This window comes from Macrotis lagotis, chromosome X (assembly GCF_037893015.1).
Source record: "Macrotis lagotis isolate mMagLag1 chromosome X, bilby.v1.9.chrom.fasta, whole genome shotgun sequence".
In the NCBI taxonomy this organism is placed as follows: domain Eukaryota; kingdom Metazoa; phylum Chordata; class Mammalia; order Peramelemorphia; family Peramelidae; genus Macrotis; species Macrotis lagotis.
Genome location: NC_133666.1, coordinates 32156942 through 32301120, shown reverse-complemented (window position 1 = coordinate 32301120; position 144179 = coordinate 32156942). Strand labels below are relative to the sequence as shown.

Sequence of the window (144179 nt, the reverse complement as noted above, 5' to 3'; positions counted from 1 at the left end):
CTCCTTTTTTGGAGACAACAGGGCTCAAGTGACTTGCCCAGGGTCACATATTATACACATCTGAAACTGGATTTGAATTCAGGTCTTCTTGACCCCAGGGGCAATGCTCTATCTACTGTACCACCTAGCTGCCCCCAATTTACCTCTCTTCTGAACTTCCCTTTTCCTACTATTCTTTCAATCACACAGGTTTATAACCTCAGCATTCTCTTCGATGCTCCCCTTTCCCTTCCCTCCCCTCATATTCATTTACTTGCCAATTCTCATCATCTCCACAAAAATCTCACTTACTACCACTCACACGACTGTCACTTTGGTACCAGTCCTCTTACCTCTCTTCTGTCAAGCTCCTAATTGTTTCCAGAGCTTCCAGGCTCTCCCCTCTCCAGTCCATTCAACCCAAAGCTGCCAAAATAATATTCCTAAAACACAAATCTGACCATGTAACTATGTTTCTCTAGATCTTTCAATGGTTCTCTATTGCTTTCTGTAATAAACTATAAGTTTCTATGATTAGTATATAAAGCTTTTCCCAAGCTGGTTCTAGCCTGGCCTACCTTTCCTGGATTACTGTACATTATCCCCCTTCATGTACCCTACATTTCAGGCAAACTGATTCACTTGTGATTCCTTAAACTCTCTATTCCACCTCTTGCCTTTATATTTTTGCCCAGGTTGTCCCTTCTGTCTGGAATGCATTCTCTCCTCACCACCATACTTAGAATCCCTAGCTTTCATCAAAGCTCAGCTCATGTGTCACTTCCTGAAGAAAGAAAACCTTTCATGATCACCCTAGTTTTTACTGTGTTCTCTCTCCTCTCTTTTCTGTCTCTCCTCTCCCTCTCTTCTTCTTTTTCTCTGTCTCTCCATTTTTCCTCTTTCTTTGTCTCTGTCTTTCTCTGACTTTGTCTCTCTTTCCCTCTCTTTGTCTCTCTGTCTCTCCTCCTTCTTCTTCTTTTCCTCTCCTCTCTTTTTCTCTGTCTCTCTCTGTTCCTCTCCCTCTCTCTACTTCTCTGCCTCTGTATCTCTCCCTCTCTGTCTCTGTCTCTCTTTCTTCTTTTTCTTCCTCTGCTTCTGCTTCTTCTTCTTTCCCTCTTCTTCTCACTGTCTCTCTCTCCCTCTCTCTTTTTCTATTTGTCTCTCCTCCTCCTCCTCCTCTCCTCTCTCTCTCTTTTCTCTCTGTCTCTCACTGTCCATCTGTCTCTCTCCCTCTAGCCCTGTCTCTTTCTCTCTCTTCCCTCTCCTTTCTGCCCCTCTCTTTTTCTCTCTGTCTCTGTCCCTCTCCCTCTATCTGTTTCTCTCTTTCTTCTTTTTCTTCCTCTACTTCCTCTTCTTCTGCTTCTTGTTCTTTCCCTCTTCGCACTCTGTCTCTTTCTCTTTCTATTTATGTCTCTTGCTTTCTTCTTCTTCTTCTTCTCCTCCTCCTCCTCCTCCTCCTTCTTCTCCTCCTCCTCCTCTCCATCTCTCTTTTTATCTCTGTCTCTCTCTGTCCCTCTCCCTCTCTCCATCTTTCCCCATCTCTGTCTCTCTTCTTTCCCTCTCCTCTATTCCTGTCTCTCTCTTTTTCTATCTCTGTTTCTCTCCCTCTCTCTGTCTCTGTCTCTTTCTTCTTTTTCTTCTTCTGCTTCCTCTTCTTCTTTCCCTCTTCTTCTCTCTCTGTCTCTCTCCCTCTATCTCTTTCTGTCTTCTTTTTTCCTCTCATCTCTATCTCTCTCTTTGTCTCTCTCCCTCTCTCCATCTGTCTCCTCTATCTCTGTCTTTCTCTCTCTTCTTTCCCTTTCCTCTCTGTCTTTCTCTCTCTCTCTCCTCCTCCTCCTCCTCCTCCTTCTGCTGCTGCTGCTGCTTCTGCTTTTTCTTCTTTCCCTCTTATTCTCTCTGTCTCTCTCCCCTCTCTCTTTCTATTTCTGTCTCCTCCTCCTCCTTTTCTTCTTCTTCTTTTCCTCTGCTCTCTCCCTTTTTCTCTCTGTCTCTCTCCCTCTATTTCTCTTTCTCTCTTTTTTCCCTCTCCTCTCTTCTTTCTGTCTTTCTCTGTCTCTGTCTCTCTCCATCTCTTCCTCTCTCTCCTCTTTCCCTCTCCTCTCTTTCTCTCTCTGTCTCTGTCTCTCTCCCTCTGTCTCTTTCTCTCTCCTCTCTTTCTGTCTCTGTTTGTCTCTCCTCCTCTGTCTTTTTCTCTCTTCTTTCCCTCTCTTCTCTTTCTGTCTCTCTCTGTCTATGTCTCTCTCCCTCTATCTCTGTCTTTCTCGCTCTCTTCTTTCCCTCTCCTCTCTCTCTTTCTTCTTCTTCTTCTTCTTCTTCTTCTTCTTCTTCTTCTTCTTCTCCTTTTTCTCTTCTCTATCTCTCTTTTTCTCTGTGTGTGTATGTATATATATATATATATATATATATGTATGTATGTATGTATGTGTGTACATACTGACCTTTGTACATTCTGCATGTCCCAATAAAATGTAAGTTCCTTGGGAGCAAAGACTACTATTGTTTTATAGCCCTGGAGTCTAGAACAGCATCTTACCTATAGCAGACTCTTAATAATACTTATTTAGATAAAAATCAAAAGAAAATGAAACCAAGTTGAATGTTGGGTGACTATAGTGTCCAATTAGAGGCCCCATGGTAGAGATAAAAAATTCGTCCCCCTCCTTTCACTGGTGAGGGGGTAGGGGGATGGGGTCTATGGGTGTAAAATGCTGCATACATTCTCAGGTAGAGTTCATAGATCACTTGGATTTAGTTACCTTTTTTCTCTTTGTTTCAAGGGAAGTCTCACTGGTGGAGATGAGTGGGGTGAGTGGGCATATCTAGAAATGACTGTGATAGGAGAGCAAAAGGCATAAAGAAAACTTTTTAAAAGCCTTCTTAATAAATAGAAAAATAAATACATCTTCTAATATGTCAATTATTGCATCATTGAGTGATAAAATCATGGACTTCAGAGGCATTTAGTTCATTTTTAAAAATATTTTTTCAGTTAGTATTTCTCAAACTTGCTAATATCATATTGATTTCATTAATTCTTTCAACTCTTTCCAAAGTAAGTATCCAAAATGGAAAATAATATTCTAAAAGACTTAATCAGTGTTGACAGTGAGATCATGTATATGTTCTTATGTTTTCTTCCTGTCACCCCAAACAGCATCACAACATCATTGTTTGAGTGATTCAGTCTGGGGTCCACTATGAACCTTGGCTATTTTTTTTTATTTTGAATGGCATCTGCAAGCTATAAAAGACTTATTTCTCTTCTCTATTCCCTTCCTGTACATGTATAAAACATGATCGATTTCATAGTACTTATGAACATGATCTCATCATATTTATGATCCTGTCCCCTCCCCAAAAAAGGATGCAGGATAGGACAAAAGAGAAACAATTCAGAACTAAAGCTTGATGAAACACAGACTACATTTTGAGTGCTTCAAGAGTCACTATGAGAAGATAGATACTTCATCCAAGAGGAGAAGAAAGATAAATAAACAAACGAATGAATGAATATATACACATACATAAATATAAAGCATATGATTTGCAAAGAAAATCTAGAAAGCAAATGTGAATTTGGGGGAAAGGGTGGAAAATCAATGACTAAGACACTATCCTCAGTAGTTAAGGGCTTAAAGAGAACTGGAGTGAATAAAATGAATAGCAGTGAATAGAGGGCAGCCGGGTGAGATGGGGTGAGGTGGGGTAGGGTAGAGTGGATGGAAAGAGTGCTGCACCCAGACTAATGAAGAGTTGAGTTCAAATGCTTCCTCAGACACCTGACAGCTGTGTAGTCCTAGACATTGCCCATTCCCCAGCTCAGTTTTCCCAGTTGTAAAATGGATAAAATTATAGAGCTGTCTCACAAAACTGTTAGGACAATACAATGAGATAATATATAGCTGTAGAAATATTAGCTATTGACATCGTTACAAAAGTTGCAGGAGCTGATAGAGTTAACATTGACATGCTTGCCATTTCCTATTGTTGCCATGCACTTAAGGGTAAGTGAAGGCAGCTCTCCCTTTGGCCCAGGCCAGGCCAGATGGCTAGAAAATACTTTCCTGACTGCTTGCCAATATTCAGCAGCAGTGCCCATCACAGAATTCAGCCCTGTTTTCTTCCCTAAGCACTTGGGGAGGTCTGGGGCAGCAAAGGCCACAGCCTTGGAGGTTTGAGCTGAACCATTCTGTCTGCCCCCCCCCCAAAAAAAAAAGTATTCACTGATTGAAGTCAAAAGATCTTACATCTTAGGGAAAGTAGGAGCTTCTTTGTACCAGTCAGACTTCTAGACACGGTCTGAAATGCTTAATCACAGATCATTTTATGGACCTCTGGAAACCTAACGAGCCTGCAGGTATAAATTGGACTCTGTTTGTTTGTCTTTTCTTTTATAGACCCAGCAAATGGCCATAAAACCCTATTAACCAAAGTTTAGTGATGTTCCCAAACTACCACTCCATGTCGCTCCTCACTTCCATCTTTCTAATTGAGAAACTGTGAAGCTTGGATTCAATCCCATAAGTATTCATTAATAATAGTCCTTTATTTTATTACTATAGTTATTTATATAGTCCTTTAAAGTTGGCAAAGCATTTTATATGCTATCTCTTAGTTAAACTCATTGCTTTTACAGAAGAGGAAACTGAGGCCCAGGGTGAGGAAGTAAATCAAACAGGCAGTAAGTATCAAAGACAGGATTTGAACCCAGGTCCTCTGATTTCAGAGCCAGTGTTCTTCCTACTAATTTTCACAAGAATCATAGGAAGTAGGTTCTATAATTATTCTCATTTTATAGAAAAGGAAACGAGTTGGAGAAAGGTTAAATGACTTGTCCACAATCACAAAACTAGAAAGTGTTTAAGGTTAGATTTGAATTATGGTATTCCTGACTCCAGGACCTGTGCTCTATCCACAATGCCTCCTAGGGAATGATCTCCTACCACCTGCAGTAGCAACCAGGCTTCCCCTCCTGACTCCCCACCACCACCACTCCCCTCCAGAAGTGATGTTACTATAGGCATAAAACTCAGCAAGGGATTGGTTACCACATAAGTGTCTTTGATTGTCTCATGAGCGTATGCTTCCTTCTGGGTAGACCCATAGGACACAGCTTGCCTCCTTTGTGTCTCAAGGACAGTACCCATCCTTTTGGGTGTTCTCTGGCCTGTGTGAGCCTGAATGGGAAAAAGAGAAATTGAGAGTGAGGCCACCGATGAAAACACACTTTGGGCTACACTGGGTGGACCTGTATTGGAGAATGTGGCAGGGCTTTCTAACCTATGTGGGGTATTCAGACCCTTCTGGCAGGCTGCTAAAACCTACAGACCCCTTCTCAGAAGAATGATTTGAAATGCATAAAATAAACTAAATCAGTTTACAAAGGAAATTAATGTTATTAAAATAGTTATCCAAACATTAAAATAAGAAATTTAAGGACTCCACCTGAAGGACTCCTGATGTAGAAGAAGCTATCAGGGAAAAAGTAGGCCTGTCAAACACAATGGAGAATCAATGATTCTTGATGAAATAATTGAGGGCAGGGGAAGACACAGGAGAGTTTTCTAGAGGGTCTGAGAGAAATCAAAGGATAAACAAGCAATCAATAACCATTCAGTATGTGCCAACTCTTCTCCTAGAATTGGGCCTAATATGTGTGGCTGCACTTAACTCAAGTGAACATTAAGGCCCTGGTTCATCCTTGTCTGCATCTTGTTCTCATGAAGTCATTGTTTGCCAATTATCATCCCCTTTCAATGTTCTTTTCAAAGCAGAGACTGTCTTTTGGTTTTCTTTGTACCTCCAGCATGGGGGCCTAGTACATAGAAGGCACCTATCAAATGCTGAACTGACTGACAATTCCTACTAGGCACTACATCCCATGCTACATGCTAGGATACCACACACATACATGCACACACATACACATATGCCTTCACACACAAGCTACACACACACACATATACTCATACCTTCATACACACTTATACCACACACACACACACACACACACACACACACACACACACACACATATATATATATATACATGCCAATGAAGTAGCAAATGCAGGAAGATGGTTAGCTCATTATTGTGATACTGAGTCGTTGAACCCTGATGGCTGCCCTGGATGTGATTGTGCTCTTAGTTCTGCTTCCCCTCTTCTATTCTCTCTTGAGTATCTCTTCTGCCTCTGGTCAATCAGTTATCTCAGCTTTCAGCCTCATCCCCCACTTTACCCATTACCCTTTCTCTACCCAACCATACTTTGAGCCTGCCTCCTGCTTTGCTCCATGGCTAAAACAGGCCTAGTATACAGTAAGCACATAATGAATGCTTTTGGAATGAACACATGAATGGCTTGCCCTAGGACATCCCAGATGAAACCTACTCTCCACAGAGAGGTTTTAGACAGTAACATGGAACATGTGTGACCATAAATCCCAAAGGAACTCCAATCATTGAACTGGGGAAGAAGTCAATGAACTTCACATGTGGCATGTTTAAGAGATAGTGCAGTCCCACCACTAGGAGGAAGCTCTGAGTTGAAGGATGGAACTTAGGAAGCCAGGATAAGGAGTTTGGACTTTGATCCAAATTGGTAATAGGGAGTTATTATTGGTTCTTGAGCATGAAGTCTCAGGACAAAAACAGTGCTTTAAGAAGAGTAATGTAGCAGCAGTGCACAAGTGAAATGGAATAAAAAGAGACCAGGGATAAAGAGAACAGTTGGCTGAGGTTTCAGGATAAATAAATACTCACTTTTCTTCTCCTGGAAAATTTATCATACATAATGGTCTAGGTGTTTTGTTTCTTTCTCTGTCTCTTCCATTCCAGCCAGAGGCTATAGAATCTAATTCTTTGAACTCCTCTTTAGAAGAAGGTATTTATAAAATTCTCCAGTGCTGAAGGAAATGTTATTGAGAAACCCAGGAAATAACCCAAGCCTCTGAACTTCTCCTGTTTTAGGGAAGGGGGTTGGGGTTTGGTTTTTGTTTTTCATTTTTTGTGGGGATTGGGGTTTTTTGACTTCTTGCAAATGACTTCAATTCCCAGATATCTACCCCTTCATCTACAATATGTGCTCATTCCTGTCTCCCAATGATCACTTATTTGCTTGGGACCCTATCAGAGATATTTTCCCTTAAAAAGACTTAGCAAATTAATCTTTTTTATTTCATATTTCATATTAAATGCATGAATACACCCCATGCATTATTAAAAGTGGCAGTGATGGTGTCCATTAATATCTAATCCAAATCTACCATTGCGTGGCAGACAAGAACTATGCTTGCCTCGGTAAAAAATAGCAGCTCTTGCACAAAAAAAATGGGATTTGCTCAAGGGAATTGGAAGGGGAAGAGGACGTTTTAGAAGATTGTGTAATATTTCATGCATCTCTGGGGCTGACTTTTTCTGGGCAACATTTGCAGCAGTCATTGAAATAGAAAGTTTGATAAAGAGTTTCTGAGGTCTAGCTGGGTCAGTTTACTTTATAGTCTAGCATATCAATGGTCCTGTGGGTATTCAGATGATGTAGGCACAGCCTCCAATGGGATGAGGCACCCCTGCTCATCCTGTCCAGTTCTTCCTCAGATCCTCTCTCTCCATTTCCCCCCAAACCCTATCGTTTTCAGAATCATTCATTTTGTGGGTTCCAGGGCAGCACTCAGTTTCTCATCGGTGATGTCTAAACTCACCACATGACCAGCCCACTTTTCCCATCATGTGCCATACATTTCCAACTGGATGTCCCATGAGCACCTGAACCTCAACATGTTCAAAACAGACCTTTCCTCTCAAGAAGACCCAGCTGAGTCCTCTCCCCAGCACCTTCTCCACTATGCCATAGAAACCTCTTCACTCATTCCACTCTTAGACTGCCTCTCCTATTGGAAGCGCTTTCTCACCCTTGTTGTCTCTTCATCCTATTAGCTGCTTCCTCCCCAAACCTCCATTTTGAGAAGACCCAGGTCAACCAATTATTTATTTCTCTCTAAGCTATACTGCTGACTCATCTCCATAGGACATTTTCCACCGTGCTCCTGGCAGGGTACCTTCTCTTCCCCCTCTTCTGCTCCCACCCATCTCACTTTTATGTGTTATTTTCCCTTTAAGATGTTAACCTGCTTGCAGTCAAAGTTTGTCTTTCTTTTAGCTTGTAATTGTACTCCATGGGTTTAACACACTTGCTGGACACAGTAAGTATTTAATAAATGCTTATTATATTGTCACTCTCATTCTCTTTTCCCCCAAAGTCTCCTTTCTTCCAAACTCCCTATTCCTGTTAAGAGTACTACTACAGGGCGGCTAGGTGGCGTAGTGGATAAAGCACCGTCCCTGGAGTGAGGAGTACCTGGGTTCAAATCCGGTCTGAGACACTTAATAATTACCTAGCTGTGCGGCCTTGGGCAAGCCACTTAACCACATTTGCCTTACAAAAAAAAACTAAGGAAAAAAAAAAGAGTACCACTACAAGAATTCTTGTAATCATTGTAAGACTCATTCTGAACTCTTCACGCTCTCTCCCCAGACACATCCAGTTCATCACCAAATACTGTTTTTCTACCTCCACAACATCTCTGACCTCCATTTCCTTCTCCCTACAGCCTTTATCATCTCTTTCCTGGATTATTTCCAAACCCTTCCTTCCAGGGCTCTCCACAGCTTTTCCAGCTCATCTTCTACTCAGGTAGGAATATGATCATCAAAAAGCATGGGTCTGATCATGTCTCTCCCTTATTTAAAAAGTGTCTGTGGTTCCCTATTGCCTTTAGGATGAACTGCCAGCTCATCTGGTTATTGTTTAAAGGCCTTCACAATCTGGCAGCACATGATGTGGCCAAGTTAATTCCCCAACACTCTCCCTCCCACTGTGGATGTGTCAACCATCTAGGCTCTTCATGACTTGGTCCAAGTTGTCCAACACGTCTGCCATACTCTCTCTCTTCCCATTTGGTTTCTTGGAGTAATTATTCATGCTAAGTCAAGGTCAACCTTCTCTAAAAGGCCTTTCCTGACTCCCCCAATTGTTAATACCTTCCCAAAATGACCATTTATTTCTATGACCCTCTTAGATGGGCTTATTTGTGCACATGTTGTCTCCTCTCATGGATTATAAGATCCCTGAGGGTATCCCTGAGGGCATCTGTAGCCCAAATCACAAAGCAGATGCTCCATAAAAGCTTGTGAAAATGTAGTGAATTGAATTGGTCCAAGTCCTTATCTGAACCTACATGTCCTTGAGGATATAATCTCTTACCGCTCACTATTTGTACATAGGGCAGTATTGAAAATAGGCTTCATATACTTGAACCCACCATGCTCTCAGTCAGCACCTAATGAAAAAGAGGAAAGTTGAAAGGAGAGGAAGTTGAGGCAATGAATGTAAGCAGTTCTTCTCTGGAGAAGGAAAGTGAACTAAAGAGTGACAGCCTAAGAGCATGATAGAATTTAGCAAAGATTTTTCCAGAAAGGAAAAGTCTTTGGGATAAAAAAAAAACAGAACAGAAAGAGGAGAAAGAGAAAGGTTGAAGGAAAAGACTGCAAAACTGACAGGAGGGATGGGAGCTTCAAGTACATGTGCTGGAATTTGTCTTCTTTTTCCTCCTCCTACTCCTCCTTTTTGTCTTCTCTCTGTCTTCCTCTATTTTTGTCTCTGACTCTCTCTTAAAAACAAAGTTATTGCTATCTTCTTGATTTGCTAAATGACCAAGGTGAAATTCTTTGCTGGATCCAAGTCTCACCAAGAAGGAGAAAATGATTGCTAGGAGAGAAATTATGGCAACTGGAGAGAAGGTAGCGACTCCATTTTAGTTACAGAAGTCCAGGAAAAGTATACCATGTATCCTCCATTTGGGGAGGACTGATTTCAACGAGTTCAGAGGAAGGTGGGGTGGGACCCTATGGACTGGCAGTGTCAAAGTGAGTCAGATCAATTGGGATGGGAATATTCAAGAATCATGATGTCAACAAAGAGAAATGATTCTGATGAGGAAAAAGGGGGGAGTTGTCTAAAGAGATGAATTAGTGTGCATGGCCATAGAAAATTATGTGGTCCTAGGATAAAATTCCAACTCCACTGTTGGGTATTATTTTAAACTCTTCACAATTTGGCTCTTGCTTATCTTTCAACACTAATCTCATATTGCTGCCCATCTTGTCATGTAATTTCTGGTAAAACTTGCCTATTGGCTATTTCTCATACAAGATATTTGATTTCTTACTTCTATGCTTTTGCACAGGCTATTCTGCAGACTTGAAATGCTTTCCATGCCTTCATCTCTTGGAATTCTTCCTTTATTTCAAGGCTCAGATCAAGTGCTATCTTCTTAAAGTTTTACCTGATTGTGCAATTATTAGTTTCCACACAAACCTTCTCAAAGGAAAACTGAGGAAAAGACAAACCTCAGTTAATGTTTTGATTGTTTTTTTGTCCCTGTCTTCCATAAGGTTAAGTTTTATTGTGAAGATAGTGAGAAGGAGGGATTACTTGAAGGGAATGAAGTCTCCTAAGGGGTAGAGAAGCCCATGGGAGGGAAGGCAGAGAACCTGAGTGAAGGAAGAAATGTAATGTCAGGGGAACAGCTAAGAGTCTAGTTTGGCTCGACTGGAAAGTACATGTAGGAGAGCAATGTAAAATAAGTCTGGAAAGGTAGATTAGGAACCTGACTGTGGAAAGCTTTCGGTGCCAAACTGAAGAGTTTGTAATTTATTCTGAGGTAATTGGAAACCAGAGAGGAATTTTTGAGTAAGGGAGTGATGTGGGACTTGCTAGTCATTGGGCTGTTTTATGCCTTCTTTTCTTGTTCAGTTATGTAATAATGCCTGCCATGGCTGTGATATTTTATGGTTATCTAGTTCTGCAAAAGATTGTCTATTTTTTAAGCAGCTAGTTGCTTGAAACCATTTAGTTTCCATAATTATTGCTGAACTACATTATTGGACATCCACTCACGGCACTGCTGTGTTTGTGGGTTCCTCCTGGGGGTTGTGCTCTCTGTCTCTTCAGTCATATGTGAAGCCTGACGATGCTCTGGGCCAGGCTACACCCAGAAACAGGCCTCCCCTGACCCAGTCCAGCCTGTGTTTGCAAACCATCATCACCTCTTCTTTCCTAGACTGGGTCTAGGAACACAGCATGGTCCAAGACTCATTAAGAGAAAGCAAAGAGCTGTCGGAGTCATTAAGGATGGAGCTTAGGCAACAAGAAATGCCAATGTTACCGCTCTCCGGGGACAGAAACCGGAAACAAATTGCCTATTAAAGGCAACCTGGCAGTGACCCAGCTGCAGTCCGAGCCCAGTATATTCATTATCCATGTATGCTTAGAGTGTAAATGGAGACAACTCCGAAGTCACGCTGTTGGCAGCGGGCATCCGGGCACAGCCCTCGTGCACCCCAAAGTTTTCTCAGGGAGCACAGGGAATGGGGATGCAGTGCAGAGCAGGGCCTTGGCAGCTGAGGGGCGGATGGGCTGCAAATGATGGTGGAGGGAGGGCTGCCTTCGCTCCAAGGAGCTCCCCGGCCATCACGGCGCTCCACCAGCAGATGGCAGTGGTGTCAACGAAAAAGACCCCAGGGCCGGCCCCGGGGAACGTCATGGCGGCTGCAGCACGCACAAAGCCTGCACAACGCGGAGCACCCCACGCACACGCACCCCCGTGGAACCGGGACCGTGGGGGGGCGGCGGCATTGCCCCGGGGGCTCCCGGCCGCCTTGGTCCCGGAGAACCGGCCCCAGGGCCCCGCCCACCGCCGCAGCCCGCTGCAGCCACTGCGGCTAGAGCCACAAAATGGCGGCCGGGCCCACGTGACCGGCCGGCTGAGGCGCGGCCCCCGGGAAAAACAAAGCCGCCCCCCCCCCCGCCGCCTACCCCGCGGCCCGGTCACAGGGCAATGCCGACGGATCTGCCCTTTGCTGGACATCGCCCTGCGCTGCCCCCTTCCCCCCGTCCCGGTGCCACTCGCCCTCCCCCTTGCCCAGCTCCGCTTTTCGCCCCTCCTCCCCCGCACCCAACGGGGAGCCATGTTGTGCGGGCACCAGGAAGGCCGAGGGCCGCAGCGCTGCAGCTCGGACGCCAGATGGCGCTGTGCCCACAGGATTGGCCTCCCCTCCCCTCCCCCCTCCGACGCCAGCTGGGGGAGGGGCAGGGCCCACCCTGGGCCCCGGATCTGCTTTAGGCTGCCCAGGTGAGCCCCCAAGACGAAAAACAAAGCCAGGGCACAAGAGTGCCCAGGAGACGTGCATTTGGTGACACACCAAGAAGGCCCACCTCTGAGGCCTGCAGACCACCGAGGCTGCATGTGGGCCGCCCTGCCTGGCACACCTCTCACTGCCCACTCCCTCTGAAGGTAACAGGGGACTAGTCTTTGCACCCCCACCCCCCACCAATCCCCACTCCCCCCACCCCACGCCAGCAGCAGAATCACCCTCCCCTTCATCTGCCTGGGCATCTGGCCCACTCTGGTCACCAGGCCCCCCACCCCAGCATGAAACACTCGTGGAAACCCCAAGATGAGCCCAGTGAGCCTTGCAGCCTCTCCCTGACATACTCAGGTGGGCAAGGACTTAATCCAGGCCAACCAAGCACAAGCTGGGAAATGACAAAGCACTGAGCCTCACAGTGATTGCAGGTATGCAGAGAGCAAATGATTTACTTGGGGATGCATGGCTTCTAACCATCACAAGTAACATTTGAACCCATTGGAACTATACCAGTACCCCTCACCCCATTTGACAGGTGAGGAAACTGAGGCGCAGAGGACTTCAGTGACTTGCCCATGATCAGTAAGTACCACAGCTGGAATTGGAAGCAAGGTCTTTTCATTGAAAATCCAGCAGTCTTTCCACTGTATACTTTGCCAGTCACAAGATCTGGATTCAAATTCTGACCCTACCACCTATATCACCTTGGGCACATTATATTAGCCCTTTTCTTTCTTTATCCTTAGAAAGGAAAAGCTGGCTTTTTTGTCGTTATTCAGTCATTTTCATTCATAGCCTGTTCTTCCTGACCTCATTTGGGGTTTTCTTAACAAAGACAATAGAACACTTTATTTCCTTCTCTAGCTCATGCTTTGCTCTTCTTTCTTTTTGCAAAGCAATGGGATTAAGTGGTAGCTCAAGGCCACACAGCTAGGGAATTATTAAGTGTCTGAGGTCAGATTGCAACTTAGGTGCCCCTGACTCCAGGACTCATGCTCTATCTACTCACCACCCCCCTTTTGTTCTTTTTCTTTTTTCCTTTTTTTTTTTCTTTTTCTTTTTTGTTTTTGCAATCCAGCTCATTTTATACATGACGAAACTCAGGAAAACAGGGTGAAGTGCTTTGGCCAGAGTCACACATAGAAAGTATCCTGACTTCTAGCCCTGCCCAACTCCAGGCCACGGTACAGTGCCACATGCCTGGTTATCCCCATAGCCACCTGGCAGCTACAGGAACTTCAAACAAATGTCAAAAAGTGGAATCAAATCTGCCATGATTCCTTGAACAGATCATTATCATTTGATTCCTCCACTCAAAGGATCCTGTGGCTTCCCAGAATCTACAACCTAAGCAAAACACCCTTCCCTGGCTACATCTCTTATATGTATTTTCTTCGACTAGAATATAAGCTGTCAGAGGGCAGTTTTATATTCATGTCCCTAACACTTAGCATAGAGCTCAGCACAAGATAAACTCTCAATAAATGCTTTTCCTCCATTCATTCATTCTACCTAATCTGCCCCCTTCCCATGTTCCCTATCTCTACTGAGGCCAACAGCATCCCTCCCCTCAGTCAAATCCACAACTTCTTACTAATCCTCACTCTCCATGACCCCCCAGATGAGATGAGTTACCAGATTTTGTCCATTTTACTTCTCATCTCCCCACCAGCCAAAGGAAAACCCAGATTAGCCCTATTACTGGACTATTAGTGTAGACTCCTAATTGATCTCTCTGCTTCCAGTCTTACCCTCTCCAATCCATCCCCCACATAGTTCTCAAAATAATCTGCTTGATAAAATGCTCTGGTCACTCTCTTGTACAAAACCTTTCTTAGCTCCCTATTGCCTCTGGGATAAAAGGATAAATGGTATAAAAGATATAAAAGGTAAACTCCCCTTTATGGTTCCTTAAAGTCTGACTCCAATCTACATTTCCTGGTTTATTGTATACCATTCTCTTTCATCCAACCCATGTTCCAATCTAACTGAACTAACTTCATTTTCCTCCAGCCCTCTCCACAGCTCTACATTCTTCTAGGCCATCATAATATTCCTACTACATCATTTCCAGGTAAATTCCTTCACTTAACCTTCAGGGTTTCATGGCTTTTCTCCTCCCCTGATCCTCCCAACTGTATCTTCCCCCTACCTCAATCACATAAGGTAAGCTTAAACAGGATCTGGTCTACCTCCGAAAACCAAAGATGTAGTTTATAAAGGAGAAAGCCACCCACAGAAAATGCTGTGGAGAATACCTCTGTACCCCCTCCCCACCCTTGATCTAATCCCTCTCTTCCTCTAAAATAGATGCAGAAGGATGGAGATAGAATCCCCAGATCATCTAAAATGAAAAAACAGAATCAAGATATCCAAGAGTGAAAACAAAGTAAGTCATGTTGAAGGAACTATGGAATGATATATATCTCTAGTTGGTGGAACTGTGCATTGGTCCAACCATTGTGGAAAATCATTTGTAATTATGGAAGAAAGTAACTAAGGTACCTATACAATTTGACCCAGAGATCCCAGTTCTAGTCACATATCCCAAGGAAGTCAGACAGAAAAAATGGTCACACATATGCGAACACTTTTTATGGCAGAAAAAAAAATTTTTTCTAACACAATGAAGTTATTCTGACATGACTTGTTCTGATGAAGCCATGGTAGCTCTTGGCAATCACTGCTTCCTCTTCTCTATCATTTTACTTACACATTCTTGAGTTTTGTCAACAATCAGTCAAGTCCCCTGGCCCAGAGTGGACAGACGCCATCTCTCCTCATACCTTGAGATATGGGTCCCCTAGGACAAGTACTTGACTTCATCAAAGTTAACTAAGTGTTCTCTTCCTCCCTCCCTTTTTCTAATGGAACTTGGCTGTCTGTTAGCCATTTTGGTCTGCCTTTCCTTCCAAAGAACATTCTACTTGACAGATAAGACAGAATTGATCAGCTTTACTTACTCTCTGTTGTCAGTTCTCATTGTCCCATCCACTCTAAGCACAAGCTGGATTGTTGGCATGGATGCAAGTACCAGGAGAGCTGGCTCTGATTCTTCTTACCCTTCTTGAAAATCCTTAATGAAACTATCTCAAGGTAATTTGTGCTTTTTCATCAAAATTCATTTTTGTCTTTCTTTTTAGCTTTTTTCTTTTTAAAAATTCTATTAATGCTTTTTATTCTTTTATCATTCTACATACTCAAGACATCTACCCAAACATGTTGTCCCACAAATATAAAAGATCAAGAGTCCATCCCTAATGAATAAGTGGTAAAAAAAAGATATGAGCAAACAATCTTCAAAAGAAGAATTGCAAGCCATTAACAATCATATGAAAGGATGCTCCAAATTATTAATAATAAGAGCAGTGCAAACCACAACAACTCGGAGGTTTCATATCATACCCAGCAAATTCGCAAAAATAACAACAGATGGGAATAGTTCATGTTGGAGGGGCGAAGGAAAGACAGTCACTCCAATAGGATGTTTGGTAAAGCTGTGAATCAGTCCAACCACTCTGGAAAGTAATTTGCAATTATGTGAAGAAAATGACTAACATATCCATACCATTTGACCCAGAGATCCCAGCAACAGTCATATACTTCAAGGAAATAAAGACAGAAAAAAGTCCTACATATGCCAAAATATTTATAATAACACTTTTTGTAATAGCAAAGAACTAGGAACAATACCAATGGCCATCACTGGAAAATGTCTAAAAAAGAAATTGTGGTTCATAAACACATTGGAATAGTATTGTGCTGTAAGAAAATTATAAGAATTCCAAGCTATAGGGGGACATTTTTAGGAATCAATGTGGAGTGAAGGAGGCAGAACCAGAACAATCATACAATAACTACAATGTAAACAGAAAGAACTGAAAAAAAGGAAACTCACCCAATGTCATCATGTAATGACTAAGCTCAAAGAAGATGCAAGGAAAGGTACCTTTCTCCTTCTTTGCAGAAGTGGGGGACCCTGGGTGTATCATATTTCATAATCTGCTTTTTTTCTTTTTAAATCTTTGTTACCAGGGAGGGATCAGTGGCTGAGAGAAAGAGGAAACTGATAAAGATGAAAAGCATCAGTAAAAATAAAATGAAATTGTTTTAAATTTTATTAGTCTCTTTCACTATAACAGCTCAGTCAGACAACTCCTAGAAGTGAACCTTCCTCTAGAACAGAAAAAAAAGCAACTGAGAAAAATCAACTATAAATTGACCACATCTGCCATATTCCATACCACTATTCCCCAGTACTCCATCCGGAGAAGGGAGATGAATGTCCTCAACTCTTTTAGCCCCAAGGTAATTAGAATACTTCCACCCAGATGCCCCATGGGAAGGTAGAGGGTACAGTAAGCCAAGTGGGGAGAGAAAAGGGATACCCCTCTTATCCCCAGACTGAGCAGGAGGAGCTGACACCACAGAAAGACCTATATCATGAAGCTGGGGCAGAGGGAACTGATTCACCCTAAGTGGAAAATACTCACCCAAGAGTTACAGGCAGAGAGGCTTCAGTGCCCTCCTTAAGAGATCTTTAGGTAAAAAGACTAAGGGATGAGAAACTCCAATGTACAAAAGAGGATTTGTCTTTGCTTGGCATTTTTTGGTTCCCAAAGTGAATTGTCAAAGGAAAGGAAGCACTCAGATTCTGACACGTTGGCACTGAGGTATCCTTGTGAGCTGTAAACAGAGACAGAGAATCCCAGAGTTGCTCCATATGGGCCATCTGCTAGAGAGTGTCTGAAATTGGAAGAGTCAGCAAGGGCGCTGAGTGGAGAAACTTTGCATGGGGAACCAGTGACTGGTGGCTCCCAGGGAGGGCGGTCTAGAAAAAAAAAAGACAACATGGTGCTGGCAAAGGCTCTGTAGCCAGGAGGCCTTAGAGGGGAACCCCAAAACCTTGAGGGCTGTCACAGAGATCACAGGGGACCTTGCCACCTTCTATGGAATAAGAAGTAAAAACTGGCATTGCCACAATGCCTGAGTATTTACCTAGCACTTAATTTACTTTATCTCATCCGAGCCTCACAACCCTGTGAAGAAGAAGGTAGTATGAGTATTGATATCCTCATTTTTCAGTTGAGGATATTGAAGCATACCTCACAACTCCTGAGTGGGGTTTGAACCCAGGTCTTTCTGACCCTGAACCCAACACTCTAGCCACTAAATCATACTGCCTCTCCAAAGAAAATGTCTGTTTTAAATCGTATGAGTTTGTGTGCTAATAAGAACTGGTGGTTCTCCTTGAGGGTAGGGTCAAAACCCAAAGTTCTGAGGTTCTACCTAGGTAGAGATGAGGAGCCAGGGAAGTGGCAGGTCCCCAAATGCCACCCCAACCTCCCACTTTGGTATTATCTAGGAGCCTCTGACACCAGGCCTGGAGCCCTAGAGTGCATAAGAACAAAACATTCTCCTCATCAATAAGGATTGGGCATAGTGCCAGAAATTCAAGAAGGCAAAAACAACAGTGGGCAAGCATATTGGGTTCCAGCTTATCAGGCAAATACACAAGTTGGGCCTAATGCAGCAAAAACTGAAGAGTTCCATTTGATTTCCTTTCATTTCATGTAATTAATTTAATAACTGGTATTTATGCAGTACTCTACTTACATTATCTCATTTGCATCTCACAAAAAACCTGGAAGGGGGAGAAGGGTATTATTTTAGTCCCATCCTCTGAATCCATAGAAAGGAACAGAACTAGAAGCATGTTTATGAATAGACCTCTGTTTTATAGAGGAAGAAAGGAAGACCCAGAGAGGTTAAGAGATTTGCCCCAGGTGCACAACTAATATCAAGCATAGTAAGAATTCAAAGTCAATACTCCTGACTCCAAGGAAATGTGAATGAACTTGTGATTTCATTGACATAGGCAACTCCCAGTTGAGAAAACTTCTCCAATCAGTACAGATCACACCTTTTGTTTCAACCTTCTCCCATTAGACTGGGAGTTCCTTGAGAGGAACTACTGACTTTGGTTGGGTTTTGGCTTTCTTTGTATCCCCAACCCTTGACACAGTGTCTGTGGCCTTACACTAGACCTTTAATAAATTCTTGTTGAGGGGCAGTTGGGTGGCACTGTGTAAAGCACTGACCCTGAGTTCAAATACATCCTCAGACAGTTGATGTTTACTAGCTGTGTGACCCTGAGCAAGTCACTTCATCTCAAATGTCAATAAATTTTGAATAAAGAAATATAGGGGCGGCTAGGTGGCACAGTGGATAGAACACTGGCTGTGGAGTCAGGAGGACCTGAGTTCAAATCCAACCTCAGACACTTAATAATTACCTAGCTGTGTGACCTTAGGCAAGTCACTTAACCCCATTGCCTTGCAAAAATTATATATATATATATATATATATATATATACATATATATATATGTATATATATATATATATATATATATATACATATATATATATTTGCCCTTACAACCCATAGACTCCAAAGATTAGAGACTGGGCCTGTGATTTCATTGGGAACTTATAGATGGGAAAATGTCCTCTACCAAATCAGGCGGGCACCTTCTCTTCAATTTATAGTCTGGCGAGAAATGACTAAAGCAGAGGTAGGGCCACCTAGTCCACAACACTCACAAGTTCAATTTGGACCAGATTAAAATTTCATTTGAATGATATTTAGCAAAATAAATAAAAGGATAGTAAAAGATAGATGACATTACCTTTTCAAACTAAGTCAATGTGTGACCCCACAGGGATCCTTCTATGTGGTTTAGTGGCCTAAGAGCACTGAGAGGGTCACACATTGAAGATAGAGCTTGAACCTTGAAAATATTTCTGGAGCCCAGAATTGTCCATGGTGCCCTGGGAAGTGGCTTGGGCTCAAATCCAGACTCTGCTATTTCTTAACTGTGTGGCCTTGGACAAACTACCTAACTTCTCTGGCCTCAGTTTCCCCATTTGTAGAATGGGTTGGACTTGGGCCACTAAGGTCCAAACTCTATGTCCTATGGGTTGCTTAGTTAATGTTTTTCTTTCATCACATCAAACAAATACATTGCATTTGTCCCAGCCTCTGTCTATGTGACTTCCCATTATTAGCCCATCCATCACCAGCTCCCCAAAATGGTGCATTCTTTCCGAAAATCAAAGTGCTTGGCTTGGGCCAGCCAAGAGCTTTCCCTGTCTCCAACCTGCCCCAAGCCCCAGTGAGGGCTTTTATACTTGACATACTATAGCTCCTAGTCTCTACCACATTCCCCTCTATTTTTCAGGGCCAAGAACAAAAGGAAATCCATTCTACTAAGGAGATGCTCCAGGTTGACACTATTAAGTCCAATTAGCTGAGCCCATTCCTCTCTGTGGGCTTCCAAGGAGCTTTGCTGTGAAAGTTTGGGTTTCCTCCTCAAAACCCTGGAAGAACCAAAGCTTTCCCATGAATCTGGTCTCCTAAAAGCTGCATCCCCTATAGTGGTTCTGGGTAGTTAGCCTCCTAAAGAATCTTCTTCTGAAGACCAGGAAGAAGATGTTCAAACCAGGCCACTAGGCCAATACCTACTTTGGCCTCAACTCACAGAAGCCCAGGGTGCCACTCAGTTTTTCTACACTTATTTTGTCTCTTGACCTACCATCACCCATAGCACTAGTGAGAGAGCTCCAACAGGAGGCAAGATGTGGAAAGAATTCCTCTCCTACTCACAGACACTCCATCGTTTTTAGGTCAACACCTTTTCCAAGCTGTTCTGAGCTCAGGTCAGGTCTTCACCATCACGAATGCCACCATGTTGCATCTGGACATACTTTCCTTCTCAATTGAGCCTTTTGTCTTGCTTGCTCCTTTTCCTGGCTGCTCTCCATTGAATTTGGCTGACCTAACAGAAATCCATGGATTCCCCTCCCCATTTGCCAGCCAAAGAAGTATTTCCCAGCCACACCTCCCCCAGCCCCTCCCCCTCCCCCCAAAAAGAATGTTTTTGGCCTAGGATGCTGTGAGAGTAGGCCTGGTGGGAACCCAGGTTTCACAGTCTGTTACAGAATCTAGACCTCTAGACTGTTGGAGCTAGAAGGGACCTTAGAGATTAGAAGCCCAGAGAAGGGAAGAGAATTATCTTATTATTCATTACTTTTCAAATTAATCTGCTCTTGGGCTGATTCACAAAGGGAAATGTTCTTGCAGGTGAAAACAAATCTGGATATCAATTAGGCCACTGGCTGATAACTTCATGCTAGAGGTAATTTGTAAACTCACGGAACCGGAAGAAACCTGAGGGGATCATCTGGTCTGAGCCCCCAAACACTTTCTTCTAGAGAAATACTCTGATCCTCTGTGGCAGGTTCACACAGCATAATCTTGGAGAAGAGAGAGGGAGAGCAGAGCTGTAACTAGCCATGACTGCACCTGGGATAAATTCCATGGGGGGGGGAGTATGACTGAAAAGACAACCAACCGTGTATATAGTCAAGCCCAGACAGGGGCTAGCTTGTCCCCCAGAGAGTCTGATGCTCATATCCACAAGGGTCAGGAGAGTAGAGAATGGGAAGGTATGCCCAGGGCAAAAAACCCACAATGATGAGAACATGGAGGTGGTAGCCCATGCTTGGTTGTATCACTCAGCACCAGAAAATGTCAAAGTGAGGCATAAGGACAATAGTTGCTGTGGGAAGCCAGTCTCAAATTTGCCCAAACTCTGATGATCTGGTGCTAGTGATGGCTCTGCCAGAGATTACTAGACAGGCCTAAGTAAAAAGGAGATCCTTACATTCCCTTTTTACTGTTCCGCCATGTCCTCCAACATAGACTTGGCTTCTCAGCCCTGCCACTTAATCCCCAACTCAGAAATGGGGGACCGTTAAAAAATGCTTTCAATTACACAATGGAAGGACTAAAACCAATCCTTATGGCAGGACTAGTCTGTCCCACCCCAGCACTTTTCCCACGACCGGGGTAACATGTTTGGCAGGACCCTGCTGGTGGGAAAAGGTGGCCTTCCAAGCTTGAGAACAGACTGAATCCTTTCCCAGTCCTTGACCTTGATCTGCCCCCCTCCAACCAAACAGCTGCTTGGCATCATTGAGTATGCCCAGAATCCTAGAATGTTTGAGTGGGAAGGGCCCTTTAATCCAGAGGATCATCTAGGCCAACCCTTTCATTTTACAGGTGAGGAAACTGAGGCTCAGAGGGGGAGAGGGCTTACCTAAGAGTGTACAACTACTTCTTGGTAGAGTTGGGACTATATAACAGGCTTCCTGCCTCTCAACCCAGATCCATTGCCTTCTGTGCCATGCTGAAACTTGAGTTGAAGCGAGACAAACTCACCCTCAAGTTCCAGCCCACAGAATTGGTCAAGTATGCAGGCTCCTCCTACCATGTGTTTCCCATCACTCACAGCTCCTCCTAGGAGCACCCACCGCCAGTCCCAGAAACATCTGCAGGCTCCGGGAGGAGAGCAGGTTGGTGATGGGAGACTGGTGATGAGGCAGGCTGGTTCTGGACTTGGAAGTGGGAGATCTGCCTCATATGTTTCCTAACTGTATGACCCTAGGCAAGTCACAATTTGGGGGTGCCTTACTCACTTGTTCTGTAAAATAAAGATCACAATTCTGGTGAGACCTATTTCATGGATCTATTAGAAGGAAAGCAAGACTCAAAGCATGTAGAAATGGGCCTTAGGTTAACTATGGACCTTGGCTCATCTGGTCCTGAGGAATGCCTTGATTTCTTTCCTGAGAAATTCTTTATGGCACTCTCCTCCAAGGATATGTTCTACCTTCTTCCTGCCCCCAAACCAACAACTGGAAGAAGGAAGCATGAAGGCAAACAGATTTCTGTTTTTGAATGTTATTTTAATTTTTTTCCTATTACATGCAAAAATAGTTTTCAGTATTCGCTCTTTTACAAGCTTTTAAGTTCCACATTTTTCTATCACCCTTATTTCCCTCTCTCCTCCCCTTGGAGGGAGTAATCTGATAGAGGTTGTACAGGTTGTACATATTAGTCAAAACATGATGTTTCCATGAGTGGCATGAACTTGACTAGACTGATTTCCTTTCTGTGATTTCATTGGTGTGGGAGAGTTCCACTGTGGAAAATCCTTCCTCTACTACAGATGAAAGTCTCCCCTGGAACTTGTAGACTGATTTAGTTGCCTGAGATTACTGAGAGTCATTGGCTTTTTGATATAGTGCGAAAAGCACTGGGTTTGAAGTTAGAGAGCCTGAGCTCTTATCCCAACACTGCCTTTGTTACTTCCTACCTCTATGAACTTGGGTAAATCACTTCCATCTCCTGGAGCTTCAACTGCCCCATCTGGAAAACGGAAAGGTTGATTTAGATGACCTCCGGGGTCACATCCAGCTCGGAATTTCTGATCTCTAATCCTGTGAGTTGTTTGTTACCTGCATGACCCTAAGTAGATCATAGTATCCTAGATCTACAGGTAGAACGGGATCACAGAGGGCATCTAATCCAAAATCCTCATTTTACAGATGGGGAAACTGAGGTGTAGAAAGCAAGACTGAAACTTCCTGATTCCAAGGCCAGCTTGTCAGTTGCCATCTGCCACTGCCTCTCCTAGGACTACTGTCTCTAATGATCCCACCCTCCTTTTTTTGTTTGTTTTTGTTTTGTTTTAGGTTTTGGCTAGGCAATGGGATTAAGTGGCTTGCCCAAGGCCACACAGCTAGGTAGTTATTCCTCCGTCCTTTTTGTAGAAAAACTAGGCACTTTAAAAGACTAAGCACTGCCTCAACCTAGAGTCAAGAGAAACCTAAGTTCACATCCTACCTTCTGTACTAACCTAGCTATGAACCTGGGGTCAAGTCACTTCCTCCCAGCATCAAATCCATTTTCTCAGCTCTAAAATAGGAACTCAGCCTCAGACAGGATAATATTTTTTCATCACATTCTGATGGCAAATGGAAACTCCCTCCATTGTCTGAAATTTAGAAGCTCAGAGAGTGCTCAGGCCTCTGAGAGCTTAAATCATTTGACCAGAGTCACAGCCAAGGTGGTACTTAAACCCATGTCTTCCTGAAACCTAAGGGCCCATGCTCCCTCCAATCACCATCTTGCTCTTTTCTCAGCTCTTAAGTGATTTTGAGAGCCATACAGACTGGTATTCTGATCAGGGTCCTTTTCCAATGTGACCTTCCCAGTCACATTTTCTCCTTGAAGTGGCAGTAAGAACTGGAGAAGAAAATGCCAACCCCTCCATATCTCTGCCAAGAAAACCCCAAAAGGGGTCGCAAAGAGTCAGACATGACTGAAAAATGATTCAACAACTACAACAAATATATTTAAGACCTCCTTTCAGCATCATAGGGTATCCAGGCCACTTCCCTTTTGGTTGATGCTTTAAGGTAGACAGTACATATATTATTAACTTTTTCATTTCGCAGATGAGGAAACTGAGGCTCTGAGAAATCTAGAAACTTGTCCAGGGTCATAGGATCATATATTTGAAAAGGGACCTTTGAAACCATTTAAGTCCAGTTTTCCTGTCCCTATATCCCTCTTCTTTCTCTTCTACCCCAGCAAGCAAGTATCCTTCTCATTTGTGTTTTATTTTTAGTCTCAAACAGTGGTTTCAGAAGTGTAGGGAGGTTTCCATGCTATGTGGGCTTGCAAAGTGTTGTTATTAAGGCAGAATGGCAGTTTTAGAGAGCTGCCTTGGGCCTAGAGAGGTTAGTAGACTTACCCAAGGTCAAACAGCCAATATGTGTCAGAAAAGAATTTTACCTGAGGGGTGGCTAGGTGGCGCAGTGGATAAAGCACCGGCCCAGGAGTCAGGAGTACCTGGGTTCAAATTCTGTCTCAGACACTTAAATTACCTAGCCGTGTGGCCTTGGGCAAGCCACTTAACCCCATTTGCCTTGCAAAAATAAAAAAAAAAAAAAAAACCTAGAAAAGAATTTCATCTGGCCTCCCAAGTCCTCCCTCTCTCCCTTTTGTCTCTCTCAGTCCTGCCACTTGAGACTAGTCTCTCCTCTTCTTGTTTTCTTTTTCTTAGCGGGGAGGGGGAAAGAGTTACTAATCCAATTAAAATGTTGAGCTGATAGGGATGGCTTTCTCTCTATTACTGCTATCGGAGCGTGACAGAAATATTTTCCTAAATGAAAAAAAAAAAGAAGACATACACACAATCTCCTTTTTGGTAGAATCTATTTCAAGTCATTTCTGCTGCTTCTTTCCAGCAACAGCAGAAATCTGAAAGCAGGCACCTGGGAGCGGTTGATTAATCTGTCCTTGTATTGTAAACCAAGGGACCCCAGGGTCCTATTCTGATCGCTTCCCTGCTCTCTGATGTCAACCAGTCCCGGTGTTCCTTCTGGTGAGCAGAACATAAATTACCCTGGCTAAACTGGAATTGAGCCTTCCTGCCACCTCCACTAGCCCTGTAAGGTGCCAAGAAGGTGGGGGGGGAGTCTGCATTAACTATCCCCTTCTCATTCGTATACAGGAGCTGTTACAAATGCTTGAATCCAAAAAGAAGATTATCTACTGGGGACTGGAACTGTCACCATCGCTCGGGGTACCAGATGTTGAGTTGGCTCTTGGCTGCCAGATTTCTCAGAGGCAACTCATTCTACTTTTGGATGGCTCTCATGATTGGGAAGTTTCTCCTTCCATCAAGTCCTCAAACTGCCTCTCTGCAACTTCCAACCCATCATTCCTGGTTCTGCCCTCTGGGCCAAGTCCAACAAATCCAATCTATCTTCTGCAGAGAGCTCTTCAGCTATTCGAAGACAGTGTGCCCTCTTTCCCCTCCTTTTCATCTTCCCTCAGTCTTCTCTTCTTCAGGCTAAACATCTGCAGTCCCATCAACAGATGGCCTAAACTCAAGAGCTTTCCTAACCCTGACCACCCTTCTTCCAAACACCCTTCAGTTTAACAATGTTTTACCTCAAATTGGGCACCCAAGACCAAGTCCAAAATCCCAGGCAGGACAGCCATGAGTAAAGCACTCTGGATTTAGGAGACCTGGGCTCTAATCCCAGTTTTGCACCTTACTACCTGTGTGACCTCAAGTAAATCACTTTATCTGTCTGGTCCTCAGTTTCTTCATCTGTAAGGTAGGACAGTTGGAGGAAGGGGGACACCAAAATGGCCTTTCCAGCTCAGATTTTCTGAGATGTGGTGGATAGCAGGACTCTAATCTTATTCCTGGAAACTATGCCTCCCTTTGGCTGCCACATCACACTGCTGACTCTGAGCTTCTGGTCCAGTTTCTTTCAGACAAATTGTCAGCTAGCCCCTACTTCCCATTGTACTGGTGACATTGATTTTTCTGAACTGAAGTATATCCTTCTTAAATGATAGCTTAGAAGTGGCTAGATGGTACAATGGTTAGAACACCAGCCCTGGAGTCAGGAGGGCCTGAATTCAAATCAAGTCTCAGACAGTTAATTACTTAAGCATGTGTGGGCAAATCACTTGATCCCATTGTCTTGCAAAAATCCCCCCAAAATGATAATACATGTATAACCTATATCAGATTACTTGCTATCTTGGGGAGGAAATAGAGAAGGAGGTAGGGAGAAAATGTGGAACTCAAAATCTTATAAAAATACATTTTAAATGATGTCTTATAGTTTCAGCCCAATGTGTTAAACTTTTGAGATCTTTTCAGATCCTGACTGATATCCAGAATATTAGATCTCCCTTTTTGTGTCATCTTCAAATTTTCTAACCCTGCTCTTTATACTTTTATGCAATTCTTTATTTCCCTCTGTATCTTCAGAATCTTACTCTGAAGTATTGCTCATCCTTAGAGAGCTGATTTCCCCATAGGAGTGCATGAGCTCCTACCTTATCCTCTGTGTTTTTGAAGTCTAGGGATCATAGCAGACCATGTCCTTTCTTCACCTCAATCACAAACTCTGGGAAGAAATAGTCACTTCTCCCCAAAGTCCCCCTCATTCCCACCCTAGAAACCAAGTCCTCCCAGTTTTTGTAGTTTAGATGTTCCCCTTGTTGATTCCTTTCCCTTTTGAAAAATGAAATTATCTCTAAGGCAAGTCAAAAAGTTATTAGCTGCCCAGCTTTTGGCAGAGAGAGTTCCAGCAGATGTCTGGATAATGGAAGTCCCTCATCACCAATATATCATGCCTTTGTGCCAGGCTTGTGATATATTTCCTGACCTCATATATTTCCTTTCTGTCTAGGTGATCTGTAGCATACCAGATGACAAAATTGCTTCCATTTCTCCTCCCACTGATCTTTACCCAAATGCTCTCCACCATACTTCCAACCTTTGTCTGGTTACTAGATTTGCTCATGAGTTTGCCTTTGTAATTGTGTTGCTAACTGTCCCCCACCACACACACACACACACACACACACACACACACACACAGACACTGCCACTTCCTTAACTTAAAAAGGCCTGGGCCTCCCACTGCATCTATGGCCCTCTCCAGTCATCACTGGACCCAGATGGCTCTGGAGGATAAAGTGAAGCTGGTGGATTAGCATAGCTCCCCTTCACCCTCCACTTAAATCCAATTCACTTGCATGTCATGGCATCATCTCCCAGATGTTATGGTCTTCTTTGAGAATGAAGGACCAAAGACAACAACAGTCCCATCCTGTCTCCTTTAAATAAGGAATATCCCAGTCAGACACATTGCAGTCCTGGGAAGCCTCCCACTATGTCTCTGAGATACCTGGAAGGTCAAATAAAATAGCATGAAGACCTGTTCATCTTGCTGGTTGCTTAAACTTTGGACATTGGTGAACTGACACTTGCCACCAGGGATTTTACTATAATTCCCTTGTTGAATTTTGCTAGACCTGTCTCTGGCAAACTGCTGATTTTCTTGATGGCTATTCTTCCTCTACTGCAGCTTCTCTCTATGGTAACTAGTTTGATGGACCGAGGACAGAGTTTCCTCCCTCACTGCCTCCATCTCCTTTTCAGTTTAAACCCTCTTTAGAAGGCAGGGTGATACCTTGCCCCTTTGGAGGATGGAAATCCCATGAAACATGGGACCCCAGGGAATAGGATCACCTACAACAACAAACCAGGTACTCAGGCAAGCTCTCCGTCATCGTTCCCCAATGGTGCTTCTTCCTGCAGTGCAGTAGCTGCTTTGGTGTATGTATACAGACAGTTTTCTTCCTCCCTCTTCCTTTTCACTCTCCACTAAGCTAAATCCCACAGAAGGTAGCTACAGTGTCAGAGAATAAACAAACACTGGGGATTGATAGAGAATTGTCTGGCCGATGAACGTCTGTAAGCTTGCAAATCCCTTTTCTCAGGATGTCTTTCCATCCTCACACAGGTCATATCATTCATTCCCTTGTCCTCTTCCTGCACTGACCCATGCCCAGTAGCATCTTTCTTTCCTTTCCTTTTTCCTGTCTTTCTTCCTCTCTTTAAAAAGAAAATGTTTTCTTAGTCCCTTTTGTTCTCCTGTATCACTGTCATTTCTGTAGATCACCACGGCCATTCCCGAACGAAACCTTCCCTCCGAGCAAAGAATGATAATTTTAAGCAAAAAAAAAAACCACCAGTCACTATAGTGACCCTGTTTGATAATATAAGTGACATTTTGCTTTTGTAGCTCTGCTGTTATAAAGAAAATTGTTTTCATTATCTATTCCCTGGGTCTATTATTATGTTTGGAGGATTGTTTTGTTTTGCCTAACTCAGAATATGATTTTCACTTAGTGATTCTTTATTTACATTGTTGTAATCATTGTGTATATTAGTCTGATTCTGTTTTGCTGTCTTTTTTTAATTTATGGATGATTTTTGTCTTTATATCACCTTCATTTCTGAATGCATCCTTCTCCTCCAACCAGTGAGTCATTCCTTGTAACAAAGAATAAAAAAGAAAAAGGGGGAACAGTTCAGTAAAACTAGCCAATACATCAAATGAATCTGACAGAGAGACCATGTTATGCACCCACAGTCCCTGGCCTCTGCAAAGGAGGAAGGAAGGTGCATCTTCTCTCTTCTCAACCAGGCTGGCTCATGAGGGAATGTAAGCTAGCTGAGGGCAGGCACTGGCTCATGATAGAATGTGAGCTAGCTGAGGGTAGACACTGTTTCATGTTTGACTTTGTTTCCCCAGTATCTTGCAGATGACAGAGACTTAAAGGTTTCTTGCCAGATTGATCTATTATAATGATACCATTTTTTTCCCTTTCCATTTCCCCTGTTACCCTCGTGGTACATGTTGTTTACCTCTTTCTGTTTATTTTGCTTTGCATCCTTTCCCATGACTTGCCCTGCTTCTCTGTATTCATCATATTCATTGTTTCTTAGAGCGGGGTAATATGCCATGACATTCATGTACCCCCATTTGTTTAGCCATTCCCCAGTCGATAGTCATCGACTTTGTTTCCAGTTCTTTGCGACGGCGAGAAGTGCTGCTCTGAATATTTCGGTCTATCTGGAGTCTTTCTTTGTGTCTCTGAGCTCCTTGGGGTGTAGGACAGGCTGGCTTTCTCTGTGTTCTAGGAGGAAATGGCTGTCTATCCAGTGTGCCGCTTGCCCTAGCTCTCTGCTCCCTTCCCTGTAACTGACGTTATGGATTCTTGCTCGTCTCCCATGACTTGGGCACTGTTTCTCCTTCTATCACAACTGCAATGCTTCTTTGCCTTCTCAAGCTGGCGATCGCTCAATGCAGGACCCCCCTCCCCACCACCACACACATACACACACACACACACACACACACACACACACACACACACACAGCACACACACATACTCCCACCCCGCTGCTCCCTGCAACAGCTTCCCCCTCTGGATTGCTGATACATTCTACAATTCTAGGAAATGAAGAAGTCAGCGTGCGTGTAGCATTTAAAACACCATAGGGGAAAAAAACACACAAAAAGCCGGTGTGTAAATGAGTCCAAGCCTTAAACTGTGTCCACAGAATCAAGCCAGCTTGGTTTTGTTATTTCCATCACAAGACCCTAAGATCAGAGATATCGAGGTGGAAAGGGATCTTGGAGGTCAATTCACTGCAATGCAGGAGAAAAAAAAAAGAGCACTGGATTTGGTGTTGGACATAAGAAGTCATCTAGTCTAACCTGTACCTTCTTAAACTGGGGCGCCCAGAATTGAACATGGTACTCCAGCTGTGATCTGACCAAGACAGAACACAACAGAACAATCTCATTTCCTGGAGGCTGTGCCTCAATTAGTGAAGCTCAAGATCTCAGTTTACCTTTGGGGGGGGCAGGGCTGCCTTATCCCCCCACTGATGCATACTGAGCTTGCAATCCATGAAGACCCTCAAATCTTTTTAAGGACAATGGTTGGCTGATCCTGTCTTCCCCATCTTGTAGCAGAGAAGGTGGTTTATTGAAACCCAGCATTATACTTACATGGATCATTATTGAGCTTCAGGTAAGTTATTCAAGAAGAAGACTTTCTCTTTTGGTTCCTATGGAATCAACCTGTTGCCTTTCTGTAATCTGACTGCTGTCTATTTAAACATGTTATTTAAGCCAGCTCAAAGCACAATTGGATATGAAGAGGACTTGCTTCCCAGGTTTGTTTTTTAAATTCTTCTTTTTTATTGGTAGTTGTTATTTTTAGATGACCTTTATTTTCAACTTTATCCCTCTACCTCTCCTACCCAAAGAACCTTCCCTTGTAACAAAAATCTTTAAAAAGAGGGAAAAAAGCATTTAAGCAAAATCAACACATGAGTTGTAGCTGCCTATATATATATGTATATATATATATATATATATATAATATTCTATCCTCATAGATCCTCTCCCCAATTCTTCTCCACTTTCCAGTTTTCTCTGTATAAGTGCATACTTGGAGGTAACATTTTGAGGTAGAAAGGGCTATGGATTTGGAGTCGGGAGACTTGGATTAGCATTGTGACTGACTGTACCACTTGCTAGATTCCTGTCTGTGAGTCTCAGTTTTCTCATCTGCAAAATGTAGAAAATAATAGCCTCCATACAAGGACATAGGGATAAAGAATGCTGAATGCAGAGTTGAGAAGACCTGAATCAGAATCTCTGTTAAGCACCTGTGTGACCTTGAGCAAGTCAGTTCCCTACTCTGTGCCTCAGTTTCCTCCTCTATCAAATGAAGGAGATGGCCATGATGATCTCTTGGTCACTTACTGCTCTCAGCTATGATCCTGTGAGCCCAGCTCAAAGGGTTGTTATGAGGCAAGCACTTTGTAAACTTTTAAAATGCTCCTGAAAAGCAAGCTATTATAAATAATAGCTTAATTATTGTTATTACAGATGATTATCATGGAGGTTAATAACAGCAATTAGCCCTCAAAATATGGGTTGACAAAAGAATTACTAGGGGGACTCTCAGTCTAAGAATATTTTAGAAAATAACTGCTATAAGCTGTCCGAGGGTAGAGCCATAGGAACAGACCAGATGTTCGGCTGGCCAACAGACCAGATGTTTTGCTGCTACTTGATAAAATGAGTCATGAAGTGGAACCTATTGGCATTGTGGGGCCACTCAGCAGAAACTGCAAAAACATACACAGAAAAAAATAAACAGGTTTGTCGATTAGCCGAGGAGCTCAAGGGACTGTGGAAACCGAAGAACATCAAAGAAAAGTCAGCCACTGGGATAGTCATCTGATGGAGCTGAGGCTCTTTCCTGGGTTGGTGGCAATTCCAGACCCTTGCCATTGCTCCAAAGGTTGTCGGCAAATCAATTTGACATACATGTCTTAGCCACCTATGACACATAAGGCCCCTAGACTCTGGGCTGGAGATAGAAATATGAAAAATGACAGACCCTGCTCTCAGAGGACCAGATAGTCCTGAGATAGGAAGGATACCATGTAGGACCATCATTTTAGAGCTAAAAGAAACCTCAGAGCCCATTTAGGACAAGCCTCTTTTTTATAGATGTGGAAACTGAGGTGCAGGGAGGTGAAATCACATATAAGATCATGGCTTTAGAGCTGGAAGGCATCTCAGAAACTCTCCAGTCTAATCCTTTTATTTTGCAGATGTAGAATCTGAGACTTAGGGAGGTGAAATCATATATAAGATCATAGCTTTCTATCTGGAAGGCACCTCAGGGGCTCTCTAGTCTAATCCTTTTATTTTACAGATGGGGATACTGAGGCTCAGGGAGGTGAAGTCCCATAGAAGATCATAGCTTTAGAGCTGGAAGGCATCTCAGAAACTCTCCAGTCTAATCCTTTTATTTTGCAGATGCAGAATCTGAGACTCAGGGAGGTGAAATCACTTATAAGATCATTGTTTTAGAGCTGGAAGGCACCTCAGAGGCTCTCCAGGCTAACCCTCTTATTTTACAGATGGGGAAACTGAGGCTCAGGGAGGTGAAGTCCCATAGAAGATCATAGCTTTAGAGCTGGAATGCACCTTAGAGGCTCCCCAGGCTAACCCTTTTATTTTACAGATGAGGAAACTGAGCTTCAGGGAGGTGAAGTCCCATAGAAGATCATAGCTTTAGAGTTGGAAGGCACTTCAGAAGCTTTCCACTGTAATCCTTTTTTTTACAGATGGGGAAACTGAGGCCAAGAGAGGTGAAGTGATTAAATGCTAAAAGTGGAATCCGAATCTAGAACCTGTTTCCCAAATCCCCGAGTATTCCCCTATGGCACACTGGCCCCTGAGACAGCTAAAATACAAAAACAAGATCAAGATCGATGAGCAAAGAGCTTTTTCATCCTTAAAGAGGGAATTGGGGAGGGAGGGGGGAGCAGGGGATGGACCCTGCTCATGTCATTGCTGAGTGAAGATAAATAAGCCGGTGCGGCTCTTAGAGGAAACCTTTCCTGATCTCTCCCTAGTTCACAGAGCTCTCTCGCTCTCTCTCTCTCTCTCTCTCTCTCTCTCTCTCTCTCTCTCTCTCTCTCCCTCTCCCTCTTCTCTCTCTCTCTCTCTCTCTCTCTCTCTCTCTCTCTCTCTCTCTCTCTCTCTCTCTCTCTCTCTCTCTCTCCCCCCCCCCTCCCTTCTAAATATCCTGTCCTTTAATTGGATCCGAACCCCTCCCCACAGCCAGCCTTTGGAGGGCAAACAGTGGTTCTTGTTGCTGTTGTCGTCGTCACTGTCGTCGTCCCCCGTCTTTGCTGTCGTCTCTGGACGTCCAGCGCCTATAGAATAGAACCGGAACTCCAATGGTACTTAAAAGCAGGAAAATTGGAGTCGGGGAGAGATCACTTCGAGTTAGGAAGTGAGCAGGCTCGGGGGTGCCTTTGGGAGAGAGGTGCGACTCGAGCTGAGCCGGGAAGGAAGAGCAGCCTTCAACAGGCAGGGGTAAGGGAGCAGTGAAGTGGGGTTCGGGGATCGGGGTCGCGGTGGGGAAAGAGGGCGGATCGGGGGGGGGGTCGGGATGCGAATATATCGGGGAACAGCTGGTAAAGGGACTTGGGACTCAATGTCTGGGGAGTGAAGGGGAGCGATTTGGAAAAAGGTCGTCAAAAGAGGATTCGAAGAGATTTTTCGCACTCCTCCCAGCTAAGGGCAGGCAAGCTTCGCCACCCGGCTGGTCCCAGAGCGCTGGTCATTTTGGCCACGGCATCCTTCAAAGAGCAGCGGTTAAGTTAGAGAGGGACTGCAATCTGCTTCTGCAGAGGCAGCACCTGCAACGAGTGGCAGAGAGTAAGTATGGAGGTATTTCAGCTGTGTGGCCACAGAGAAATCCCTTAACCTCTCTGAGCTTCGGATGGCTTCTAAGTCTAAGACGGTAAACTGTGGATGGCTTGCGATCAGCCTCACTGGAGGGAGTTTCTACTCAGGTGAAATCTAAGTGCCTTACTGTATTGTTTGTCTATTCATAGGGGCTTAGATCTAAAGCTGGAAGGGATCTCAGAGGTTATCTAGTTGAACGCCGTCATTTTACAGAGGGGGAAACTGAGGCGCGGGCAAGGGAAAATGTCTTGCCCAGGGTTTTTTGGTGGCAAGTGGTCCAGCTGAGGTTTGATTTGAGGTTCTTTGACACTTAATTCAATGTGTGTCGGGTTGTTTTTTTTTCATTGCACTGCTTCCCTGTCTCTTAGAAACTCCCTCTCGGGCTGGCAAGCGTCTTGGTGGATGGAATAGCTATTCTGGCGAAGTTATAGGTCTTTGAGAGACTATGGTATTTTTGATTGTCAATATGTATGAGGCAAAATGTTGTTTTAATATTGTTTGTTACTGAGTGATTGTGATGAGTAAATAACAGATTATCACCGGGGATATAGAGGAAAGAAGGATGTACAAATGAAATGAGCCCGGGCTCTTGGAAGCAAGTTCAAATCCTGACTCTGCCCTTTATTACTTCTGTGACCTTGGATAAGCCCCTTCCCCTCCTTGTGCCTCAGTTTCCTTCCCTGTAAAAAAGGGCGGGGGTTCAACTCTGAGGTCCCTGCCAGCTGAACATAAGACTTAAAGAAAGGGAAAAAAAACTCAAATTTAAATCCTGCCTCTGACCCTTATTTGCTGTGGGACCACGGGCTTTTCTTGTAAGTATGAAACGGGGTTAACAATGCCTGCGGTACCTCCCTGAAAAGGCTATTGTGAATGAGAAAATGACTGTAAAACACTCTGTAAACTGCCATATCGACGGTTAGCATTCTTTTCATCATAGGATTTCAGGCTGAGAGGGACCTCAGGGACCCTCTTAAACACGGCTATGGCAGCTGAGAGCCGCTGAGAGCCAAAGAAGAGAAGTGAGGGAAGCCCCTGGTTTGTTCTCCTCAGGTGCTGTTACCACTGGGTTCAGGGAGAAGTGATCACAGGGATTTGCTCAAAATCACACAGGGAGTGAGGGGTTTTTTGGGGGGGGCAACTTGCTCAAGGTCACTTAGCCAGTGACCACTGAGCAGCGGGGAAGAGAAGTGATCAGAGGGACTTGATGAAAATCACACAGGTAGTGCGGGGTTTGGAGAGGGAGGTGGTGACTTGTTCAAGGTCACTTCGGTAGCTAGTAAATGCAGGAGAGGATTTTAACATATAAAGCCTGCTTACTGTGTCTATCAGAATTGGGCTCTCAGGGAAAAAAAAAAAAAAGGTGTGTGGGGGAGAGAGACAGACAGACAGACAGACAGAACACAGACAGAGACAAAGACAGAGACAGACAGATAGACACAGAAAGACAGAGAGACAGACAGACAGACACAACACAGACACAGACAGATCCAGACAGAGAGACAGAGACAGACAGACACAGAAAGAGAGACAGACAGACAGAGAGAGACAGAGACAGAGAGATAAACAGAGTGTCAGAGAGAGACAGAGACAGACAGAAAGAGAGACAGACAGACAGATTGAGAGAGTAAGAGAGACAGAGACAGAGACAGACAGACACAGAAAGACAGAGAGACAGACAGAGACAGAGAGAGACAGAGACAGAGAGATAAACAGACAGAGTGTCAGAGAGACAGAGACAGACAGAAAGAGAGACAGACAGACAGATTGAGAGAGTAAGTGATAGAGACAAAGACAGACAGACAGACAGAGAGACAGACAGACAGAAACAGACAGACAGAGAGACAGAGACAGTCAGAGACAGAAAGATAGACAGACAAAGAGACAGACAGAGACAGAGAAAGACAGACAGATTGAGAGAGTAAGAGAGAGACAGAGACAGACAGATAGAAACAGAGAGACAAAGACAGACATAGACAGAGAGACAGAGACAGACAGACAGAAACACAGAGAGGAGAGACAAAGACAGACAGTCAGAGACAGAGAGACAGAGACAGACAGACAGAAACACAGAGAGGAGAGACAAAGACAGACAGTCAGAGACAGAGAGACAGAGACAGACAGACAGAAACACAGAGAGGAGAGACAGAGACAGAGAGACAGAGACAGACAGACAGAAACACAGAGAGGAGAGACAAAGACAGACAGTCAGAGACAGAGAGACAGAGACAGACAGGCAGACAGAAACACAGAGAGGAGAGACAAAGACAGACAGTCAGAGACAGAGAGACAGAGACAGGGAGAGACAGAGACAGACAGATTGAGAGAGTAAGAGGGAGACAGAGACAGAGAGACAGAGACAGGGAGAGACAGAGACAGACAGATTGAGAGAGTAAGAGGGAGACAGAGACAGAGAGATAGAGACAGACAGACAGACAGAAACAGACAGAGAGACAAAGACAGTCAGAGACAGAGACAGACAGACAAAGAGACAGAGAGACAGAGACAGACAGACAGAAACACAGAGATACAAAGACAGACAGTCAAAGACAGAGAGACAGAGACAGACAAAGAGACAGAGACAGAGAGACAGAGAGACAGAGACACAGAGAGACAGAGACAGAGACAGTCAGAGAGAGACAGAGACAGAGAGAGAGAGAGAGAGAGAGAGAGAGAGAGAGAGAGAGAAAGAGAGAGATTGGATAACCTCCCAGCCCCGGTTTTTAAAAGGACCACATTTTTTCCTTCACTTCAAAGCAGATGAGACCCTCCTTGCTATCTCCCCCGCCTGCTGCGGACCCGAATCTTGGTAAGTCATTCATTCCTCACACTGACATCACGGCTTCAACTTGCCAAGAGCCGAAGGCTGTCCTTTGCCGCGGCAAGGTAAAGCCGAGGCTACCTCTGCTTGAAGCCTCGGTTCCCGCAAACAGCCAGGGCAACGGCGGAGCCGCCGCCGCCAACAGAGGCTACCTTCGCGGCTCGGCGGGCAGCAGAGATTGAGTCGGGGAGCCGAGTGGCCGGCGGCGGCTCGGCGGCTCGGCGCGCTTCGCCGGTAGCCGGCTGTCTGGCAGAGCAGCTCCGGACGCTCCAAGCGAAGCCGCTTTGCTACCCGGAGAGGACATGACAGCGTTTTCTCTTTCAGCCTGGCATCTGCCTGGCATCGTCGTGGGGTGAGGAGGGAGAAGGAGGCGGGAGCCTTGGCCAGCATCTCCTCATCAGCGTGGAGGGAAGAGCGAAGCGGATCGAGCAGCGGGACATCAACAGGTAAGTAATCCCGTTTCTATTAACGCACCAGGGAAAAGATGGGTTTTTGCCGGGGTTTGCTTTGGAGGCTGGGGGGGGGGGGGGGTTGGTTTTTTTTCCACCCTGCAAGATAAGGGAATGTGATCGCGGCTAGCGTCAGTTACGTGTGAAATTCACATTTCCATAGAGAACTAGCATCTGGACGATGCCGGTCTTCAAAAGGCGAAGGTTAACTATTTGCCTCTTTTCTGATTAACTCTTTCCTTATCTGCCTCCCTTAACAGCTGAAATTCAATTAGAGATGTCTACGAGCTCGAGACTATTCCTTTAGGGATTATTTTTTCTGGTCCCTGATGGGGTTCCCACCCTTTTTCTTCTATTTGCCCTCTTTGCGCCCCCCCCCCCCCCGCTACAGGGTCCCGCCCTCCAGGCGGGGGCACGGCCAGGGTCCCCCGGGATACCTACCCCCCCCCCCGGCTAATTGCCCCCAAGGGGAAGAACATCTGTTTCCCAGCTGGCAGGGGCGACTTCTTCATTTTTACCAGTTTCCCCCTGCGTTGGGCAGTCTGTACCCTCCCTGCATTCTCCAGTTGGTGCTGTTATAATGAGAAACCAAGAAATCGATGTGAGCCAGTGTTACAGTTAGAGCTGGTCTCCATGGTAAACTGCAGTACTGTACCAGGAGAGAAAAAGGCAAGTAAAAGCTGTTAGGGAAGGTAGAGCATATTGGGGGCGGCGCGGGGGGGGGGGGGGGCTGCTTTTTTCCTCATTCACTTCTATGGTTGTGACCACAGTGTCAATCGCATTCATTTCAGAGGCTTGTCTTGAGCATAGGGGTTTTTGCATCACCAAAGGGCCCTCTCAGGAAAAAAAAAAAAAAAGGAGGCAATCAGAGGAGGGAAAAGGCCATTTCTCATGGATGGCCAACTCTTCCCAGCCAGTTGTTTAGGCCCCTGAAATAAAATGCCCATTAAACTCTCCTTCAGATCGTAGATGAAAACTGGCATGGAAAAGGAGTCTTCTGGCATCTGATCCTCGGCGTCTGCAACCCACTTCACTAGACAGAAACCCAAGAGAAGTTCGGTGAGCTAAGGAAGAGTTTGGGCACCATGTCTCTGTCCCGGGAGCTCACCAATTCCACTCATCTCCCAGGAGATCCAAACAACAGCAGTTATGACAGCAGTGGCGGCAGTGGAGGGAACGGCAGCCTTGACTGCGACAACGGCAATGGCAACGGCAATGGCAATGGTGATGGCAGCGAAGCGCCCTCCATGATCAGCCTTTTCCACTGCATCGTCCGGATCTCTCTCCTCTCTTCTCTCATCTGCGTCTCCCTCCTGGGGAACCTGCTGCTGCTGCTGGTGTTCCGTCGGAAGCCCCAGCTCTTGCAGGTGGCCAATCGCTTCATCCTCAACCTCCTCGTGGCAGATCTGTTCCAGACGGCCGTGGTGATGCCCTGGGTGGTGGCTGGCTCCCTTCCCTCCTTCTGGCCCCTGAGTCAAAACCTGTGTACGACCATGGTCACCCTGATGCATCTCTTTGCCTACACCTCCATCAACACCATCATCGTGGTGTCCATCGACCGGTACCTGTCCATCATCTACCCCCTGTCTTATCCCAACAAGATGACGACCAGCTGGGGAGGCATGTTCATCTTGGGCACTTGGATCGTCAGTCTGATTCAGAGCGCCCCACCTGCCATGGGTTGGGGGGAGATCGACTTTGACAAAGACAGCTCCCTGTGCGTCGTGGTCTGGAGCTCCAGCGCCTCTTACACCGTCATGAATATTCTGCTGTCCTTCCTGTGTCCGGTGGCTATCCTAGTGGGGTGCTATGGGATGGTGTTCCAGGCAGCTCGAAGGCAGAACGCTATCGTGCATCCTGTGAGGCCCCGAAGCCTGGAGGAACCAATTGAGGAGAACCCCGTGGCTGGAGACTTGGCCAGTGAGGAAGAGGAGGAGGATGGGGATGGCATCCTGACGATTCCTCGCTCTTTCCAGGCCAATCCCCGGCGATGCTCTGCCAAGCCCAAGCCTTACTACTGCAAGGCTGCCCGAGTGATCTTTGTCATCATCGCCTCCTTTATCCTGTGCATCGGACCCTATTGTCTGCTGGCCGCCGTCTCTGCTGGGGTGGGAGCAGCCCCCCCTTGGATCAACTCCTGTATCTTCCTGCTCTTCTTCCTGCAGTGCTGCCTCCACCCTTACACCTATGGGTACATGCACAAGAGCATCAAGAAGGAGCTCACCTTGGCCTTGCTTGGACTCTTCTGCAAGAAGCCACCCCGGGGCCACAACTCCAGCACCGACAACAACTTTGCCATGACCATGACGATGACCGAGAGCAGGGCTTTCCCTTCCCACTTCTCTTTGACCTCGGCCTGGAAATCCTAGATTGCCAGCGATCACAAGAGAAGTGCCCTGGTCCATCTCGTCACAGGCAAAGACATTTATCTCTGTAAAATAAATTAGTTGAGTAAGAGTGGAGGAGACCAGGAGGGGGGGACTTGATGCTATGAGCGAAGAACTCTTAGACTCTAAGCAGGACTTTTTCCCCCTCCACCTCCTCCAAATTTCATCCCCACCCCCAAGATATTTAAACTCCAAAATATTAGAGATAGCTCACCATAGCCTGACTTTCCATCTCAGAACTGTGCTCAGTCTTTTTACCTGCTCCTAGAGTTACTCTTGTGTCTGCCTGGGTTCCCTTAGAGGAACTTGAGAGAGAAACTGAAGACTTTGAGCAGCCAGGGCCACAGTGGGCAAGTAAATGCTACCTGCCAGATGAACGAACGAGAGGTAAAATGACTCATCAGTCCAGGTGAACTTTTCTTTCCAGGGCTTTTGAAATCAGCCAAATGGGCCAAGCTTGGAAGAAGGCAACTGAGTCACAACCCAAAGACTCAGATGGAGACAGGATCCCGGAAAGGCTTTAATGAAATTCTGGCAGCATCAGAAAGAGTGGACAAAGATCCCAGGACATATATAAAATGGGAAGCTTGTCCACTGAAAATGGGGGAAAAAGGAGGGAAGCACATCATCAGCTCTCATTTACCGTTGTCTTGTTTTTGTGACGTGCCCTAAAAATAGGAAATTTGGAGATTTCCCCATGGGGTTTTATTGAAAATTATCTCCTATTTCCCATTCTAATGAAGTTGAAAAGGGAAAGACCCCCAGTATTTCTCCTTTTCTTCTTCATTAGTGGACTTATAGGCACGAATTGTAAAATAAGCCTAAATTAAATTTTCTCTGCCAGTCCCTTCTGTTTCAGAAAACAGGCACTTCTCCTTGATGTGAGCTGGACAGGACAAAAGTCCTGCATTGTTGGCACTGCCCACAAGAGCGATGAGACTCTCATTAGAAAATGTGATTTGGTGACTGAGTCGTCACACATATGAACGGAGAGAGGTAAAGTAGTGGGCAGGCCTGGAAAACCAACCAGAAGGTGCTGAAGGGGACAAAGGGGACAAAGGGGACACCAAGGCCTCTTTCATTCATCCCCAGCTGTTTTTTTCCTCCCTGCAGAGCTCCTAATAGTCTCCAAGCTCCCAGCAGGTAAGGGAGAGAGGAGAGTGTCTGAAATGACATCGGAGGGGAAAATATGACATTCCCTGGTGAGTAACTGATGTTATAGCACCACATAGGTGGCACGCTTAGCAAATTTGCAGCTGGCACCAAACTCTAAGAACCAACATGTCATATAGCAAAGTCAGGAAAAGATCCTGACAGACTAAAAGATGGGTATGAATCCAATCTATGATTATAGATATATGGCAAATATTATACCTGGATCAAAAAAAATCACCTATAAATCCAAGAGGGACAGGAAGGAAAGGGAAGGAAGGAGAGAGAGGCTAACAACTCTTCAGGAAAAAGATTTTAGTGGACACTAAGATCAACATGAGTCAACAGTGGGATATGGTCATTCAAACTTCAGGACTGGAGAGGTAATCCCTGCCCTAGTCAAACCACACCTGGAGCAGTTAAGGAAAAGGGGAGGGGACATTGATAAGCCAGAGGGCAGCCAGAGGAAATGAATTGACTTCAAGATGATGTGGTATCAAGACTTCTTGAAGAAAATAGAAATGTATAGGAAAGGCTGTCCCCTGGCAGGGGGATTATTAGCCCAAGAGGTCACAACTGGGAACAAATGGGTGCTATTTGCTACCCTACCATGTTCTGCTCCCAGGTCAATCTGGAATTTAAACTTTTCTAGTCAAGTGAGACCTGGACATTTCTATTGAAAAAGGAGAGGGCTTTGGGGAAAACCCTAACAAAAATCTTTATCTTCCCTTGGGTTGATATAGGAAAAGATGTGGGGAGGAAATCCCTTTTGGCTATCTGTGCAGCATTGTCCTATTCCCCTTACAGAGGCCAGATTTCCCAAGTGGCCCCCAAATGCTCAGCCAAACCAACGCCAAACCAAACCAAATTGGGGGGGGGAGTGGGGACACTGACAAATCACAACAATTTGGCTGAAAGATTATGGTCAATTCCGTTGCCACAAAATAGACATGGCAATATCACCAACCTTGAGCCCCATCCTTATGAGATTCTCATATCTCATTAGAACTCATACTTTATTGATATTAGAGCTCCACTGGCTATGTTCTCAATCATTTTCCTAGCTCTGTTTCTATTCCTCCTCACTGATTCTGACAGGAGCTCCTCTAGGGAAAGAGGTAAACAGCTCTGGCTGTGACCAGCTGGAGGGGCGCTCTGTTACGGTCAGCATCTGGAAGGAAAGAATGAACCTGAGGATGTGGGATAGATCTGTCCAGGAAAGCTAGGATCAGGATCTGTGATCATGCAGATAGGGGCAGAAGGGAGACTGAAGTTTACTCTTGGATTTTTTAAGCTAAAAGAAATTAGGAACACGCACCAGTTCCTCATCTTGTGACCATCCAGGTCTTTTATTTGCCTGTCCCCAAAAGATACCTGAGGGAATAGATGTTCCCAATGACCTATCTTTTGGTCAGAGGAGAAAGAGACTGGATTTGGGCTCAAATCTCAGCTTCTCCTCTTTGGAGCGGTGTGACCTTGGGCAAGTCACTCAAGTTTTCTGAAGCCCCAGTTTCCTCATCTGTAAAATGGGGGGGTTGGACTGGATAACCTGGGAGATCCCTTCCAACCCAAGATAGAGATTCTGTGATTCAAAGCTGTTTATGGTGTTTGAGGCTATTCTAGATTGACTGTACTTGGCTAGAGACGATTCATTTAAGTAGATTGTATTTTAATGATGTTCTTAAGGTATTTATTGAAATTGAACCACTTGTTATTTAAAAAATTCAAATGCTAAAAATCATTTCAGAAAAATGTTTTGCCTGCCCCCCTTCTACTCCTCTCTCATCTGCTTCTTTGTCTCCCATCTTCCTCTCCACCTCCTCTCTCCATTGTCTCTTTCCTCCTTTTCTTCTCTTTCCCTTTCCTTTCTCTTCCACTTCTCTTTCCCCTGTCTCTTCTCTCTCCCGCTTCATCTCTCCTCCGAGTCCTCTCTCTCCTTCCTCTCTCCCCTTTCTCTCCCACTCCTGTTTCTTTTTCTCCTCTTCCTCTCTCTCACCCTTTTTATCTCTCCCCTGTCTCTTTCTTGCCCTTCTCTCAATATAAATCAGAGACACTTCCTGCCTTCAGGAATGACCCTCTCTAGCTATTTAGTCACACTACCAATCTAGTTTTTCCATACCACCTTCAATTCAAAATCAAATTCTCAATCTTTCCATCCTTTCGGGTCCATTTAACAATGCACCTGACATTCTCAAATGTTGAAATTCAATGATTTCATTTCCACATTCCTTTCCCCCCCTATATTCAGTTTTCATTCTTTTGTTAAATAACATTTTTAATTACAGAAAAGATTATACACCACAGATATTTTGGTTGAAGCAAAGACCTTTTTCGAGTGAGAAGCTAAGAAAAAGGACCTTTGATCTGATAAGATCAGCTTTGCTGCCATTTTTTTATTACAGAACAATTATGTGCTAGATCCAATAAAATCAGTAACAACATTAGGAAACTTTTCTGCACACAATATTCTGTCATTTGAAAATAGGTGAGCACAAAAAAGTTAGTTAGTTAGTTAGCCTCCCAGGCTCTCCCGGGGGCAGCTAGTATAATGGAAGAGTACTGAATCTGGAGGTCTGGGGTCCCAGATTAAAAACAGGCTCTGCCAATTTACTAGCTGTGTGACCTTGGGCAAGTCACTATACCTCGGTGAGCCTCAGTTTCCTCATCTGTAAAATGAGGGGGTTGGACAAGATGGCTTCTAATATCTCCTCCAACTCTCAACCCATGATGCTGTGTCTTTTAATTTTATGTCATCGGAAGACTGCTTGAAGGATATTTACCTTGGAGAAGTTAAGAATTGGGTGAAGGAGGGGTGTTCCTCATAAGATGACTGTCGTAAGAAGGAGGGATTCGATGCATTCCACTTGGCCCTAGGGGAACTAGAAACATTGGATGTAACTGGAATGAGGCAGATTTCAGTTTGATGTAAGGAAGCCGCCCCCAAGTAGAACAGGTTACTTCGGGAGGTAGTAAGTTCCCCTTTCCTAGAGGGCTTCAAGCCAAGGCTAACAAGTCCCTGACTGAGGGGATCCTTGTGCCAAAATATGTGAGAACTAGTGGTCTCTGAGGCCCCTTCCATCCTCCAGATCCTCTAAGACTGTCTGATGGCTGTTTTTTCAGGCTTTTGTGAGGCTACGTAATGACTTTCTTTTATTTTTATAACAGCTTTTGTGAGTCTATCCAATGCCTTTCTTTTTTGTTTAAGGCTTTTGTGATTCTATATAATAACTTTTTTTAAGGCTTCACATTTTGGCCTCTTTGGACATTTAAACATTTCATTAATTCAAATATAGGAAGTAGAATAGATGTTAAAACTGTTTTATTTAGTATTATATGTTTAATATAAAATAATAGAGCATCTAGTTTGCCTGGCATAAGAGCCGCTTCGACGCACAAGCTATTTGAAAATTCGTAGAAAAACAGTTGGGTCCCTGCTCCCAGTGATGCGGGGCCTCTGTTGGGGCTCTTACAGCCCCCAAGTTTTCCTTTCTCCCCTATCCCTGTAGTAGCAGTGGCTGGTGCTTTTTGCCTCTTCAGTCATCCTCACTGGCGACTTGCCTTCCAAGACTTCACCTGCCTGCCAAAACCGGTCACCCCCTCCCTTTCCCTGAACCCAGGACCAGCTGAAGATTCACAGACATTGCAGGTGAACCCCAAGGGTGAGACGCTTCCCCAAGGAATCCAGCAGCTGACAGTTAGATCTGCAAGTACCTGAAAGCCCGTGACCTTTCCAGTAAGTGAGGAGGGAGACAGGAGGAAGGGGGGGGGATATGAAGGCAATTAAGTGACTGCAGACTGGGAGGTGGAATAGCTGGATGGATAGGTACAACGTACCAAGGCCAAAGAGCAGCCAGAGTTGGGAAGGTAAAGAACTCAACCTTTGTATCTGGGTAACCAGAAAAAGGCAATTTGGCATACACCTGTGGCCTTCTGGGGGAGGGCGTGCATGGCTTGGAAGGAATTTGAGAGAGTGAATTATGGTTATTTCTATCAAATTCTGAGAATAATAATAATAATAATCAATCCTATATGGCATCTCGGGCCTTACAAAGCATTGTCTTCGCCACAAGACCCCTAATATAAGTATTATCTCCATTTTAGAGATTGGGAAAACTAAGACTCAGAGAGAGGAAGGATAGTGATATGTGAAATGGCCTTGGTCAACCTGAAATAATATTTCATTTCAGATGTGTGCAACACATTCATGTGGCACTGAAAGCAATATTTTGCTGAATTCTCTGTGGCCAATCTGGGAGAGGTTGGGAGAGATGCAAAAATTCACCTCTCTTTGGGTCCTATTCAAATCCCACTATGGTGGGCATTAGATGTTCTAAATCTTCCCATCTCCCCAAGCCAAAATTAAATCAGATGCCTTTTTTGACCAAAGATTGACTTAGAAGGGTAGAAACTAAACTCTGCCCCCTAATTCATCCCAAAATGTTGTCTATACAATTATAAAAGTCATCTCTAGCTGAACAAGAGATTTTTAAAAAAAACTGAACTAACTTTTTTTCCAGTGCTGGATTTGGAATCAAAGGCTCTGGTTTTCCAATTTCAACTCTATGAAGGTCATCTCTGTGACCTTGAGTAAATCATTTCTTTTCTGTGCTCAGTTTCCCCATCTGTGAGATAAGGTGATTGAGCAAGATGATAGTGAAATTCTTTCCAACCCTTTGATTTGATAATCCAGAAATTCATCTAGATTGCCCCAAATCTCTTGAAAATGTTTAAATTGCCCCCACCATTTAGAGCAGAAACATTGTGGTAGCTAGTGTGATAAAAAGTAAAATTCTCAGTGATTCTTAAGATGAAGCAAAGATGGCGCTAATACTACTATAGTTAAAGCTCAGTAACCTACCCCCCCCATGCACATTTTGAGATGAAAAATATCAAGAAATATTTCCCTCATACTTAGGTTGTTGGGTGTTTTTCCTGCTTTGAAATAGCAGCCTTGCTGCCAAGAGGGAATACTCCAGCAAAATGTGTTTTCTTCCTTATTTGAGCAAAGACTTGAAGCAGACTTTTTGCTGCTTACCACTTGCTGAGATGGGGGAAGGGAAGCTAATCACTGGCTCACACAGCCCCTTCTCCTTCCTTGGGTTCCCAACTTGAGCCTGTGACTGGATGGTGGGTAGGTGAGGGCTTGGAACTTGAGGTGCCCACCTGTTTGGTTCTGTTGGGTCCATCAAAATCATTGACTTTCCAAATTGGTAGAGACAACCCTGCCCCCCCCAACCACTTTTTAGAATCCCAGTGTCAAGGGGAGACTATACCCCAGAAAATATGGTAGCTTCCAAAGTCACTAAAGGTTTGCTTGGTCCATTGATTACTGAACATCTAGAAGGTGGAAGTCAACAGGATGGCTTATAATTTGGGCTTTACATGAGAGGCAGCATGCTACAGGAGAATGGCAAAGACTTGGAGGCAAGAAGACTTGGGTTCAAATCCCGCCTCCCGATATCACGTATATCACCTGCTAGCTATATATCTTGAAGCATGTCAACTGCTTTGCCTTTGAGCCTGTTTCTTACATAGACTAGGGCTCCCACCTGTAGCATCTCCTTCCTAGGGGTGTTTGTGAGGCCCAAACTAGCTAATGTATATAATGCGCTTTGCAAACCTTAACTCTATATAAATGTGAATTGCTATTATTACTATTACTATTACAATTATTAATGTTATTATTATAAGTGTTCTTTGACAATGACGGTGCTAAATATTAGAATTTGTGTCCGTGTAGCTAGTTGCTTACTTATATGGACAGCGAACACATCTTGGTAGGAGAGCTCCTGGAAGAGGGGAGGGTTCAATCATTTCTCAATTTCTGGAGTAGAACAGCTCAGTTGCTTTTTTCAAATAAGTTTAGAACAGAGTCAAGGGGTTCAAGCATGACTAAAGGGTCAGTGTCATTTGAAGGCTATCTCCAGGGTTTATTTTTAAGCTACTGGCCAACTATGGAGGTGAACCCCATTCTAAGACAACTGGTTATCAACATGAGCTAATAGTGTCGATTGAAGGCCTAGCCGGCATTGTCCACATACAATGGGCACTTGTCACCCACCACCTCCCTCCCATTGACAGCACAACAAAATGGACAGCCAAGTATAACTTGCCCTTCTGGGAGGGGCCTCTTGGGGGCACCTGAACAGGAGACCACTTGGCACTGCCTAGGCCCAGTCAACATCTGTCCATCTAGCATTTGACCAACACAGATGTGTTCAAAATAAAGCTTGTCCAGTCAAGCCTAGCTTTCGGAATCCTGGAATCAATTGGGCGTGACAAATCTTAACAACGAATTCCACAGGAATACACTTTCTTAAATTTGTCTTTTTTCCACTGGTAATTCTTGAAAAACCATGCCCTCCACACCCTCTCCCCAGTCCACCACACTCTTACTTATGTCACTGAAACAATGACATGGTCCAATTGGCATGAATTGGGTCATGGTGTGTCAACTGAGTTCTGGTAAGGACTCCAACCAGATCTTTGAAATTTGTTACCTTCTATGAACATTTCTCCCACCTGTAATAGAAGGGGGTAGGTCTATGAGACCTAAAGTGCTCCCCTGTCCCCCCTAAAACTACCCAAGTCCTTTGACTCTGCCCATCTTCTAGCACACAAGCCCTCCAGCCTGCATTGTACCAATGGTGTGCACCTCAATTTCCCTAGACTATTCAAAGGCAGACACACAGACACAGATACAGACATAGACAACACACAGACACACACACACAGACACAGACACACACACACACACACAGAGGCATAATGCAAGGTGAATGGGGAGGTCCTACCATTAATTGAGGGTGGGCATGGCTGGCCTCTAGATCACTTGCATCACACAAGAAAAAAAAAGAGAATTCGATGATTTTTGCTACTGCTAGGTTTAAAAGAAAAAATATGACTTCTATCTCCATTGAGTCCTCCTCAATTTAAAAACCTGGATTTAGAACCAAATTCCATATGAGGCTCTCTGAGCCAGAAAATAACAGACGTTTATGCTCTTTACTATATGGATTTTTCATTTCCTTTTTTTGGTAATTTTTAAAGATGTTAAAATTTGTTTCTAATAGAAGTGCCTTTACACAAAATTCGGTCCAACTCTGGGGACAAAGCTCCCAAAGGCACAGTATATCTTAACGGCACAAATTGGGCATTCCTTCCTTCCTTCCTTCCACCAAAAGAAATCCCCCCACACCCAAATCACCTCCTTACATAAGAGCAACTCACATTTCTTGAGCACTAGGCTAGCCATGGGACAAGACATGAACTAAGGCCAAGTCCAGAGTGCTTTTCATTACACCATGCTGCCCACTTTGCCGTTTTTGCCTAGCTAAGTTGGCCCAGTAGGCAGGGGTACTCTGTCAAAGAGCAGTAGGCTTGTTTTAATTGAATCATTTATAAAAGGTTTTCAGCACACTTTTCTTGGACAGAGAATGGAATCCTGCTTGAAGAATGTATTTAAAGTAGCTTAAGTAATGCTTATGTCTTTAAATATACTATTATACTATCTTTGCTGTTTTCTTCTGTAAATTCAATAAAGTCTAATTTCAAATCTGAATTGGAAGTGGCTGAGACTTTGATTTTGACCGTATTTGAAAAACAGATGAACAACATACACCACACTTACATAATGGGAATGCCTTATCAGCATTGCTTTAGAGGAGAAAGTAAAGGAAAATTCTTCAAATAAAGATGCTCCCTTGTAATTCAATTAGGAGAGCAATTCCCAAAATAAAGCCCTCCCTCCCTCACAGTTAGAATAAACACCTTGACTTAATGAGTCTAGTGAGAATCCGGCTGATGCCCAACATTATGGACCATATCAGCTCCACCCAATCCACCCCAGCCCCAGCATCCTTCTCCCCATTCACATCTTCTGAGGGAAGAGAAAGGGATGGCCTATAGGTCAAAAGTGGGAAAATCAGATGGGAATGAGTATACCAAGAGAGGGTTTCTGCTAAAGTAGATAGCCAGTGGGGCCCTAATCCCCATGAGGGCAGGAGTCATTTCAGAACACAAGGATGAGGTAGTGAGAGCCTCAGTTTAGTTTTCTGCTATGTAAAATGGGATGTCCAATTAGATTGGTGGCTCCAAGTTTGATAGATACTTAAAAAGTCAAAAGGGATGTTAGGCATTATATAGGCTAACCTAAAACATGAAATTCCTGCCACATTCCTGAGAAGAGCTATTCATCCTCCAAATAAAGGCCTCTGGTCAAGGGGAACTCACTACACCCTGAGAAATGAGCCATTCTGTTTCCTTAAACATTTAGGATTCTGCCTTTAGAGGGAGATGTGTTTGTGTGTGTGTGTGTCTACATACCTATATGAATTCCTCCCAAGTCTCAAAATAAATCAAGCAGCATGAAATGTAAGCTAGTCCACTCACTCCTAGTTACTTATACAGGTTAAATCTGAAGCTTCGGCAAATCCACCAGTGACCAGTAATCAAATATAAACAGAGGCCAGATCCTGAAGCAAGAAGTATGCAGTTTAATTGAATGATAGAGACAGCAGTGCTTGCTATTTCATCAGTTCTAACATCTTGCTAAACTCAAATGAAATCACCAAACTACAAAGGGCTGAAAAAAGGCATGGTCAATTTGTGAGTTAGAAAAATTCCCATTTGATGGAGTAGCCACTTGTGCAGAACAAAGGGGGTGAGGGGACAAGAAGAAGAGGGAGAAACCAGTGAGACTAGACTACCAGAGGCCTCATGTTCGTTTCGAAAGAAACTTTCAGCCACTTTTACTGTCTTAAATTAAACCCCCTTCAATGGAAAATTGTTTTAAGAAATTAAGTATAAACCTTCCTCCCCAAAGGCATTTTCCCCCTATAAGAATGGTGTTTAATGCCACATAAACTATTCAACTCTGAGGTTGCAACAGATTTCTTTACTCAACAGTTAACATTTCTTTAAGAACTTGATGGCAAGAAGGAGTGGAAAGACCTCTCAGCAACTTTTCAATCGATTTTCAGGACACTATAAATCTTGCTAACAAACCAGAAGCAAGCAAAAAATCCAATGGTCCCTGAAATGAGATGAAAAATATCTTGGTTAGTAGCAATTCTTACAAATCATGGCTGTTTTCTTGAAAATCTTAAAGCATGGCAATTTCTAAAGGGGCTACTGATGCCCAAAACAGCTCATGACTTATGCACTGGAGAATAATTTCAGGAAATCCCATAAGTGGTAGAGTAGATAGAATTCTGGGCTGGGGAATCAGGAAGAAGAGTTCAAAACCAGTCTCTGATATTTATTTGCTCTGTGACCTTGGGTAGGTTACTCCACCTGTTTCATCATCAATAAAATGGGATTAATAATAGCACATCCCTCCCACACAGACTAAGCTCGATCTATATAAATGCAAATCTTAGAGGCTAGACAAATGATGGCCATTATTATTATTATTATTATCATTGTTGTTGTTCTGTAAGGTAGCAAAATCCTGGACCATCAACTCAAGAGCCCAATAATGGAGCTTTTCTGAAGTGCTCCTGCTCCATCCCTCCAACCCCTCTACTATAACACAGGATCTTGGGAGTTGCCCAGTTCTCAAGAACTAGGCTTAAATGACTTGCCCAGGGCCTCCCAGTTAGCACATGGCAGAAGTGGGATTTCACTTCACTAAAGTTTAGCTGCCTCTTAGCAAAAAAAAAAATCTTTTATTGAAGAAGTCAAAATGATCCTTTTTTTGCATCTCCCCTTTAACCCAGTTAACAAGTTCTCGGTTTCACATGGACACTAGTCTCATTAATTGAGGAATTGGGAAGGGGTACTGTCTGGAGAATCCCAATGGATTCAAATGGATACAAATGGCCATATCCTGATCACAAACCTTTGTATGGATTGACAGAATAGACTGGAAAAAGCACTGCATTTGGATTCAGAAGACCCTAGTTCTAATCCTTCAGCAGCCACTGCTACATCTGGGTGACCTTCGTGAAAGCTTCCATGGGTCTCAGTTTACTTATCTATAAAATGGGAGGACTAGACTAGATGGCTTCTAAGGTCCCTTTCCAGCTCTTATCTAGTATCTTCCTTGGTTTCCTATGTCAGGAATTCCCTTCCCTTCCTCTCTTCTACCCTTTGAAACCCTACCCATTTTTTAAGGACCAGCTCAATTGGTCCTACCCACAGCCATCCTTGATTGCTCCCATATAGCTATCATTTCCTCATATAAGCTCAAAATTCTTCATACTTCTTTGTTTCACTTAAATATAATCCCCATTAGAAACAAAGTGTGTACACACACACACACACACACACACACACACACACACACACACATTTTTTGATTGTTTTGATTTTTTGGAGGAGGCAATTGGGGTTGACTTGTCCAGGGTCACATAGATAATAAATTTCTGAGGCTGGATTTGAACTCAGGTCCTCCTGACTCCAGAATAGATTTATGCCCCATGACACCATAATTTCCTTGAGGTGAGAGCAGGTCCTGTCTTCTGTATGACTCGCCCCCACAAAGCTCTTCAGCTAGCAGGTGCTTCATCAAGATCTGTGAATGAAGGGCATAGCAGAAAGAAGAAAGGTGGTTCAGATCAAGGATCTGGACCCTTAATAACCTCTGGGGCAGAGAAGCCTTCCCACTCTACTCATGTTCTTCTGGTTACTATGGGAAAAGAAAAAACCTAAGTCAGGGTCTCTGCCCTCAAGAATGACTATGCCATCTGATTGAGGGAAAAAGATATGCTCACAAAATACTCATGTCAGGTACCCCAACAGCTCAAGAGGTTCAAGCAGGGAGTGTGGGCTCCCTCCCCTGCAGAAGCCTGGAAGGTTTCCAATAAAGACTGTTCCCACAAACAAAGCAGAGAGAGAGGGGAGGCACTGCTGATAGATGGAAGCAGAATGAGTTGAGGCAAAGCATGTCTGGAAGCTAAGTTCATTTTCATTTCAAATAACAATGTCCCTTCAATATTGCGATTTAAAAAGAGATCACAAGACAGAGGGGTGTGACACCAAACAAGCACATTTACATAGCTTCAGGATTATTAAGGCCATATATTAATATCATTTGAATAATAGGCAGCTCTGGAACTTATGGGATGGATCACCCATTATTTTAAAGAGGAGGAACACCAAGACCCAGAGAGTGTGTTAAATCAACTTGCTTGCTCTTTCTGTAATGGCAAAAAAATTAGAAATTGAGGGGATGCCCATCATTTGGGGAATGGCTAAACAAGTTCTAGTGTATGAATGTGATGGAGCACTAGTGTTATGTAAGAAATCATGAACATGGACTTTGGAGAAGCCTAGAAAGACTTAAATGAACTGTTGCTGAATGAAGTGAGCAGAACCAAGAGTACATCCTACATGTTAGCAAAAACACTGAGATGATCAACTATGATGTATACTGTGTTCACATTTTTAAAATTTCTTTTATATTTTTCCTTCCTTTTTCATGACTTTTTCTTTCCCTTTAGTTATAATTCCTCTTTCACAACATGACTAATATATATATATGTATGTATATGAATGTATATGTACAACTTCTATCAAACCAATCACTGCCAAGGGGAAGAGGGGAGGGAAGAGAAGGTAGTAGAAAAATGTGAAACTTATAAACCTGCAAATGAATGAATGTTGAAAAACTACCATTGCATGTAAATGGAAAAATAAAAATTTCAATTTAAAAAATAAAATAAAATAAAACTACTTGCTCAAGGTCACAATTCTGGCAGAGCTAAAATTTGGACTAAGGCCTTCTGGGTTCCATACCCATTGCTCTTCTGGATATGATGTGCCATTTCTATGCTGGGCACATGGTTTACAGGTAGATTAGTTTCGTTTTCCCAGTCCCAATTCACTCCTCAAATTCAACACACAATTTCACCAGAAGCACCAAATGTCATTCTGCAAAGAATAGTCAAATAGGCAGAAAGGCATTATGGAGCTGGGTCTTTTTGAGGGACTGTTATTGTGCATACCTAACAAATCAGGTGGGCACATACAAACATTGAATTTACTGCTCAACCAGAGAGAGCGAGTTGATCATTACGCCAAGCTTGTCAATTTACAATTGTTACATACAGACCTGCAGTATCTAAGGTAGCTCAAATTAAAGTAAATCCTTGGCAGTCTTTGAGCTTGCAAGCTACTGTTGGCTTCTGCAGTGTCCTCTGATGCCTTATGGCCATGAAATAGCACAATAGGACAAATTATTTTGACATCTTTCTTAAAATTCAAAGTTTCAATGAGTCACAAATAAAATCTTATGACCACCACAAATCATATCACATGCTAGTAAAGTATAGGCATTAGCCACAAATGTTTCATGGGAATCCCATTCAAAGCAGAATTCTCATCAAATTATATAGGTTAGGTTAGCACGGTGAAACAAAGGCATGTGTCTGACTTACTACAGGAGCTGAATCCATTGTTATAATTTCAACACCTAAAATACTAATAAAAAAAGATAAATTCTTAACTTTAAACATAAAGAATGACTGGATTTTATTTTTTATCTCCAAAGACAACTACAGTGTCATTATAGAAAAGGTTGAACCACTTAAAATTATGAAGATCATTTACAAAGGTTTAAGTTTCTATTTTTAAATCTACCACTTTTCACCTTCAAGGTGAAGGTGGCATACTGGCATGCTTTTTTTTGGTTCAAAATATAATTAATGCATTTCTAACTAATCTATAGGGTGTCCCCCCCTGGAATTGCTCTCATTTGCCCAGTTTGAAGTCAGCTTTTGAGTACAATTCCATTTGAACTTTCTAATAATTTAAAACTGAATCAAGCTGACTTTTCATTTTAAAATGACTGAGGAATGAAAAATCAATGACGATGCTAGGAGGGGGGTTTGTATAATAGCTGGGTTTTAGCTAAAGATTTTCAACTGCTTTGCTCCCCATGGTCACTATTTTTCTGAGTCAAAGAATAGCTATGAGGAGCCACCCCCGCCCTTCACTCTCCTTTGTATATCTTTTCAGTCTAAATGTATTCATTGAATTTGCTGGGTTTTTTTCCCCTTTTTAAAATATATTTATTTTATGAGAGAAGACTCTGGAGGGGGAGGCAGAAAGATACCGGAAAGAATTTTTAGTGACATTTTTAAAATGTCACAATAAAATTTATTTTAAAAACAAAATTTAAAGGAGAAAAAGGGAAAAAAATAGCAAATTTAAAAAAAAATTAATTCAAGTGTTATATTGACACTTTAAAGAGGCAAAACCCTAAATTGAGTTCTGTTCAGCTCCAAGCAGAAATATTTTCTTACACTCGGGTCTAGTACTAACTCTGCCATGAATACGCTGTGTGACTTTGAGCACGTCACCTTCCCCCTCTGAGCTTCTCTAGTCCTAAATTCTTCCTCTATGAAGTGAGAGAGATAAACCAGGAAGGAACCTTCCTTTCACCCAGTTCTCCTAATGTATTTCAAGGCTATCTAGAGGTTAGGACTTCTTAATCCTCTTTCCACCAATGCCTACCCTCCCCATTCCCAGTGCCCACTGCCCTTTTCTAACAGATCCTTGATAATCAACAAGTGCACTTGAGAATGACATGCGTGGGGAAATGCTGCTTTAGTACTTACCGCGGTCCTGACTCGAACTCGTGGGGGAAAGCCCAGAAACAGAATCAAATAGATAGAAAAGGTGAGTGTTTGATTAACTTTTTGACAGCAAACACTGGGGAAAGGAATTGTAATTTAATAAAATGTTATTGGGTGATCTAGATGGCAAGATGGTGGGGAAAAAAGTTGGACCTATGCTTCATAATACAAGAAATTCTAACTAGTTCAATGAGGGTTTTGAAAATATTTTTTTAAAAGTAAGCAGAAAACACACCAGTCTATTTATCTCAAATATAGACGGGAAATAAATCTTTATCAATTGTACATAAGGGAAAAAAATCCCTAATGGTGGTCTAAATAAATCTAAGACCATGTCCCTAAAATGGAAGACCTTTTAAAGGAAAAAAATGTCTAGATGTATAGATTCACTGAAAAATAATCATGCAGTTTAATAAATAAATATTCTATGATTTAAAAAAAATTCTTTTCTATTCAAATAAAATTTTGAGGGTTTGAGGATGTCTTCACGGAGTTTCTTTTGTTATCATTCCCCTTTACTACAATTTTCAGCAGCAACCAGATTTGGAGGAGCTAGGTTTAGAGGGTCTATTTTACCATACGAGGTCAGTGTGAGTCGACTGCAGCAGATTACTGTCCATGACTCATGTCCAAGAATTATACTGAGTGACACCAATATATCAAGGATGGCTTTGAAAAAGAGGAGATGGCAGGGGCCAGTCATATAGCAAGAACAAAGGATGTGAGAGCCAGCCCCCTAGTGCTGCAGATACTCCAAAGGGAGGGAAATATGCCTAGGGAGGCTTCCAGGTCTTCTCAAAAAATTCTAGATGCTGTAAGAAAATCACAGCAGGAGCAAGCATGGAAGGATTATGACCTGTGTTTGTAAAGGAAATAACTTCACAAGGAACAAATGGGTATAAAAAATATAAGGATGTTGTACTGTGAAAAACAGTTTAACTAAATAAAAAAGAAAAGAAAATATTAAGTAAAATGTTCACAGTGAGATAAGATCAAGATCTAACATACAGAATTTATGGAGAAAGAATACAAATCTATCAAGTTTCAAATAGAAAAATGGTTAGAAGATATAAACAGGCAATTTACAAAGGAGGAAAAACAGATTGTTAAAAAAAAGAAATCAAAAAATAACCTTTGGGAAAATGTCCAACCTCACTAATAATCAAACAAACATAAAGTTGAACAACTCTGAGGTATCCCCTGATCCCCATCAAACCGGCAAAAATAAAAATGATAGTAATGCTGGTAAGGCAGCAGGGAACAGGTACCCAGACTTGATGAAGAGTGATTTTGCTGTTACAAAACAAGCCATAAACCTCAACAGACCCTTTGATCCAGTCATTCTACTGTTGGAAATCATTTTCCATGAGGAAATAAATTTCAAGAATTATCTCTGGAAAAATATGGTTATGGCTACATTCTCTGTAATAGTGAAAATCGAGACAAAACCCTAAGAGCCAACAGTTGGTGAATGACTGAACAAACCACTGTTTGGCATGATGCAAGTGAGTACTAGAATCGTCATTAAGAATGACAAATAGGAGGACTAGAAAGAAATATGGAAAACCTCTCTGAGAGCATGCAAAATAAAAAGCCCGGGCAGAACAGTTGGCTCGAACCATATAATAAAAACAATGGAGATGTTTTTCCATTTTTCTGAATACACAATAAGTTTGGAAGGCATTTCAAGAGAGCTGCTGATAAAATTACACTGACGTTTATGTTTGTGGGGTTTTTTTTTATTGTAAATAGGTTTGAATAGCGATCACTAAGACTTTGGTTATATAAAGTTAAGTTTCACAATATAGTTATTCTGAAGTGGGGAAAAATAGAAAAGAGGGGATTTGAGTCCAAACCCAAATAACCCCAATATGTCAAGATTCCTATTTATGGTCTCAATCTAGTTGAATAAAAATAATTTCTACTCTATTTAAAAGGTGTTCGTTTCAGTTAATTTTCCTAGTTGGTCTCTATTCAAAGGTGAATTTTTGTGTAGGATACAAGAACATTTCCTTACAGTTTCAAGAAGGCAGGGCAGCCTTGTATGTAGAATACAGGAATTTCCTAGCTTAACCTTTCCCAGAATTTTCTATACTGTTACAGAACTAATGAAAGGAATTTTTTTTTTGCAATATTATCCTTCCATAAATTAATTGCTCTTGGGCTACTCTAAGCATTTTATATCTATGTGGTCATTCTTCACTTACCTGTAAAAAGGAAAAAAATTAAGACCATGATCATCGTGTACCCAAAGTATAAAATGGTGCTGACAGTTCCTGTAATTTGGAGTTTTGAGTAGAAGTAATGGATTGCATAGATGAAGAGGTAAACAGCTGTAAAGCTGCTAGTGAGGAATGCCCTCCACCACCAATGGTAATCCTGAAATACAGCAGAATGGGAAAGGGTTATCTGGTGACCTAGGATCAACAGGAGGAAGGTCAAATGCCATTACAACAAATACCAAACCCAACCTGCCATGGGAAAGACCCCATGATTTGCAAAATGAAAAGCCTTCTTGTGTGTGTCCTTGTTAATATACAGAATCTTCCCATTTGATAAGGGCCTAAAATGCTTTAAGCTCTGCAGAAATATTAAGGGGCTAAATATAGTACCTAGGGTTGGTCAGTGTTTTCACCCTAAAAGAATGGGTCACAAGAAGAAAATGCTATAGAAATTCTTCTCTAAAATGATCACCTCTCAATCATTCCCCTCTCATCCCTGAAATCCAGATATCCTAAGTTACTGGAACAAAAAAAAAATATTTAACGTTAAAAAAACTATTGCTAGATCTCATCAGACCCCAGTCAACATCTAAGGCCTACAGCGAGGTAAGAAAATAGTTCCTCAAACCCAGGTCAAAGCTGCCAGGACAATTCTGGATTTGTGTTTGTTTTTTGCAACCGCACCATATTATTGCTGAGAAAAAAAGATGGAGAAATGAGTGACTAGTGGCTCTGAAAACATGACCTTGACCAAGACAGACAAACAAGGCCTAGCACCTGACAAAGGTAACAGGTAGAGGCAGCAAACTGAAAGGCCTGAAAGGGTTGTGTTTTGCCGATTGTAGGTGGCTAAAATGGCTGCACAAATCCCACAAAGAGTAGTTGCCTCTGCTGAGCTGAGTAGATGGGCAGGAGAGCTGAAAGGGTTTCTGAGTGGGGAGAAAGGGATGATGGGGAGCAGCAATGATATGGGCATATGCACCATCCAAGACAGGAGCAGTCCTCTGAACATGTATCTCAGTCACATATATTCATTGCATGGATATCCCCCCCTTCACAGAGGTGACAGCTGCATGTCATCTCCACCAAGGTCCACCCTTCCAACTGAGTGTGCATAGTCTTGGGGGAAAACAAATCCAAAATTCCTAAGGAAAACATGTTATTCTTTATTTACATTGCTAATATTATTATTATTAATATGCTGACTTTGGAATATGCTGATCAGTAAATAGAAAAGAAACAAACTTGAAGATGTAGACCCAGGGGCTTGTGGGCAAAGGTTTAGAGTGTATTCTGACCCACAAAGAGCCTGCAGTAGCTAATTGGGAGGCCAGAGCAAGGGGAACCCCATAGGCTCCTAGAATGCAGGATAATTCATCAAAGTGACTAGCCCCTCTCCAGATGCAGATTGCCACAAGCCTGGTTAGGCGGCTGTGGCCTCCCCACCCCCAAGGCCTCACAGCCGAGCCTCTGATGATGAGGTGCAATTATTTATACCACCGATATCAGACAAGCCCTTATCTTTCCTTGTTTAAGGATTAATAGGAGGTAGCAGGAAGAGCCAGAGAGAACAGCATTCTGTTTCTATTTTCCATGTCTAGCTTTGACTATATAACTGCATTAGAGTCAAAAGATAGCATTAAAAAAATCTATCAACCTGACGGTTAAGGACCACTCCCTCCCCTTGCTGCCACCCCCCTGACTCCCCCCCTGCCCCCCTCCGGAATGCACCAATCATTTTCAGAATAAAAACTTTAGCACCAAACTGTCATTTGCTGAATGCTCCCTGCATGCAGATCTAAAGTAAAGTAGATTTGGTCTTTACCTCGGCACATAAATGGAAATAACAGAGCAAGACTGTAGCTTCTGAGCAAGTGATTAGAAGAATGATAAAGACTAGGAAAAGGAAGCCGAACATGTAGTACATCTGATGAGACCTGAAAAGCAAAAACAGTAAAATTTGAAAATCCATTTCTAAGCTTGAAAACACACACACAAACACACACAGTCATATTCAAAACAAACTAACCAGTAATCTGAGTGAAAGCAGTTCCATTTCGGCTGCTGCTAAATTTGCTCTCCTGTTCCTGGATATACTTTGCATCTGGGTTTTGCCAGCTGTTTTTCTTAGAACTACTGTAATGACCTTATCTTTGGTCTTCCAGCTCCCAGACAAGTGGACAGTCCTAAGCCTAAATCTGGCTGCAGCACTCTTCTATTCAAGAAGCTTCACTGGCTCTCTAGTACTTCCAGGATCAAATATAAACACCTAAGTATGGCATTGAAAGTCTGTGACAGTCTGTCTACCTTTCTAGACTAATTCTTTCTCTTGGGAACTTTATGCAGCATCTAAACTCTTAACTTTTTTTTTTTTAGATTTTTGCAAGGCAAATGGGGTTAAGTGGCTTGCCCAAGGCCACACAGCTAGGTCATTATTAAGTGTCTGAGACCGGATTTGAACCCAGGTACTCCTGACTCCAGGGCCAGTGCTTTATCCACTATGCCACCTAGCCACCCCTTAACTTTTTCCCTAAGGAGATCATCCCAAGGCCCAGATTTGGTTCCCAGGCTCTCCTTCTTCTCTTCCACCTCTTGAAAATTAAATCCCAAGCTTCCTTCTAGGCTTGACTTAAGCACCAGCTCCTATAAAGAGGCTATTCCTGGTTCACTTAGTGGTTAGTACTTTATTCCCTCTTCCCCTCAACTCTTAATTTTAATTAGATTGCTGAACTTAGAGTCAGTTAGACCTGCATTCAAACTCAACCTCAGATTCTTATTGGCTGTATGATCCTGGGCAAGATATTTACCTCCATTGTCCCCACTTTCCCCAGCTGTAAAATGGGAGCAATGACAATATTTACCTTCTGGGATTGTTGTATGGCCCCCAAAAGATCATGTATCAAAAGTACTCTGCAGACCTTAAAATGCTAGCTAAATTTCATTTTGTTCCTGTTTTATCCCCCAAGTAGAATGTTAAGAACTTTGAGGCCAGGGTCTCTAATGTATGTCTTTCTAGCCCCAATATGTCCAGGGCCTAGTGCTTGCCAGACTGACTCACTGATTTTCTCTCTCTTTCCCACACTTCTATTCTCCAATATGCTCTCACCTAAAGTCCACCAGCATTAGGATTTTGCCCTCTGAAAGAGACACAACTCACTTTTCAAAATGGAAAATGGCAGATGCTAAACCCTGGCAGGTCAAGGATGCAATTGAAAGACAGTGGGTGGCATCCTGGGGACCACAGGAAGGCAGACATGTCAGAGGCAAGTAGATGACAGCAGGGGCCTTGCCAGTGTGGTATGAGTGATTCAGAAACAACTGTGCAATTTCTGACTTACATTTTCAAGATACACAGGTGGCTAGCAACTTTGAAAATGAAAATTAAAACACCACCATGGTACCCTGATGCATCTCTTGAAATCTCAAAAATAAAAATGACAAATCCAATATTGGCGGAGCTGTGAGGACACAGGGATGCAGAGGAAAATGGTTCAGTCTTTCTAGAGAGTAGCTGGCTCTCTCTTTATGAATGTATATTTATAGAACATATATATATACATACACGTACACATACAGCTACTACATACATTCACATGCATGTAAAAGCATTCAACAATATACCAACAAACATCAAACATCTACTGAAAGTGCTGGGCAAGGGGGAGACAAAACTAAAACAAACCTAGCCTTGGAGGAGTCCAATTCTACTTGCAGAGGGAATATAATATGTATCCAAAGGAGTATAATAAAGAATGAAAAAAGAGACCATGACAAAAATCAATACTAACTAAAGGGGGGGGGGCTGAGAAAGGCTTTCCAGAGGAGGCAGCAGCTGGGAGATTCATGCAGGATATTCTAAGAATCAAGAAGACAAAAGGGTTAGCATCAAGGTTTGGGGGGCGGGGTAGGGTGGGGAGTCCTCCATAAAGATATCCCAGCAAGTTCCAGCAGAGGCCCCAGAGTCTAGGAAAGGGAATGGGAAGAAATCAAGGCTGAACGACAAGAAGGAGTCTGGAAGAGGAGCTGGGAGTGGTAAAGAGGAACTGTGGAAGGGGGTCTTGATAAGGAGAACAGTATGATCAGGACGAGCTCTGGGGCTCAGGTCTTGATCCAGTCATTCATCTCCTGGCAGTAATAAGACCAAAGGAAAGATTCATAAAACATCTGGCCCTGAGCCATTGCCTCCTCGATGAGCTTCCATGAACCACAGACTCTGCAGGGCCTCGGTTTTGCTCATCTGTAAAATGAATGGGGTGGATTCAATGACTGATCTCTGGTCTCAGATCTAATGGCCTATGAGCCCATATTGATAGGGGAACTAAAAATGAGGCAAATGTGCCAAATAAAATGTTAAAGCAAACTTGAATACATTAACATGATGGAATACTAGCAAAAATGACAAGTATTAAGGTTACAGTGATATATGAGTAATAATTAAAATGTTAAGTGAAAAATGTGCAAACTAAAACATATATCCACTCTAATTACAAGAATTTACAAATACACATTTAGCACAAAACATATTGGAATACATAATATAAACATATGCAAATTAGAGACTGAAAGAACTAGAAGAATGTAAACGTTCATTAGTCTTACACACACACACACACACATGTGCAAGGCATGTTAAAATGAGTCTTGGAGAAATCCCCAAGGGATTTGTTATGGGTCATGGAGCGATGATCAGAGACAGAACTGGAAGGCAGATCTTTCACATTTCGACCACAAGGCCGTGCTATGTGCCCATCCCTTACCCTGCCCCTTTCTCTTTATAGATCAATCAAGCATTCATCAAATGCTTAGTATGTGCTATAAAATGTAGGTAGCCTGGGCTAGTGACTGGGAATATGAAGACAAAGAAGAAAACAATCCCTTCTCTGAATGGGGGAGACAAGTGCATATACAAATATAGGTAGTAAAAATATAAAAGGAATAAATCCAGATATCTGCAGAGCAGGTCTGGGGAGGGCAACCAGGCACTCAAAGTTAGGAGGAACCAAGAAAAACTAAGAGCAGAAGGTGAATGGATGATTGGAGATCTCGCTGAAGGCAGAGGAATTCTATGAGAAGGGTGAGGCAAGAGGCAGGGAGGTCAATGCAGAGGTCATTGCAATAATCTAGGTAACAGATGATGGGGGGGGAGCTAATGAGTCATGGGAGTGAAGAGAAAGGGCTAGGTGTAAGAGCCATTGTGCAGGTGAAGCCAGCAAGATCTGACAGTTGCTTGGCTACATGGGGTGCAGGAGAATGAGGAGTCCTGGGTGATTCTGAGCCAGTGGGCTTGAGTGATTGCGAGCAAAGTGTGGTCTTCCACAGACACAGGGTAGTTTGGAAAAGTGGGGAATGTGAGGGAAAATACCCCCATACAACTGTGCATGAATTCTTTAGCCCTGACTACCCAGGTCAATTTTTATCAGTCATTCTGAACATATTAGATCCTAAAAATAGTCTTACTGAAAGTGGAAACTTCTGTGGCAGGAGCCATTGTTGTACAGCCATTTGGACAGGGAGAGATTCAGGTGTTCTGTGGGCCAGCATTCTCATCCTCACAAATAAGAGCTTTGAGAACCCATTGAGAAATTTGAACAACTTACCCCACCTTCCCCATTTCCAGCTGATATTTACTGCTATTCCCCTTTGTTAAGTGCAATACCAATTGAAAATGAGGTACAAATTTTAAAAAGTCGTCCAGGGAGGAGGGAAAAACTAATAGATGCACACGTCATTTTTTAAAAATCACATTTAAAGTTTACAGTCTCATTCTGGGGAATCAGTAGAATTTCCTTACATGGCAAGTATAACCAAAGCACATATTTTTTTTTATTGGCAAGAAAAACTAAATTCTAAGGAATTTCTCAATTTTGGCTTAACAAGTGATTGTACCGCCAAAACATCTGGAAAGGTGATTCACATCATCTGTTTCGCAGCCACGCTAAAGGCTTTGTCACTCGAAACAATCTACCTTCTACACCTTCTGTACTTTCTATACCTCCTCCAGCTTGCTCAGGCTAAGGTGGGCTCTTGATGAGCATTATTAGGCCCAGTTTCAAAGGGGATCCGGGGTCAGCTTGATAGAATTACTTGGAGCAAAGGCCTGAGGCAATCCTATACAACACAGAGCACCTCCATACACACCAGCCCTCCATAGGGGGGCAGCTTTTTCCCAATCTCCACAAATCCAGCTACAGTAGGAAGCCCCAACTAAGCCAGTTCCTGGCAACATCAGCCTAAATCCAGCCAAGAACCAAGAAGTAAACAAAAAGGCCCTGGAGCTTGGGCCATAACTCAAAGCCAGGGAACTAAAGTCCTTTCACTCTACTCTGCAGGAGAGGCCCTCCTGCCTTTATTCAGAGCTACTGACTCTGAATTTACATGTAATTCTAACAAGCTCAGGGAAGAGGTTTTGTTTTTTTTTTCCAGGCCATTCCTGATTAAAAGGACACATTAAAAAAAGGGAAAGAGGGTGGGTGGGGAGCAGTTAGAAGCAGGCTCGCAAAGCCCAGAAGTGATAGTTGATATTTTGGAGGGGTAGCCCTTCACAACAAAACAAAAAGACCCCCAGAAACTGCCCTAAAATTGTCCAAATAAGTAGTGATGTTGTACCATGATCACCCTGAATCATGAAGAAAAGATTAAACTATATCCAGTGTCCTGTTTACATTTTAAAAAGATTTTGATCCAAAAAGATCCTTGTAAAAGTCCTGGTGCTTTTTATTTGGGTCTGCATGTGTTACAAAGATTTGGTTTTTCTTTCTTTTTCAGTGAGGGTGGGGTGGAGAGGGTGTGTGGGAGGGAGAGAGAAAAGATGAACTTTTGTTCACTAAAAAAATTACATTAAAAATGTATTTTAAAAGAATATGAAATAACATCCACCTGCTGAAAAAGTCTTGGTGTTAGTTAATATGGCTAATATGGAAATATGTGTGACGTGATTGTACAGGTATAGACTATATCAGATTGCTTTCTGTCTTTGGAAGGGGTAAAGGGAGGGAGGGAGAAAAATTTACAAAAATCAGTATTGAAAACTATCTTTACATGTAACTGGGGAAAATCCTATTAAGATTAAAAAAAGTTTCAGTGTTGTGAGGAATGAGCTTTAATTATCTGGAAATCTACTTTGGGGGTAATACCTCATTTCTAGACAATGGGGGGAATAAGGCGGCTACTGTCGCTGAATTGATAAATTCGCCAAAACACAAGAATATCGAACTCAGCAAATAATAAGCAACAATTAAAAATGTCTCCAATGAAGAAGAATCAATACTCACCAGATACTATTAAGAATGAAAAAGAGTTGAATGAAAATGCAGCCAAAGGGTAAAATGCCTCCCATGATAATGCCAGGCAATGGCTTTGTGAAGAAGGACTGCTTAGGGATCTGCCGAGGAATCTGGTTTATATGAACTGGGTGCTCAATTGGCTTAAAGAGAAAAATCAGCATAGAATGAAATGAAAATAGCTTTGTACAAATATAATCAGCACAGAGTACATACAGAAGCCCAAACAGCATGTGCTTATTTACTCGAGCTACCGTTTTTAGAAGCAAGGTCTAAACTAGGCCAATAATCACAGCCACTTAGCTATCATATTTAGATTTCACAGGACCGATTACTATGCTTGATCAGTTGAGACAACAGTCCCTACTGGCAAAGAGTTTTTCTTTAGAAATAAGTTCCACTGGATATCCAGATGGTATAAGGTACAACCTGCTCTTTTCTGTCCTCCAGCACAATTATAGTCCCACCTGAATGTAGTTTTTTTCAACAGCTTCCAACTATTTCTTTCTATAATTCTTTTGAGACCTGGCCAGATTTGTACTTTTAGTCTCCTGCTCTCCTCTCCCTTCTGTGGGATCAGCTAACCCCAAGCCCATAAACTCTTTGGATGGCTGCTTCTCTCTGGCTCCTATCCCTTGGCTCATTTGCCCACTGTATACGTCTATTGCATTCCTGGGCTAGTAGGAGTCAGTTTTCCTACAATATGTTTTCTGAATTTTGCCACATCATATAGAAGATTCTAAAATTCCATAGTTTGGAAAACACATTAACATATTTGGAAAAATGTAAACATTAACAATTATCTTTGATGAAATAAAAAATATTTCTTTTTTAGGTTTTTGCTAGGCAATGGGGTTAAGTGGCTTGCCCAAGGCCACACAGCTAGGTAATTATTAAGTATCTGAGACTGGATTTGAACCCAGGTACTCCTGACTCCAGGGCCAGTGCTTTATCTACTGCGCCACCTAGCCACCCCAATAAAAAATATTTCTTTAAAACATTTCCAAATTATTTGCTTTCTGGTATTACCGAAAGTAGCCATTTTTCTATCTTATGTATATACAGAAAAACTATGTGGTACCATAGATTGAGGGCCAGGCTTGGAGTCAACAAGACCTGGTCTTCCCTCTGCCTAGATCACGTAATCCCTAGTAGTATAAACTTTTGGGGCATGCAACCCTACGTGTAATATATACTTACTGATAATTACCTATATACCTTATTATGTGAATTATTAGGGATATTGCAATACTTATGCAAAAATAGATATTAAAAAGGGGTGAGATAAAGATGAAATAATATTTGAGCTAACAATCAATAGGGAGTCACTTGAGTTTATAGAAGGCATTGACAAGGTCAGAACTCCAATGTTGTGAAATCACTCCAGTGAAGGATGGATTGGACTGGAAAGAGACTTGAGGCAGAGGGACCAGTTACTTAGAAGGTTCCGACTGAAGGTAAAAGAAACAATATTTGGTTTGGTCACGTGGACTGAGGCCAAGTGAGGAGATGAGCATGACACTGAGGTGGGTCAAGTTATATCAGTGTGAGTACGATGGTGTCCTCACCAGAAATATGGAAATTTGGAAAAGGGGTGGCCTTAGGGCTGAGGCAGGAGGGGTGGGGGAGAGAACAGATAATCACAAACCATACATGATGACATCCTGTGCTACTCACTCCCACCAAAACCAAAACAAAATAAAACAAAAAATCCAAAAAAGGCAGGGAGGGAAGTAGAATTAGGACTTATTTAATTATTTGCAACTAGCCAGCAGACAGTCATACAGGGGCCCCTCATGTGGCTGGCCCTAGTCAGTTCTTACCTACCAGGTAGAGTAGTTGTGTTAACATCAAGCCCATGATTGACTATAAAGGAGGGGAGAGAAGGAATAGAGAAGGGTGGGATGTGACCTTTCTTCTCATCCTCTCACTGGTCAACCACATGCTCCCTGGAGGTCAAGCCACCAATTCCCTGGGTTTATTTCAACGCTCCCCACCTTGGAGAGCATGACTCTTTGCCAGTCTTTAAGACTCAAGTTACAATCTACAGCAGGGAGTCTCTACACTGATAAAATGGTAGGCATCAAAAGTCCCCTAAAAGTTTCAGATCACAGATGTATTCCCTAAAGTCCTCCTGCAATGCCTCTTCACGATGTGGAGGTGACCCTGTGCTCAAAAACATCAGGCCATCAGAGCGCAAGCCTGGCAAGGAAAGCTCTGCCTATAAGCTGGGCAATGGACCATATGTCTTTCATCAGAGAACCAGCCTAGCTAAACTGAGAGAAGCTCATCAGTAGAATGATGATGAATTTGATCGGCCACAGCTACTCATGAAGACTGTTGCCTAAAGTGGAGAGAGGCGGGGATTTGCGTCAGCAGCACAGCCCCAGGGAGAACCTAGTACCGCAGTGAAGGCCCAGATGCTAGAAGGCAAGACCGTCTTATCCGCAGTACATCAATAAAGACATAGGTTTTCAGAGGCTATTTAATGGTCAAATGAATATTGCTCAAGTTTACCTGTTTCCTGTATCCAAAATATGCACCAATGAATGTTAAGGGGACTGAAATGCCGAACCACATGGAAAGGATGGCTAGCAGAGTGTCAAAGGGAATGGCAGCAGAGGATCCTTTCATCCAAAGAATAAGATTCATGATGAAGAAATCGGCAAAGACGATGCTAGAAGAAAAATGTAAAAAAAAAATGGTTGAGAAAGTAGTTTTTGAAAAATGTCAGATACATTTGATACAAATGCAAAGCTGTTTTTGGTGGGACAGAGGCAATGAGTGGAAGCAAGGTCACATTTTCAACTGGTATGAAATCAAACCCCACCAATTAACCACATGGTGAAGATTTAAATTCGGTTAATTTATAGTGAGAGGCAACAGCTTCCAAGGGTTTTTTTTTATTTAAATAAAGACAAAAGGGAAAAAAAAACAGAAAAGATATCAAATGGGAAAAGGAAGTCAAGTTTCTGGAGGTGGAGAACCCCAGAAGTAACTATTTGGTTCCCAGCTGCCTGCCAAATGTCTAAAGTAAGGAGAGCCAAACACTTGGGAACGATGGGCCAACTGGGCAGTAAAGTCTGGTAAGTGAAAGGTTGGCAGGTAATATGTTCACTTGCCTCTCCATCATCCAAGCCTATGGGCACTGCTAGTATCACAGGACCAGAGTCTGTGCCTCACCCCTCACCCCAATGAGGCTTAGAGAACAGAACAGAGCATCCCAAAGTCTCCTCTTCAGGAAGAGAGAATGCAGCTTTATTCTGGGGATGATGGTGTTTCCGACAAAAGTATCTCCTATCAGAATTTTTCTCCAAGAATGCCAATGAAGCTCTTCCCACAATACCAAATTCTACCTCACTGATCATTTAGAAACTCAAAGTTTCTTTTTTGTTGGGGGGGGGGCAGGAGAATTTCTTATGGTCTTCTCTGCTTCTTTTTTTGAATGCCATTTTATTTAAATATTTTTTTTTATTTTAAACATGAATGCAAACATTCATCTTTTTTGTAAGTTTTTGAGTCCAACATTGTTCTACCTTCCTCCCTTACCTCTCCCCATTCCATGACAGTGAGTAATCTGATATGGTGTGTATATATGTGTGTGTGTGTGTGTGTGTGTGTGTGTGTATACACAATCATGTTTAATATATTTTCATTTTAGTCATGTTGTGAAAGAAGAATCAGAACTAAAGGGAAAAAATCATGAGAAAAAGAAAAATATAAAACAAGCTTTAAAAAGTAAACATAGTCTACTTTGGTCTGCATTCAGACTCCACAGTTTTTTCTCTGGAGGTGGATGGCATTTTTCCTGCCCTGATTCTCACCATAGTAAGTGACATCATGGCTCCATCGGCCAAGAACATACATATTAATACATTTAATACTCCTGCTGTCCTACAGGTTATTTTTATGACCAGGAATAAAAATCTATTCTTCCTTTTTTCTCCTTTTAGTGTGAACTTTAAGTCAAATCACAGAAATACCTACTTTAGAATGTCCAAGCCCATAGTACAACTGATCCTATAAGGCTTCAGCAACTATAAACGTTGGTCAAGGAGGAAGGAGTTAAATATAGTGGAAACAGGCTTAAAATTATAGTCTAGATATCTGAGTTTAAATCTATGACACTAAAATATCAGTAACCAAAGCCAAGTTATTCAACCTGAGCCTTGTTTCCTCATCTGTAAAAGGGGAATGATAACTCTCCCACTGGCTCCATCACAGGGTTATTGTGAAGAGAGCACTCTGTTAACATTAAGCACCAAATAAACAGAGTTAAAATAAGGAAGTGCCCCTGTTCCCCCTCCCACAGACACACACATGGTTTGTTTAGGAGGAGGTTATTCTTCAGAAATAAGTCTAAGGTACAGGAGGGAAAAGTGCCTAAAAGTTTCAATTTTCAAAGCCTCAGTTTCCTCCTCTGCAAAATGAATGGGTTAAATGATCAATGTTGGAAGGGATGTGGAAAATCTGAGACACTAATGTTGGTGGAGTTGTGAGCTGATCCAACCTTTCTGGAATTTGGAATTATGCACAAAGGGCAATAAAAATGTATACCCTTTGATCCAGCAATACCACTACTGGGTCTATACCCTGAAGAGATGATGAAAAAGGGTAAAACATCACTTATACAAAAGTATTCGTAGCAACCCTGTTTGTGGTGGCAAAGAATTGGAAATCAAGTAAATGTCCTTCAATTGGAGAATGATTCAGCAAACTGTGGTATATGTATGCCATGGAACACTACTGTTCTATTGGAAACCAGGAGGGACAGGAATTCAGGGAAGCCTGGATGGATTTGCATGAACTGATGCTGAATGAGATGAATAGAACCAGGAAAACACTGTACACCCTAACAGCAACATGGGGGTGATGATCAACCTGAATGGACTTGCTCATTCCATCAATGCCACAATCAGGGACAATTTGGGGCTGTCTGCAATGGAGAATACCACCTGTATCCAGAGAAAGAGCTGTGGAGTTTGAACAGAGACCAAGGACTATTAACTTTAATTTAGGAAAAAAAACCTGATATCTTCTTGTCTGATCTTGCTATCTCTTATACTTTATGTTTCTTCCTTAAGACTATGATTGCTCTCTCAACACACTCAATTTGGGTCAATGTATACCATGGAAACAATGGAAAGACTAACAGAATACCTTCTGTGGGGGGAGGGAAGCAAGATTTGGAGAAAAATTGTAAAATTCAAAAAATAAATAGATAAATTTATTTTAAACATTAAAAAAAAAGAACACATGACCTTTGAAATCCAATCTAGCTCTAGATCCATGAACCTGAGTGTGCTCTTAGGCAAGTACTTTGCTTAACTGTGCCTCAGTGCTTCTATTCATCATCTCATATCATTCAGCTCTATCTTCTATAAGAACTCTTTAACTATATTCTCTGAAGAGGTAGGACTTTCTGCTTGCCAAAGCCCATCCCTCCACATGAACCTTTGACCCCATCCCTTATCATTTTCAACAGATTGCCCCCTCTGGGATCCTGACTCTACCTTCCCCACCAGTTATTCTCTATTTCTTCTCCCCTCCCACCATCCTCCTGGTCCCCATGGGCTTAGACCTTAGCATCACCCTCTACTCCTCACTTTCACTCACCTCACAAACCCAACCAATTGCAGATTTTGTCATCACACCTTCACATCATCCTTCATATACATCACCTTCTCTTGCTCTCATACCAACAGGTTTTTCAGGCTCTCGGCAGCTCACTCTTCACTACTGCAACTCATCATTAAGTGGTCCCCCCGTCTCAAGCATTCCACCTAACCAGTCCATACTCCACTCAGTTGCAGAATGATTTTCCTAGATCTATGTCCCACTCCTCAGTAAACCCAATGGCTCCCTGTTACTTGCAGGATCAAATACACAATCTGCTAGCTGCCATTTGAAGCCCTTCACAACCGGATTCCTTACTACTACTATTCTGGTCTTCTTAGACTCCCCCCACCCCGCCCTTTGACACACTCTACAATTCCAGTCACTGACCCAACTTTCATTTGTTCTTTTCCTATTACCCTTTCCCTTCATGAACATTCCTCAAGGTTCCTGCTTCTTTCCTCTCTACTGCAGACAAAAGTTCTTTTTCCCCTGAGATCCCAATCATCTTTCCTTTGTGGCTCTCCTTTCTTTTATGCATTTTTTTTCCTTCTTTTCCCAGCTACCTTCTCCTCTCTCTTCTCATTCATTCCTAGGCTCCTCTTGTACTCCTCTCCCATTGGATCACATCGACCTGACTGTGCACTCAATGGGATGATCTGGGATCCCTGAAGCCAGGCTAGCCATGCCAACTTTCCTTACATCTTGGCCAGACCTTGAATGGCTTGTATCTAGCTGTGACCTCCCTCCTCCCAAGGAGGCACAATCCTTGTCCTCATGGCTACTCCAGAGCTCACTTGGGCTCCACAACACTGCGGGGATAAGTGACCATCAAAAAGCTATGGTCAAGTCCAGTCTAGATGCCTGTCTGAATTGTACTGACTGAGCTTTCCTCCAATTTCTCATCTTTCAAAAGGGAGTACTGTTTAGCAGACAAAGGGCAGTGTGCTAGAGAACAGCTCAGTGTGGAAGCCGAAGGGGTTACCTGGGAGTCAGAGGGAAGCACAGAGTTGGATTAAGCTCAGAGTTGAAAGAGAAGGCTAAATCTATACCAGGGCAGGATGGAGGCCTGAAAGGAGATGATCTGCCAATTGACAAGAGGCAGGGCAGGCTCTAGTCCTGGAAGAAGTTGAGGACAAAGAGATACAGACACATACTGGTTCCAAGACATTTGTAGTTTCACTCAGGCCACCCTTGCTTGTATTCCCCAGGGAATGAAATGGGAAGAGAAAAAATAGACTAATCTTTCTGCACACAATCATCACTGACACATACGTCCCCAAATCGCCTTTGGAAACCAATAAAGACTGAACGAGGTCGCTGGTCAGGGCTGGCCTCCTAGGCCTAATGGGATTTCAGAAGAGCCCTTACTAACGCATCAGACTCCTTCAAGGATGAAAAAGTCTTCCATTCTCCAATTAGGAGGCAAAGACTGATTTGACTTAACATTTTAATGTGAATGAATTTCAAAGAGCAATCAGCCAGTCAATAGAAGTATTTCTTTTCTCTCAAGCTTTTCCTTAGAGATAAAAAGGCAATGGCAAGATTACAGGACTAGAAGTCAGAAAGCCTGGGTCTAGTCCTGAACAGCTGGCAGTTATGTGATCTCACACCAGTCACCTAATATCATTGGAGCCCAGTTCCCTCATTTGTGAAGTAGAGGTGATAATTCTTGTCCTAACTACTTTAAGGGTTACAAGGGCCCTCAAATGAAATAGAGATGCCAAAGTTTGTTTGTTTGGGTTTTTTGGCTTTTCCCTGTGCTGCTCTTAACACTTGGGAGGGAGGCCAGGAAGCAGAATAACAGGATGACTGGGCATGGATCTTATACGTAGGTACCTGATTGGCTAAAAGTTGTCTCTACCAGTAAAATGGGAACTCATGGAAGCAGAGGCCATGTCTTTGTCTCTTTCTGTACCCTTAGGGCTTAGCACCCAGCCTGGCTCAGAGAAAGAACTTAATAGATGCTTTGCTGGCTGACTGGACTGCATCCTTGAAGGGAGTCCTCACATCAATGAGAAAGCACAGAGACAATGAATATTTTTGAGGCTGTTACTGTAACTGTTCTCTCTGAGGTTAGCAGGCAACCCAATGAGGAAAGAAGATCTGGCAAAGTTTAAACTACTATAGATAGAAGTGTTAGCGATTATTCTCATCATCACCTCTTCACAGCTTAATACAATGACCTTTTCTGGTTTCATTCTTCCCAACTTCTCTGCAGAGGTCTCCTTCCCTCTAGGCACAAAGGAGAGTTAGAGGATGCTAGCTGGTGGGGAAGGTAGAAAGTGAAATTGGAGATGAGAGAGTCCAGTTTCCAGGGTGGGCGATCTGCTGAAAACAATTAAGAAGGAATAGGAACAAAGGTACATGTGGAGAAGGCAGCCTTGACTTGCAAACAGGTTAGCCCTTCATCAGAGACTGAGAAAAAGATAGTGGAGAGTATACTTGAGTGATGTGAAATTTTGATTAGGGCACAAGAGGGCACTCTAGGCAAATGGTCTCAGGTTTGTCAGTGAAGTATGGTCATCAGTTGACCGTGGAGGTCCATGAAGAGAATGGGGTGGGGAACAAGCCAAGAGAATCTTGAGGAGAGTTCTGAGAGGCCAGGTTATGAAAAAGCTCTAAATGCTAGAGACCTTTCAATTTGTAACTGGTAGTCACTTGTTTATTTGATAGGGAGGGTGGCAAAAGAGATGGAGAGAGCCAGATTCATGCTTAGAAAATCATTTTAGCAGCTGAATAAAAGGAGGATTAGAATGGGGAGAAAACTGCAAAGTGGGGAGACCAATTCAGGGAGTTAATAAGCATCCAGTAAATGCCCAGCACTTGCTGGGCAATATACTAAGCAGTGGTTACTGTGATAGTCCAGGTAAAAGGCTAATGAGGGCCCACACCAGAGTGCTGACATTGTCAGAAAAGAGAAGGGGATACACGTAGGAAAGATGTTGTAAAGGCAGAAATAATCAAATTTGGAGACACAATGGACATATGAGATTGAGGAGGCCAGAATGACACTGGGGCTGTAAACCTGGGTGACTAGGAGGGTGCTTTTGGAGAGGGGCAGCTAGATATCACTGCAGTGAATAGAGCACCAGCCCTGGAGTCAGGAGGGCATGAATTCAAATCTGGCCTCAGACACATGACACTTAACTGTATGACCCTGGCCAAGCCATTTAACCAAAATTGCCTCCCAAAAAAACCCCAACAACACAGTATTGGTGAAGCCTGGAAGAGAGGAAGGTTTGGGGGGAGACATAATGAGTTCAGTTTGGGACACAGTGAGTTTGGAGATGCCTGTAGGGACACTCGGTTTGAAATGTTCAAAGGTAGTTGATGATGTGGAACTGGGGGTCAGGGAAAAGTACTGTACTGGTATCCCCAGCACTAGTACAGAACTTGATGGGGAGAAGGCATGGAATTTCTTGTTGATTGGCTGATAACCCTCTCCTGTCTGCTAGGACACCATTCTCTTTGGCCATTCTGCCAGTCTGAGCACTTCTTGGCTGGCTCAACCTTGATTTCCCGCCCTCTGAGCAGAAGCTTCGTCCAAGACCTCCTTTCTTCACATCTCTCTCCTCCTTTCTGACAAGGACTAGCACAGTTTCAATGATCATCTACATACACATGAGTTCCAGATACCTAAACCCTCTCTGACTGCCAAATAAATGCCTCTTTGATATCACCTCAGTAATGCATTGGCATTTCAAGTTCAACATGTCCAAAATAAAACTCATCAGTGTTCCTAAAATCCATCCCTTCTACCAAATTTCTTATTTCTCTTCTGGCCCTTAGCTTCATAAAGTCAGTCATCTTGGACTCTTCCCTTTTCCTCACTCTTCACAATCAAATATATCTATCAGTTCTCAGTGATGCACATCACCTTCCAGAGCCTAGCCCTTTTCTCATCTCATGGTGCCTCTCCCTTCCCTCAAGAGTCTTAGCATCTCTTGCCTGACCTATTCTAAGAGTTTGCTACTTAGCCTCCTGCTTCCAGGATCTTTCCTCCATGCAATTGTCCTCTGATCCTGACACTTCCCCTGCTCCAAAATCTTGGAGGAACCTCAGTGATTTCTTCCTTATTGCCTCCAGTATACAATCTAAACTTCCCAGTATGCCATAACTTAGGCCTCTCCATGGGATACCTCCAACCTGCCTTTCTGGACTATTTTCCTACAGAACACAAAATGGAAGGAACTGCAAATGTACCTTACTCCTTGATACCCAGCAAGGCCCCAACTCCTCACTGACCTGTTTTAATAAGCACGGACCAGGCACTCACTATCCGCTTCTTAGGAAATGAGCACCACATGGACCATCCCTTTGCTGCTGTAACGGGTGAGACACAGGTTTGGCCTTTGGCTCTTCCCAGGAGTCCTAGGATTCTGTGTTAAAGACTGCCTAAACCGAATTTCCCTTTTTTGGCCACCATTTCTTATTCCCTCACCCCATCCACACCAGCCCCATCCCTCTCAAGTCCCTAACCTGACTTCTCTTCTCTACCTTACAGAGGCAGCTGGGTGGCACAGTAGGTAAGAGTGAAGGGGTTGGGAATCAGAAAGACCTAAATTCAAATCCTGCCTCAAACATTTACTAGCTATATGACTCTTGGCAAATCTCTTAGCCTCTGTTTGTCTTAATTTCCTTATCTGCAAAATGAAGATAATAACAGAACTTGCTTCCCAGGGTTGTTGTGAGATGGCAATGAGATATCTGTAAAGGGTTCAGCGAATCTTAAAGTGCTATGTAACTACTATTATTAGCCATTACTTCGAAGCAGCAACATTGTGCATTCAACTGAGCACTAGACCTGAAATCAGGAAGATCTGAGTTTGAATCCTGACCCAGACAATGTTTATTGGTTATATGACCCTGGGCAAGTCCTTTAACCTGTGGTTGGCTTCAGTTTCCTTGTCAATAAAAAAAAATAACAGCATCGAGCTCCCAGGATTGTTGAAAGGCCCCATATTTACAAAGTGCTTTGCATGGCAAAGAATTGGAAATGGAGGGGATACTTATCAATTAGGGAATAACTGGCCAAGTTATGGTATATGAATGTTATGGAGTACTATTGCTCTCTTAAGAAACCATGAATGGTCAGACTTGAGAGAAGCATGGAATGAATTACAGGAACTGATACTGAGCAAAGGGAGAACCAAGAGAACATTGTCCACATTAACAACAATAGTGTGAGTTGATCAACAATGATGGAGGCAGCTCTGCTCAGCAGTTCTGAGAGCTGGGACAACCCTGAAAGACCTGTTATGGACAATGCTATCAACACCCAGACAAAGAAAAACAAGCTACGAAATCTCAATCAACATTATGTTCACATTTTAAAAATTTCTCCAATATTTTTCCTCCCTATCTCATGGTTTTCTTTCTTTTCCATGAGTCCTAATTTCTCATACAGAAAATGACTAATCTGAAAACATGTTAAACATAAATGTATATGTACAATGTTCACCAAACAGAGGAGGGGTGGGGTGGGAAGGGAGGGAAGGAAAGTATGTAATTTATAAATATACAAATACATGGGGATGAATTTTGAAAAACGTTCATAACATGAAATTGGAAAAATAAAATAAAATACAATTAGAGAAAAAAGATCAAAGTGCAAGAACAAAAAACAAAGTTCTTTGCTAACTTAGAAAAAGCACCATATAAAAACAGTTCTTCTTTTCCTTCCTTTTGGCCCTTGGAAAACCTCCATTCTACTGCTGAAAAACTTGTTCAATCTATTGCCTTCTCCCTTCCCCACTCCATCAAATTACATTTAACTCTCCCGAATTCGCCCCCATCCTCCTGAAGTAGAATGATCCCTGAAGGTGGGGAATATTTTGTCTTTGTCTCCTTCTTGCATTTAGCACAGTGCCTGGTCCACAGCAGGTGCTTTAAAAATGCTTCTTGCCTTAATAAGCTAAAAATACTTCCCTCCTTGGAGCCACCAGGTGACAATGCAGTGGACATAAAGCAACAGTCCTGGAATCAGAAAAATTAGAATTCAAATCTGGCCTCAGACATTTACTAGCTGTGTGACCCTGGGCAAGTCACTTCAACCCAATAATCCCTTTTTCATGAATTCTTCCTCCAGGTATAACTGGTCTTGTTCTGAGGCAAACAGGTGGCCAACATCCTCCTTCAAAAATAAAACTCATTGCTTTTTGTGGGGGTGTGGGGGGAGGGAAGTAAGATTGGGGGAAAAATTGTAAAATAAATAAAATCTTTAATTTAAATAAATAAATAAATAACAGTTCTACCCTAGGTTCATCAACAATTCCATTTTCTACAGTTTGATCTCTTATTACCTAGTTTTTATTCCCTTTGAGTGGCATAGAGAATGGATGGAGATGGAGAAGTCCCAGTTGTGTGACCCTGGTCAAGTCACCTAATCTCTCAGTACTCCCAGGAACTCTGTGAGACTCTAAGTCATCAAGAAAAGTTACCCACTAACATTAAGTCAGAGGAATTTCTTCACCCAGGCACTCCCTAAACTATCTAGATCTCTGGTCCCCTCTGATCCCTATCCCTTTAATCATTGCCATGTCTTTTCTCTGAGTCTTTTGCTCTGAGTGTCTCTCTCTTGACAAGTTTGAACACCAACTTTGAATCTAATTGTCTATAAGTGGTTAAGATCAGAAGAGCTCATGGTTCATGACCTGCGCCTTGCAGGTGGTCCTTTGAAAACAATAATATGGATTTTCCCTACATTTGTGAATTTGTGATCAATTTATGGTTAAGGTTGAGAAAATGCACATAGTGAAGGCGACTGGACTCTGGAAGGCCATCAAGGACAACACCTTCTCCCTCACCAGAATTAAACAGAGCACTTTTCTCAGGTCAGGACACATGCTCATTCTATTCTACTTGAAAAGTTAGGGAATGGGGGCAGTGGTGGTGCAGTGGATAGAGCACTGGCCCTAGAGGCAGGAGAATTTGAAAGCAAATCTGGCCTCAGACACTTAATAATTGCCTAGCTGTGTGATCTTGGGCAAGTCACTTAACCCCATTGTCTTAATAAATAAAAATTTAAAAAAAAGAAAAGTCAGGGAATGGAAGCAGATGGTTCTGGCTGGTATGAATATTCCCCCAAAAAAACATAAAGGAAAAAGTTTTCTTGTCAAGGGGCCCACTATCCTGCTGAAATGACTAGCGTTTAAGTGCCTGAACTCTGCCCGCCGTGGCCCCTCAACAAATTCGGAGGGAAAGAAGGTCCACAAGAGCTACAAGAGCCAGGGTCTTCTGCATCCCTTATGGCAAGTCAGCCTTTCAGTTTTTCACAGCGAGGCTGAGTCACCAACTGGCATGAAACCTCCCCACAACAAGCTCCTCTAATTGGCAGAGGAATCAGATTCTTCTTCCCTCATGGTAGAATGTCATCTGCAGTTATAGGGGAGAATTTGTTTTAGTGAAAGTTGAAGAATGACCTGAGAAGAGTCGCTTTCAGAAAGATAAAGCCTTACTTGTAAAAACACATGACAGAATTTAGCATTTAAGGGTTCACAAATTTAATTCTAATTACTCCTTACTGGAATAAGGAGAATCAATCCCTTCCCTTCCTTGGACCTCCGTTTTCTCCACTGTAAAATCAGAGGGACTGGACTAGATGGCCTCTGAAGTCCTTTTCAGCTCTAGAGCTAGGATTCTAGGTGTGACCTTGGATAAGTCCCTTCCCTTCCAAGGGTCTAAGTTTTCTTCTCTGTAAAATGAAGGGATTTGACTCAATGGCCTCTGTTCTAGGTCTAGATTGCTTTGCATGATCCTGAGAGTAAGTCACTTCAACTCCCAGGGCCTCAGTTTCTTCCTCTGTAAAATGGAGGGAGTTGGACTAGATGGCTTGCAAGGGCCCTTCCTTTGACAACATAATTTTCTGGCACAAAAATAATATTTCCATGGCAGCTCCAGGAATTAGTAAAGATGGGCAGAAATTGAGCCCCAATTACACAATAACCAGTAGAGGCAGATACTGAAAAAATTACAAGGGGAATAGTTTTCTAGTGGTCTATGATTTGCCCTTCCAGAAGGAGTCTGAAAATTTGGGAAACTTCCCAAATGACAACCGAGCACTGCGGCCAATAACTCTTCTTACTAGGGGGAAGATGTTCGATGCACAGAAAAATGAAGAGAACACAGAAATAACGGAAAGAGCTACTTGCAGAATACAGTGGCAATTAATCACTCCACTGCTTCCTCATTATTATCTATAATGATTTCTCCAAGGCAAAACATCCCCAAAAAGGATCAATTCCGAAAGATGGCACCTCAGATACTCACCCAGGGCATAACAGTGCTGTCAGCAAAACATTTATCTTCCACTTTTCACCTCGAAATGCTGAGGAAGAAATGGAAAGAATCATCATTACTCAAGAAACCTGATGAAGCTATTTTCTAAATCTTTTATAGTGACAAAGGTACCATTTCATTCCCATAGCTATGCCACAATTCCCCTATTGACTGATAATTTGAAAAATGCTATTTTCAAGCCCTTTAGTCCTGACATTGAACACGCCAAGTAAGTGGAATGAGAACCCTGGCTATACTCACTCTTATACATCTTAGCAGACACATAGCCGGCAGGAGTTCCCAGCAGGACCCAGAGTATGACTGCACAGGTCATTAAAGCACCTCGATTGGCAGGTGAAAGAAACCCAAGGCAAGCTAAAACTTAAAGGCATGAAAAAAGAATATTCAACCAGTGAAAATAATCACTTTGCAATTACACAGTGCTTTATAGGAAATTAAGTGTAACTCGGTTAGGATTTCACGTTATAAGCAGCAACAACAAAGGATATTCTCAGGGGGCCAATAAGTGAGTGGTACTTCAAACAAATTATAATAATTTAACTCGCCTCTCACCAGTTTTTTGTAAGGCAAAGTATGATTTGTAAAGAAAAGCAAGTGAAGTTGAATGAGTTTCACATTTTTACTTTGGGGGTTCAAATTTACTTGAAAATACTTTCCCAGTATCACCCCCAACCAATATCATAAACTCCAGTGATGGTTTATTTTTCTCAAAAAAAATTAAAAAAATAAGAGATGTGAGGAGGAAGAAAAAAAAAACCAATGTAGGAATAATGGTGACAAAAATACCAATCCTCTTTGGATTCAAAGAATGTACAAGCCTAAGCAACAATGTGAAAATCACAACTGGGATCTGAAAATCCAAGAGGGAGAAGATAAAAAGAAACAAAATAAAAAGAAGGTAGAAGGTGAGAATGGGAGCATCCACCCCCCTTTTTTGAATGAGGCCTTACCACAGTCCTGGACAAAAATGTTTCCTTTAAGTCTATGAATTAAAGAATTTCGAGATCTTCCACCAATTGCAGACCCATTAAAGAGGACTCAAAGAGTTAAGCTAAGAAACTGAGGAAAGTATACAGCCACATTTAGCTAAGCCTAACAGTCAAAAGAGTTAGTTTTATGATAAACAATATGCACAAATGAATCTATGCCAAGAAATCGTTCATCAGTTTTTACATCATAACATACATCCTGTGTCCAAGTCATATGGATTTTGCTTTTTAAAAAAGGATTCAGTTATCATATTGCTTGCTTTCTCAATGGGTAGGGAGGGATTGGTAGGAAAGTATATATTAAAAAATAAAATAAAAAATACTTTAAAAGACTCATTTAATAACTATTTTTAAGCATCTTATTTGTTACTTTTACTATTCCATGGTAACATTTTATTTCATTTATTCACATTTATAGCATTTTTCATAAGAAAAGAGGATCACTGAAGCATTTCTGTTTAATGCAGAAAAGGGCAGAAGGAAACATACAAAATTATAATATGTGGTTTAACACATAACTTTTTTCTGTTTCACTTTGTACATAGAGGTATTCTTTTGGGGGGAATGTGGAAAGGAAGTAAGGGGAAGAAGGGAGAAAGGAAGGGAAGGAGGGAGGAAAGAAGGAAGGGAGGGAGGGAAGAAAGGTTTTTCACCACTGGAAATTTAGGAGCTGTGACAAAAATGTCCTACTTCTGATAGTATTTCTAAGAAAGTTAATTTCAAAATACTACTCACATAACGTAATAAAGGTCATAATTAAAATTTGTGTTCCCTGACCCAGGAACACAGCCAGCAACATTCCCTTCTTTGGAGGTCTAAAGACATCTCCATGAACCAGCTTCCAGCCAAACTCCTCTTGGGCACCATCCTACACACGTGAGAGAAAATGTCTCTGATAAGTTGCTGCCTCTGAAATTTGGCATGCATTCGATTCTGAAAATTATGTGAAACTAAATCTTCCTCCAAAGACCGATAAACTGGAAACAAGTGTCTCATTAGCCACAAAATTAGTGATGGAAAGGGATCAAAAGTATCACTGAGAACATTTCCTTAATTTTACAAGATAAAGAAACTGAGGCCCTTGGGTGTTGGGAGGGAGATGATTTACCCAAGGTTGTACAGTTATTAAGTGGCAGAACTGAGACTAGACCCTTCCACTCTAACATGTTGTCACTAGGTCCTTCCACTAGACCGTGGCACATTAACTAAACAAAGCCTAGAATAACAATTTTGCTTTACTGATGAATCACAACCCATCGTGTGCTGTAATGACATGCTAAAGGAATTAAAGGTAACAACACATCTGTTCTCCCCACCGATCTTTTTTTTTTAAATTAAATTTAGAGATTTTTTTTCAATTAGTAAGAAACTATTTTCTCTTGCTCCCACCTCTCCACCCTCCTACTACAACTGAACAAAAAGAAAAAGAAAACCTTTGCAACAGATGTGCATAATTAAGTAAAGCAAATTTCTACACTGGCCGTGTCCAAAAACCTATGCCTCATTCTGCATCTGGAATCCAGAGGTAGGTGGCATGCTTCTTCCCACTCCTGCAGTTCTTTCCAACAAATGAAAACTGTAGGGTTGTACAGATAATTGTAAGTCAAAAAGTGAAAACACAAGCTTATTTTAATTGAACCGAACACCTAGTGCTCTGCATCTCTCCGCATCTGCACAAATTAACCTAGAAGGCTCAACCGTGCTATTTCTGTAGAGCAATATTCTTTCAACTGCCCATGACCTACAGCCCTTTGAAAACCAAAGGATAACCACCAAGAGTTGCTTATATGTAACCAAATCTCCATAGATTTGCTTCAACCTGGACATTTTTATCTAATTCAGCTCCAAGAATTTGAGATTCACTATTTACTCATCACTCCCAAGGTAAACACAGATTATGAATGGTATTTAAATTTCCTGTGTAACTAGTGGATGCTGGATAGTAGTGAAGGTACTCTGTTCTGAAGACAAATATCACATAGTTTCCCAGGTCCTAGGAAAATCGACAGAGCAGAATCTCGTTCAATAATATCTATGCAGGCGTTACTTACACTTGAATCGATCTGATTGTATCTTGCAATATCTTTATGGAGAGTTCTTAGTAAAATCATGGCCACCATTCCAGATAAGAAAAGGACAATAACGAAGGAGTTCATTATACTATGAGGGAAAAAATATATCATTTCAATTTCTTATTTGCTATGTTAAAAACAAAACCAAAAAAGACCAGAAGTTTGTGTAAAGGAGACATTGAGTCAGATTTCCTGGGTTTTGGTTCACATTTTTTGTGTGTAGACCTGTAATCTTATCATGGAGGAAGCACCAGGGAAAAAAATTCCCTTTCCCAAGACAGATCAACACTTATTCAGCAGCTGAGAGACTGAATGATTGTGCTGAGGAGAGATTTGAACCCAAGCCTCTTCTTCATGACTGTGAAGTCAGACCTCCAGTCTTTATTAGGGTTAACCCTAAGTTTGATATCTGTTGACATAATTGATTCCACGTTTTCTTACAGAAAGTCAAATGAAATGAGACTTCCAAGTTTATGAAACTGGCTACCTAAAGGGAACAAATAAAAAAACATACTGCCCTTTTTTTTTAAGCAACTCTGCATCCTTGGTTATTTTAATGGCAATAAAAGCCATTAAAATGTATAAAAGTTGTTTCAAGGAATTGTCTGATCAAAAGAGGTTAATTGGATTCACCCAATACCCCCAAACTTGCTGGAAAGTGAGGGGTACAAGAGGCTAACTAGGAAATGGCTGCTCAGTCCACAGACTCATTCAGACCAGGGCCCTCTGGCCTATTTTCCCTATCAACTTCTATTTGCTAGTTTAGAAAAAAATTTTAGCAGAATTAGTTGAAAGTTTGGCACTGCCTTTTATGAGACACCCAAACATAAGGATCCTGAGAACAAGTGCTGTCGGCAAATGAAGACATCCATCAATCAGCTCTAGCTCAAAGCCAAAGCACAGTCACTGTAATGGCATCAATACTGGCAGCCCACAGACCAGCTGGAAGCACTTCCCTTTGAGAACCGCTATGGACAGGTGGTTTACCATCCAAATAAAATATCTCAGAACACTTCTGCAGAGGGTATAGCAAAAGAGCTCTAGGGAACCACCAAACAGTAAGTGGACTTACCAAGGCAGGTGGGGATGGGTGGGTGGGTAGGCAAGTAGTGTTCTCTTCTCCCAAAGACCAGACTCAGAAAACTAGAGCCTTTAATAATAGGGCTACCCAAGAGACAAACCAGCTGGGTTAGGGAGGTGGGAAAAAGGAGATGCCCACTTTATGCCAGGAGAGAACAATGACATTTCTGCTACATGTCCAGGCAGAAAAACAAATAAAACAGAAGAAGGAAGAAGAATCTTGACACACTAAACTCTCAAGCCAAACATACAGACAGTTCATGTATTTAAGAGGAACAGAGTTCTAGGGGCACCTAGGTAGCGCAGGGGATAGAGCACCAGCCCTAGAGTCAGGAGGACCTGAGTTCAAAGCCAGACTCAGATACTTGGAAACTTGCTAGTTGTGTGAACCTAGGCAAGGCATTGCACCCCAGTTACTTGGTAAAAAAAAGAGAGGGGGGGGAGAGAGAGAGAGAGAGAGAGAGAGGGAGAGAGAGAGAGAGAGAAAGAGAGAGAGAATTCAGTTCTACCTTCTATTGACAAGAAAAGAGGGAGAAAAGAACTAGGGCTCTCTGAGACAGGTTGCCTTGAAGCAGCATAGCATCCATGTCTGCCCTCTATGGGTCAAAATGCTTTGCTAGCAACACCAACCTCTGTGGGAAGGTAGTTAGAAGAGCAGATAATATATATAACTCTCCCCCCCTTCTCAGACCCTCCTACCCTTCCCAGCTCATTCTTCTTCCTTCTCTTATTGTCCAATTTTCCAGTCTTCCATGATAAGCTGAAATCTCTACCAGTCTAATGGAGTTTGTACCGTTTTCTCTCCAGATTTCTGAACTCCCTAAAGGAATGGTCTTTAACCTGGGATCTGTGAACTTGTTATTTAAAAAATATTTTGATAACTGTATACATATATATATATATTTATATATATATATATATATTTGATTTCCTTTGTAATCCTGTGTTTTATTTGATACATTTTAAAACATTATTCTAAAAGAGTTCATATGCTTACCCAGACTACCAAGAGATCCATGGTACAACAAAGCTCAAGAAAATTCTTGCTTTAACGGAAAACATACATTTAAAATTTCCACTCTAAAGTGATTTTCTCTGTATCACAGAAAACTTACCTAAACCACTGGATATTGGTATGAGGCATAGACTCCAAAATGTAATCCCATCGAGATGTCCATTTAATGTTATTGTTCTCCTAAAATAAACATAAAAGTCATATGACCAACCATGGACAGACTTTCTGTTAGTTACAACTGTCAGGTGCAACTTGCAAAAACTTGGCATTCCTTCCTTTGGTTTCTATACCACCATTCTGTGTCATTCTACAGAGGTGAGTCTAGTCCTTTGAGCTGCATATCTATGTACTACATAAGTGAGTCCGCTAAAGGGAAGAACCTGAACTTTGAGTAACATCTGGATTTTCCACATTTGAAAACCAGGGTAAAGTATGACCTTGTATATATACTAACACTTAATTGGTTTGTCTAATAGAAGCTCATACCTCCTTGCTATCAACATCTAACATTGGTGTGCCCTTCTGATAGTGTTTCCAAGCATTATTGTTGAAAAAGGAAGTGCTTAGTCACAACAAGGCAGCTTTTCTCCTGACTATCCAACTATTGCCACACTGCTTACACAATGTATATGTGCGTGTGTGCGCGCACATGTGTGCATGTGCACATGTGCATGCGCATTGGCTCTAAAATGGGGGGTTAGCCAAGATGGAGTTTTTGAGAAACAAAGAAAAGATGTTAGAAGTAGGAACAATAATCTTGACACACTAAAATTTCAAGCCAACATCACATGCAGCATTTCTAACCCAAGCAGAATTCATCTGGCATTGTGATATTCTCCTAGGAACCAGTGCTTCACCCTTCGGTACTAGACTTTCTACCTTTTAGCTGTCCTTTCAAAAATGTCATATCAAAAAATGTCCTCTGATATTGGATCCCTCAGGTGTGTGATAATCGTATCATGTGATAAAGATTAAAGAAAGATAGAGAGCAGTACTATCTTTGACAAAGGAACAAAAGGCAAGAGAACTTGGCTCTCATCAGATGCACATACTTCAAATTTCACAGAGTAAGTATAGATCAGTTTCATTTTCTTAGTAAACTCCCAAGGTATTTCCATTGGGGAGCCTTCACAAGTTAGGTGATCTTCATCTGTATGTTTATAGCTAGGAAAGGAGGAGAAAAATAAAGATCAGATTCTATGAAATTTCTGCTATATAGTTAGTAAATTACTAACTTTTATAAAACACCTAGAGGTTTACATAAAATACTTTAAAAATATTATCTCATTTAGCTTCTCAACACGCCTAGAAGCCAGATGCTTTTATTATCTCCTCTTTGACAGATGAGGAACTTGAGACAAAAGAAGTGAAAAGACTTATCCAGGGTCATACAACTAGGAAGTGACTGAGGCAGGATTTGAACTCAGGTCTCCCTGACTCCAAGTCCAGCCCTCCACTGTGCTATCCAGATACTTCTAAAGAAACTCCTGCAGAAAAATACTGTACACCCTAACAGCAACATGGGGGTGATGATCAACCTTGATGGACTTGCTCATTCCATCTGTGCAACAATCGGGGACAATTTGGGGCTGTCTGCAATGGAGAATACCATCTGTATCCAGAGAAAGAACTGTGGAGTTTGAACAAAAGACCATGGACTATTACCTTTAATTTAGGAAAAAAACTGATATATTGTCTGTTCCTGCTATCTCTATATTATACTTTATGTTTCTTCCTTAAGGATATGATTTCTCTCTCATCACACTTAATTTGGATCAATGTACAACATGGAAACAATGTAAAAACTAACAGATTGCCTTCTGTGGGGGGTGGGGGAGGGAATCGAGATTAGGGGGAAAATTGTAAAACTCAAAATAAATAAAATCTTTTAAAAAATAAAATTGTAAAAAAAAATAAAATAAAGAAACTCCTGGGGGCAGCTAGGTGGTACAGTTGATAGACCACTGGTTCTGGAATCGGCAGGACCAGAGTTCAAATACAGCCTCAGACACTTAATACTTACTTAGCTGTGTGACCTTGAGCAAGTCACTTAACCCCCATTGCCTTGCAAAAAATAAAAAAAAATAAAAAAAATCCTAATGACAGACTGAACAGGTAATCTTCCATTTTGTTCTACATTTAAATATTTATGATTCATAATTAACAAAGGTTCTAAACTATTGGACTCTAGAGGTTGATATCTATCTCCTGCTATATTGAACAAATTTAATCCTTATCAACAGGCAGTTTTGGAAAATACTTTCCCAGCAAAAGGCTTTTGTTCCTTGCCTTTGATTTGTCCTTCAGTATCAAGTTTTACCTTGTAAACTTTGCACAGGGTTGGTGAAGAAGCAAGTAAAAAAAGCAGGTACCAAAAGACATCAACGCAGAGAATTGGTGTGATGCCAGGGGAACAGCTCAATTCTGCCACAAACTGGATGTCTGACTTTGCTCTACTCTCTACCCAAGTTCAGCTTGGCAAACAGGGTGAAGTGACTAGCTGAGATCAGATTTGAACTCATGAAGATGAGTCTTCCAGATTCCAAGGGCTGGTGCTTTTTCCATTGCTTCACCTAGTTGCTCCACATACACACATACATCTACATGGGCAACTAGGTGGCCGATCTGGAGTCAAGAAGTCTTATCTTCCTCTGGCCTCAGACATATACTAACTGTGTGGCCCCAGGCAAGTCTGAAGAGACCTACTTCAGTTCAACAGATTTTAACTAATGTTGAACATTGGGGAGGTGGGGTGGGCGTGGGTGCAGGAGGCCAGTGTTATAAAATTTTGATAATGGATGATCTCTACCCTTAAGAAACTTAGGAATATTCTAGGGGAATATGACACACAAATAACCATAACATCAAACCATGGGTGATTAATCAATGAAAGGTAAAAGGAAATCGCTAGGAGGTTAAGGGGGCAAAGGTCATTACTGACTTAGGATGGTTTAAGGACAGTTTCCCAGAGAAGGGAAAAATTCAATTCTTAAGCACAAGTGGGGTCATTAATCATTTTTTTCACTCTACTTTATTTTTTGCATTTATTTAAAAGGCTATATTAAAAAACTCCTGTGGTGTTTCTGTTGTATTTTTAAAAACTAATCTAATTAAAAACACACTCACACACACACACACACACACACATTTAAAATTACCTTTTCGGCACTAGCCTAGCAGTAACCAGCCGTGCTCCAGGCCAATTTTCATTTTTTGCACTGTGATATGTAATCGTGATGTCAACATGATTGAAGAGGTAAAACGTGTTTTTTTTGTTAAATTCAGACTGCCAAAGAAAGAAAAAAATAGAATGTTTAAAGACGGGTTTTGTTTTGTTTTTTTTGTTTTCCCTACAAGCAAAAGGTCTAATTATAATAAGAAATAAAATTAGCTACATTATCCAAAGCTACTAAGAGAACTGAGTTTTATGACTTCTAAGGTCCCTTCCAGCTCTAAATCTATAAGCAATCATGCGCAACTGCCCTATAAATTAAGCTGCTGGCTAAGTCTTGGGGAAAAAACCGCATTTTATGGATGCCTTCTGTCTTTACAACATAGTCAATTCAACCCGCCCACTGCCTAGTCCAGACTGCATCCTCCCTAGTGACAAAGAAAAACAATTAAGCCAAAACATCCGACACAGTGGCTGCATCTGACAATACATACCACATTCAGTCCTAGCAGTCCCCCGCCTCTCTGCCTTCAGGGAGGAATGGATGTTCCATTATCTGTTCTGTGGGACCTTCACTAGTTTTTCAATTACTCAGAGTTTGACTTCCTGTTAGTGATCTTTTCACTTTGCATCACTGCAGTCATTTAAAATATTGTTCTCTTGGTTCTGCATCAGTTAATACAAATCTTACCATGTTTCTCCAGATTCCACATATTTGTCACTTCTTACTGCATAATAAAATATCATGACCTTCATTATACTATAGTTTTTTCAACTATTCCCCAATTGATGGGCACTCTCTATTTCTAGTTCTTTCTTCTCACAAAAAGGAGACTCTTCTGATAATGTACTGAATTGTTTGCCACCTTACTTGGAATCTCCTAGGGGCATGGCCAGGTCAAAGGTATAGCTAATGAGTCCTTTTTCTTGCATCTAATTCCCTCTGAATTAAGATTCAGAAATTTTCAGATTACTACACAGTCTCTACCAACATTGAGATGCTAGCTCATTCTACTATTCACTCAATAGCCCTATAAATTAAATATTTAACAAAATGGAAAGACTATTTCAAACATGGTTGTGAAATCTACAGATTTAATCTTTGTACTTAACTGAATTGATAAACCACTGAAAGTAAATGAAGCTAGGTTACATATTTGAAGGGAAAAGTGAATGAAGTCTCATCATCCATGTCTCCCTAGTGCTTATGAATATTTAACTTTGGGGACTTGATTCTACCACCCTTAAACCTAAGCAGGTCACTCAGTATCAGAAGACTATAACTTAATTCTGTCATTCCAGCTCCATAGGATCCAATGAAGCCCTCTCTGGAGAAAGGAAGAAAACCTATTTGTTGCCATGGGCTGTGGGGCACAGAAAGAGTAGAATTCTTCTCTTGATTTGATTTCTCCAAGATTTGCACAGAATGCTGAACATAAAAGCTTCATGAATCACTCTTTAGGGTTAATTTCCTATTCCAAGGGGAGGGGCGGCTAGGTGGCGTAGTGGATAAAGCACTGGCCTTGGAGTCAGGAGTACCTGGGTTCGAATTCTGTCTCAGACACTTAATAATGACCTAGCTGTGTGGCCTTGGGCAAGCCACTTAACCCCATTTGCCTTGCAAAAAATAACCTAAAAAAAATTTCCTATTCCAAGTGATATTTTCAGAGGCTCAGAGTTGGAAGTCATCTAGTCTAACCCCTACCTGGGCAACATTTGTCAAAAGGTCACCTCCAATAACATTCTAAAAAACCCTGATGCCCAGTCTTTTATAGCAGCCCAAGACCACATTAGTGTATTTCTGTCTGCCATATAACTGCTGATGCCTCTTGAGCTAGGAAGCCACTACAAGACCCATCGCCCTGCTAAGGCCCACCATTCAGTCATGTTGCCCAAGTTCTCAATATGGATTGTTTATATGAAAGAAGAAATATTCTCTATTCTCAGCTCACTGCCTTCAACACAAGTTCTTCTAAGCTTCAAATGTTAAGACCAGTGACAAGCAGCACTTTACTTTTGCTTTCTCATACAAAGAGGGAACAGAATTCCCAAAGATAAATGAAATTCACAGATTATTATTCCCCACCCACTCTGCCAACAGAAATTCAACTTTCTCCTTTAGCCCAGAGAAAACATAGCCAGGCTAATAGTTGGGAATTTCACTTCTTTCCCTTGCCTTTTTTTTTTTGTTGTTTTTGGGGACTACAACTGGCAATCAGAAAGATGCTAAGAGATTTTTTTTTGTAGGCAAAAGGGATACCACAGAAGGCACAAATCCCAACTGCTATTAAATGGTTCTCCATCATTAACATACCAATTGACTGATTCTCTTAATGCTGAGTATTCAAAGTTAAGAATCACAGAAAGTTCTAAACTTTCCAACAAAGTTCCAAAAGCCCACTACCCCAGATAGAGCAAAAGCACCAAGCCTTACCCTAACAATAACATTCCTGAATGGCCCAGGTCAGTTTCTATTCTCAGAGGAGCTCAAAAAGTGACACTGGAAAAGATCTTAATGATAATCTAGTTTAACACCCTCACAATCCAAAAGAGGAAGCTGAGGTTCAGAGTGAAGAGTGTCCTGACCCCAACACAATCTAGCCTCCAATGGACTGCCAAAATGATTTTCCTAAAGCATGGGCCTGACCATCTTTATCCCCCTAGTCAATAAACTCCATTAGTCCCTCATTATCTCCAGGATCAAAAATAGAGTCCTTGCTCTGACTTCTAAAGCCTTTCATAATCTGGCTCTTTCTTGCTTTTCCAATCTTCTTATACTTCACTGCCCTCTGAATCCTCTAGGATGCAGGGACTATGGCCTTCTTGCAGTACTTAGTATATGGCTCTGTATCTCTAGACTCTGCAATTTCATACTGGCTGTCCCCCAGACTTGGTCTAGCACATTTGACCTTCCTAGCTCCTTCAAGACTCCCCTTGGCTTCCTACCATCTGCAGGTTTCCCCAACTATTTGTACCTTTCCTCAGAGATTACCTTCCATTTAATAGGATCCCGTTTTGGCCTCTCATTCTCCAGTGCTTAGTACAGTTCCTGCTGTGTACTTGATACTCATTGTTGATGATGATGATGATGATGATGATAATGATGACAATGATAATGATTTTGCCCAAGGTGACAGAACTAGTATGTACTGGAATCACAACTCAAACTCAGCACTGATGATTGCAAACAGGCTGCTCTTTTCAGCTCATACTTCCTTACCCCATAGATAACACCCAAGATGAAGGCATCCTGTCTGATTCATTCCCAAGCTACCAATGGAGCTAAGTGAGACTGTGCAAAGAGGTCTAGTTTTCTTCAGGTCTTGCTATAGCCAGTTTCTAGAAAAGTGCTCTTTCATGCTTCATTATAGCAGAAATGGCCCTGAGATTTGCCACATTTGAACACCTTCAAATTAAATCATGGTGACAGACTGACTACTTGGGAAATACAAAGACACTCATCAGCACTGGTTCCCTGCTAATGACTCTTCTGGCTATGGCGACCCACAAAAACAAAGAAAACTACAAAATGGCCTTCACTCAGCTTGTACAGCAACAGTGGAAGAGCAGGAGAAAAGGGGCTACAGGATACTAAGAATTACATGCGTTTTAGCTGTAGGTCTTCTAAATATGAGACCCTTAACCAGTAACTAATCAATAAACATGCTTATTGGGCTGTCCTAAATCCTATCAACCTTGAAAGAAATGAAACCAGAAGACAAAAGGAAGTAGCACTTGAATGGCTCATAGAGAAACAAATAAAGGAGGCGGCAGAGTGGGTTGTGTCATACAACCAAAATCAACAAGAAGTATTATTTCAGGAGATGTTTGGTCCTCTTATATCACAGTGCTCCTGACAAGCATGGCAGATATGAGAAAGCTGTGCCACATTACCAATGAAGATGTGCACAGTACAAGAAGCATAAAGAGTATTGGGCAGCTGTATGAACAGAAGAGAAGGTAGGGCACTCATGCAGTAAAAATAAGGGATATATATGTGTACTCGAAAAAACCAGGCAGTGTCAAGAAACTGGGAGGAACCTCACCCCTCAGCATATGTGGTGAATACCAGGATTCACTGGAAAAAATGGCAAAGAGAATGGAAAACTATGGATGGACTGTGACCTGGACCCTTAAGAACCCACCCTCATTGCTGAGACCACACATAACTAAACCAGATCATCCAAAGGGCATTTAAGGATAAAACTAAAAAGACAATGAACAGATTAGATTTGTCTAGATTTCTTTTATTTTTTAGGTTTGGTTTTTTTTTTTTTTGCAAGGCAAATGGGGTTAAGTGGCTTGCCCAAGGTCACACAGCTAGGTAATTATTAAGTGTCTGAGACCGGATTTGAACCCAGGTACTCCAGCCTCCAGGGCCGGTGCTCTATCCACTACGCCACCTAGCTGCCCCTTGTCCAGATTTCTGTAACAAACTTTCTTCATCAATTACAGTGGATCCACTGCCCTTGGATTCAGTCTAGGTTATGCTACATAAGGAAGGAGGAATGGTATTAAGGCAAATAAAGATGGGAAGAAAACCATGGTCCCATGCTCAAGAGTACAATAAAGAAATGGCTGCTAATATCATGGTTCAAGACGTCAAGAAACTTTTAATTGTATCAACAGTAAAAATCTGCAGTACATTAGGATTTTCAACATGATGCCAAGTAAAGTAAACTTTGTACTTCCAAATACAGGGAGGGAGGGGGGGGAAGAGACGTTAATAATATTCTATGCTGTGGATGGGCTAGCAATAGGAAACTTTCTTTTCCCAGATAACACAACCTGGAATGGAACTTCAAATGTTACCAGTAGTTTAAGTTGTCTTTCTAGATATTGTCAGGCATGAACCAGCCTCAACTATAATCAGAATAAAATTAGCAATAAATGACAACCCTGCAACAGTATTCTTTCTATTAAACCATAATGCTTCTAAACAAATAAACCTTTGAGTAGGCATTAGGAGAGAAAAAAGGACTGTGGGCTGACAAGAACATTCCGAATAGCTTAACATTTGCTTCTCAGTGTCAATTAATAATTGGCTTTTTCATGGACATTTGTCTTATATGAGTTTAGAAGCATGAGCTAGGGGGCGGCTAGGTGATGCAGTGGATAGAGCACCGGCCCTGGAGTCAGGGGTACCTGAGTTCAAATCCGGTCTCAGACACTTAATAATTACCTAGCTGTGTGGCCTTGGGCAAGCCACTTAACCCCATTTGTCTTGCAAAAAAAAAAAACTAAAAAAAAAAAAGCATGAGCTTGTTGTCACAAAGACAAATCACCCCTGAATGAGAGGGTCTCAAAGCCCAGACCATGAGAGATAAGGGCATGGTACCTTGGGCCCCTAATGCTCCAACAAAAGTATAGCAAACAAACTATGGGGTCTGTCTAGAACCGCCTTGTAACCAACTATTCAGAAGCACACAAAAACAACATGGAAGATCACAGATAAGTCTTTGTGGGTGAACTGATGCAATGTGACTCTCTGTGGAAATCATAACATCACAACAGGAAAAGTATTTAACAAATGAGATGTTCATCTGTACTACACAACTAAGAGTAAACAGCAAACTCTTCTACCTTAAAATATATGCTAGCTGTGGAGTAGAGAAAAAAACTATTCCAAATACAATGAGGATGACCAGCATGTCTTTCAGGAGACTAGTTGAGGATGGTTCATGATAATCAATTCTGTCTTTGAGAAAGGCCAGCAATAGTTGCAAATATCGCAGTGGTGATTTTAATTTTTAAATGAATGACAAAAATATGACATTCAGCAACAATGTGAGGGGGAGAGGAAGGCTGGAAAGGATAAGGCCAGGAGTGAATGCTATTAAAACCAAATGATGGGCGGCTAGGTGGCACAGTAGAGAGAGCACCAGCCCTGGAGTCAGGAGTACCTGGGTTCAAATCCGGCCTCAGACACTTAATAATTATCTAGCTGTGTGGCCTTGGGCAAGCCACTTAACCCCATTGCCTTGCAAAAACCTAAAAAAACCCCAAATGACAAGGTCCAAAAGATTAGGAGGATAATTGGAGTTTGGTGGCAATGAGGCCTCTAATTCTAGAGTGAGCTCTCCATCTATATAGAAGCAGTGAGATCTAACTTGATGGCTATTAATATCATCACCTCTTAAGCATCTTGAAAGAAGTCAGTGCCATAAGTCACATTAACATTAAATGGCAAGGGGGAAGCTGGATGGTGCAGTGGATAGAGCACCTTCTCTGGAGTCAGGAGGACCTGAGTTCAAATCCGGCCTCAGACACTTAATAATTACCTGGCTGTGTGACCTTGGGCAAGCCACTTAACCCTATTGCCTTACAAAAAAAACCATTAAATGGCAAGGCAAGGTTACTACCAACATGATACAAGAATACCACCAGCTGACCAACTCCACTGAACAAGACATGTTCACAAAACAGATGCTAACAAAATCCCACAAGCAGATTGGAGAAGAAATGTGATGAGCTCCACCAAAAGGCAATCTCAAGCAATAAAGCAGAAATGTTAACTGCTGGCTGGCAGAGCATTTAGTACTTGATATATAAAAGTCAGATTAAGGTGAGCATTTCACAGCAAAGATAACAACCCCTGAGGTGGAAACAAGAGGTTCTCTACCTATCAGAATGTGAACCTCTCAGAAAGTAGATGCAAGAAGTCCCTATGAAGGGAAAGGCTGAAAGTTTCCACTGCTAGAAACCAGCTGAAGAAGAAAAAACTATCCAGACAGCCCTGGTCTGGGAATCAGCCGACCTATGTGACTTTCAACTAATCACCTCCCCTCTTGGAGTCTCATTTTCTTTCTCAAGAAAATGAGGAAATCCATCAGTCTGGAGGATCTCTAAGGTCCCTTTCTAGCTGGGATATTTATGGATCTAAACCTATACAGAGATGGCCGTTAGGTGCATGTCTAACGAACTACACTCTAAATTTAGAACTTGATGTCGGGTCTGAAAGTCTCTCACCACTTTCATCATTAACCTCTACAGGAAAAAAAATCTGCTAGTTTTTGAATAATTAAAAAAGGCAAAGACTAGATAGAATTTTAAAAGCATAAACTTGCTAATGGAGCATATTATAGCTAGTCAGTGCGATTAGTGAGAGCAATAAATCCCCTGGAGTGGTTGTATATCCCCAAATGTGCACTATTCAAAGTTATAATTCTGTAAAATACAGTCTTTGGTTCCAGTCCAATAGAAATTTGCAAGTGGGAATTTGAGTAATGTGACCTCTTCTGAGGAAAATCCATGTTTTCACTAATCAGGGCCTAGCTATAATCCTGAATTTCTAAGACCTAATTAATTATATTTCCTATCACACAGGTTTACTCGTTCAAGAATTTATAATGCAGATTTTCCAATGATATTCATGCTTTCAAACCAAGTGAAAATAAGATTATGGGTATGCAATTAGATTAGATAGAAGGTCATGGAAGTTTCTTCTCTTCAGCTGAGACAGAAATTCTCCAAAACACAATCCAAAACTTCCTTCTTCCTTGCATCCCCAGCAAACAAACAAAAAAATTAACTCCTCAAAGCTTGGGGACCCTCTTGATAAGGTAATTGCTGGAACCTCCAAGATGAATCTCAAAGATAAAATAATCATTAAATTGACTGATTTTTCCAAGAAGAAAAATCTAAAATGTCTTTAATTTTTCTTTCTGTTCTTTTTGTTTTTGTTTTTTGTTCTTTGTTTTTCTTTCTGTTCTTAAAAAAAGTCATTATCCCAACCTGAGAGCCTTGTTGGGATTGAGACCACCTGTGAGCCTAGGAATGTCTATCTACTGTTCTCAACATGCCACCCAATTCATTCAAGATCATCCATTTCAGCCTGTTTGGGGCATCACCACTTTGACAATGTTTAAAAACAGAATACCAATTCCCATTTGTTAATTCATTCAAACACAGAATAAGGCAGTAGTGGACTTAGATTCAAATCCTGCCTCAGACTTTTATTAGCTGTGCGGCCTTGGACAGGTTACTTCCCCAAATCCAGGCCTAGGTTTCCTCAAGACTCAAATGTAAAATGTTAGGGCTGAATTTAACGGCCTCTAAGGTCCCCACCAGCTCCTAATCTATGACTCTGTGATCCTGCCAGCAATTTCAGAGGCAAATTTCAACATAATAGGACACATCAGGGTTAATATATCAAAGTTACACAAAGATACTATCAAGTAATGGGGCAAGTAGACGATCCAGCGGATAGGGCAACAGGCCTACTGAGTGCAAATTTAGCCTCAGACACTTAGAAGCTACATGCTCTGGGGCAATTAAGTCACTTAACTCTGCTTGAGTTCCTCATTTGTCAAATGTGCTGGAGAAGGAAATGGCAAACCATTCAGTATCTCAGCCAAGAAAGTGCAAATGGGGTCACCAAGAGTCAAACACAACTGAAAAATTGAATCAACTACCACCATGTAAATCTATATGAGGCCAGAGAAATTTTGTTTTGGTTTTTGCAAGGAATGGGGTTAAGTGACTTGCCCAAGGTCATACAGCTAAGTAAGTATTAAGTGTCTGAGGTCACATTTGAACTCAGGTCCTCCTGACTCCAGGGTCAGTGCTTTTTCCACTGTGCCAACTAGCTGCCCCCAGGGGAAATACTTTTGAAGAGTCCTAAGGTCCATAATATCTGAACTAGATCCCTTACTAAAAGATGACCTGGAGCACTGCCCAAGTCACACTGAATACTTTGTGGCCCAAATGAATACAGTACAGATGTAAGATAACAGCTACTAAATGTCTGTGACTACTAAAGATCCCGAAATCAAGGACATTCAATTGTTCAAGAGAAATTACTGCATCAAAAGGCATTTTTATCTCTGCTCAAAGTGTGATTCATCAATTTCAATATACTTCGGAAATGAGCTTATGGAAAGAGAAGATAAAATGTGCATATGGAGCAAAAGTCACAAAAGCATTATCTAGAAACTGGAGGAATTTTACATTAAGAACAATAATTCTTTATAAATCTTTGAGGACTTTGTGTAGAATGATTAAAAAGGCCACTACCCAGGGATGAACTACAATGAGAGAGATTTTGCTGCTGCCAGTATTCCTATCTGTGTAAATATATTTCAAGTATAGGTATGAGCCACCTGCCGTTGTCCTTAAATGGCTCCATAAAAACACAACTTTAGGCAAACAACATTACAGGACTGTTAGTGCCTTAGGAACAAGGGTATAAATGAAAGATGACCTGGAAAGTAGAGATTGGTAGATGCAGGCTAGGTAGAGAGGCTAAAGCTGCTCTGGGAGGGGAGGAAGAAAATGTAAGGAGATACTTGTCAAACAATAGGGATGAGGAATGATGGGAGAAAATGGACAACCACAAAAAAAAAAAACACAAGCTATTTGCAAAAAAGATTTCCTGAACCATTAATCATAATAAGCAAAACCAAACCAAAACCCTCTAAAAACCATCCATGTGCCCCCAAATTGAGGAATGGGTTCTGCTTGTGCTCAGTTAAAAATCTTGCTGTTTCTGCTGTAATGACATCTCTCACAGTTAAACCATTATCTCACCTCACCACCTTAGCTCAGGCCCTCAGCACCTCTCACCTAGGTTATTTCAACAGCTTTCACTATCTTCCACACCCACCCCCACCCCCCACCAAAGTAAACTTCCTTAGACACAGACCCGAACATGACTCCCCTACTCAGTCAACTCCAGTGGTTCTTTATTACCCATCAAGAAAATATAAAGTTCTCTCTTTAGCTTTTATTTTCCTTTTGTTTGCAAGGCAATGGGGTTAAGTGATATGCCCAAGTCACACAGCTAGGTGTCTAAGGCTGGATTTCAACTCAGGTCCTCTTGACTTCAGGGCAGTGCTCTATCCACTGTGCCACCTAGCTGCCCTCTCTGTTTAGTTTTTAAAGCCCTATACCCTGGCCCCAACCTGTTTTGTCAATCTCATTGTAGAAGACTCACCCACCCACACTCTGGAATACATCTGATATCAGTTCCTCACACAGTATTATCCCTTTCCCCATCTCTATCCCTTTGCATTGAACCATTCTCCAGGCCTGAAATACACTTTCTCCTTCCCTCTGCATCATAAGAGTCCTTCTTCTTCATTTATGAAATAACTTAAGGACCATCTAAAGATGGCACAAAGCCTCCCCTGATGCCCCCAACTGTTAGCATCCTGCCACCTTCCCTCTTCAACTACCTTGTCTGGAACTGAATGAACTTGTTCTCTCCCCCAGTAGAATGTAAGATCATTGTTAATGGACTTGTATGCCCAATAGCCAAGTCCTTTTCCAGCACACAGCAAGCACTGCCCACACACTTGTGGCTCATCTCAACGTACAGAGGATTAGGACTGTGGAATGAACCTAAACCAATGACCTGAGATATAGTTTATACACACACACACACACACACACACATATATATAAAAGACACCTACTAAGCACTTGTATAAATAGTTCATTTGATCCTTACAACAACAATTCTGGGAGGTAGGTGCTGTTACTATCCCCATTGAACAGCTGTGAAAACTGAGGCAGACAGAGGTGAGATGACTTGCCTAGTGATATATAGCTAGTAAGAGTATAAAGTTGAGGGGTGGCTAGGTGGCGCAGTGGATAGAGCACCGGCCCTGGAGTCAGGAATACCTGAGTTCAAATCCAGCCTCAGACACTTAATAATTACCTAGCTGTGTGACCTTGGGCAGGTCACTTAACCCCATTGCCTTGCAAAAATCTTTCAAAAAGTGTACAGGGGCGGCTAGGTGGCGCAGTGGATAGAGCACCAGCCCTGGAGTCAGGAGTACCTGGGTTCAAATCCGGTCTCAGACACTTAATAATTACCTAGCTGTGTGGCCTTGGGCAAGCCACTTAACCCCATTGCCTTGCAAAAACCTTAAAAAAGAGTATAAAGTTGAATCTGAACACACAGGACTTCTTGACCCCAGATCCTGAACTCTCTCCACTGTGCCACCTGGAGGCCTCTCCTGTTATGATGTCCATATGGACATCCTTTATGATAAACACAGAAACAGTAAATAGGCTATAAAAGAAATAGGAAATAAAAATAGGAAAAGTCTATCCAGCAGAGGATGTGGACAAAGTGCCTACCTGGTGGCTCCCACAGGATGGGGATTGTGCCTCTTCATCTCCATGGGAAGCAGAGAGGTCACAGAGATAGATACAAGCCATCGAGGGTCGGGTCAAGATATACAGGAAATTGGCATGGCTAGCCTGGCTTCAAGGGTCCCAGATCATTCCATTGAGTGTACAGACAGGTTGATATAGAGAGTGTGACCCAATGGGAGAGGAGTACAAGAGGAGCTTAGGAGTGAATGAGAAGAGAGAAGAGAAGGTAGCTGGGAAAAGAAGGAAAAGAGAATACATAAGGGAAAAGAGGAAGAATAGTCATCCTACAGAAGTTAGGGAGCAGCTGCCACACAAGAAATTATTTGAGCTCTCATTTCTGCTGTTCTCTATGGCCTAGCTAACATTTAATGAAAATATCGCACATTTGTAAAGTATTTTAAGGTTCACGAAGTGCTATGAGATATAGGTTGTTATTATCTTCATCTTAAAGATGGGGAAAATGAGACTGAGAAAGATTCAGTGACTTGCCCAGGGTCACCCAGCAATTAAGTGTCTGAGACCACATCTGACTTCTGGCCCAGAGCTCTACCATGCCCTCTGCTCTGCACAAGAATACCATGAGGTAGATGTTAGAAAATAGAGAGAACAAAGAAGAGGGAGGATCTCAAGGCAGATGAAATTAAAGGCAAATTAATTAAATATTTTAATTAAATTGAACAATTAAATTAATTGAATTGAAATAAAGGGAGATGCTAAGAGATCCTTGAAAACCAGGACAATTTCATGTTTGTTGTAGGCATCCCATAACTGTTGAATTTTATTGCAAAGTAGCTTTGTAGTCACTATTTAAACATTCTGTTTTCTAGCACAAAATCATCTCTTCAGTTTTTTTTTTTTCCTTTGGAGCATGCCCAATGATCAGTTAACTAAGGGAAATGTTTGCTGCAGGGCTCAATGAGATACACACATTCAAGGCCACTTGTAAAACAGAGTGTGTCATCACTAAAACTTAAGGTGAATTCAACACCCTAGACCTCAGGGAGTTTATAGCAAGACACAAGGGCCAGGCACACAAACAAGGCAGGAAACATCCACAAGCAAGTACCATAGGGCTTTGCCACAAAAGAGGCCTCATCAGTTTCTAGAGCTCTGCCCATTCTCTGATACAATTAGTTCAATAAGAGCAGAACGGTGGGCCAGTCTGGACAAACATCTGGCAACAGCCCCATGGTTGCTGCCTTTACGCTGACAGCAGGCTGCTTCAGCATGCAAGAGAGCCTAGTGCAGACCTCAGGTCTGTGTCTGACGACTACTGCCTTACTCCCCACAGAAATCAACCAGTGAGATAAGGTGACACAGTGACTAGAGGGAATCAAATAGGCCTGAGTTCAAACCCAGCTTCAGACACTTACTAGCTAGGTGATGTTGGCCAAGTCATTTAACATATTTGTCTCAGTTTCCACGACTATAAAATGGGAATAATTGTACCCACCTCCCAAGGATGTTAAAAAGATCAAATGAGATCATATTTTTAAAATGCCTAGTCCATTGCCTGGCACTTAATAAACATTACATATATATATTCCTAATTGACTATTACTATTATTATTATTTATTATCATCATCATCATCATTATTATTATGATAGAGTGGAGAGGGCAGTAGACTTGGCATCAAGATATCTGGAATCTAATCCTGTTTCTGACCCCTATTAGTTGTCTAACTATGGGCAAATGACAACCTGTTTTCTGACCTGTAAAATGGGAATAGCGTAACTTGGATTAGCTGCCAAACAAGATTGTTGCCAGGAGAGCATTCTACAAAGGTTAGATCGCTACCTGCATGTGAGTTCTCTCTGTCCTGCCCCTCTTACTGTGGTGCAGTGAAGAACAAACGAGCTGCCCCACTATCGATTCAATCCATCCTGGTACGATGTGTTAAGGAGCGTACGGCTGTCATCCCTAAGATCTCCAAGTTCTGAAGTTTGGCCGAACTATCAGGAATATGTTACCCATAGCTCTAGCATTAGCCTTTTTCTAAGTCTGTATCTTCAATCTACTGAAAGAAAATATGGTATAATAGGTAAGTTGGGTAGCCTTGGAGTCAGAACGATCTGAGACTGTAAGTCTTAGAAAACTGCTAACCTGCACTTGTAGTACAACTTCCCTCATTTAGAAATTCTCTGTATCAATGAAGTCACAAATCTAGTCCCTGTGCCTATTCATATACTCCTTCTTGGGGGTTAACCATTATGTTTCCTTTCATTTTCTCTAAATTTTTCTCATCTAAGTTTCAAGAGGCCATCTAGTACTCTGACAGGTAAACAAGAACGTAATTGCCGTATCATTCATTCAACAAACAATGATTAAGCAGCACCTAAGTGCAGAACACTAAGCTGGGTGCAAGGGGAGATTTAGAACGAATAATCAAGTCCCTGCTCTTCTGGAACCTGTAGTCTAGTAGGAGGATAAGACACAAAGTCAGAGCCTTAAAACACGTTATGTGGACTAAGAGAGTCACTGAACAACACTCTATGAGGGAAGGCACCAATGAGGGGGGCAGGATGGGAGCAGGGGTGAGAATGGGGGGAAGGGGGAGGGAAAGGGATGAAATTGACAAAATGGATGAAGCAGAGAAGGGGAGGCATCGCAGGCAGGGCAGGGCGGCCAAGTGTAGTGGCAACCTGGAGCAGTGCAAGACAAGGCTGGGAAGTTAGGCAGCTGCCACTTAAGGAAGAGTTTTGAATGCCAAGAAGATGAGTTCTCCATATGCTTGATTCAATTAGATCAAATCCAATGGTGTTCTCACTCTCATCCAGAACCTTTCCAGACTGAAGGGGTCAAATCCTTTTAGTCTACCCTCTTACAAGTCTACCCATCTGTTCCTTTGAGGGATCGCTTTGGTGAACTCAGCATTCAAGGGAAACAAGGAAGGTACTGGGAAGCAGAAGTCAGGGGAAATAAGATGAACAGGTCTAGATAACAGAGTTTTATCTCATGTTCTTATATGTTTCTGTCTATAAAAGAAATTAAGCCTCACCCTCACCAAAGGGAATGTGAGAACCTAGTGTCCAGGCAAGCATCTAAAGATCAGTAGAGATGTGAAATGATGTGAGTTGTTAATAATGATCATTATTATTATATAATGCTAACATGTTATTTTATTTTTTTTTTTGCAAGGCAATGGGGTTAAGTGGTTTGCCCAAGGCCACACAGCTAGGTCATTATTAAGTGTGTGAGGCCGGATTTGAACTCAGGTCCTCCTGACTCCAGGGCCTGTACTCTATCCACTGCGCCACCTAGCTGCCCCCACTAATGTTATTTAAACATAATAATATATTAGTAATGGAATAATTCTAATAACTGGGGTAGCTAGTTAGCACCACAGAAGATGGAAAACCAGACCCTCAAGTCAGGAAGAACTGAGTTGAAATCCACCCTCTGAGGCTTAATAGCTGTGTGACCCTGGGAAGGTCATTTAACCCATTTGCCTCTATTTCCAATATCTGGGAATATGGGAATAAAAATGTCACCTACTTCTCAGTTATTGTGAGATCAAATGAAATAATTATGAAGCACAGTGCCTGGTATATTTGAAGATCTAAATGTATGCTATGATGATAATGATGATGATAGATAGATAGATGTGTATATAGATATATTCCTATGTATATGTGAGACACACTATATATGTATATGAGATGATGCAAAAGCACTTTAGAATATATTGTTTAATAAATAAAATATTTCTGGGAACAAAAAAGCACTTTACAACCTTCAATATATGTATTACATATATACATTTCAAATACATATATGGAGCTTTAGGTTTAAGTTTAGTTTATAAATCACTTTATATAATCTTTGTGTGTGTGTGTGTGTGTGTGTGTCCTATCTCTTATATATGTGTGTGTTCAGTCATTTTTTTCAGTCAAGTTTGACAATGTGTGATCCCACTGGGGATTTTCTTGGCAAAGGTACTAGGAGTTATTTGCCATTTCCTTCTCCAACTCATTTTACACAGAAGGAAAGTGAGACAAACAGGATGAAGTGACTAACCCAAGGTCATACAGCTATTAAATGTCTGAGGTCGAATTTGAACTCAGGAAAGTGAGTCTTCCCAACTCTGGACCTGGTGCTCTACCCACTGCACCACCTAGGTAGAGTCATATCTAAATCTAGGTCTATATATAGACCCAACTAGCACTTACTATAGACAGCCTGACAGATAAATACTGCTACAGGCATTGCTTTCAAGTTTTTCAATCACTTTGTATGATCTCATGATGAGAAGTCTCAAAAAGAGTTTCCCAGAGTCGTGGGGCTCCAAGGGTTGGCCTCAGCTATAAGCAGCCACGACTGTCCCCAGGACAGAAGGAGCGCTCATTCAGCTGAAGCAAAAAGAAGGCCTGGAGGTGGTAAGCAGAAAGAGTTGTGCTCCTCCTACTACCAAGGGACCTCCAAACAAGGGACCAAAACCCAAGAGGAAACATATTCTGCCCTCTGGGGGAAAATCCTATTGGTGCCAAGCTGGAAATGGCTTGGAAAGTTAGCCAAGAGAGCAGCCAAAGGCAAGTCAGCTCCAAGCAAGTCTGAAGAGGGCAAGCAGAATTTTTCCTGAACTTTAAGTATGCACTAGGTTTGTTTGTGTTGGTACCATATAAACTTTATGAGGCCTGTGAATGACAAAGTATCATTTAGCCTCTGTCCCAAAGGAAAAAGTGTAAGGGCTAGAGGAATGTGTCCCTACTCTACAGGTTATGGGGAAAATGAAATATCCCTTGAAAAAAAGAGAAAACAGGAAACAGAATGAAGTTGAAAACCTGCCAAACCTCAGGAGGAGATTTTTCCTGTAGAGGAGGGCACTGAGTCACCTCTGGAGGAAATAGCTCCTGGGCTTCCCCCAAAATGATGGCACAGGCACATAAGTGACCTCAAGTTGTACAATAATGGTCAAAGGGAGGAGGAAAAGAATAATACTATGGGCACTCTCTGCTGGCAGGATGCTGAAAGCATAGGAGGAGAAGGAGACAATGGACTCTACAGATTTAGAGAGACCAATGAGCTTGAATTTAATTCCTGGCAAAATACAAAATCACATCACAGCATGGATCTTGGAATCCCAGATGGGAAGGAAAGTCCCCAAAACTTAAGACCTGACAAGTTCCGGTGATTCAAGTGGGGACAGAATATAGCACCAGAAGGAATCTAGAGATTTGGAAGTACTGGACAGAAACAATAGATCAAGAAACATTTCCATTACTACTAAAGAGGAAAATGGTGGATTTAGAAAATTAACTGGCAAAGATTGGGGTCTCAGAACCTAAGATTTCCACTGTTTGATGACAGCTTGGGGACACACTTCCCAAAGTTGTGGTAGTCTAATCAAAAGAGTTTTAAACCAAAAAGTATTTGGGGGGGTAAGTGAGGAAAATTGCCTCCAAAGATCCTGTAAGTCTTGGAACCACAGCATGCCCTGTATAAAATAAAGGAAGAATAACAGAAGAGAGGAAGACGATTCCTTCTCCAAGAAGAGAACAATCAATAAAACCCATGACCAGGGTGTACAGTAGAACGTACAAAATATGGATTAAAAAAGTGTAATAGAGAGATTTTAGCATTAAGAGAAAAAATTGAATCTATAGGTAGAATTCGCTGAGACTTGGGGGAATGAAAGGCAGGAGTAGACTGTCAATCGGAAAGGGGAGCAATGACTTGAAAAAGCAGGAGTAACAAAGCAGGTTACATTGTGAACATTCAGGCTCACATAAGGAAGCCCAGGAACCTGTAAGGAGCAACAAGCCAGAGCACATCTGGCTGAGGATTGGGGGTGAATCAGAAGCACCATTCTCCTAGGTGTACACTACAGGCCACCTGGATGAAACAAGGAATTAGATGAGACATTTAGCAAATAGATTAAAAAACCTGGCACGGAAACCCGAGATTGTAATGATGAGGGACTTCAACTCTCCGGGCATCTGCTGGCACACTCCCTCTGCCAAAGGCAGAGCAGATGATATGTTTCTGACTTGCCTTAATGATAATTTCATCCTTCCAAAGGTGGAGAAAGCAACAAGAGGAAGCATGATTACGAACAAGTTTCTGGCCAACAAGATGGAGCTAAGTGTTGAACTGAAGTCTTGACAAGTTTGGAAGGAAGTGACAGGTCTCTATCATTTAGTTTGTGATAGAGAGGAAATGGCAATTCAAGTACCTCCTAATGCACACCCCAGACCATCAGGAGTTCACAGAAAGGTTAGATTAGGAGACAAGTCAGACTTAAAAGCGTGGAAAACTCTCAGAATCAGACTGATGACAAGGCAGACAGGATTCTGATGAGGAAGAAAAAAAAGGAGACCAAAGTCATCGATGAGGATGCACAAGGAAATGCATTAACAAACTCACATTTCAACACACTCACATACATAGAGAACACAGAGAGAAGACAAAAGTGAAGACAACTTACAGAGATTAAGAGAGACAAGAGTAGCTAGGTCCTATAAGAACTGCTGCGAGTTGGGGCAGCTAGGTGGCACAGTGGATAAAGCACTGGCCTTGTAGTCAGGAGGACCTGGGTTCAAATCCGGCCTCAGACACTTAATAATTACCTAGCTGTGTGGCCTTGGGCAAGCCACTTAACCCCATTTGCCTTGCAAAAAAAAAAAGAACTGCTGGGAGTGCTAGAGCTAAGGAGGAGCTGAAATTAATGATGACTGCTAAGCACACCCCCAAACGAGGTCTTTTTTGGTTAGTTTGGAGGCAAGAGGAAAATAAAAGGAGTGCTACTGTTCACAGGGGATAGAATGACGATTATGGTTGAGAGTGAGCAGAGAGAATGAATTGACACATACTGATTCTATTCTCTCTTTGAAAGATGAAGAGCTTTGGATAGAGAAGAATAAAAAAAAAATGACTAGGGGTGAGAAGCAGCCCAGGATAAATGAGGAGGGTGGGTAGGCAGCAGCTTCTAGCTACTGTCAATGAGTTCAATAGATCTGGAAAAACCACATCCTCCAGTACAGAAAGATCTGACAGATGGCATTACTGGGCAATGGGCAGTCAAGAGATCTCTCTGAAAACTCTTGAAGAGCAGGGAGTTTGACTTTGATGCTTGACTTTGATGATAACACATCATTTAGAATCTGATTTCTGGGAACTTAGAAAGAGAAGCAGGAAACTTGAAAAGTCAAATTGGTTTCACCAAGAATACATTTTAACAGCCACGCTTCATCAGAACCATTTGAATACCCTATCCACTGGTTTATTCTCCAAAGCCCAAATATTCCCCATCCTTAAAAATGGATTGCTCTGTCCCTTTAAGTTCTCATTCTATTAACTCCTGACCCAAACTCCTGGGGAAAGCTATCTGACATTTGTCAACTGAAACTTAGACAAGATCTATCAAGTGACAAATCTGATGATTGTTTCAGTCCTCACACCTTTTCAACCCTATGTAATGCTTGATGCCATTGAACACCTCTTCCCTATTTTCCTGTTGTGGTTCTCTCCCTCCCTGTCTGAAAGTCTCTTCCCAAACACCTTTTGCTGGCTCCTGATCCCTAACTCACTCCTTAGAGAAAACTGTAACCCAGGGCTCTGTCCAGGGCCCTCTTCACTGTCATTTCTTGGAGATCTCAGTGGCATTCCAGGGTTCAACTCTCTCACTTCTATGCATATGAGGCCTAGATCTACATATCCAGCCTCAGCCTCTTTTGTACACTCCAGCCCTGTGTCAGTAACTGCTTGCTGGGTAGACATCTCCAACTCAACATATCCAAATCAGAACTTTCATCTTTCCCCTAAAATATTTTGTCTTTAAATTCTTAACTTTTCTATTTATGTGAAGGGTATCACGATTCGTTTTGTTTGTGTAGTCTTGGCACGTAAGCACGAGGCCTACCACATAATAGGTGCATCATAAATTCCTTTTGGATGATTTTCCTTTTTTTGACAAGGTAATAAGACTAATGGATGGGGGAAAATGTAGAAATAGTCTACAAAGATTTTAGCAGAGTACTTTGAACATCTGGATTAACTGGACTGTGTAACGGATGAGAAACACTAATATCAGTATGTTGTTTTGCACATCCACAGACATCCTGGTGTCCCCCCAGTGATTTCGGAAAATGCAAATTTCCAAGTGAGGAGAGGATGTAAAGGTGGGCCCCTCTCAGATTTGGGCAGAATTGCAGGTTCTGAGGGGCAGGTAACAAAGATAAGGATGTTACAAGCATGCACATCATTCAGATTTGCAAGGGTCACATTTGTTCCCTGTAAACAATGTTCCTCTTTCCCAATTTTCCATGAATCATTTCTGGCTTCAGCAAGAATGTGAAACTTTGGGGCAGCTAGGTGGCGCAGTGGATAAAGAACCCTGGAGTCAGGAGTACATGGGTTCAAATCAGGTCTCAGACACTTGGGCAAGCCACTTAACCCCATTTGCGTTGCAAAAAAAAAAACCCTAAAAAAAAAAAAGAACATGAATCTTTAAGTATGCCATTTGTAAATGAATAGCCCAGGAAAGATACTGAACCCCCAACAAAATCTTGCCCCTGGGGCTCAAATGCCAAGGCTTCCCACCAACTCATTTGCAAGGCCAAACAGCAGAGACTGACTTGGAAGAAGCTGAGGAAGAATTTCTGAGCTATTTGGAGATTAAAAGGCAAATGGCTACAGCTAGATGATATATCCTCCAGCCTTCATAGATAAATATTTCTAGGTAACCATATCTCAGAGTGGAGCAAGGGCAGAAAGAGAAAGTTTCACCAAGATCGCTTAGGACTAAATGGAAAAAGTCCTAAAAGCTAAAAAGGGAATTTTTATCTTGCTTCCAGAGCCTCCAGGATTTAGTTAGTAAAGGACTGACATGGTCAGACATGTGTTTAAGGAAATCGCTTCAGCAACTGTGTGAAAGATGGATCTGTGTGAAGAGGGGCCAAAGAGGAATTCACTGCAACACTCTAGGCAAGAAAGGAGAAGGATCTGACTTAAGGTGTGTGCTTTGTGAAGAGTGAAAAGGGGGCTGGCCACGAGATATTGTGGGGCAAACATGGCAAGGGCAGCTAGGTGGCAATCCAGTAGATAAGAGCACCAGGTGTGGAGTCAGGAAGGCCTGAATTCTAATTTGGCTTCAGATATTTACCAGCTGACCCTAGGCAAGTCATTGCAACCTGTTTGCCTCGGTTTCCTCATCTATCAAATAAGTTGGGGAAGAAAATGGAAAACCACTCTAGAATCTTTACCAAGAAAATCCCAAATGGAATAATGGGGAATCAGACACAAATGAACAACAAACATGGCAAAATTTGGCAAATGAATGAATGTAGCGGGGAGAGAGAGAGAGGAGTGACAGAAGCACTAAGAAATGCATGAGAGACGAGAGAAGACTTAGAACTGGTTGAATGAGCAGACCCGGAGAGTAGCCATGAATAAGCTAACATCCACTTGAAAAGAGGTCTCTGGCGGAGCACCCCAGGATATCATCTTTATTAACAAACTTGTATAAAATCAGAGAAAATATTCATCTGATATCTACAGAAGACACCAAGCTTAGAAAGATTCAGAGGATGACAAAGTCAGGATCCAGAGAGATCTTGACAAAGTTGAAAAATTTGACAGAGAGAATATTCCATTTATTAAGGATTAAATCTAATAATGATTAGAGCAAACGTGTACAATACTGACTCTGAATCAGGCACTATGCTAACTGCTATACAACGACTCTTGGGGGTTGGGCGGGGGTAAGGTAGGCACTATTATTATTATTATTATCCCCATTTTACAGTGAAGAAAATGAAACAAATAGAGGTTCAGTGAATTGTCCAGGGCTACACAACTATTAAGCATCTGAGACTGGTCTTGAACTCAGGTATTCCCGATTCCAGACTGGGTGTTCTATCACTGCACCACAAATCACCTTCAAATAACACAAGGTGGAAGATTAGAAGGAAATTAGAAAGCTGGGAAACAATCTTTACAGCTAGTGTTTCTGATAAAGGCCTAATTTCTCAACTATATGGAGAACGGAATCAAATCTATAAGAACCCAAGTCATTCCCCAATTAATAAATGGTCAAAGGATATGAGGGCAGTTTTCAGAGGAAGAAATTAAGTATCTATTCATATGAAAAAAATGCTCTAAATCCTGATTATTAGATAAATGTAAATTAAAACAACTCTGAGGTAGCACTTCACTCCTATCAAATTGGCTAATATGAGAGAAAAGGAAAATGATCAATGCTGGAGGGGATGGGGGGGGAGCAGGGGGACTGGACACTAATGCACTGTTAGTAAAGTTGTGGACTGATTCAACCAGTCTGGAACTAATCCCAAAGGACAATAAAACTGTGCATACCCTTTGATTCAGGAAGACCACTAAAAGATCTGTAACCCAGAGACCATAAAAAAAGGAGAAAAGACAAACCCGTACAAAAATATCTATAGCAACTCTTTTTGTAGTGACAAAGAACTGGAAATCAAGGGGATTCCTATCAATCAAGGAATAGCTTGAACAAGTTGTGGTTTATGAATGTGATAGTATATGAATGGTATATAAATGTGTTATAATATTGTTATATAAGAAATAATGAAGTGAATTTCAAAAAAAAAAACTTGGAAAGAATTACATGAACTGACGTTGAGTGAAATGAGCAAAACCAGAAGTACATTGTATACAGTAACAGCAACAATATCTGATGATCAGCTACTGTGTGAAAGATGGATCTGTGTGAAGAGGGGCCAAAGAGGAATTCACTGCAACACTCTAGGCAAGAAAGGAGAAGGATCTGACTTAAGGTGTGTGCTTTGTGAAGAGTGAAAAGGGGGCTGGCCACGAGATATTGTGGGGCAAACATGGCAAGGGCAGCTAGGTGGCAATCCAGTAGATAAGAGCACCAGGTGTGGAGTCAGGAAGGCCTGAATTCTAATTTGGCTTCAGATATTTACCAGCTGACCCTAGGCAAGTCATTGCAACCTGTTTGCCTCGGTTTCCTCATCTATCAAATAAGTTGGGGAAGAAAATGGAAAACCACTCTAGAATCTTTACCAAGAAAATCCCAAATGGAATAATGGGGAATCAGACACAAATGAACAACAAACATGGCAAAATTTGGCAAATGAATGAATGTGGGGGGGGAGCGAGAGGAGTGACAGAAGCACTAAGAAATGCATGAGAGACGAGAGAAGACTTAGAACTGGTTGAATGAGCAGACCCGGAGAGTAGCCATGAATAAGCTAACATCCACTTGAAAAGAGGTCTCTGGCGGAGCACCCCAGGATATCATCTTTATTAACAAACTTGTATAAAATCAGAGAAAATATTCATCTGATGTCTACAGATGACACCAAGCTTAGAAAGATTCAGAGGATGACAAAGTCAGGATCCAGAGAGATCTTGACAAAGTTGAAAAATTTGACAGAGAGAATATTCCATTTATTAAGGATTAAATCTAATAATATGGTGACCAAAAACAGTTCTTAAAAATGTGATGGAGGAGGTGGCTAGGTGGCGCAGTGGATAGAGCACCAGCCCTGGAGTCAAGTACCTGAGTTCAAATCCAGCCTTAGACACTTAACAATTACCTAGTTGTGTGGCCTTGGGCAACCCACTTAACCCCATTTGCCTTGCAAAAACCTAAAAAAAATGTAATGGAAAATGTCATCTATACACAGAGAAAGAGCTATAGAGTCTGAATGCAGACCAAAGCTTACTATTTTCACTTTTTTAAAAATTTGTCCTGTTTTTCCTTCTTCTCATGTTCTTTTTTTCCTTTTTTGTTCTGATTTTTCTTTCAAAACATGACTAATATGGAACTATGTTTTAACATAATTGTATGTATATAACCTATGTCATATTACTTGCTATCATTTGTGAAACTCAACATCTTACCAAAAAATGAATATTGAAAACTACCTTTACATGTAATTGAGGAAAAAAAATAAAATACTATTTAGTGAAAAAAAAAAGAAAGGTGAGGATGGAAAAGGTATAATGAGTCTACAGTTCCTATAAAATTATTAGATTGTTTTAGTTGGATCAAAACAGTTGGAAATGGGTGGCTAGGTGGTGCAGTAGATAGAGAACCGGCCCTGGAGTCAGGAGTACCTGAGTTCAAATCCAACTCAGACACTTAATAATTACCTAGCTGTGTGGCCTTGGGCAAGCCACTTAACCCCATTGCCTAGCAAAAACCTAAAAAAAAAACAGTTGGAAATGGGTGGGCCCCCTTTTAAGCTACTCTATGTTGAGAAAGGCACAGAATCTTAGAGGGAGGCAATCTCAACTCTACTGCCTATATCAGGTCACATTGGAGGACAGAACTCAGTTCAAAGTCCCACAATCAAGGAAAGACATGAATATATCCAGAAAGGGTCAATCAAGAGGGCAGAAAGGTTCACAATGGGCATAAGAAATGTAGCTAAGGGGGCTGGATTTAGCCTGGAAAGGAAAAGACTCAGTGAACACAAATCTGTGGAAGAGGATTTGGCCTTATTCTACTTGGTCCCAGAGGGCCAGTGTTTCCAAGCAGCAGCCTCAAGTGAGTCTGTAACAGAGGGGATTCCATTCTTGTTAGGAACTGATTGTACTCATTGGCCTCTGAGGCCCCTTCCCATTTGGAAATTTTTGGTGCTTCTCTCTGGACCTTCTTCAGCTTTTGAAGGGCAATATTTCCATTGTAGGCTATAGCATAGTTTTACCTAAGGATGAAGCAGAGACCAGATGAAGCAGAGTCCTAATTTAGTGTATGAATAGAGCCCTGAACTTGGAAGAGAACCTGGGTTCAAATCCCACCTTAGATGTTGTTTATGTCCTTCATTATCAAAGAAGGCCATGACATCAGAGAGGTGATGCCATGACAAGCAAATGAATTGTATTTGAGTGAAGGGATGTTGTACTAAGTCACCAGCCTCACTTCCTCTTCTGGAGCCATCTGGATCCAGTGACCAGATATGAATTAGAATGACTGGAGATGGCCCTGGATGCAAGGAAATCAGGATGAAGTGGACTTGCCCAAGGACACACAGCTAGTAAGTGTCTGAGGTTGGGATTCAAACTCCTGTCCTGACTCCAAGGCCAGTGCTCTATCCGCTGCACCACCCCTAGCTGTCTCCCACCTCAGATACTTACTAGGTGGTGGCCCTGAGAAAGTTATTCAACCTTTGTGTGCTAAATTTACTGTTATAAAATGGAAATATGGGCCTAAAAGGTTCCACCATCTTAAAATCCCTGATCTTACATTGTCTTTTGCCCTTCCAGACAATACCTAGCAATGTGAGATTTTACTGATCCTTTGGGCCACAACAGCACAAAAGAATCATCTTTACTACTTTCTAAAGTCATTTTCTGAGTCATAAATAATCATTTGAAGTCGATCACCTTGGTAATATAGTTCAAATTATGCTCCCTTAAGTCAGGGCTTCAAAGGAGAGTTTGAAAAGTCTGAGACTTAAGCACACATCTGTTTCTCCTGACTCAAGTCATTCTGATCTGCCCCAGTGCATACCCTTATTACAGGCTTTGTAAACTTGGGTTACAGTTGGCAGCTAAAAATCAAGTATTAGTGCCCATGTATAAGGTCAGAAATTACAGAGAGGAACCTCATTTATGCAGCAATCAAGAAAAACTCCATATCCCTTCAGAGCTTCCTTCCTTCTTCCTCTTTTTTGGCTTTCATTAGTATCTGTTTGCAGAGGAATACTGTATATTTGCTATCGGTAAATATGTTCTCTTACCCTAGAGACAGAAATAATTTTTAAAAGGCACAGGAGTCATTATGAAGGAATGCAGTACCATTTAAAAATATGTGGGGGGAGGAACAAATTTTCCTCATGAAACCAACTTCTGGTCAGGCTGAATTGTCAAAGACCTGTGACCTCAGGCACAGAGATGTCTGAGAGAATAAGGAAGGGGGAGAGGTCATAAAGTGCTAATCTAGTGACGGAGTTATAATCACCCAAGCCCTTCAGTGGCCTCTGAACTCAAGATTTTGGTAAACTAGGTCCAGAACTCAAGGCTTTCCCATGAAAACATACAACATATGACAGACAAACACAGGGGGAATACAGCAAGAAATAAGAGAACACTGCCACTACATCATTTAGCCACAAAGATGTCTCACCTGAGCACTCTAAAAGAAGGGTATGATGAGCCAGCCTATATCACCTACCCAAAAAGTTGGCCTCCCACTGCCTGCTTTCATTTGCTGTCTCTAAGCAGGCTCCAAGTGAACTATCACTTGGGGAGCCCACAGTTCTGCTGCCCTGGCTTCCTTACTATACCAATATAATGCGCAGGCCCCAAAAGGAATACATTAAAGCCATAAGTGCATGAAAGAAAATTGTTATAACTTTGAAATGGTATTGACTTATAAACAAGACAGATGTATAAAGAGAGAATTTAATTTAGCCTAAATTACTATATTAAAGACTTTCTCCTATGGGTACTCATACAGTGTGTGAGGGACCATGACCAACTTGGCTCTCTCCCCAGTGACAAGGCTTCTCTGATTTGACCACTGATTTGCCCCTGGGCAAAGCCTTAACTTTATGCCTAAGTTGTACTGATTTTCCACTAAAAACAAACTCACAGGAAAAGAGTAGACCAGGACCAAAAAGAAAGTTCACTTTCATTTGAGCAGATATATCATTCATCTCCTTCCTCTCTCCTTCCCTTGTGGGAGAGGACAACGAAGCAATGGATATTTGAAGGAGGTGATAATTGCCAATTGCGGCTGGTTTTAATGATGACCATTTCATGTCAGCAATTTACAGCTCCTCCACCAGAGTCCCACTCTAAAGTGTCAATGTAGCGTAGAGGTGACCCCGGACTCTTAAAGGCTACCTGCCAACACAACACAAATTCTGCAAGACAGTCACCCTAGCTAAAGAGACTCCTAGGACTGCATTGTATCCTGTCCTATAGCATCCCTCCCACCTAAGGACCAACCAAAGTGTGGGGAGCCTCATTACCAGAAGACTGACCACAGCTAACAAAGAATGGCTAAGGCACAAAAGGGAACATCAGGGCTTGTAGTGGGCATATGTACATCAAGGAAATTATGGGGTCTTTTGAAGTAAGAAAATCATTTAATGAAATGATTAAGTATTCTTACCTCTGATTAGGCCCCAAAGTTTGTCCATCCTGGATTTAGTCTTCCAAAGACCTTTAGCAATAGCAGAAAGTCCCATTTCAGAAAGCTAAACTCCTAGGAAAAAACCCCATGAATTCACTGCCTCAACTTTCTTACCTCCTACTCACTTCTCAGTCTCTGGCTATCTAGCTTCTAGCCTTCCCACTGCTATTGAAATGACTCTCACCAGGTGACCCATTGATTTCTTCATTGCCAAATCAAGTCAATTTTTCCAATCTATTCTCATCTTTCCTAACCTCTCTTTGGAATTTGATGCTACTGAGCACTTTCTCCTCCAACCCTCTCCTCTCCCCTAGGTCATCACCCATTCCCTAGCCCAGAACTGAGTCTCCCCCAAGACTTGTCCCAGGTCTTCGACATTTCTCTCAGTCTCAGTGATGGCACTGTATGAGCTGCCATGAATTCATTTTGCTTCTTTTTGCAAACAACTGTCATATATCCTTCTCTAGTCTTTTCCCTGAGCTCTTGTCCCACATTACCAACTGTTGAACATCTTCACATGAATATCCAAAAGGCATCTCAAACTGAAAATGTCTAAGGCAAAACTCATGAACTTCCCCCATTAATCTACCCCTTCCTCCAAACAGCATTATTTCTGTTGAGAACATCACCCCCCCTTTCAGTCACCCAGGTTTCTAATAGGGGTGTTTATCTTTGACTCCCATAAATCCAATCAGCTGCCAAGTGTTGCTACTTCCCACCATCCCTCACACAAACATCTCTTCACTCATCCTCATGACTAGTCTTGTGATACTCTCAAATGGGGCTCCCAACTGCTAGCTTCTCCCCTCTCTCCACTGACCCTGCCCAGACACCAAAACAATCTTTCATAAACATAAGCATAAGACTGACCATGTTCCTCTCCAACTCTAGAACCTTAGTGGCTCTCTATGACCTCTAGAAGAAAATGCAACCTAGCTGCCCTAGCATTTAAAGTCACTCATAACTGAGTTCCAGACTATCTTTCTAGTCTTATTGTACATTTATTTATGCTGTCTATGCTCCAAACACGTTAACTTCCCTGATGTTCCTTGAACTTGACACTCTTATCCACCACCACCATACCTTTTGTCTCCTGTCCCTTTAGTGAGTACCCTTTCCCTCATCTCTACTATTTAGAATCTCTAGTTCCCTTTAAGGCTCAGCTTATATACCATTTCCTATAGGAAGTCTTTCTGATAATTTTATTTCTTAGAACTTGTTCCCACCTCCTCAAATTAGGAGTTTTATGCTTATCTATTTCTAAGTCGTTCTTCAGGAAAACGTAAGATTCTTGACGGCACAGATTCATTTTGTCTTGTCTTTGTAATCTCCTTCATTGTTCATAGTGCCTTACACACAGAAAACGTCTAATAAAGTCTAGGGGAGTGGCTGGCCTCTAAGGAAGAGTTATTCAAATATGAATTTTCTTCATTTGTTCATTTTCTCTTGCTCTGAAACACATTTGAGTTTTTTCTTTCCCATGTTTATATGGTTGCCAAGAGCAACAGGAATTAATTGAGATTCTCAAAGTCACCAAACTGATCCCTTTTATTTGAAAATAAAAGTCAACTAATATGCATTAATTGCTTAGTAAGTGCAAGGCACTGTTCTAACAAAACAAAAGTCTCTGCCTTCAAGAAGTTTACATTGTGCTGGGGCAGCCATGTTGTTATTCAGTTATTTTTCAGTTGTGTCTAACTTTTCATGACCATTTAGGAGTTTTCTTGGCAAAGATACTGGAGTGGTTCGTAATTTCCTTATCCAGCTCATTTTACAGATGAGGAAACTGAAGCAAACAGGGTGAAGTGACTTGCCCAGACTCATACAGCTAGTGAGTACTATCTGAGGTCAAATTGGAACCACTGCGGTGTCACCAATCTCAAGACCCCTTAAAAATTACAGAGGAGGGTGGCTAGGTGGCGCAGTAGGTAGAGCACCGGCCCTGGAGTCAGGAGTACCTGAGTTCAAATCCAGCCTCAGACACTTAATTACCTAGCCGTGTGACCTTGAGCAAGCCACTTAACCCCATTGCCTTGCAAAAACCTAAAAAAAAAAATTACAGAGGACACTCTCTCCGCCCCCAGTAGTTTTTATGTAGGCTAAGTCTACTGATAATGATCATGGAAGAAACAAAAAAAATTTAATCTTTAGGTGCAATAGCAGGAAACAATCTGCTGTTTGATAAACCCAAAGAGTCCAGCTATTGGGATAAGAATGAAAAGATTAGCAAATTGCCTTCTTGGTGGGGGGGGAGGCAAGTAAAATTGGGGGAAAAATTGTAAAATTCAAAATAAATAAAATCTTTAAGTAAATAAAAAAATCCATTTTAGTCTTATGATGAGACTAGGTTTTTTTTTTGCAAGGCAATGGGGCTAAATGACTTATCCAAGGTCACACAGATAGGTAATTATTAAGTGTCTGAGATCAGAATTGAATTCAGGTCCTCCTGACTACAGGACCAATGCTCCATCTACTGTGCCACCTAGCCACCCCAGATGAGACTAGTTTTGATCTCATAGACCCCTTGAAAGGATTAGTGGCTCATACCTTCTGGTGGGCTCCACCAAGGGAAATAGGATGAAAACAGGTTAATCAGAAGAGAAGGGAGAGTATATATCAATAGGGGGATGAGGAGGCCATCTCAGGAATGTAGGGAGCACAAGTGAGGAGGGAGAGCATTCCAGTCCAGGGGCCAATCTATGCAAGGATGACAAGTTATGTTTCAACTGCTCTTAAAATACTTTCAATGGTTCCAATGGAGTGGGGTAGAAATGAAAGTTTATAGTTTTCTGGCTCTAGTCTTAAGTCCCTCTCGAATTCCCTATTGGTAGCCAGGGCAAATTATTGGAATTGCTTGCTCAATTTCAGTGATATGGTGTCTGCTAAAAAAAAAAAAAGAGAAGGGGAGGGAATAATCTATGCAGATAAATTACATTATCTCTAAAATCACTTCCAGCTTCAACCTTATTAAGATCTGAGGTTCAGTGCATTTTCAACAGAATGTAATATTTTCATTGGAGAAATAAAGCCCTAAGTCACCCAATGCCCTCTGAAGTCTTTCATATTTGCCTTCAACAGTCTGCCAAGAAAGAACAAGGAAAGGAGAATCAATGAGGTTTTGCATGTGATAGAAATCAGTGGAGAGAGCAAAGCAGGGCGGACAAAAGTCACCCAAATAAACTCGTTTCTATAGGGCTTGAAGGTGACATAAGTCTCACTGTCCCCAAATGTGCAAAGGTTCTGGTAGTTCTGAGAGGTGACATGACTTGCCATACAACCATAAGGATTCAAAACCTGAATTCAAACTTGGATCCACTTCACATCTGGCACTGAATTGGGGAAACAAAACAAACCAGCAGCTCATCCCAGTGAAAGAGAAAGTCAAAACCTCCAAAGCCACTGACGTTTAGCATTGACCATTGAACCTTTTAGCATTTACAGCCTTAATTCCTCTAGCACAGGAATTCAGAATTTTCTTAGCATCATGAACCTCAAGGGAAGCCACTGGACCCCCCTGCTCAGATATGATTTTTAAGGCAGAAAGGAAAAATCTCAATGATTGCAAAGGAAGTCAATCACATTACAATAACAAAGTGATCAAAAGAAGCAATCACACCAATTCCCAAAGTTCAGATTAAGGACTCCAAATCTAATACATCTTAATGTGGCCCTTCACTGTTGCTTCTCCACTAGGTTCTCTGCAACAGGTATCAGTTGGCTTTATGTAAGACAGAGGGGAAAAGCATTATAAAGGGTACCTACTATGTGCTAACCATTTTACAAATATTTTTTCCTTTGATCCTCACAACAATCCTGCAAGATGGGGGCTGTTATTATCTGCATTTTACAAATGGGAAAATTGAGGCAAAGAGAGCCCAGGGTCACAAAGCAAGGGTGAATTTAAACTTAGGCTTTCCCGACTCCAGAACCAGTGTTGTATTCACTGCACCATCCAACTGCCTAATTGAGGCATGATATTGTCAATAGCAGCAATCTGAAATCAGCTGGAATCCTAGCAATAATGACCTGGGACAAATGTTGTAGGCAGAAGTTGCAGAGAAGTCATTCCCCTGGAATGGGAGCAGAATTTTCTTCAAATTAAATCATAATTTTAGCCCCTAACCCTGACATGACAAACTACAAATGTTTAAATAACACCTTTTACATAGTAGCTACTGGGATGTCTACAGAGGTTTACAAAACAGGTTACATTTAGTTTTTCTTTGCTCCTCATATAGTAACATAAATGACACTATATGATATTATCATTGTCCCTATTTTAAGGATGAGAAAACTGAAGTTAAAAATTTTAGGTTACTTGTACAAGGTCATGCAGAGAGTAAGTGTCTAATAAAAAAAAATAGAATTAGTTAGAATTCAAACTCTGGTCTCCTAGTCTAGCCTTCTATCTCACTATTCCACTTAATGGCCTACTAAGTTTTTGTTGAATGAATGAATGAATGAATGAATGAATGAATGAATGAATGTCAAATGTAAGACATCTGCTGCCCTTGGACAGGGACCTGGGACAAATGTTGTAGGCAGAAGTTGCAGAGAAGTCATTCCCCTGGAATGGGAGCAGAATTTTCTTCAAATTAAATCATAATTTTAGCCCCTAACCCTGACATGACAAACTACAAATGTTTAAATAACACCTTTTACATAGTAGCTACTGGGATGTCTACAGAGGTTTACAAAACAGGTTACATTTAGTTTTTCTTTGCTCCTCATATAGTAACATAAATGACACTATATGATATTATCATTGTCCCTATTTTAAGGATGAGAAAACTGAAGTTAAAAATTTTAGGTTACTTGTACAAGGTCATGCAGAGAGTAAGTGTCTAATAAAAAAAAATAGAATTAGTTAGAATTCAAACTCTGGTCTCCTAGTCTAGCCTTCTATCTCACTATTCCACTTAATGGCCTACTAAGTTTTTGTTGAATGAATGAATGAATGAATGAATGAATGTCAAATGTAAGACATCTGCTGCCCTTGGACAGGTATAACAATTTTTTAAAAGAGATCCATCAAAATGGTATGTCCAAGGGCACACAGTAATTTAGTGGCAAGGCACTGAATGGATGAGAAATCTAGGTCTCTTGACTCCTGTGCTACAGTGTTCTTAATAGCATTTTGTTGCTAAAGCTCAAAGAAATATCTTCAGAACAAAATATTATAACCTAGTCTGGAGAAAAAGGGATGATAACCACTATCTTCCACCTTTAATTTGGTTATTACTCACAATTCTTGGCCTACTTATCACTCACAGTCCCTATCTCAGTCTCATTTAAAAGGAATTATTAAGTAGTTTGTTTAAAAGATATAATACTCAAAAGTAGAGTTAGCTGTTATCAGGAATGAGAATGGTGCTGAATGAGCAAGGGAGACCTCATCCTCTCCATTGGCACAGAAGTTCACCTGCCAGACTTACATTGATGTAACAAGCATCTTTCACTTTACCACTCGGAGTAACAAAACATCCTATTGGAAATCCTGGATTACAGTACTTTTGTCCATCCTCCACATCAAAGCACCATGTAACTGGCATATTATCAATGATCCTGAGGGCAAAAAAGAAAGGAATTAAAAAAAAACATTAACAAGAATTTTGAAGCATGTCTCTGAAATGACAGGATTTCCCATTTTATTTCAATCAAGCTGCAAAAACAGCTGTGAGTTCACAACTTATATCAATTATAAAAGTGACTTTAGACCCAAGAAGTCAGGCAACACCACCATCTTCCTTTTCAAGTCAACTCACCAGTGGTGTTGGTAGTTTAGTTGTATTCCTTTCTTCAAAAAGGCCAACTTCTTCCTTTCACTCTCAATTTGGGGATCGTAAGATTTTACACATACTTTCACACATGTTTCTTTATGGTTAAAAGAAAACTTTCCCCCCAAAAAGAGAAGAAAAGATTCAAGTCATTTATCAGATTTTTCTTCCTATATTTTATAATGTGAATATCAAAAAACAAACATTATGTTATAGAGGTGTTATGGGGGAGGGGTCATTTTTCAGTAAACTATTTCTCCTTTCCATTTTATTTCAGAATCTAAATGGATATACACACATCTCCTCTAAATTTATCAAATGTATTAAGTCTATCAGGGTCTAGGTAGGCAAACCAAATAGCTTATCATCTTTAAAAATGTGGGATTTAACAAAAACTGTCTTGGGGCTATTTATAATGCTGATCTTGAGCTGTATACCATAGCTCCATATTACAAGTAATAAGGGTGGTACCATGGGAGCAAGTAGCCAATCCAATCCAATGTATTAATCACCTGAACACTGACCAAAGCTAAAGGAAGGGACAATGTATTAGGCCTTTCATTCTCCCTTACTCCTTCCCCCCAAAGGTTGCCTCTCTCTATTTCCCCTCCTGATAATAGCAAAAGTACACTACAGCTCCATCCCAATGCTGTCCTGCTCAGCTACCCAGGTGTAAAATGAATAAACAGCAGTGCTCCAAGAGGGCACTTGAACCCCAGAAAAGCAAGAGAGCCAAGCATCACTTTGGTTATTGGTGCCATATTGTTTATTGCACAGGCATAAATGGCATTCTTGTGGAACTAATTAACCACATTAGGTGGAGGCAGTCTGCATTCTGAAATTGCACGAACTGCAACACAAGATATATCCTCTTTGTATGAGATGTCTGCAGTCCAGCTACCCCTGAGCTAGCTTTCTTCCGTGGCTTGGCTAAGCAGTACTGTCAAACTTGGGTCCACGTAGAGGACAGCCCACTTGGCCACTGGGGCAAGGTTACTGCTTGACAGCCTGTGTATACATCTTTAAAACTGAAGTATCTTAGCACTGAAAGGGCCCTTCAAGGTCTTTAGTATTTCCCCTTCCCCCCCTCCCTGCAGTCTGCAATAATCCTAAAGGACCACTGAAACACTCATTCAGCACAACCCACACCCTCCTCATTTCATTTATAAGAAGACAGGGTCTGCTGGTACTATACTGCCCAAGACAGTACTAGGCAGAACCTATACAAGGCAAGATTAAAAGTTCAGGAAGAAAACAGCATGGCTGTTTTGCTAATGGTTCTGGAGAGAATGTGACAGTCAATAATTCAATGGCTTTCTTTAAATAACATTAATGACATTGGATTCAAGCTTCTTTAAAAGAGAACGGAGACTTTGTGCTATGAGGGAGGGGGAGAAGGAGGTTTGAGAGGTTTCATCTTTCAAATAAGATTCAAAAGATGGGGTAGAAAACCTTGTATGGCGATGATGCTATTCTTTCTCCAAACAGCACTTGGCCAAGATTTTCAAAAGGTCTTTTTTCTTCTGAATCTTGACAAAAGTCAAAGCTGAAAAATAGGAGTTACACTAAGAAATAAAACCAAGAAAGAAATTTGCCTTTTAAGATACATATACTTTAAATTCAGCTAGACTCTCTCCAATAGGGTTAACAGCTTTATTACTAGTAGAAAGTCTTATTGCTCTAAATCTACCCTAAAATTCACACAGGTATCCCAAAGACCCTTCATTAACTGTTTCTCCAGTGTGCAAAATGTGATCTTATATGGACAAAACAAAGCACTTAGAGAATTATGTGACAGAGACTACCCATAGACTACCAGGCAATGAGGATGACCCTTCCTTCCCACCCCTCGATAATGAGATTGACTTTTACAAGAGTTTAGATAGCAGTATTCATTTGCAACAACTACTTTTGCCCATTTCAAAGTCCTACAAAAATCTCATCAATATACTTTAGGTCTTTCGTCATTGATGGTGTCTAAATTTGATAACTACACAAATGTGGTACAAGATTAAAAATCTAGTTTTAGAACAACTGCACTATCATCTAAAGACAAGGGAGCACCAGTGAGATCATCTTATTCTCAGTTAATAAAGCAAAAAATATTTAAGTACCTAGCAGGACTTTCATTTTGTTCTTTTTTCCTTATTTCTTTTTTTAGTCCATACCTGGGATCTCATTGGTGGAGGAAATGAGGAAATTCCCTCGACCAAAGCAGATCACCAGCTTCTCAGAGAGTTGCCCAAAGCACTGAGAGATCAAGGGGATTGCCCAGAGTCACACAGCCAGCATATGTCTGAGGTAGGTCTAGAGCCCAGGTCTCCTTAACAATAAGGTCAGCTCTCTAGCCCCAGAATTCCAATCAGCTCCTTTCTTTTCCAAGATAAGCTTTGAAATCAGTACTCAAAAGACAAATCCGTAAGAAAGTTTTAAATGTGTGGTCATTACTAAAGATGACAATCCCAGTCAATAAGGGAAAAGAGCTCAAAAGTTACCACCTCCCAACCCCACAAATCAACCAGATTACCTAAGAAACTACAAAGAGAACCAAGAAAAATGTAAATTATACAACATGCCAGTAAGTTCAACTACAGCACTTTGAATAGCTCATGTGAAGGGGCCACCTAACCTATAGGTAGACAATCAGATAGCATGAATTATTTTTGCTTTAAACATAATTAGGAGTAAGGCAGTACCAGGGCAGTTAGATGGTACCACAGTGGAAAGAACAGAAGGCCTGAAGTCAGAAAGACTTATCTTCTCAAGTTCAAATTCAGCCTCAGACACTGACTAGCTGTTTGACCCTAGGTAAATCACTTCACTATGTTTGCCTCAGTTTCCTCCCCTGAAAAATGAGTCAGAAAAGGAAAATAGCAAACCACTCTAGTACCTTTGCCAAGAAAACTCCAAATGATCCAAATGGGATCATGAAGAGTTGAACATAACTGAAACAACTGAACAAAGTAGCACCACAGGGACTCAAAATCAGTGGCAACAACCTCAAAATAGAATCCAGGAGACCAACCCATACAGATGAGTCCCTTGCAGCTACAATAATGACTTAGAAATCCACATATTAATATTATCCAAGTTCTATTGTGTGCTTTTACTTAAATATTTCTCAGGTACATTTCCATCTGGTTCTGCTCACTCAAGTGTTATAATGATGCCTCTGCCCTAAATCATTTTTCCCTAAGGCACATCATTTAATATGACTTGCCAATTACCTATCATATATAATTTTGATGCTGATGACCAACAGACTAAGTATTTTTTAAAAATCAAAAAATAGGTGTTATCAGATTCTTTTTAGAAAGGTTTAAGGAAAATAATGAAATTTTGGAAACAAATCCAATCTTTTTCAAAGTTGTTCAAAAAATTGTCAAGTGTTAATAAAAGTGATTTCTAATTAACCTTCCTGAGAGAAAGGGAAAACATAGAAATTGGCCAAGCAATTGTGTCTCAGTGTGAGCAGGTTCTTGAGATTGCCCTCACGACTTCCTTTGTTCCAAGGTTGCCATTACATTCAGATGAAGCAGCACTGTCATTTGGATGCCCTGATAAAAGATAAGGCACATTTTCACATGCTGAGCAATACCACACAGATCATTCACGCCATACTTACGCATCATATTCATAAGGCAAAACTGATTCCACTGAATCCAGTCTGTTTACAAAGAGCTCTATTAAAGGCTGAAAAGCAAAAAAAAATGTTTATTGATAATGGAAAATAGAAGAATATATGGAATTCACTTCAGGGCAATCAGGCCTCCTATTGCTATCATAAATTTACAGCTCTGTATAGAGAAGCCTCATTTATCCAGCATTGTAGGCAAGGAGGTATTTGAGATAAGTAAATTTCCCAGTTATCTATGAACCAGTTAACTGCAACGTCTGACTTTAAGTATCAACATACCACCACAATGTTTTAATCATTTGGACCAGTGGGACTAGGGAATGGATCTGGGATTTTACTGATAAAGGATCCTTCCAGATGAGGAAGCATCCCCTACCAAAGGAGGTTGCCAGATTTCTCTGCAATATCCAAGTCTTGGAGAGTTGTTTAGAATCCAGAGGGTAAGTAACTAGCTCAGGAAGTGTCAGAGGTAAGGTTTAAATCTGTGTTCTCCTCCCTCTGATTTCAGTTGGCTAGCCACCATACCACACAGCCTTTCCCAGACATCCGTCTTTCTACTTTCATCTGCTTAACATATATTTTAGAAAATAATTGACTTTTCCTTGTGACTCAGAAGTAGCATTATGAACCCTGATTACCACTAAGTGAGGTGTGTATGTATGTGGGTGTTTCATAAGACAGTGTGGTCTCTGGGGTTTATTTGTTCTTACATTAAATAGCCCCTGAGAGCTCCTGTAAGCTATGGCCTCTTGTCAAGTTTCTCTTGTGGCTGGTCATAGCTTCGTGCTGCTGTCATGGTGACTGCCTCCAGTCTCCTCCTGCCCTCCCTACCCTACCCTTTCACTCCCTATGGAGCTGCTAATAGGCTCTGGGCTAAGAAGCCAGATAACCAAGTTTCTCAGGATTGGGCCTGAGGACTCCAGAAAAGAACCAGGAATTACACACTCAACTCTACAATTTATATGAGATGATGGTTGGGTCCCAATCTCTCAGTCTCATTTTACAGATGAAGTTACTAAGGCTGAAAGGAAGAAAAAAGGGAAACTAGAAGAATGGCCTTTATGTATTAGCAGGGCAACCACAGGGAAGAGGTATTGATTAGCTTCTAAGGGCAAAACCAGAAACTGGAGGGAGAAATGCAAAGAAGTGACTTTGGTCAGATAGGAGGAACACTTTCTAGCAATTCTGTCCCAAAGTGGAATGGAGTGAACTGAAGAGACCAGCGGGGATGTTGTAGAAACAGCATGGCCTAGTACAATGGAGTCACCACAAAGAGTAGGGACCAATAAACTATGTATAGAACAGGGGCAATTAGGTGACAAAGTGGAGAAAGCATTGGCCCTGCAGTCAAGAGGACCCGAGTTCAAATCCAGTCTCAGTTACCTGAAACTTGCTATGTGACTCTGGCCAAGTCACTTAATCCCTACTGTTCACTCCCAAAACACCCAACAACTATATGTAGAGATCCCTAGGGACTGAATACTAATTTCATTTCGAAATGTAATATTATCTATGTTTTACTATATTTTTATTTTGTTAAATATTACCCAGTTACATTTCTATCTCATTTGGACCATACTTGATAATGTTGTGGCTGCATGTACCCCAAGGGTCACAGATCTGATACCTCTGGCCTAGTGGAGAGAGTACTTAAGGGTCAGGGAGACCCAGGTTTTAATCCCCACTCAGTCATTTATTAGTTGTATGACCCTGGGCATGGCCCTTAACCTTTCTGAACGTCATTTTTCACATCTGTAAAATGAGGATAATAATGGCACCTGTCTCTCAGTATGGTTGTGAGAGTGGAATGAAATACCATATGTAAAGCACTTTACAAACCATAAAGTACCACAGAAATGTTAGGAGTAGGTGACAGCAGAAGTATTCCCATTCAGATATGAGCTGGATTATGTAACTTTGAAGGTCTTGAGGTTTTACTTCCAAAGTAAAATCATCAGGTTCTGAGTAAGGACCTGAATTCCTTCCCTGGCCACAGCAAGCAAGCCCTGATAAGAACCCTCCTGCCCCTGCAGCTCTGCTAGCTGTGAGCTCTTGTCCTCGGCCAGTCGACCAGGGGACCAGACCCCATCCCAGGTTCCTTCTCCATTGGAAGAGCTAAAGAAGTCAGATTACTTCCACATCTTGGAGAGGCACTAGGGGAAGCTCTTAGCCTACTTACTGAACAGAGCACTAGCAAGGTAGGGACTAGAGAGAGACTGGTTGGTTCTGTGAAATAATAAAAACTGTTCTTCTCACCTGGGAAAATCTAATGTTGATCATTTTAATATGAAACCACTTCTAGCTCTACACAAAAGGAACAGGTAGGTTTAACTAAGTTAACAGGGGCAATAAGGCATGTACAGGGCCACTATGACTCAAAAACAGAGAGATGCTTCCCTTAACAAAAATAAGTGAAGTAGAAAACATTCTCTTTTTCACACACCAGGAAAGCTCTCTACTAGCAAAAAACTCAGTAATAAATTCTTTTGGAAAGCAAGGGGTCGTCTTCTAATACAAATAAATCGCCCCTTCAATTATCAACTTTCCACATCTAGAGACTGGCACATGATTTTCTTAAAGTCCAGCACACTCCTGTGCTAATGAAGTAACAAATCTTGGCTAACCACAGAGGAATTTTTTTTCCTTAATACCATAGAAAGGTAAACCAGTGAGGGGCCTTTAAATGGCATACTATATCCAATGAACAACATTTAGGGAAAAATGAACAATAAGGGGCTTGTGGCTTGCAATCAGTCAATCTTTGTTTTATAAAGAGCAGAGACAGCAGAATATATCCCCTATAATTCCCACTGAAACATGGCTGCCTCCCATCTTTCCCCTCCTTGTCCCATAATCTTTCTGTAAAAAGAACTGAAAATATACAGTCTCTTTGGGATGGTATACAAAGGACACAACTGGATCCACCTGGAATATAAGCTAAGCTAAAAAAGCAAATACAATCTAAAATATGATTGAGAAAAAAGTATAAAAGAAGGGGGCTTGGCCCTACCCGATCTAAAATTATATTATAAAACCTCAGTCATCAAAACTGCCTGGTATTGGCTAAGAAATAGAGTGGTGGACCAGTGGAATAGACTAGGTGCATTAGCAGGAAACGATTATAGTAATCTGCTGTTTGATAAACCCAAAGAATCCAGCTATTGGGATAAAAACTCTCTTCGATAAAAACTGCTGGGAAAATTGGAAGTTAGTGTGGAAGAAACTTAGATTAGACCAACACCTCACACCTTTTACCAAGATAAGATCCAAATGGTTACAGGACTTAGACATAAAAAGAAATATTATAAGCAAACTAGAAGATCAAGGACTAGTTTACCTGTCAGATCTATGGAAAGGGAAGCAGTTTATGACCAAGGAAGAGATGGAGAACATCACTAGAAACAGACTAGATGATTTTGATTACAATAAATTAAAAAGGTTTTGCACAGACAAAACCACTGTAACCAAGATCAAAAGAAATGTAGTAAACTGGGAAACAATCTTTACAACTAATGTTTCTGACAAAGGACTCATTTCTAAAATATACAGAGAACTGAGTCAATTTAAAAAAAAAAAGGCATTCTCCAATTGACAAATGATCAAAGGATATGCAAAGGCAATTTACAGATGAGGAAACCAAAGCAATTCAGAGTCTTATGGGAAATTGCTCTAAATCACTACTTATTAGAGAAATGCAAATTAAATGACCAGAAAGGATAATGATCATTTTTGCAAGGGTTGTAGGAAATCTGGGACACTAATACATTGTTGGTGGCGCTGTGAACTCATCCAACCTTTCTGGAGAGCAATTTGGAACTACGCCCAAAGGGCAACAGAAATGTGCATACCCTTTGAGCCAGCAATACCACTACTGGGTCTATACCCTGAAGAGATGATGAAAATGGGTAAAAATATCACTTGTGGGGTGGCTGGGTAGTACAGTGGATACAGCACCGGCCCTGTAGTCAGGAGTACCTGAGTTCAAATCCAGCCTCCAACACTTAATAATTACGTAGCTGTGTGGCCTTGGGCAAGACACTTAACCCCATAAACCCCATTGCCTTGCAAAAAAAGTAAAAAAAAAAATCATCACTTGGGGGTAGCTAGGTGGCTCAGTGGATAGAGCACCTTCCCTGGAATCAAGACGACCTGAGTTCAAATCTGGTCTCAGACACTTAATAATTACCCAGCTGTGTGGCCTTGGGCAAGCCATTTAACCCCATTGACTTGTAAAAAACTAAAAACAAAACCAAAAAAAAACATCACTTGTACAAAAATATTCATAGCAGCCCTGTTTGTGGTGGCAAAGAATTGGAAATCAAGTAAATGTCCTTCCATTGGGGAATGGCTTAGCAAAATGTGGTATGTGTATGTCATGAAACCCTGTTGTTCTATTAGAAATCAGGAGGGACAGGAATTCAAGGAAGCCTGGAGGGATTTGCATGAACTGATGCTGAATGAGATGAGCAGAACCAGAAGAACACTGTACATCCTAACAGCAACATGGGGGCGATGATCAACCTTGATGGACTTGCTCATTCCATCAGCGCAACAATCAGGGACAATTTGGGGCTGTCTGCGATGGAGAATACTATCTGTATCCAGAGAAAGAACTGTGGAGTGTGAACAAAGACCAAGGATTATTACCTTTAATTTAGAAAAAAAAAACCTGGGGGTGGCTAGGTGGTGCAGTGAATAGAGCACCAACCCTGGAGTCAGGGCGACCCGAGTTCAAATCCGGCCTCAGACAATAATTACCTAGCTGTGTGGCCTTGGGCAAGCCACTCAACCCCATTGCCTTGCAAAAAAAAAACCTGATATCTTATTGTCTGATGTTGCTATCTCTTATACTTTATGTCTCTTCCTTAAGGATATGATTTCTCTCTCATGACACTCAATTTGCATCAATGTATACCATGGAAACAATGTAAAGACTGGCAAATTGCCTTCTGTGGGGGGGGGAGTAAGATTTGGAGAAAAATTGTAAAACTCAAAATAAATAAAATCTTTAAGAGAAAAAATAAAATAGAATAAAATAAAATAAAATTAGGAGTAAGAGGGAAAGAAGCAAAGAAAAAGTTAATACCACCATGGGAGGACCATAGAGCTGAATTCATATATGTGAATATCCCAGGACAAACCACATAACAGTGCAAGACCATAGCTGGGGAGCTAGAAGGGACATCAGCAGCCATCTGGCCTGAGCTCTTCATTTTACAGATGAAGAAACTGAATCTGAAAGAGGTAAAGTGACTTTCCCAAAGTCACATAACTAAAAAGTGTCTGAGGTAGGATTTAAAAATAAAACTAATAGTTATCATTTTATACAGTGCTTACTGTGTGCTCAGGGTTTTACAATTACTATATCACTGGAAAATGACATCTATGACCAGAGAAAGAACTATGGAGTCTGAATGCAAATCAAAGTCAATGATTTTTATGATTTTTTATGTTTTTTTCTTTCTCTTGATTTTTTTCTTTTGTTCTTTTACAATATGATTAAGTTGGAAATATGCTTAACGTGAATGTGTATGTATAACCTGTATCAGATTCCTTGTCATCCTGGGAAGAGGGGAAGGTAGGTAGGGAGAAAACTGTGGAACTCAACATTTTATAAAAATTCATGTTGAAAACTAGCTCTACATGTGATTTAAAAAATCAAATACTATTAAATAAAAAAAGAGAGGGGGATCAACAATGTCCTATGTTGTAGAAAGCTCAAAAAAAGGTAAAAAATTAAAAAACAAAAAAATTCTTATCTCATTCTCACAACAAACTCAGGGAGACTGGTGCCATTATCTTATTCCTTTTAAAAATGAAGAAACAACTAGAGGCAAAGTGTCTTACCCAGATTAATCCAGCCAATAAGTGTCTGAGGCTGGATTTGAACCCAGATCTCCATGAACTGCAAGTCCAGTGCTCTACACACTACATCACCCTGCTATCCCTCTACTCCAATCAACAAAGAATCATCACGTAGCCAAACTGGAAATCTCAGTACTCAGTTAGGCCAAATCTCTCATTTTAACAGATTAAGTAGCTAAGACAGGTCAGCCAAAAAGATAAACAGGGTTCTTGTCAGCACACAGCTAATTGGCAGTCAGTGGACACAAGGAGGCCTTTCTGCATGGGCTCATTGCTGGTTACTATCACTTCCTCAAATATTTTAGAGGTGACAAAAATATAAAGAAAATGGCCCCTAAGCAGGAGCAGATTATCTAAAGAAAAAAAAGAAATCCTCTGGGGCAGCTAGGTGGTGCAGTGGATAGAGCACCAGCCCTGGAGTCAGGAGTACCTAGGTTCAAATCTGGTTTCAGACAGTTAATAATTACCTAGCCATGTGGCCTTGGGCAAGCCACTTAATCCCATTTGCCTTGCAAAAACCTTAAAAAAAAGAATCCTCTAAGCTGTGCTGACCAAAAGTACCTACATATGGAGTTAGGAAAATGCCTGACCATTCAAATATAGCCTTGTTCTCCTCCAAGTGGGCATCTTCTTCAACAGTGCAACTGCCAATCCATTCTACCTGCCAATCCATGTCCTCTCACAAACTTAACCTCTTGAGAGTCCAGTCAAGTCACTGGGGGCCTTTCGCTTGCTATCATGAGGCTATCCCTCACCGTGGGACTAGCTTACCTCTTCTTATCACATACTTCCCTGAGGACACCTTTTCTTGCTGGTTCTTGGAAGTTCTTCCTTAGTTACACTTTGCAGCCTACTTCTCCCTTGCCCAGTAGGGAGTTCTGTGTGAGGCATCTAAAAGTCTCAGGGGCACAGCCCAGATTCCGTGCCATATTCCCAAAAGCAGACACTATTTAGTCTGATGAAACTTTATGGAAGTGGCCCTTTTAGAGTACTTAAAAAAATTCCCACTCCCAACTAATATGTGAGGCTGGACTCCTAAAACTGTAGCTCCTGAGTACCGAGTGACAGGTTCACATTGAAGAGGTATGTGCTTTAGGGCAGCTAGGTGGCACAGTGGGTAGAGTACCAGCCCTGGATTCAGGAGGACTGGAGTTCAAATCCAGCCTCAGGCACTTAATAATGACCTAGCTGTGTGGCCTCGGGAAGTCACTTAACCCTACTGCCTTGCAAAAATGGAAAAAAAAAGTAGTAATAGCTATACCTCTAGGTATTCAACTAGACAGTGTCAGTATGAGAAGGATCAATTCAGATGAAGCATTTCATTCACAGATTGAGTGATAGACAGTTGGATAGATGGATAGACAGATTAGATACAGATAGATTTGTGTATATGCATGTATACATGCCTATATTTGTGTGTGCTTATGTGGGCTGAATATATATTGCATTGCATCTGCATATATGATGTGTTTGTATGTACCTGTATGGTTTGTGTGTTGTGCATGTGTATATGTGAGTATAGATTATGTATGTGTGTGTGCATAAACAGATATATGTATGCACACATGTATATATACATACATATACATCTAGATATATTTGTTTTTATGCATCAACACATGTGAGCACATATATAAATGTATGAAAATGCTTTACATATATGAATATATGCAGACTTGCACATATATCTATATATGTAAATAGATAGGTGCATGTGTATCTATGTACATGTGTGGGCTATATGTATATACACACATGTACATGTAGATGTGCATGTCAATAAAGAGCTATATTATATGTATGTGTATAAATACCATTATGTGTACATTTGTGTTATGCATAAATATGTGTGTAGACATATATATGTGCACATTCAAAATACATTAATATATGTATAAATGTGTACATCTGCACACTTGTATAAATAACAGTATGTATGCATGCAAATACTTATATGTGTGTATATACATATACCTACATATACATAAACATGTCTGGAGTATACATATATGTGTGTAAATGAATATATAAAACTTATGTGCATATATAAATATATGTGCAAATAGAAATATATACATGTATGAGTATATATATAGTCATGTATATATAAAGATGTGTCTATATAAATGTACATATACAAGTATAGACATAAATACAAACATTAATTCACACATATATAGACAAGTATATACCTAGAAATATATAAGCACATACTTAAATACAAATGTATGTACATATATAGATATATAAATACATGTAGCTATTTACATTTAGTTATACAAATATACATGTGTGTATATGTATGTGTTTATTATAGATGCACAATTGGGGATATATATTTGTATGACAACTATCCATGTGTGTAAGTATATACGTATACAAGTATATGTGTGTACATATACATTCGTATTTAAAATATAAGTGCACATATACATGCCCTGTAGTCACATATGGATCTGCATAGATGTTTACATGTATGTATATCAATATGTATACATGTGTAAGTATTTGTATATATAAGTATAAATATATACATAAGTATATTTAAATTTAGAGATAGAGATATGCAGACACATGTACATAACCTGTATAAACACATATAAATGTATATGCATATGAATCTATAGACATCCATAGATGTATACAGACATAGATTAGTATGTATTTTGAGCTAGGTGTATGTATGTTATGGGAGGTGTTTTTTGTGTTGTCTTTGCATTTCCAGTGTGTGCCTGTAGATATAAGTGTATTTGAGCCAATAAATGCTTATTGTTTGTGTGTCTATGTATGTGCATGCAGTGCAGGTGGTAAGACAGTAACACATCGTGGACCTATCACTCTTCCCTCCCCTTGCTTCTCCTCATGTATAGTGAATTCTTTGTGGGCAGAGCCTTGGTATCTCCCTGAGTGGACACCCTGCATGTCCTCAAAGAATCCCTATTTAGTTGAGGTGCAGAGAGGTCAAGGCCTTGTGCAGTGTTCCCCAAGCAGTACGTAGCAGGACTTGCAAGTCAGGTCGTCTTGCCCATCACTTCATACTTGTGCCGTGTGCACCGTCTTAAGGCCACGTAGAGACCCTGGACATTTCCATGCGGGGAGCCTGGCCTTCCTACAGCCAGAGGTATAAGAAGTTAGCAGTCAGGGTGACCCAACACCTCCATCCCAACCGCAGCCCGAATGAATGTGAGTGTGTGCAGGCCGCAGTGGGTTCCCCAGGTTCCAGATGGAAGCCTAAAAGGGGGAAGCAAGGGGGGAGAGGGGGAGGGGAGGGGTGGTGAGCCGGGGCAGAGGCCAGAGTGCGGCCAGGTATTGATCCCCGCCCCTGTGTAACTCGAACGTGTGATACCGCAGGACGGTGAGGGAGGCTGTGTGTGGTGTTCAGAATAGGGAGCTCAAAGCTGAAAAAGGCTCCCTTTTGGCCACTCCTGCTGCGTGGGCCTCAGGGCGCCTCAGCCCAGTCAGTAACTGTGTGCTAAAGCCTCTGGAAGCACAGCAGCAACCTGTTCTGGCCAGTGTTTGTTGTCGGTGCAGATGCTGATGTCCCAGGACGTGGGCTGTGGCCGCTGGAGGTGGGGTTCCCGGGCAGCACCAGGTGGGCCAAGTGAAGCAGCAGGAGGTATGGAGGGCAAAGGGATCTGCAGATTCTCCCCTAACGCCGGGGAAGGGGGGTGCTGGTTACCGCCCACCCCCCCGCCGTGTTGGAGGAGGAAGAGCCCTTCATCAGAAGAGACCCCGAGGTGGCCCTGGTGTCAGCCGTGCCTGTGCGTCCTCTGCTGTCCAGCCCCAGCGAAGCTGGACTGTGGCACTGCAGATCGGGCCATAAAGTGCGGCCCCAGCTGGTGCCCTTCCGCCCCTGCCATCCCACAGAGTGTTCCATACCATGTGCCTCTCCTACCCCCCACTGCCTGTTCCCGTCTAAGCAGTCCCTCCCCCAATATGTGAGGGACCCCCCACCCCGCTGTGAGGACCCCGCTCCCTCCCCGCGCACCCCCCCATCTGTGAGGCCCCTCCTCTGTCTTCCCCTCGACCCCTGTCTGTGAGGCCCCCGTCTGTGAGACCCCCCTCCCTCCCCTGTCTGTGAGGCTCTACCCCCCCCCCCCCCCCGTCTGTAAGGAGCCCCTCTCTCGCCCCCCATTCCCCCCCTGCCTCCCCCGCTCTGCCCCTCCCCCCTCCCCCCCCCCCGTCTATGAGACTCCCCCCCCCAGCTCTGCGCCCCGCGGCCCCTCTCCCTCTCCGCTCTGCCCCCCCCCCGTCCCCCCCGTCTGTGAGGCCCCCCTGCCTCCCCCGCTCTGCCCCTCCCACTCTCCCCCGTCTATGAGGCTCCCCCCCAGCTCTGCGCCCCGCGGCCCCTCTCCTTCTCCGCTCAGCCCCCCCCCCGCTCCCCGCCCCCGTCTGTGAGGCCCCCCCCCTGCCTCCCCCATCTGTGAGGCTCTGCCCCCCTGTCTGTAAGGACCCCCCTCTCTCGCCCCCCATTCCCCCCGTCTGAGGCCCCCCCGCTCTGCCTCCCCACTCTCCCCCCTGTCTATGAGGCTCCCCCCCCTCTGTGCCCCGCGGCCCCTCTCCGCTCTGCCCCCCCCCGTTCCCCCCCGTCTGTGAGGCCTCCCCGCCTTCCCCGCTCTGCCCCCCCACTCTCCCCCCCCCATCTATGAGGCTCCCCCCCCCCGCTCTGTGCCCTGCGGCCCCTCTCCGCTTTGCCCCCCCCTTCCCCCCCGTCTGTGAGGCCCCACCGCTCTGGCCCCCCACTCTCCCCCCCCCGTCTATGAGGCTCCCCCCCCCCCCCGCTCTGTGCCCTGCGGCCCCTCTCCGCTTTGCCCCCCCCTTCCCCCCGTCTGTGAGGCCCCACCGCTCTGCCCCCCCACTCTCCCCCCATCTATGAAGCTCCCCCCCCAGCTCTGCGCCCCGCGGCCCCTCTTCGCCCCTCTCCGCTCTGCCCCCCCGTCTGTGAGGCCCCCCGCTCTCTCCCCGCGGCCCCCTCCCCCGCCCCGCCCGCCAGCTCCCCCGTCGGGGCGGCCTCCCCCGGGCCCCTGCAGCCGTCGGACTCGCCTTACAGCCGGAGGTCTGTTCGCTGATCTCGCAGAAGCTGACCGGACCCAGGCCGGGCAGGTAGAAGGCCCGGGAGCCCCCGGGGAGCGCCCCGGCGAGCAACAGCAACGACAGCAGCAGCAGCAGGTGGTCCATGGCGAGGCCGGAGGGGGCGAGGCCCGGGGCGGGGGGGGGACCGAGGCCGGGGGGGGGGGGGACCGAGGCCCGGGGGGACGCGACCGCAGCGAGTGCCCTGCGGGAGCGGCCCAAGTCCGCACCTCGCTAGGCAACCGTGCAGCGTGCAATGGCCAGGGGCGGGAGGGGGCGCGGCTCCCGGGGGAGCGGACCCTAGTGCGGAGCGCCGGGGCGCGCAGCAACGCGGGGCGGGGCGCGGGGCCCGAGGGGGCGGGCGGACGCCGGCTGCAGCCTCCCCCGGGGCGCCTCGCCCAGCGCCCGAGAGCCCGAAGGTCAAGGAAGGGGCGGGCCCCAGCAGCACCATGCGCCGCGCGCTGCCCAGCCTGCCCTCCGCCGGGCACGTGGCGCCATGTTGATTCCGGGCACGGGAGAAAGGGGAGGGGGCCCCAAAGCCGCGCGCCCCCTCCTCTCCTGCCCCTCCCCTCCCCCTGCCGGCGCCGCTCTTTCCCGGGCGCACTTTCGGGAGGGGAGTGGGCCCTTCCCCTGCTCTGCTCTCCTCTTGCCCACCTAGGTGGGGGGAAAGAGGAATTCGAGACACAACGTCCAGGTAGCCAGACTGCTGGCCGGGAGGGGCAGGGGAGCGTAGCGCCGCTCCTGCCCCGCATTGTCCCAAAAGTCAAGTGTTCCCCAGGGCTTTCAGCCTCCCTCACCGACTGCACCTGACGCAAAACTTCAGAAAGTTAACAGGAAACCAGGGGGAGTGGGGAGAGGAAGGGGCAGAGGGGGGCAGATGTTCTCTGGGACCGCAGGAGGTGACCCAACTGCACCTTTCTTCTGGCTCACTTAAAACAAACCCAAAGCTGGCACCCACGCCAGTCCCCCAAAAGGACAAAAATGGGGCTTGAAGCCCGAGGCTGCAAAAAAGACCTGGAGAAATGAGATGCATGACCCAGGCAGAGTATGGGGAGGGGAAAGGAAGGGAAAAGAGCAGAGGATTCGAGAACCCTTGTAAAAAGACTTGAAAGGACCGCTTGGCATGGCTGCCTTGGGGACTACCGTCCTGAGAAACAGGAGATAAAAAATGATCCAAAACCAGATAAGGGAATACTACAGGAACACAAACCTACTCAGAAAGGGAAAAGGTAACCCCAAAAATTGCATTAAAAAAAATGATACCAAGTCTCCCTATCCACCTTACAGCCTCAGTCCCTGAAGAATCTGCACAGCCACTAGAAAGGAAAGCAAAAGAAAGGAAAGAAAGGAAACACGCAATACAGACAGTACAGAAGACAACAAAAATGAACTTCCTCTCCAGACAGACAAAGGATGGAAACTCAGCTAAATTCTAAAAACTTTACTGGAGCTACAGACTAGTAAGAAACACCCCCACAAAAATATCCTTGCAGGAGGGGGTTCTACATCAAAAGGGAGGGGGAGACAGTCAAAATAAAGTAAGAAACAAAGGTAGAGAAACTCCTTTAGAGAACAGGACAGTTGGAGACACAGAAGGGTCAGAAAACCAACTGCGAATACGAGAAAAAAACTTAAAAAACAAAAGTTCACCAGGAAAAGCCTGAATCAAAACCTAACTCACAGATAAATGAGCCAACAAACAAGATCATACACGTGGAGTAAAAATGACTTAAAAAAATTATTAAAAAGGGGGCAGCTAGATGGCACGATACATACAACACCAGTCCTGAAGTCAGCAGGACCTCAGTTCCAATCCAGCCTCAGACACTTAAAAATTACCTAGCTATACATACACCTCACATAAACCACTTAACCCCACTGCCATCCAAAAACAAAAACAAAAACCATATAAAGTCCGGAATACAATAATAAACATTATTACTAGTATTTCTTTTGTTCACAAAAAAAAAATCATGACATCAGACTATACGGTGAAGGAGCTTAAACCAAAAAGTACGCTGACTCATACACCTAGAGATGGTGGTTCAGACATATCCCCAACTAATCATCTCTGAGTGATTCCAGAAGATGACAGTGATCCACTACAGGCTGCAGACAGTGTCATACGACCAAGGTAATAAATGAGGTTTTTATTGGGGCCAGAATGTAATGCCTCATAGAATCACGACAGCCCTAAACATAGGGGAAAGGGAACACTGGGAATCATAACACCACAAGCTATATGGATAACAGCTCTCCATAGAAAACATCAAAAAACAAACAGCCTGTTTCACATGAACACATGACCCTTTTCCTTACACACCCTACAAGCACATCTTCTCTACCAGGTTGCCCCCGCTATCATCCCTACTTTGTCATTAAGGTTTTTTTTAGATTGTTATTTATTTATTTATTTTATTCTTATTTTGTACAAATAACTTTTTTATGCATTCCTAAAATATTCTGGTTTAAGAGTAAACATAATACCCCCTCCCCCCAAGAAAATATAGACCTGCATAAGCAATAAAGGGGAGAGAAAAAAAATTAAAATTTAAAAAATAATACTAATAACTGTAGGGATGGCCAAGTGGCACAGTGGATAGAGCACCAGCCCTGGAGCCCAAAGCACACAAGCCCAAATCCAGCCCCAGACACCCAACAATCACCCAGCTGTGCTGCCCCAGGCAGGCCACCCAGCCCCAACTGCCCTGCACCACCCAAAAAAATAATCATAAGAATAAATGTGCTTCAGTCTCTGTTCCAACACCACCAGCTCTGTCGTGGGCGGGTCACATTCTTTATGATAAGTCCATCGCAAAAGTTACTTCCATATTTTTCCATCATTGCCACTGTTGATCGCAACTCCCTCCTTTCATATTTCTCCACTACCATGTACTCTATTTTCTCTCTCCTTTCACTCTGACTCTGCTGTAGGGTAGTTGAGTGGCACAGCAGACAGATCCCTGGCTCTAGGGCCAAGAGGGCCCCAAGCCCCCATACCACCCCTTAGGCCCAGCATCCACCTGGCCCTATAGTCCCCAACAGTCCTTCCAATCCCAGCCCCTTGCAAGAAGTAAAAAAGAAAATGTGTTATATCTAACCACTCTCCCCCCATGGTCTCTGCTCTCCTCCATCATTCACATCCCCCCTTCCCCCGACCCACTCCTCCTTCTTACTCCAGATGCCTATACCCCATTGAGTATAAATGCTGTTTCCTCTCCTAGCCACCTCTGATGAGAGAAAAGTTTCCCTCATTCCCCCTTGCCTTCCCCCCTTCCATATCATTACAATAGCACATTGGAATAAAGAAAAATTTTATTATATGAAATATCTTAGCCTATTCCCCCTCTCCTTTTTCTTTCTCCCATTACATTTCCCTTTTATCTATTGACTCCATTTTTACACCACCGCATATCTTCAAATTCAGCTTTCTCCTGTGCTTCATCTACAGAATCTCCTTCTACCTGCTCTATTAAATGAAAAGGTTCATATGAGTATTATCAGTGTCATTTTTCTATATAGGAATACATGTAGTTCATCATCATTAAGTCCCTCATATTTTCCCCTTCTCCTCCACTCTCTATGCTTCACCTGAGTGCTGTATTTGAAGATCAAACCTTCTGTTCAGCTCTGGCCATTCCAACAGAAACATTTGAAATTCCCCTGGTTCGTTCAAAGTCCATCTTTTTCCCTAGAAGAGGACATTCAGTTTTGGTTGCATTCTAAGCTCTTTTGCCTTCCGGTACAATATATTCCAAGCCTACGAACTTTTAATGTAGTTTCTGCTAAGTCCTGTATAATCCTGACTACAGTTCCACAATATTTGAATTATGTCCTTCTGGCTGCTTGTAATATTTACTCTTTGACTTGGGAGTTCTGGAACTTGGCTATCATATTCCTAGGGGTTGTTAGAAAATGTGAAACATCTCATTAAAAAACAACTGATATGGAAAGATTTTTCTTTTGCAAGGCAATGGGGTTAAGTGGCTTGCCCAAGGCCACACGGCTAGGTAATTATTAAGTGTCTGAGACAGGACTTGAAACCAGGTACTCCGGACTCCAGGGCCAGTGCTCTATCTCCTGCACCACCTAGCTGCCCCTTCATTAAGTTTTAATCTGCCTGTTTACTGGCTGCTTCCCTGCTGCCTCCACATCTTTCCCATCCTCCAAAAGCTCTTCACTGATCCCTCCATCCCCACTACCTTTAGATCTTCTTCCTTTCATGGCTAACTCCTTCAGATCACCTACAATCAGTACCTACACTTCCTTTGCTCTACCCTCTTTTGGTTTTTTTTTGTTTGTTTTTAGGTTTTTGTAAGGCAATGGGATTAAGTGGCTTGTCCAAGGCCACACAGCTATGTCATTATTAAGTGTCTGGGGATGAATTTGAACTCAGGGACTCCTGACTCCAGGGCCAGTGCTCTATCCACTGTGCCACCTAGTCACCCTTCTCCGTCTCTTTTAAACTCTATAGTCTGGTTTCTGATCTCATCATTCAATTTAACCTGCTTTTAACAAAGTTACCAATGATCTAATGTCAAGATTCAATGGGTTTTTTTTCTGCGTCTTCATTCTTCCTGACCTCTCAGCAGTTTTCGACACTATTAATCATTCTCTTCTCTCAGACAAATTCTTCTCTCTTGGTTTTGTACCCACTAATCTCTCCAGGTTTTCCTCCTTATTGGTCTGACTGCTTCGTCTTATGATCCTTTGCTGGATCTTCAGCAAAGTCATACCTGCTAACTGTAAGGATTCCCCAAGGCTACAATCCATGAACTCCCCTTCTCTCCTCATTCTCTTTACTCTTGGTGCTCAGTTTTCATGTTTTCAACGATCATCTCTATACAAATGATTCTCAGATTTATATATCTAGTCCAAACCTCTTTCCTAATTTAGAGTCTCACATCAGTTTGCTGGCCCTCTTGAAATGGATATCCTGTTGAAGCAGGGCACAGGGAAATGCCATGTTGGACTTGAAGGTCACATCCTTTGGGACAGGAAAGACTACTGCATAAAACATCACCCATGTTCAATGAGGACTGTCTTAGCCACTCCTTGGGGGCCTCTTCTGTAGCATATGTATTGGTGAATACCTGGAACCAGGTGCTAAACCACTCCCCAAACACCAATCTTCTCCCATCCATCATAGAAATGCATTTAAGCTGCAAATTAAAGCATCTCTCTCAGACTGGCGAATATGACCAGAAAGAGCAATGATCAATGTTGGAAGTGATGCAGGAAATCTGAGGCACTAATACATTATTGGTGGAGCTGTGAACTCATCCAACCATTCCAGAGAGCAACCTGGAATTATGCCCAAAGGATAATAAAACTGTGCATACCCTTTGATCCAGCAATACCACTACTGGGTCTATACCCTGAAGAGATCATGAAAAAGGGTAAAAACGTCACTTGTATAAAAATATTCATAGCAGCCCTGTTTGTGGTGGCAAAGAATGGGAAATAGAGGGGATGTTCATCAATTGGGGAATGACTGAACAAACTGTGATATATGTGTGTCATGGAACACTATTATTCTGTATTAGAAACCAGGAGGGACAGGAGAGGGATTTGCATCAACTGATGCTGAGTGAGATGAGCAGAACCAGAAAAACATTGTTTACCATAACAGCAACATGGGGGTGATGATCAACCTTAATGGACTTGCTCATTCCATCAGTACAGTAATCAGGGACATTTTTAGGGTATCTGCAATGAAGAATACCATCTGTATCAAAAGAAAGAATTGTGGAGTTTAAACAAAGACCAAAGACTAGCACCTTCAATTTTAAAAAACCTTATCTTATGTATTATATAATTTTGCTATCTCTTGCATTTTATTGTTTCCTTAAGGATATGATTTTTCTCTCAACACAATTTTGATCAATGAATAGCATGGAAACAATGTGAAGACTATCAGACTGCCTTCTGTAGGGGGTGGGGGGGAGGGAAGCAAGGTTGAGGGGAAAATTGTAAAATTCAAAACAAATAAAAACTTTTAAAAAAGAAATGTGTTTGCCTCGGCGGGAGCCTCCGGCCCAGAATAGAGGATGGGGCCCTTCCTGGAGCAGCTGGCGGTGCTCATTGTGGCACTGGCAGCCACGGTGCTGATCCTGCTTTCTTTTGTCGCATTTATGTATGCTACCAAAATGGCACACATTTACTGGCACAAGGAAGAGAATTTCTTTTTAAATGTTTCTGGCAAGAAGGGAACTGTACATACTATACATGACTCACCAACTAAGCAGTTATCCATTGTTGTACCTTCATATAATGAAGAAAAACGGTTGCCCCTGATGATGGAGGAAGCAATGGAATATCTAGAGATGCGCCAGAAACAAGATCTTGCTTTCACATATGAAGTGATTGTGGTTGATGATGGCAGTAAAGACCAGACTTCACAGATTGCTCATAATTATTGCCAAAAATATGGAAATGACAAAGTACGAGTAATAACAATGATGAAAAATCGTGGGAAAGGTGGTGCTATCAAGATGGGTGTATTCACTTCTCGAGGGAGAAAGATCCTTATGGCAGATGCTGATGGAGCCACAAAATTTGCAGAACTTGAAAAATTAGAAAAGGAAATTGAAAATCTACAGCCCTGGCCTGAACAAATGGCTATTGCTTGTGGATCTCGAGCTCATCTGGAAAAAGAATCAATAGCTCAGCGTTCCTATTTCCAAACTCTTCTCATGCATGGATTCTACTTTCTGGTGTGGTTCCTCTGTGTTGAAGAAATTAGAGACACACAATGTGGTTTCAAATTGTTAACTAGAGAAGCAGCCTTGCTGACATTTACAAATTTGCACATTGAGCGATGGGCATTTGATGTAGAACTTCTTTATATTGCACAGTTTTTTAAAATTCCTATAGCAGAAGTTGCTGTCAACTAGACTGAAATGGAAGGTTCTAAGCTGGTCCCATTTTGGAGTTGGCTACAGATGGGCAAAGACCTACTTTTTATACAACTTCAATATTTGATTGGTATCTGGAAGCCTATAAACACTTGGCAAAAAAATTAGGTTATTTACATTCACTGAGGGTATTAATATGTACCATTGCCATTTTATTTGAAATTAAATATTAAATAAAATTAAAAAAAAGAAATGTGTTTAATCAAGGTCATCTGGAGTGCTCTTTCTCCTTTGAATTTCTGGAAGGTTACCACATTTCTCTCTCTAAGCTAGAACCACGTGCTCCATTCTATGCCACTGGAGCAATATGGTCCCAGTTCCATATGACTGGATTTATGTTGTTCTAAGCTTTTCTTTTCTCTTCTCCTAGGCTCCCTGTCATTTCCTTTTCCCTTCTTTCCTCTAAGTTCCTTCCTGGACCTATGTTCTTTCTGAACTTATAACTAAATTCTTTCTTTGACCTACGTTTATCTAAGCTTCTTTCTCAAACTTTCAATGAAACTATTCAATCTATCCTCAAGTAACTGCTGTCTTTCCAAATAAAGTTTAATCTATGAACAGCTTGTTCTTTGCAAGCTTGTGATGAAATTTGCAGGATTATGATGAACTTTGTAGTCCTGTGAATAAAAATCTGAGTTTTTACATCTCCAGAATCAGTTATAAAGTCTCTTAAAGAGTCCAGATCTTTGTGATGGCACCTCCCATCCCCCCTCATCCTGTCACCATCTTAAACTCAGTATGTTCCAAAGTGAACCCATTATCTTTCTTTCAAAACTTTGCTATCTTCCTAGTTTACTATGTGTATTGAGGATACCACTGGTCTCCCAATCATCCTTGCTCATGACCTTGTCTCCTCTGACACTGGCTACACCCTGGTGCAGACCCCACTCAATGAACATTTAGTAAGTGAGATACCAGACCCTATACTAATCACTAGAGATACAAAGAAAGCCAAAAGACAATCCATGCTCTCAAGAGGCTCACAGCCAAATGGAAGGAAAAAAATATGTACACTGTGCAAACAAAGCTAGACACAAGATAAATTGCAAATAATTACCAGAGAGAAGACAATAGAATTAAGAGAGGGGAGGAGAGGGAGAGCTGAATGGAGTTCTCCAGATAGAGGAAGGGAGTATTGGACGATGTGTCCATCATGTGTCCCAGATAAGGAGTAAAGGATGATAAGGAGCAAGGGTGTGTTTTGTCTAAGTAGGGCAAATTTACAAAGCATGCCTATGTCAGTAGTTTTACATCTGGAACCCCTTTCCTCATAAAAACCAAGTTTTGTCCTAGAATTTCACAGTTAACCCCATCATTATTACTATTCCAGTATTCCTTACCCCCTGAGCATTCTAAGAACCAATGACTGGGGGTTCTTTGTTGTTCTTCTAACACAGCATGATTCCATTTCCCACCTCAGTGCATTTCCTTCTCAGCTCAAATCTCACCTGCTGCCAGAAGCCCTATCAGATCCTCCTTTATGGTACCTTCTCTAAGGCCATCTTCAATTCATCAAGACTGTGTTTGATTTGTCTGTAGCTGTATAGTGTGTAGTCTATACCACAGTCTCTTCGATTAAAGTGGAGGTTCTCAGAGGACAAGAACTTGGCCTTTGCTTTTCATTGTATACTTAGCATTCAGCACTGAGCCAATCACATAGTAGCCACTTCATAAATATTGATCAACTGACTGTGGAAGAAAGAAAAAACTTTCAACTGGTAGAAATGTAAGGAAAACCATTCCAGACCTGAGAAATAGATTATGCAAAGCCATAGAAATAACTGAGGTAGGGTTCAAAGAAGTCATTGAAACAAATTCAGCATTTGGAATTTGTCAGAAACTGGAAGAAAATCAAGGTTCTGACATCTGTCCTATTTTAAACAAAAAGCATAGTCAAAAGAGCAGAAGGCACAACTTCTAAAATATCATCGAAAATAGCAAAAATAGTCCCCCAAATGATCAAATTCAGTGTTATTAAGGGTACAGAGAAACATGCTTTCTAAAACATTGTGCACCCCTCTCAATCAGAAGCAATGCAACAGAAAGGCAGGAGTCACAAAATTTCTTGTACTTCTCAGAACCATGTTTCCCTGACTCAAATTTTGTTCCCCAAAACATCATGAAAAAGAGGACCTAATTGTATAAGAATATGAATAGCTTATAATAGTAAAAACTTAGATATATATCCAATATATATCTCCTATTTATGTCCAACAATTGGAGAGCATATTATAAGAAATTGGCAAAGGGATGTGTAATGATATGATGAGGTACCATCCAAACTCCCCTCTCCACTCCCAAATTAAAATGAAACATGCAAGAACACCTAGAAAGGGCTTATTCTCCAAACCCATTCTTCTACCTAACTTCCCTATTTTTCTCATGGATACTGATTGCCATACCACTTCACAACCTGAGAATCATACTTGGTTTGTCCCTCTGCTTCCAAATTCCCTAGCCTCAAACACACACACACACACACACACACAAACACACACAAACACAAACACACCCCAATCAGATTCTAAGTCTTGTTGAATCTTCCTTCCCAGTATCCATCCTTTTCTCTTCAGTCACTCATCACCTCTCATCTGGGCTAATGCAGTAGTCCCTCAATTTGTCTTACAGAATTACAGGACCTCAGATTAGAAAGGGACATACCTGGGGCAGCTAGGTGGCACAGTGGATAAAGCACTGGCCCTGGAGTTAGGAGTACCTGAGTTCAAATCTGGTCTCAGACACTTAATAATGACCTAGCTGTGTGGACTTGGGCAAGCCACTTAACTCCATTGCCTTGCAAAAACCTAAAAAAAAAAAAAAAAGAAAGGGACATACCTGAAAAAGAGTCTCTGCTTGAAGGCCTCCAATAAAGGGGAGCCTACCACCTTCTAAATCAGCTCTATTAGGCTTAAATCTGCCCTCTCTGAAACTTCCTCTTATTGTTCTTAGCTTACCCTTGTAGAGCTAAAATCGAACAATTTGAATCCTTTTTGACCATTGGAGGGCTCTTCTTCCAAATACAAGTCTCCCTTGTATCTTCTCCATGCTAATATCTCTACTTCCTTCAATCAGTCCTCTTATGATATAACTGCAAGGCTTTTGACCAACCTTGTTGCCCTTCTTTGAATGCTTTCCAGTCTATCAACCTCTTTCTCAAACTGTTGAATCTAGAACTGAAAACACTAAATGGGATCTGACCAGGGCAAGGGAGGAAGGAACCTTTATTTCCTCATTTCTAGAAACAATGCTTCTCTAAACACAAGGCTGCATTAGTTTTGAGAGCTGCTGCAGTCCACTAAAAATCCCACACTGTTTTCAGTCATACTGCTGTAAGTACTTGTGAAGTTGATATTTTGAAGGCAAGTAAGACTTTACATTCATCCCAAAAATGACAGAAATATTAAACAACACATGGCCTGACTGAGATCCCTAAGACACTCCATCAAAGAACTTCCACCAAACTGGCTTTTCACCATTAATCATTAATCTGTGAGCGTGGCCATTCACCCAGTTTCAAATCCATCTAATTATACTGCCTAGTCTTCTTTTCCACAAGAATAGTATGAGATTTTATCAAATATTTTACTAAAAATCAAAGTACACACTACAATGTTCCCTTGTTCTCCTGGTTCACTAACCTTGTCAAAAAGGGAAATGATGTTAGTTTGAAATGACCTGCCTTCTTTTGTGTTTGATTTAAAAAGAAATTAAATGTTTAGTAGTATCTTTTGCTTTTATATCACTTTCATTTCTATAAAGATAGATTATTGAGAGAGAAAGAGAAAGAGAGAGAGAGCCCATGTTCCATTCCCTATCCAACAAGCAAGAATAAAGGGGGAAAAAAGCAATTCAACAAAATTTACAAGCTTATCAACTCTCTAACAGTATATATGCCGTGCTCCCCATCCATACTCTCTCTCAATCTAACAAAAAAAAAGGATGGAAATGCATTTTCTAATCTCTCCTCCAAAGTCACACTTGCTAATTATAATTCTATAACATTAAATCTGAGATGTTCTGTTCTATTCATTTACATTGCACATAATGTTTTCTTGACTCTCCTTATATTTCTGTTAGTTCACATAAATCTTTTTATGCTTCTCTGAATTCTTCATATTCATTATTTCTTCTAACACAATAATATTCTATTACATTCATGTACCTCAATTTATTCAGATGTGCCCCAATCAATGGAGATTTTATTATTTCAAGTTCTTTGTTACTACAAGAAGTGCTGCTATCAATATTCTGCCATGAAAGTTAAGAATGATGTATAACCTATATCAGATTGCTTGTTGTCAAAGGGCCTCAGAGGGAAGGGAGTTAGAAAATGTGGAACTCAAAATCTAATTTAAAATGTTGAAAACGTTCTTTACACATACTTGGAAAAAAATAAAATTTAAATTAAGAAAAAGTTAAATATGGGGCCTTTTGTATTGGACCTCCTTGGGGTATGAACCCAGCAGGAGGATCTCTGGCTCAAAGAGGTCTAATCTGTTCTTGAGACAATTGTACTGGTGTTTTACTTGGTTGTTTTCCTGGTACTGTCTCTTTGATCTATTCTAGAGTTGTCCTAAGAATTGAAGTCAAACACTAGTCTGTAAGGTATAGCTTTTGTTTTTTCCATTTTTGAAAATCAGATAGACATTTCCCTTTCTCCATTCTTGCTGCCTTTCTCTTCTTTCATCGCCTTTATTCCTTTCTCCAACTCATTCTCCATATTACTGTAGTGTCTAACCGTAACCCTAATTCCTAAAGAACATATCTAATGTCACTACACTTCTCAAAAAGCCCTAGTGTCTCCTTCTTTCCTCTAGGATAAAATGCAACTCCTCATCCTCCTTGAAAATCAGGCATTTATCAGTCTTTCCAGACCTTATCTTGCTGCTCCCATTTGCATACTCTAAATTCCAACCAAACTAGCTTACTTGCTATTCCTTATAGGTGACATTCCATCTCCTACCTCCATGTTATTGTCCAAACTGTTCCTCAAGTGGGGAATATGCTACCTCCTGAACTCTAATCAATGCTAACCTCAAATGCCACTTCCTATAAGAGGCCTCTCCTAAATCTCACATTTAATGCTTTCTCTCTCCCTGAATATAGTACCTATCTCTGTGTTTTTGTGTTCTTTCCTGGGGGGAAATGAAGCTCCTTGTGAGGACCAGATTGTTTGTTTTTGCTCTCTATCTCTAAGGTCAACAGAGTGCTTACCACATATCAGGTACCTAATAAGTGCTTGCTGAATTGACCTGTGGGAAGGAATTCAAGGAAATCTTATTTTAATAACTATATGCACATTTGGCTATAACTATATATAATCCATATAAAATCTGAAAAAGCCTATTCCACCTTCTGTTCTCCCTTAAGACTGTGTCTTAGGTCCTAGAGTAAGGTTGCATCTTCTCTTCAGGATTCTAGGAAGTACTCTGGAAGAGTCAGAGGTAATTCTCTAATGCCTAAACTTAAGCCCCCACTGATAAACTTCCCTGAAAAATTATTAACTGAGAATAATGTTCTCATCTAGTGTTAGCTTTTAGGAAAGTCTGTAATATACTCCCTCATAAATATATACTGAGTCTTCTGGCCAAGATGGCGGAGAGAAGACAGGCACAGTTCTAAAGTCTCCTGATCTTTCCCCATCTATCACATGAAACAAACCTCTTAAAAGAAATCCGGCCCACAAAACCCAGAAAGAAAAGCCAGGAGAAGAACACATACCTCAGGATTTGTCTTCCCCAACAGCATTAGCCGAATTCGGGCAGGTGAGTCTGGGCTCAGAGGGAGGATCAGCCCCGAATCAACCAGATTAAC

At 42.1% G+C, this 144179-nt stretch overlaps 2 protein-coding genes and 1 pseudogene across 2 annotated transcripts; 2 read left to right on the top strand and 1 right to left on the bottom strand.

The window, feature by feature from the left end:
• The first annotated feature begins 37125 nt into the window (after positions 1-37125).
• On the top strand, positions 37126-38409 carry GPR101 (G protein-coupled receptor 101). The gene has a single exon (XM_074204590.1). The coding sequence runs from the start codon at positions 37126-37128 to the stop codon at positions 38407-38409; it is 1284 nt and encodes a 427-aa protein (XP_074060691.1).
• Positions 38410-48051: 9642 nt separating this feature from the next.
• Positions 48052-131703, bottom strand: LOC141502789 (transmembrane 9 superfamily member 2-like). The gene is made up of 17 exons (XM_074207725.1): positions 131422-131703; positions 120502-120569; positions 118329-118422; positions 116865-116992; positions 116535-116664; positions 84893-85020; positions 82787-82898; positions 81835-81914; positions 79619-79727; positions 78303-78435; positions 76819-76938; positions 76549-76606; positions 65179-65338; positions 62653-62804; positions 57207-57318; positions 55367-55538; positions 48052-48613 (listed from the first exon to the last, which is right to left on the bottom strand). The coding sequence occupies exons 1-17, from the start codon at positions 131554-131556 to the stop codon at positions 48546-48548; spliced, it is 1959 nt and encodes a 652-aa protein (XP_074063826.1). The 5' UTR covers positions 131557-131703; the 3' UTR covers positions 48052-48545.
• A 5795-nt stretch (positions 131704-137498) lies between these two features.
• Positions 137499-138473, top strand: LOC141498304 (dolichyl-phosphate beta-glucosyltransferase pseudogene; annotated as a pseudogene).
• The last annotated feature ends 5706 nt before the right edge of the window (positions 138474-144179 follow it).

Excerpts from the sequence above, each read along its gene's own strand:
- GPR101 (XM_074204590.1), top strand. The coding sequence starts at position 37,126 with ATGTCTCTGTCCCGGGAGCTCACCAATTCCACTCATCTCCCAGGAGAT.
- LOC141502789 (XM_074207725.1), bottom strand. The coding sequence starts at position 131,556 with ATGGACCACCTGCTGCTGCTGCTGTCGTTGCTGTTGCTCGCCGGGGCG. Across the intron at positions 118,423-120,501 it reads TTGCCTTATGAATATGATGC|CTTTGACTTTTGTCAAGATT; the intron begins GTAAGTATGGCG and ends CCTATTTTTCAG. Across the intron at positions 57,319-62,652 it reads TTCATTCTTAATAGTATCTG|GTCTCATCAGATGTACTACA; the intron begins GTGAGTATTGAT and ends TTTGCTTTTCAG.